Source organism: Hypanus sabinus, chromosome 3 (genome assembly GCF_030144855.1).
Source record: "Hypanus sabinus isolate sHypSab1 chromosome 3, sHypSab1.hap1, whole genome shotgun sequence".
In the NCBI taxonomy this organism is placed as follows: Eukaryota; Metazoa; Chordata; class Chondrichthyes; order Myliobatiformes; family Dasyatidae; genus Hypanus; species Hypanus sabinus.
Genome location: NC_082708.1, coordinates 70,961,972 through 71,063,389, shown reverse-complemented (window position 1 = coordinate 71,063,389; position 101,418 = coordinate 70,961,972). Strand labels below are relative to the sequence as shown.

Below are 101,418 nucleotides of genomic sequence, written 5' to 3'. Positions count from 1 at the left end.
CTCCAGGGCTGGAAGGATGAAAGGTGGAGGAGGAGAAGACAGACTAGCTAGAGGGTGATAGGTGGGTGAGTACGTGGTCGAAGAGTCGGAGGGCAGCAGAGATTAGAACAGATTTTTCTGTTGCTTTCTGTTCCGTCACGGAGATCAACAGTCATTAACAAGTTTTCACCACCCCCACTCAGATGGCACTACAATCTTCATATCCATACCAAGCTGGTATTCTGCCTATATCCACCTCCCTACACCTAGACCATAGCCCACTTGCCCATATACCTATCCAAACTTCTCTTGAAAATTACAGATGAACCTGCATTTACCATTCTGCTGGCAGCTGTTTCCACACTTCTTCCCAGTGAGGAATTTCACTCAGATTCCCCTTAAATATTTCAATTTACACCATAAACTAAAGACCTCTAGTTCTAATCTCACGTAATTTTGAGGGGAAAGCCTGTTTATATTCACCCTATCTATACCCCTCAATTTTGTATACATGCGCAAGATCTCTGCTCACTTTCCTGTCCTCCAGGGGATAAAGTCCTTACTTATTCCTATAACTCAGATCATCAAGTCCCAGGAACATCCTTGTAAATTTTCTCTGTACTCTTTAATGTTTATTAGTACAATTCCTGTAGGTAGATAATCAGAACTACACATGTTGCTCCAAATCTGCCTCACCAATGTCTTATGCAGCTTCAGCATAACATTCCAACCCTTGTACAAAGCTTTGATCTATGAAGACCAATGTGCTGAAAGCTTTCTTTATGGCCCTGTCTACCTGTGACACCGCTTTCAAGGGATGATGGGTCTGTATTCTCATATGCCCCTGTTCTATCACACTCCTCATTACCATAACGATCACTGTGTAAGACCCACCCTGGTTGTCCACCCAAAGTGTAACACCTCACACTTGTCTGCATTAAATTCCATCTGCCATTTTTCAGCCCATTTCTCCAGCTAGTCTAAATCCCACTGCAAGCTTCAATAGCCTTCCTCACTGTCCATTATGCCCCTCGGTCTTGGTGTCATCTGCAAATTTTCAGATCCAGACCTAAACAGTGGCAGCAAACATGGTACATGATTGGTTGTGTCTAATGAATTTTATGGGTTTTTTTTGCAGAGGTTACCAGAAAGGTTGATGAAGGAAGGCGATTGATATTGTCCACATGGTGTCTGACAAAGTCACACATGGGCGGCTGGTCCAGAAGGTTAAGTTGTTTGGCATTCAGGATGAAGTTGTCAATTGGATTCAACATTGGCTTCATGGGAAAAGACAAATGTGCAGTAGATGGTGGTGTCTCCGACTGGAGACCTGTGACTAGTGGTGTGCCACAGGGATCGGTGCCAGATCTATTGTTGTTTTTCATTTATATCAATGGTTGAGATGATGAAGTGGTAAATTGGTACTTGTACTGTAAAAATACTAAAGAAATACTTATACTGTGTATAGAAGATGCCTTAAAATACCTTCCAATAATTTACCCACAGTTGAAAGGTCAAGGTATGTTTATTATTTAGAAAATGTATGGATTACATTCATTAACACAGTTAATTACAGGGTATTTCACAATTATATTAACATAGATATCAAATTAGCAAAATTGTTAAATTATATTAATATTATATGTTAATGGAGCTACATTACAGACCATCCAACAATCTGATTGATTTAGAGGATCAATTTTATAGAGAGATTGCAGCAAGAAACACAGGGTTATTATAGCTGGAGATTTTAACGTTCTACATATTGACTGGGATTTCCATTCTGTAAAAGGACTAGATGGGATAGAGTTTGAGTTCAGGAAAGTTTTCTTAATACATGGAAGTCCCAATGAGAGAGTGTGTGATACTTGATCTACTGTTAGGGACTGAGACAGGGCAGGTGACAGAAGTTTGTGTAGGGGGAACACTTTGCATCCGGTGACCACAATGCCATTAGTTTCAAAGTAAGGTAGCAAAAAGATAGGTCTGATCCACGGGTTGAGATTCTAAACTGGAGAAAGGCCAATTTGATGGAATCAGAAAGGATCTTGATAAGTGGGGATTGGGATGGGCTATTATCTGGCAAAAGTGTACTTGGTAAGTGGGAGGCCTTCAAAAGTGAAATTTTGAGAGTACAAAGCTCGTATGTGCCTATCAGAATAAAGGTTAAAGATAGCAAGTGTAGGAATCTTGATTTTCAAGAGATATTGAGGTCCTGGTTAGGAAAATAGTTGCATAGCAGATATAGGCAGATAGGAACAAATAAGGTGATTTTGGATTATAAGAAACGTAAGAGAACACAAGAAAGAAATCAGGAGGGCTGATGGACTGTATTTTCTATGACCCTATTAAAGACAATTCCTGCAGAGTGACAACAGAGGTTCTTTGCATGGGAGCATTTCAACTACTGCACAGCTCAAAGTGAACAGTGTTCCTTTCTTTTCTTTTTCCAATATTTTTATTAAATTTCATTTACACAAATACAGAGTTCATAAGGATACTTATTATAAATCAAAATAAGATAGCACAAAATGCATACAATCACGGTATCCCATATTTATAACCAATCAAATAAAATAAATTGAGTGATGAAATACACTAGTATGGTTAATTATATTATTTTAAAAATCTACACCCACTACCAAGACAAAGTTGATTGGAAAAAAACAAGAGAAAAAGAAAAGAATACTTTACCATGTAGTGTCTTATAATAATAGCCCAGATCTATATTTTAATAGTAATTCAAAGATTTTTAAGGTAATTCAGAAAGGTTCCCCATAACGTTTGAAAATCTTGGTTAGAATCAGAAATCGAGCAATGAATCTGCTGTAGATTCAAACATGACATAACATCACATAACCATTGAGAATGTGTGGGGGGGGGGCAACCTCCTTTCATTTAAGCAAGATCACCCTCCTAGCCATAAGAGAAATAAAAGCCAGTACCCGTGAATGAGAAATTATAATTGGATAGATTAGGCATTAAACGATTTCAGGATCTGTTTGTTGGAGGGAATCTCTTTTCTTTTGAGCAGCTCTCAGTGAAATATAACCTATCAAATACCCACTTTTCTCGATATCTACAGATTAGAGATTTAAATCTTTAAAAATTATAACTCCTTCCTCAACAATATCAAATAGGGCAGTTAAAGGATTGGGCTTAAAACAAACTTTAAGTAGTACAGAAGAAGTTTGGAATACATCTTTCCAATATTTTTCAAGACTTGAACATGACCAAAACATATGAATTAATGAAGCCTCTCCCATTATTACGTTTATCACAGTAAGGAGATATATCTGCAATACAGCGAGAGAGCTTGTCTTTAGACATATGAGCCCTATGTACTACCTTAAATTGTAGGAGGGAATGACAAGCACATAATGATGAAGAATTAACCATTTTGAAAATAACTACCCAGCTCTCATCAGATAATGAAGTCTTTAAATCCTTTTCCCAATCTTTTGTAATTTTATCTGAAGGAGCCATTCCCAATTCTGACAACAGACCATAAATGTAAGATATTGAGCCATTTTCAAAAGGTTTCAAATTAAAAATTACATCTGTTATGTTCTTATCCAGGCTGGTAGAAAATATATGTAGTTTAGATCTTTAAAAATCTCTAATCTGTAGATATCGAGAAAAGTGGGTATTTGATAGGTTATATTTCACTGAGAGCTGCTCAAAAGAAGAGAGATTCCCTCCAACAAACAGATCCTGAAATCATTTAATGCCTAATCTATCCCATTCTCTAAAAATCAGATCGGTCGTAGATGGTTTTAAAAAAAATTAGAAAAAATAGGACTGGAAAGAGAAAATCTCAATAAACTGAAATGTTTTCTAAACTGTAACCAAATCTTCAAAGTATGTTTGACCACCACATTGTCAGCTAGTTTATTTACAGATAAAGGAAGAGAGGATCCAAGAAGCGAAATAATAGAAAATTTCGGAACAGAATTGGCTTCCAAAGAGACTCATATTGCACAATCCTCACGATTAATATAACTAGAACGTAATATTTTGAATGTTAATTCCCCAATAATATAACCTAAAGTTGGGGTCAAGCAAGGCCACCAATCTTTTGCTTTTTTGAATGTGGGCTTTATTTAATTGGGGTTTTCTGTTCTTCCATATGTAGGAAGAAAGAATCAAATCTAGAGAATCAAAAAAAGACAGGAATAAAAACAGGTACAGCTTGAAAGAGGTATATAAATTTTGGTAAAATATTAATTTTAATAGAATCAATTTGACCAATCAATGATAAAGAGAGAGGCAACCAATTAGAAAGTGTCTTTTTCACCAATTCATTGAGGTTAAAAAGTTTTCTTTGAATAGATCTTTATAATTCTTAGTGACTGTTATGCCCAAATATGTAAATTGTTTTCTTACAATTTTAAAAGGAAGGTTAATATTGGTTAATATCAAATTATTTAAAGGAAACAATTCACTCTTAGGTAAATTCAATTTATATCCTGAAAACTAACTAAAATTAGTCAGTAAACAAAACATAGAGGATAAAGAAGTTGTAACATTAGATATAAAAAGCAATAGGTCATCAGCATAAAGCGAGACTTTATGAATGGCACCTTTCCTTAAGATACCGGTGATATCTTTAGACTCTTGAAAGGCAATTGCTAAAGGTTCTAGTGCCAAATCAAAGAGCAAAGGACTCAACAGACATTCTTGTTTGGTTCCACGTTGAGAGTTTAATTGATTTAGATATCTGAAAATTAGTAAGGACCCTGAACAGTGTTCCTGACGTGGTCTTCTTACCCAGCCTGTCTCTTGCTCTGTTGCAGCACTTATCTTTTCAACTAGAGGAAGTGCGTCGCCTGTCCGTCAGCCTCCTCTCTTCCCACCATGCAGAGATCCAGTTGCAATTCACTTGCATTTCCTTCTGTCTGGTGTACAGGCTGAATGTTCACTTTACAATGCTCCTGCAGTGACTCCATCTGATCACCAGCCAGTTTAATCCTCTATCCCACTCTCCCTCTGTCCCTCATATCTGTGGTCTCCTGCCTATTGCAAGCTTGAGGAGCAATATCTAATGTTCACTACAACATTCAAGACTCAATATCAACTTTTTCTTTTTGTCTGGATTGGAGCTGGCCACTTCTGTGAGACATCATTTTGGCTCAGTTTTACTATAGATATACACTATGTGTTCCGGCCTGCTGGACACACCAGCAGTCTTATCATTAGCAACTCCAATATCACCATCGAGTGCACATCACCATAAGGCAGTAAACCAGACACCAATGAACACATAAACACTTGGAAATTTCATACCGTTATTTTGATGTTCAACACACTGCACCATTACGCTTTCTTGCTATTACACCCAGCATCACAATGACTTTGATTCCAATCTTGAGCAGTGTTATGCACCTTAAAATACAGCAAAAATTGGTAATTTTTAAAAAGTCAATCTGCTGCTTAATATGTCTACTGGGAAGGCAGACATTTATTATTGTGTAGCATTTCCAATATAAATTGATGAAAACGTTTTCAATTTTTTTTTCAGGAGGATGTCCTCTACTTATGGTTAAGGTTCAGTTACCCATTTAAGATCAGTTGTTGCTTTTTTTATAAATACATTTGCAGGAGAACAGCAGTGGGATAACAACACGCACAAAATGCTGGTAGAACACAGCAGGCTAGGCAGCATCTATAGGGAGAAGCGCTGTCGACGTTTCGGGCCGAGACCCTTCGTCAGGACTAACCGAAAGGAAAGATAGTAAGAGATTTGAAAGTAGTGGGGGGAGGGGGAAATGCAAAATGATAAGAGAAGACTGGAGGGGGTGGGATGAAGCTAAGAGCTGGAAAGGTGATTGGCGAAAGTGATACAGAGCTGGAGAAGGGAAAGGATCATGGGACGGGAGGCCTCAGGAGAAAGAAGAGGGGGGGAGCACCAGAGGGAGATGGAGAACAGGCAAACAACTAAATATGTCAGGGATGGAGTAAGAAGGGGAGGAGGGGCATTAACGGAAGTTAGAGAAGTCAATGTTCATGCCATCAGGTTGGAGGCTACCCAGACGGTATATGAGGTGTTGTTCCTCCAACCTGAGTTTGGATTCATTTTGACAATAGAGGAGGCCATGGATAGACATATCAGAATGGGAATGGGACGTGGAATTAAAATGTGTGGCCACTGGGAGATCCTGCTTTTTCTGGCGAACCGAACATAGGTGTTCAGCGAAACAGTCTCCCAGTCTGCGTCGGGTCTCACCAATATATAAAAGTTGTCTTTGATTTTGGTTGTGACTGGTTATTTAAAAGCATTCAGAGAGTATTAGCAGATTGTGTTTATATACTCAAAATTTGCTGTAAATTAATCAGGTTCTGACACGACTTTTAAGTTTATAAATTCACCTAGTTTTAAAAATCCTCAGATTTCTGCGGTTCAGTTGTATTTTTCTGTTAATTTTTGGGTAATTTCATTCAGGCTTCTTGTCAGTTTTTCTTCTCTTTACCTCACTTCCATTGTAAACTTTTTTACCCGCCAATCCATTTAATTTAGATGTCTTTGCTCTCCTTTTTTAACAAGTCTTCTGTTGAAACCCTTCACTTACATTCACAAGATCACACAAGATAAAATTTTCTGTTCTTTTGAACAGTGTTTCTCAGAAGTTTAAGATTCTGTTTTCACTCCAGAGGGACTCTCATTTTCATTCAGTCCTGATCCACCTATCAGCAGACCTTCCTTTGCCTTTCTATAAATAATATTAGTATTTCCTGGTAGCTGTGGTTCAAAACGATGGGTATCAGCTTTGCCAATCCACATCTAACCACAATGTCCTCTCATGCAATATTCTTCTCCTTTTGTTTCCGCACTTGATGTTTGATAGGGAAGTAATATTTCACCCAGGTAGCTTGTTGCAAAACTTCCTCTTCCTCCTATTTTCACTCATGCTTTTTTGAGGTTTCTTTCCTTTACTTCTCTTTCAACAGATGTCAACCATTGCAAGCTGGTATGTCCTAGGAGTCTCGCCAGACTGGAAGCACAACAACAGGGTTTTGATTGCACATTGAAGGATGGCAAGAGCTAGTGCAAATTCTCTTGGTTTATTGCATATCTGGATTGCTTTTATCCAATTAGATCTTCGTGAGGCCCAGTTCGTATGCAGAAACGAAGATGGGATATTATTCTCCAGTTAGATAATGGTCAACCTTAAAGTAGATATTGTGAGTGATTTTGATGCATGCCCGGCACCACTCCATTTGAACTCGCCTGCAGGGGTCATGCAGAATTGTGAAAAAGATGGCTGCGCTTTTCATGGTCATCTTGATGCTGACGCTTGTTGAGTGCCAAGGTACTAGTGCTAAATTGATTTTGGTAGACACAATATTTCCCTTCTTGACCTACCTTTAAAAAGTTATTCACAATTTCCTTCATCACCAAATCTTTTCTAATGTTCAAGTGAGAGACTTCCCCTTGAGTAATTACCACCAGGAGCTCTTTGCCTTCTTTGAATGATTTATTTGCCTCAAGCGTTGCAGCAGCAGCCTATGCACACACTCTTCAGCTGATTCAGCTTGCTGTCGGCATTCCGTAACCTACTGACCATCCCGGTCAGGATAGATGAGCCTTTACATTTCAGAGGAATCACCATTTCAAAGGTTCAAAGGTCCAAATTAATGTAAGAGAAATGTATACTATATACATCCAGAAATGCTTTTTTCTTCACAAACATCCACAAAAATAGAGAAATGCCCCAATGAATGAACAACAGGTAAACATAAGAAGCCCAAAGTCCCCCCCCCCAGCTCCCCCCTCCCATGTGGAAGTAGCAGTGAGCAACAATCCCCGCTCCCCTCACCAGCAATGAAAAGCAAGCATCAACACCGCCACGGAGTACTCCAGCATAAGCAAAGCGATAGCAAAGACACAGACTTGCAGTTACCCCAAAAACTTCACATTTCACCCGGCATTTGACATCCCACAGGTTTTCTCTCTCTCCCTAATAAGGAAGAAGGAGGTGTCTCCACTTTACCAGCGAGCGGGGGGACATAACAAACAACTCGCTGGTTTACGATGTTAAGAAGTCCATTATGTCACTTTTTTCGAGCTCTGTGCCTGAAGATTGCAAAGATCCGGGGTCTTCAGGCCCACAGCAGATATCCTGACCAACCCCTCCCCCCCCCCCCCCCCCCCGGTGACACACAGGTCTCCTGTCGTGACACGGACCCTCGATCCGCCCATCTCCAGAGCCACCAGATCTTAGGCTTCTGAATTTGAGCCAGACTCTCAGGCCGAACCCTTGGTGTGCCGAACAACGGCCAATCCTGAAACCCCGAGAGCGGGTCCCATTCCCACAAAGAACCGTAGTTAGCATGCAACTCCAGGTCAGGGTATTCAAAGGAACCCTGAAAGGGAAAAATCAAGATGTCAAAGATGGAAATAGAACTGTTTCCAAAGATGCAGGCAAAGGAGTTGTCGTTTAATGCCATCTTAACTTTGCTCCGCCTCCATTTTCGCTTTTAGTTTTATCACTTCCTAGCTCCATTAATTCAGGGTCTTCTTGACCATTGCCTGAAGACTGGGAGGACACCTCCATATTCTCCAAATCCTCAGATATCTTGTAATTGGCCCCTTGAGTGGAATTCTCAATGGACATATCCACCTTGCTGTTACTGTCATCAGAAGACAGCAAAGGCGGAAGAGTTTTTATTGGCTGTGACAGCAGAGTCAGCAGAATTTTCACCACTGTCTTCTGTTCTTTCCATGGTGAGCCATACTGGTCCCAATTTCTTCTCCTCTGTTAGTTACTTAGTTTCGGGGTTTGCCAGCTCATTCTCTGCCTTCTCCTTTGACAGGGAAGCCTGATTTTCCTTTGCAGTTGGAACTTGGCTTTTGCCATCATTCTTCCAAGTCTCAGAACTTCCCAAGCTATGGTTATCTTCACCTAGATGTGGGGTCGTCCATGCCTTTTTCCTGAACATTTTCTTCAGTCTCTTTCCCAGCTTTGTCCTTCTCTTCAGCTTGCTCTTTTGATGTTTCTTTGCTTTTCTCAATATCCATCCAGGTGTTATCCTTACTGTCTTGCCTGTCTTACTCTGCTTGATTTGCTGCTTTTCGCCTAACTTCCTCCAATTCTGCTTCTTTTGCTTTCAGCCGCTCCAAAATGTCTTCATTAGCTGTGGTAAGACAACATTTATTATTGCCACAAACTTTTTTGGTCAGGTCTTCTCTAATTTCCCTATGCCAATGAATTTCATCACACATTTCTGCCAGTATTTTGCAGAGGTCATACTTCCAGTACTCTTTGCGCAGAGACTCAATAAGTTCAGCCAGCTCTACCTTTGAGCTTTAATACCACAATTTTATAGCCTTTCCATCTTCTTTATCTTCCTCAATAATAATCCTTCTTGTCAGGAACCAGTAATTCCTTCTGTGCCCCTCATGTCCAATAGGCTCATGGCAAACATATGGTTTATTTTTCTGGATTTCAGGCATGCTATCAAAATCAACAACCATTTTATGTGCCGCACTTATCTCACATGGCCATTTGTCCTCCGGCACCTCTTCAATTGGTGATTTCACACATTCCAAATGGTGTACTTCTGAGCATGTTTCACAGCAAAGTACATCGCCCAGCTTGTGACAAACACTTCAGTGGCCATCGTTCTGGATTACACCTTCAGATATTAACTCCTCATGGGCAATGTTCGTTGTCAGCAACTGATGAACTAAAAACTGATTTTATTTTCTATTGGTCCATATGGGTAGTCATCTTTTTGCAGATAAGGCAGTACATGATGGTATTCTGGGCCACTCTCACAATAAGCCCGTACCAGTTTTGGCCATGTCATTCCAACTACAAGATACAATGTAGAAATTATACTATCTCTTAAGTCAGCAGGACCAAAGGTGGTACTAGAGGAATCCTCTTCTCGTAAAACAGCTTTTAATAAAGCAATGTGCATTTCTGCAGTTAACGTGTACTGCTCCTGACCAACCACAGCAGCACAAAAGTCTTCAAATTGGAAAAGTGAAAGTCACAGGACTGTTACTCAACACCACATATATAGCAATAATGTTTATCAGCTGTTCAGTGGCCATCTATAAATCCTCAGGACATTCTGGAATATCAAGAGGAGTAATATCATCCCCTTCAAATAGTGGCGATCATGGCTGATGGACCCTTGTCTGCCGCCTTCTTCCTGGAGTACTGCTGTAAGTGCTGAAGCTGCTCTCTGTTCAATAACTCTCATCTTTGTTGTCTTCCTCCACTTCTTCATCATCACTGACCTGGTGATAATCTGAATCCTGCTTGTCTTCATCCTCCTTCCCTCACTCGTCCTTGTCCTCATCCGTTGCCAAGCTCTCGTTATCCTCCTCCTCACTCTCATGGTCACTTTGTTGACGGTCAATGTGTGGGACCTGCCCTCCTGCTATAGCTTTCTTTCTTTCCTTCAAACCTGTAATTCGGTGATAATCCAACCTAAAACTATCTGAAGGGCAAAACTTGTTAAGAAATATCCCCTTAGGATAACATTATTCTTTGTACTTAGTCATTCTTTCCCTTGTGTGTTAATAAATAAAATGGTATCTTTGCCAGAACCATAAACTCAATGGAGCAAGTAATTACTGTCTGAGGCAACAGGAGAAGATGATTTCTAAGATAAATGTCTCACAGTTTATTAGCTAAGTCACGTTTATTCATTACTCATACATTTGACCAGTTGCAGTTCTTTGTTTATTGAGCGGCTAAACCTAAGAGTGTTGTTTTGAAGGATTTTAGATTTGTACGGCATAATCAAACAGAAAGAAGTTTTGGAACTACTGGTTAGGAAGTGGGAGGAGGATGCAGGAAAGACCTGAAACTCCAGAAGAACCCGATACGCCAAGTGGAGCGGGACTGTCACAGAATCAGATTCAGAACCAGGTTTACTATCACCAGCATATCTTGTGAAATTTGTTAACTTAGTGGCAGCAGTTCAATGAAATACAAAATAATATAGAAAATAAAAATAAATCAATTGCAGTAAGTATATATGTATCAGACAGACATACTTTATTGATCCCAAGGGAAATTAGGTATATTAAATAATTAAATTTAAAATAGTGTAAAAACAGAAATAATAATTTTAAAAAGTGAGATAGTGTTCATGGGTTCAATGTCAATGCAGAAATGGGATGGCAGAGTGGAAGAAGCTGTTCCTGAATTGTTGAGTGTGTGCTTTCAGGCTTCTGTATCCCCAACCTGACGGTAGCAATGAGAAGAGGGTATGTCCTGGGTGCTGGCAGTACATAATGATGGACACTGCCTTTTGAGGCGCAGCTCCTTGAAGATGTATTGGATCCTACAGAGGCTAGTATCCAAGGTGGTGCTGACTTATTTTACAAATTTCTGCAGCTTCTTTTGTTCCTGTGCAGTAGCCCCCCCCCCTCCCCCCCCACTACATTTCAGACAGGAACATAGCCTGTCAAAATGCTCTCCTGCAGTCCATCTGTAGAAGTGTGAGTGTTTTGGGTAGTAAACCAAATCTCCTCCAACTCCTAATGAATATAGACCCTGTCTTGCTTTTCTTTATAGCTGCGTTGATATGTTGGCACCAGGTTAGATCCTCAGAGATATTGAGACCCAGGAACTTAAAACTGTCTACTCTCTCCACTCTGATCCCTCTATGAGGATTGGTTCATATTCTCTCATCTTGCCCTTCCTGAAGTCCAGAATCGGCTCTTTGGTCTTACTGACGTTGAGGCAAAGGTTGTTGCTGTGACACCACTCAACTAGATGGTATATCCCACCGCTGTAAACCCTCTTAGTTAACAGTTTTCATAAAATATGTTACCATCAGACAGCCAGACAAATTTACAGTCTCTTCCAAGTGTAGCTTGCTATTACGGGTCTTCTTCCTTTCTTCCCTAATCTCAATTCTTATTCTTCTTGGCAGGGTAAAATTTTGCAGAGACACCGTCCTGGAACAACCATAGTTAAAGCTCTTGTAGTTTTTAAACTTGTTTCTAACATTCAGAAACATTTAAGTATTATTAAACTGGAAGTAAATAACTTTATTTAGAATAATTTTATTTTGAAATAAAAGAACAGAAATAATTAAAGCCATTAACTAAACAAAATAATTTTATAAATTCAAATATGCTTTCCCCTTTGCCTCTCAGTTCATATTAATATTTTAATGTTACCCAGGACCAGAACCTGTAATCATATTTTCTCCACTTTCCCCTGGCTGCCCGCAACAAGTCCCTCTTCTCCATGAGAAAGAATGACTTCAAGGAATTGCACTGCTGCCCAGGACATTTCAGGGACACTGAAGTACATTGTGTCGTCACTGATGTAATGCATGACATGCAGCAGACAACTCGGGCATACGAGCTTCAGAAAAAGAATGCAATAATGACCCAATAATCGACTTTATTTAGATAAGTTGAGATAAAAAACGTGACTAGGGCACTATTTGCTAACTTTCCAACTCTTCCCGAAAATAGTGGCATGGTTTTCAGCAATCTCACCTGTGAGAAGATGGACTTTTTAATTTTCCAGCACCTCCAACATAGAGCTGTTTTCTTAGTTGTGCAACAGGAAGTCAGATCAGAGAGTTGTGTTTAGTTCTCTGGAGTGGATCCTAAATCCCTAAACTTAGTGACAAGAGAATGCTAGTTCTGCAATTGCTGATCTTAGGCACACCGCCTGCTTCTTAACCTTATTCCACTAAACCCCCTGCATCAAACTTTTCTAGCTCTGACGTTTGCTGCTACTGGATGGGGTTTACAATGTGCATGGCCTTACCATGGGATCACACTGAGTGTTTCTCAAAAAGTTCCTCCTGGAAAGGTTGTATTTCTGACTGGTGTTTGCAGCAACCTGCTGCATAAAGTTGTCTCTCCTGATATGATATCCTCTTCCTCAATTTTCTATCATCACACTTTCTCTATTAACAGGGCTTGACCCTGTCATTCGTGCAAACTACCAGCTGAACACCAACCTATATTCCCCTCAAAGTTGCTTCCAAATTGTGCTCACGTTTTCCCTATAGGCACCTCTGAAACAGCCCACAGCTCCATTCCGTGGTCACTTCTTTTTAGGTACACCTACGTACCTGCTCGTCAATGCAAATATCTACTCAGCCAATCCTTTGACAGCATGGCTTTGTCAAAGGCAGGTTGTGCCTTACGAGCCTGATTGAATTTTTTGAGGATGTGACTAAACACATTGATGAAGGTAGAGCCATAGATGTAGTGTATAGGATTTTAGCAAGGCATTTGATAAGGTACGCCCTCAAGGCTTATTGAGAAAGTAAGGAGGCATGGGATCCAAGGGGACTTTGCTTTGTGGATCCAGAACTGGCTTGCCCACAGAAGGCAAAGAATGGTTGTAGACAGGTCATATTCTGCACGTCAGCTGGTGACCAGTGGTGTGCCTTGTCGTAGTTTTTCGTGCCCCACAAACGACCAGGAGACGCAGAAGATTCTTCAAGAAGTATTAAACTTTAATTTGCAAATCAAAGCTGAGACAGTCAGTGAGCTAGTCGCTGATTGCCCACCGATCCTTGTACATAGCATTTTTTATAGCAATCTCCTGGTTTAGTTGCATTAGCATATCCAATCGGTCCATAGTTGCGTATCACAAGTACATCCGCCACTATTGTTTCTACCCATTGACTTAATCATGTGCTAATCTACATCTCTTAGTCACCTCTCATTAACACACCATTGTCTTCTATATTCTTAAGATTTCATTTTGGATACATGCATAGCAAATAGCAAGTTTCAAAGCTGACTACATAGTTTTGGTTACACAGCAAATAATGCAACTTTTATACTCCAATAGCCTCAGGGATCTGTACTGGGACCACTTCTCTTTGTGATTTTTATAAATGACCTGGATGAGGAAGTGGAGGGATGGGTTAGTAAATTTGCTGATGACACACAGGTTGGGGGTGTTGTGGATAGTGTGGAGGGTTGTCAGATGTTACAGTGGGACATTGATAGGATGCAAAGCTGGGCTGAGAAGCGGCAGATGGAGTTCAACCCAGATAAGTGAGAGGTGGTTCATTTTGGTAGGTCAAGTATGAAGGCAGAATATAGCATTAATGGTAAGAATCTTAGCAGTATGGAGGATCAGAGGGATCTTGGGGTCCGTGTCCGACAATCAAAACTGCTATGCAGGTTGACTCTGTGCTTAAGACGGCATATGGTGGATTGGCCTTCATCAATTGTGGGATTGAGTTTAAGAGCCGAGAGGTAATGTTGTAGCTATATAGGAACTTGGAGTACTGTGCTCAGTTCTGGTTGCCTCACTACAGAAAGGATGTGGAAACCATAGATAGTGTACAGAGGAGATTTACAAGGATGTTGCCTGGTTTGGGGAGCATGCCTTATGAGAAAAGGTTGAGTGAACTCAGCCTTTTCTCCTTGGAGCGATGGAGGATAAATGATGACCTGATAGAGGTGTACAAGATGATGATAGGCATTGATCATGTGGATAGTCAGAGGCTTTTTCCCAGGACTGAAATGGCTAACATGAAAGGGCACAATTTTAAGGTGCTTGTAAGCAGGTACAAAGGAGATGTCAGGGGTGAGTTTTTTATGCAGAGAGTGGTGACTGAGTGGAATGGGCTGTCAACGATGGTGGTGGAGGTGGAAACAATAGGGTCTTTTAAGAGACTCCTGGATAGGTACATGGAACTTAGAAAAATAGAGGGCTAGGTAGTTCTAAGGTAAGGACATGTTATGCACAGCTTTGTGAGCCGAAGGGCCCATATTGTGCTGTAGTGAACACCAGTAGTCACTGGCAGCCAACCAAAAAAGGCCGCTTTTATTTGCACTCGCTGCCCCCTGCCTGTCAGCCATTCCATTATCCATGCTAGTATCTTTCATATAACTGCATAGGATTTGACCTTGTTAAGCAGCCTCGTGTGTGGCACCATATCAAACACCTTCTGAAAATCCAAGTAAATGACATCTACTGTGTCTCCTTTGTCCAACCTGATATCCAGCATCAATAGGAACAGGGAGCAGTGCAGGCTTAGTCTTCCTCAAGTCCATCACCGTCTCCTTTGTCTTACTGATGTTCAGCTACAGCTGATTCATCTTGCACCATTTGACAAAGTCCTCCACCAGGACCCTGTATTCATCCTCCCGTCCTTCCTTTATAAACCTAATTATTACTGAGTCATCAGAGAATTTCTGCAGATGACATGACCTAGTGTTATATCTGAAGACTGAGGTACACAGGGTAAACAAGAAGGGAGACAATACAGTCCCCTGTACGGCCACTATGTCTGACAGACAGCTCTGAAGCTGCACAAACTGTGGTCTGCCAGTCAGGTAATCTATTAGCCAGGAGACAATGGAAGTGCCAATCTACATTGAATGCAGCTTTCCCCCCCAGCAATGAGGGCTGTACGGTATTGAAGGCACTTGAGAAATCAAAAAAACATGATGCTCACAGTGCTGCCCTGCTTATCAATGGGAGTAGGCTCTGTTCAGCAGATAGATGACAGAATCATCGACTCCATTGTGCTCCTGTTAGGCAAACTGCAGGGGATCGAGGGCTGACTTGACCAGCCTCTCTAGGGTCTTCATAATGTACGGTCAGGGCCACCAGACTATACTCATTCAAGACTTATGTTGGTCCTTCTCGGGTACAGGGACCACACATGATATTTTCCACACAGTCGGGACCCTTTCCAGGCTGAGGCTCAAATTGAAAATGCGCTGGAGAACTCCACACAGCTGCTCAGCACACTCCTTCAGGACCCTGGGGTTCACACCATCCGGTCCCAGTGCTTTGCAGTGTCTGAGTTTCCTCAGTAGTGAAGGTGAGACGTGGTCAAAATGAGAGTGTTGGCTCGAAGCTTTGACTGGAGGTCAGTGATAGACCAGCAGATCGAGCAGCTTGCCACACACCATTCAGGATGCCACCACAGCCAGAAAAAAAGGTAGTCAGAACTGTCAGAATCACTTGCTGCAGTCCATCTCTGTACCAGTCCAGATGCTGAGGTCCCCCCCCTCTAGTTCAACATGTGGATGAACAACACAGGCTACCTCAGTCTACATCCCCTCCTTACCCTGCACCTACCATCCACACCTCCACATACCAACTGCTATCATCCCGATCTTCACCTCCTCCAAAACTTTAGTTCTCAGCTTGGATGCTACAACTCTCAACCCTCACATACAGCAACCACCACAAAGGCAGGTTCGTCCCACTGCTGGTAAAACTGGGGGGGGTGGGGGGGAGACAGGAATCAAAGTCATCTCCTACAACCACCCCAGAGGAGGCCTCAGAACCAGAGGTTGTTTCACAGCCACAAGTCTCGCCAGCCAAGCAGAGTGACCTCCCCGGTCAGGACGGACAATACCCATGAGAGTAAGGAATCCTGCATTTAAATTAAATCTTTAGGCCTGAATGGGACAGTTTAGAATTTACTGTGCTGTGGGTGTCTATACTGTAGTCATATTCTATAGTATACTGTGTATATAAGATGACTAGGGAGCAACATGTTAAATATTTGAGTTGAGATGCATTCTATATTGAGTTGGAGTTTACAGCTAAGCAGGGATGAGTATTGTGTATCTAATGGTTCTGTGTATCTAATGGTTCTGTGTATTGTGTATCTAAAGTAATACTGTTACTTCAATTTGCAAATTGTGCAGCCTCTAGCTCTGGCTCCAGCCTGGACATTGACCGCCGTCAACTCCCAGCCAGGACTGCTGCTGGGCTTCTGGTCTCCCTTTCCCTTAATGCCGTTCTCCAACCCCGTATCTCTCAAGCCCCACCATCTCCTTTTGGGTCATCAGAGCCTCCGTTTTCTTCCCTGAACACCCCAACCCTCCTCTCTCCTCTGGCACCACCAACACCCTTCCCCCCTCTGATCCTAGCTCTAGTCCTTGCTGTGTCTTCACTATTCCCTCTGACCTTCCCCTCTCTGAGGCAGAATGTTCTGTGCTCAGCAAGGTCTTCACCTTTGCCCATAACTCAATGAGCTCCCCATCCGCCAAAACATCAAACTCTTCTTCCATCGCCTCCGTCTCTGAGCCCACTTCTTTGGCAAGGATTCCACATCCTGCACTGATGACTCTCTTCTCCCATTGTCAACCCTTCTCCTCTTCTTGGACACCCCGCTCTGGTTCTCTACCTGTTCTGAATCTTCTCATCTCGAATTGCCAACGAGACATCAATCATATTGACTTCGGCATTTCTCTTTCCTCAGACCTTACCCCCTCTAACCACACTGCCCTCCGCGCTCTCTGCACCAATCCCAACCTTACCATCAAACCCACAGACAAAGGGGGTGCTGTTGTAGTGTGGCACACTGACTCCTACCTTACTGAGACCAGGTGGCAACTCTCAGACACCTCCTCTTACCTACCCCTTAAAGAGGACCCCACTCCAGTCTATCATCTCTGACACCATTACTAACCTCATCAACTCTGGAGAACTCCCATCTGCTGCCACCAAACTCATAGTTCCCTTACCCCACACTGCTTGCTTCTACCTCCTGCCCAAGATCCATAAACCGGGCTGTCCGGGTAGACCTATTGTCTCCGCTTTCTCCTTCCCCACTGAGCTCGTGTTCTCATACTTCGATTCCATTCTATCCCTCTGGTTTCGTCTTTTCCACCTACATCCATGACACTTCTTATGTCATTGATCTCCTCAGTAACTTTCAGCTCCTTAGCCCTGAGCAGCTGATTTTCACCGCAGATGTTCAGTCCCTATACATTTCTATCCCCCATCAAAAAGGCGTCAAAGCTCTCTGCTTCTTTCTTGTCAAGAGAACCAATTTCCCTCCACCATACCCTCCTCCGTCTGTCAGAACTGTTGCACACCCTCAACAATTTTTTCTTTGACTCTTCCCACTTTCTCCAGGCCCAAATGGGTCCCAGCTGTGCCTGCCTTTTCGTTGGCTATGTAGAACAGTCCATGTTCCGAGCCTTTCCCGGCAATACTCCCCAACTCCTCCTCCGCTACATTAACAACTGCATTGTTTCTGCTTCATGAACCCGTGCTGAGTTTGTCAATTTCATCAACTTTGCCTCCAACGTCTACCCTGCCCTTAAATTCACTTGGTGCATTTCTGACCCCTCCCTCCTCCTCCTTAATCTCTCTGTCTTCATTTCCAGAAACAAGCTGTCAACTGACATCTTTTATAAACCTACTAATTCCCATGGTTATCTCAGCCATACCTCTCCCCACACCATCTCCTGTAAAAATGCTTTTCCCTTTTCTCAATTTCGTTGCCTCTGTTGCATCTGTTCCCAGGATGCTGCTTTCTGTTCCAGGACATCTGAGATGTCCTCCTCCTTGACAGAATGGGATTTCCCTCCCTCCACTGTTGATGCTGCCCTCAACCGTATCTCCTTCATTTCCTGAACATCTGTGCTCACCCCATCTTCCTGCCGCCCGAACAGTGATAGAATTCCTCTTGTTCTTACCTACCACCACATCAGCCTCTGCATCCGACACATCATCCTCCGCAACTTCTGCCATCTCCCACCACCAAACATACCTTTACCTCCCTGCCCCTCTCCGCTTCCCACAGGGATCACTCCTTCCACAATTCCCTCATCCGATCATCCCTCTTCACTCATCTCCCTCTCAGCACTAATTCCTGCAAGCAGCCAAAGTGTTGCACCTGCCCATTCACCTCCTCCCTCACCTCCATTCAGAGCCCCAAATAGTCCTTCCAGGTGAGGCAACACTTCACCTGCAAATCTCTTGGGGTTGTCTATTGGGTCCAGTACTTACAATATGGCCTCCCCCATCATAAATTGGGCAACTGCTTCATCGAACATCTCCGCTCCATCTGCCATACTTCCCAGAAGCCAAACGTTTTAATTGTAATTTCTGACATGTCAGTCCATGATCTCCTCTTGTACTAAGATGAAGCCAGCCCAAGGGTGGAGAGCAACACCTATTCCATCTAGGTAGCCTCCAACCTAATGGCATGAATATAGATTTTTCCTTCCAATAAAAACATTCCTTTAACATTAACTTTGGTTTTTTTCAGCCATTTCATTTAGCTTTGGCTTTATGCTTGGGGTCATTGTCTTGCTGGAAGACAAATCTTCTCCCAAGTCACAGTTCTCTTGCAGACGGCATCAGATTTTCCTCCAGGATTTCCCTGTACTTTGCTGCATTCATTTTACCCTCTACCTTCACAAGCCTCCCAGGGCCTGCTGCAGTGAAGCATCCCCACAGCATGATGTATCCACCACCATGCTTCACAGTGTGTTTTTGATGATGTGCGGTGTTTGGCTTAAGCCACACGGAGCGTTTAATCTGATGGCCAAAAAGCTCAATTTTGGGTTCATCAGACCATAGAACGTTCTTCCAGCTGAGTTCAGAGTCTCCCACATGCCTTCTTGCAAACTCTAACCAAGATTTCATGTAAGTTTTTTTTAACAGTGGCTTTCTCTTTGCCACTCCCCCATAAAGTTGTGACTGGTGAAGCAGCTGGGCAATAGTTGTTGCATGCCTCGTCTCAGCCACTGAAGCTTGTAACTCTTCCAGACTTGTCATAGATTTCTTGGTTGCCTCCCTCACTAGTCCCCTTTTTGCATGATCTCTCTGAGGGCGGCCTGCTCTGGGGAGATTTACAACTGTTTCATATTCTTTCCATTACTTGATGATTGATCCAAGGGATATTCAGTGACTTGGAAATGTTCTTATATTCTTCTCCTGACTTGTACTTTTCAATAACCTTTCAACGGAATTGCTTGGTGTGTTCTTTTGTTTTCATGGTGTAGTGTTCACCTCTGATCTTAGCTAAGGTTTGCATTTGTCTTGGGTAGGTAAGTAAGTAGAAACTCAGCCCCAGCTATCTCATCTTTGCCTATATTGTGTTGGCCATCTATTTACCTTGATACAGTTTCAAGAGTTTACTGATATACAATTAAGTGGCATTTCAGCTGAATATTTACATCAGATGTCTCCTGATATGCAGCTGGATTCACTATTCACCCCACTCACCAGCCTTCTCATCCCATCTTCGTGCTTTGCACCATCTTTATTCTGTTTATTTATGGTATTGCCAGTCAGGACTGAGCTTACCAAGGTATACCATTCTGTTTATCATAAAAAGGTGAGCGTTTTGATTAAAGTGTTTCTGCTAAGATTGTTACTTTCTATGAGCTTCGGAGTCTTGTGGATAGGTGAAGGTGAGGTTCAGAAAAGATGGCTAAACTCCAGCAAATCTACAACAACCCATCCTGTATTTCCTTTCTTTCCCAGTTCATTTTTCACAACAGGATGCTCATTTGTTATTTAAGATATTTTGTGACTTAACATTTGATCATTTTTTGTGTGTGCATGGGCCAAAGAAAACTCCTTACTCTGTAGCCATCTTCCATCCTTCCTCCAATATGGGTACAGTTACACACGCATCTACTGCAAATACCACGTCAGTACATCCATCAGGTTTTATCTCTTTAAAACCATTCGCCCTGCCTCTGCTCACCTTCCACAGAAAATGTCATTTATGCTTTCGTTACATGTGGAATTGGCTATTTCAATGCACGTCATTTCTTATTCATCCCTGTGCTTTGTGAATTACATCAGGTCTCCGAGAAGGAATGGCTTTGTTTTAAAGTTTGAATTTCCTCTGTGAGCTTTCTGGAATTCTGTGTCATTTCCTGTCGTCCTCATTGGACTTCACCTCTCCTTGAATAACTATCTTCTGTGCCACTTCAAAGGCTTTACAAACTTCTTAAAGTGTGATGCTTAGAATTGGACACAATTCTCCCTCTAGCGTAGACTACTCACTACTTTATGGCACACTGTAGCGGTGTGCTACACGCAGCGCTAAAATTACGACACGGAGTCGGTAACTGCAGTCGAAGGAAAAAACTTTATTCGAAATCCTCAGCCTCACTTTTAAGCCTCCCTCGTGGCGCAGAGACTCCAAAGCTCTGTGCTCGCAAACCCCCGTAGGCTATCTAATTGTGAGTCGGTTCGGATGTGCCAGGAAATGTGTCGCCACATAACCCCCCACCACAGAACCGGCGATACACCCCCCAATGTCCACAGTCTGGGCCAGAACCCGCTTGGGAGGTCGGCCTCTGCGCCGAGGTGCCGGAAACTCGGCCAGTTGCGCCAGGTCCACATGGGCCGGTTTGAGGCGGTCCACCGTGAAAACCTCCTCTTTCCCCCCAACGTCCAGCACGAACGTGGACCCGTTGTTCCGGAGCACCATAAATGGCCCCTCGTATGGCCGCTGCAGCGGTGGCCGATGCCCGCCCCTTCGTACAAACACAAACTTACAGTTCTGTAGGTCTTTGGGTACGCAGGTCGGGTGCCGCCCGTGCTGTGAAGTGGGTATGGGGGCCAGGTTACCGAGCTTCTCGCGTAGTCTGCCCAGGACTGCTGCGGGATCTTCCTCTTGCCCCCTTGGGGCTGGTAGGAACTCCCCGGGGACGACCAGGGGCGCGCCGTATACCAACTCGGCCGACGAGGCGTGCAGGTCGTCCTTGGGTGCTGTGCGGATGCCGAGTAGGACCCAGGGAAGCTCAACCACCCAGTTGGCTCCTCGCAGGCGGGCCATGAGGGCCGACTTCAGGTGACGGTGGAAACGCTCCACTAGCCCGTTCGACTGTGGGTGGTAGGCAGTGGTGTGGTTCGTCGGCGAGAGACAACATCTCATTCATTAAAGCCGATGGAGGTCTGTCGCCCAAGCCATCCAGGTGCAGTAAACGGGCAGCCCGCTCGCGCCGTGAGAGTCCGAAAGTCTTGAGGAGCAGGGCTTTGAATTCCGTGTACTTGCCGTCTGCCGGGGGCGACTGTACGAACTCTGCGACCTGGGCCGCTGTGTCCTGGTCGAGGGAGCTCACCACGTAATAGTAGCGGGTGTCTTCTGAGGTGATCTGGCGAACGTGGAATTGGGCTTCGGCTTGCTGGAACCATAGGTTCGGGCGCTGTGTCCAGAAACCCGGCAGTTTCAACGAAACCGCATGAACAGAGGCGGCGTCAGTCATTTCTGGTCCAAAAATCGTTTGGACCGTCGGGGTCACCAATTGTAGCGGTGTGCTACACGCAGCGCTAAAATTACGACACGGAGTCGGTAACTGCAGTCGAAGGAAAAAACTTTATTCGAAATCCTCAGCCTCACTTTTAAGCCTCCCTCGTGGCGCAGAGGCTCCAAAGCTCTGTGCTCGCAAACCCCCGTAGGCTATCTAATTGTGAGTCGGTTCGGATGTGCCAGCAAATGTGTCGCCACAACACCATCAAACCTGTCTCTTTGGGTGTGATCTTATAGGATTAAATATAAAATTGTGTTTCATAATCCTCCCACGCTTAGGCCATTTTACAATGTTCAAGTCAGAATACTAGTACGTTACAGTCATGGGAAGCTGGTGACCATGACCAGCTTTATCCATTTACAAACATAGTTTCTCATCAGCCGCACTGCAGTTCCAAGTGATTGATAGAAACCGAACGCAGTGGTTCCCAGCTTCCATCAGACTGAGCAGAAACCACAAACTGAAAGCCTCGCTGATTTGTATGTACGTATGCTTAAGAGGAAAATGCATAAACCCAAGCAGACGGTCATAATTACTGTCCATTATTGGAGAGCTGCTCAACGCATACATTTTTTTCCATAGAGTGGCTCTCAAGAAACAAGCTGCCAAAATGCAAAGAATGAAATGAAATCAATATTGTGGCACAGAAATTTATTTAAGAAGTGTTGAATATGTTCTATTTTTAAAGTACCATAGCCAAGTACATGGAAAATATAATCATGTAGATAGTTATAGTGAGAATTATCTGTCCAAAAAAGATACATCAATATTACATGCAATTTTTTTTTAAACGCAAAAGGCATCAATAAAATTGAACTAGTTGGCTTGTTAATCCATTTGAAATCCATGGGTTTAAATATGCATTAGTAATACACACAGAAAATGAACTACATGATAGAAACGGTGCACAGCTGCTTGTTAGACTGGGACAATGAGTACATTGGTATTCCCCAAGACTCAGTTACAGAACAAACAATGTCTTTTGATATCCATTGATCACTTGGCATTGAGGGAAGTTGGGGGAGGGGTGGTTCAGGGCACAAATGTAAAATCTGCTGATTCCATGGAACTTGGGGGTGTAACAGACAATGAGGAAAATACAGACAGACTACAAGTGGACATGAACAAGCTGATGGAATAGTTGAACTAATACAAGTGCGAAGTGCTATACATCAGGAGGAACAATCAGGAGAAACAATGAATGCCAAAAGGCTCAGTTTTCAGGAGGGTACAAAGACAAAAGATACCAGGACTCACTTGCACAAAGATGATTAAAGTTGGCAGGACAGGTTAGCAAAGGAGTCGATGAAGTTCCTAGCTTTGTTAACATGGTGCATGCCCAGAAACCTGGTCCTGGTCATTAAGATTAAATGCACAACTTGATGTCCGAGTTTTGAAAGCAGGGTGCAACTTCTGAATTTAGTGTTACTGACTTAGGGCAAATTTCTTCCCTGTGAGTAAAAAGTGTCCATAAAGTAGTGAGTAGTCTACTGTAGAAGGAGAATTGTGTCCAGTTCCAAGCACCACACCTTAAGAAGTTTGTAAAGTCTTTGAAATGGCACAGAAGACAGTTATTCAAACAGTTTGAAGGATGGGATTACATGGCTATACTGAAGAAGCTTTGATAAGAAGAATGTATTGATTTGGTAATCCATGATAACACCACAGGAAAATATATTTTTGGCATAAAGGGGTTTGCATTGCTAATAGTAAACATGGATAAATAAATACTACAGAAAAATGGAGAAAGAATGAGTGCAACTATCAACTTGCTTGTGAAAGAAAGATGAGATGGAGCCAAAAGTTCAAATAGTTCCTTACCTTGTTCAGCATTACTAAACTAAAAGGTTATATGGACCACTTTTAGATTAAAAAAAACAAAATGTTTATTTTATCTTTGCAAAGGAATCAAGCAATTTCATTAAATTCGAGAAGATATTAATCTTTTCTACAATTACCAATGTGATTCATTCAAGACTACTGTTTGATACATTTAATGCATTTCATGCTCCAATCTGAGGGCAAATTGACAATATATTCTGATTATTGACAAGATGAATTCTCAGTTGTTTGTGTAATTGAATACTATGGAAAGTTGCTCTGCACATAAAAGCAAAAGCTCACTTGCTGTAATCCATAACCGATCAGTTGGGAATCAGTTGCCAGTCTGGCATGTTGCAGGCTTTTACCTCTAACGTTACTGATTGCAAACAGGAGGAAATTTGGGACAGACGCCAGAGTTGCACCGTTTCCCTCTGAGCAGCACCTTCAGTTTGTCGCAATCACTAGAGGGCAACATGAGAGAGAAATAAAATAGATACTAGTGGTTAGGACAGGTGACATTACAATTCCCAAATGCCAATGCAATGTTCTTATTCTAATTGCTAGTAGCTTTAGTTTGGTGCACAGCCGCAACATCTAGGGTGAAACGGTGTCCTTCCCGTATCCAATTAGATGAACACCTCCTTTCTATTGTTGTTATTGCCACATCACCTTCTCACTAGCCATCAGTCTTCACCTGCTACACTTTGTCTTCCTTGTCCTCTCACAGGGTCACTTCCTTTCCTTACACACCGTATAAACAGTCACAAATAGTACTTCCTAATTCCCAATCTACTAACCTTCTGAATTCATAGCACCTTTCATCACTCAACCACCTCATAGGGGAATTCTCTCTAGGTCCCTGGTCATCACCTTTTTCACTGTACAAGGGATTTCAGTGTAAACAATATGGAGAGCTATACAGTAGGAGATGGGTAGTAGCTAACCTGAGCAATAGGGAAGTGTTGCTTTCTGGGATGTAGCTTTCTCTGTAGCTGTTACAGTTTATTCTGCATTGATACTGGTTTACCTTGTTTCACTTCAATGCACTGCGTAATCATCTATTCTGTATGAACTGTGTGCAAAACAAGCTTCTCACTGCACCTTGGTACATTTGATAAAGATGAACCAATTCCAGATGTAAGGGAAATCCAAAAAAAAAGTTGATTGGTGGGTCTGAAAACAGCACTGATGTGGAGAGGGATCTTGGGGTCCAAGTCCATAACGCCCTGGAAGTGACAGGGTGTTAAAGGCGGCTATATGCATGCTTGTCCTCATCAGTTGGAACATTAAGTACAAGATCAAAGGAGCCATATTGCAGCTGTATAAAATTTTGGTGAGGTTGCACTTAGAGCGTTGAGTACAATATTGATCAACACAATATAGGAAGGACATGGAGGCTTTGAAAGGAACGCAGAAGAGGTTCAACAGCACACACACCTGAATTTGAGGGAAACAGTCTTAAAACCATAAGATATAGGAGCAGAATTAGGCCATTCAGCCCATCAAGACTACTCCACCATTCCATCATGTCTGATCCCAGATCCTACTCAACCCCTTCTCAATCCCACCTGCCTTCTCGCCATATCTTTTGATGCTCTGACCAATCAGGAAACTATCAACTTCTGCCTTAAACAGACCCACGGACTTGGCCTCCACCACAGTCTGTGGCAGAGCATTCTACAGATTCACTACTCTCTGGCTAAAAAAATTCCTCCTTACTTCTGTTCTAAAAAGCCACCCCTCAATTTTGAGGCTGCACCCTCATTTTCTGGATACCCTCACCATACGAAACATCCTCTCCACATCCACCCTACCCAGTCCTTTCAACATTTGGTAGGTTTCAGTGAGTACAGGTCCAAAGCTGCCAAATGCTCCTCATATGTTAACCCCTTCATTCCTGGAATCATCCACGTGAACCTCCTATGGACTCTTTCCAACAACACATCCTTTCTGAGATATGGGGCTCAAAACTGTTGACAATACCCCAAGTGCAGCCTGACTCATCTCTTATGAAGCCTCAACATTATCTCCTTGCTTTTATATTCTGTTCCCCTTGAAATAAATGCCAACATTGCATTTGCCTTCTTTACCACAGACTTGACATGTAAATTAACCTTCTGGGAGGCTTGCATGAGGAGTCCCAAGTCCCTCTGCACCTCTGATGTTTGAACCTTCTCCCCATTTAGATAATAGTCTGTACTATTGTTCCATTTACCAAAACATATTATCATACATTTCCCAACACTGTATTCCATCTGCCACTTTCTTGCCCATTCTTCCAATTTGTCTAAGTCCAGCTGCAATCGCATTGCTTCCTCAGCACTACCTACCCCTCCACCTATCATCGTATCATCTGCAAACTGTCGCAAAGCCAACAATTCATTTATCCAAATCATCAACAAACAATGTGAAAAGTAGCATTCCTAATACTGACCCCTGAGCCATCCAGAAAAGCCCCCCTTTATTCCCACCCGCTGCCACCTGCCTGTCAGCCACTCCACTATCCATGCCAGTATCTTTCCTGTAACAGATTTGCCAGGCAAGGTTTCCTTTCACAGAAACCATGCTGACTTCCACTTCCTTTATCATTAGTCTCCAAGTTCCCTGAAACCTCCCCAATTGCTGAGGTACAGCTAAATGGCCCCACTATTTCCTTCCTTTATCTTCCTCCCTTCTTAAAGAGTGGGGCAACATTTGTAATCTTCCAGTTCTCTGATACCATGCCAGGATCAAGTGATTCTTGAAAGACTGTGACCAATGCATCCATCATCTCTTCAGCAACCTCTCACAGGACTCTGGGATAGAGTCCATCTGGCCCAGGTGACTTACCCACCTTAAGACTTTTCAGTTTTCCTAGCACTTTTTCCTTTGTAATAGCAATGGCACTCACACCTGCTCCCAGACACTCACGGACCTCTGACACACTACTAGTGTTCTTCACAAGTGAAAACTAATGCAAAGTACCCATTAAGTTCATCTGCTATTCTTTGTCCCCCAGTACTACCTCACCAGCATCATTTTCCAGTGGTCCAAAATCAACTCTCACCTCCCTTTTACTCTTCATTTAACTGAAAAAACTTCTGGTATCCTGCTTTATATTATTAACCAGTCTGCCCTCATAGTTCATCTTTTCCCTTCTTATAGCTTTTATAGTTGCCTTTTGTCAGGTTTTCAAAGCTTCTCAATTATCCATCTTCCCACTCACTTTTGCTACCTTATATGCCCTTTCCTCGACTTTTATGCAGTTCTTAACTTCCCTTGTCAGCAATGGTTGCCTATCCCTGCCATACGAGAACAACTTCTTGCAGGACATAGCCATCCTGCCCCTTGTGAACTATTCAGAGACTTTAGCCATCTATGTTCTGCCATCATCCCCGCCAGTATCCTCCTCTAATCCACCGGGCAAGCTGCTCTCTCATGCCTCTGTAATTCCCTTTATTCCATCGCAATACTGACACGTGACTTATGCTTCTCCCTCTCAAACTGTAGTACGAATTCAATCATATTATGATCACTGTCCCCCAAGGATTCCCTTACATTAAGCTCCCTATTAAGATCTGGGTTATTACACAACATCCAATCTAGGATGGCCTTTGTCCAAGTTGGCTCAACCACAAGCTGCTCTAAAAAGCCATCTCGTAGGCATTCAACAAATTCCCTCTTGTGATCCAACAGCAACCTGATTTTCCCAATCCCATTGCTTGTTGAAGTCCCCCATTACAATTGTGTCATTACCCTTATTTTATCCATTTAGAGGCTGCACAAACATGAAGCATTGGAGGCTGAGTGGAAACCTGATAGAAGTTTTTAAACTGTAGTATAGATAGGAGAGACAGTCAGAATTTCAAAAGTTTTAAAGTGCATTTATTATTAAAGAATGCATAAATTATACAACCTTGAGATTTGTTTGCTTACAGGCAGTCGCAAAGCAAGAAACCCAAAAGAGCCCAATTAAGAATAAGACCAACACCCCAGTGTCCAGAGAGAAAAAGAAAAAAAAACAAAACATGCAAACAATGGAAACAAACAATAACAGCAGCATTCTGAACCAGGTGGAGTCCTTGGTATTCCGTTCATCTTATTAACTGGGCAAATCACCACAAAGTTCACAGACACAAAGCACTGCAGCCAGGGCCCTAGCGTCGTGTAGAGAGAAGCCTCCTAGACTATCTGGGCTGGTGTTTAAATTGTCTGGACCTTGCACTAGGACCCACACCACCGTCAGCGAATCACTCTAGGCCTCGAACACACCACCCAGCGACTTGCTTCAGACCTGGATTCGCTGCCAAAGGAACCATTCTCAACCTTTCCAAATTGGCTCCACACTTAGAAAGATCCACCCTCATACCCGGGTTAGCTGAACGGGCATTGGAACTCCTCTGTCCGATCTTGTCCTCTGTGAATCGTCTACTGCAACCAGCACAGCTCCAACTCCAGGCACATCTATTTAGCAGCACACCAGCAGGGTGGATCTTGTGAATTCACTTTGCCTTCACACACTTCTTCATTGCTTTGCAGTGAAAGCTTCCTGCAATTTACTTCAGATAAAAGTGTTTTCTCCCCCCAAAGTAGAAATGTTAAATACAAGAGGGCATGCACTTAAGGTGAGAGTGGGGAGGTTTAAAATAGATGTGGGCAGCAATTTTTTTTTCTTAAAGAATAGTAGATGTCTGGGTGAGGCAGTCAGTGGTGGTGGTGTAAGCAGAGATGAAAGAGGCATTTTAGACAGGACAAGTGAGACCTCCATCAGACCATAGCTATTGCCTACAAACACAAGCATGGGCAGTACAATATGGAGAAAGCAGTTACCCATGTAGTAAGCACTCCCTTTCCATGCATTTGATGAACCCAAAGAACAGCAGAGATTGGTAACAGTTTGGTACCAGCAGTGTCGCAGGAGTTGTCCTTTGGGGCTCCAGCTCCGGAAATTTTCCTGAAGGTTTAGTCTCGAGGCCTTCCCCATGAGTGGTTAAAACCGCACGGCAATGGATCAGTTTCCCTTCTCCTAGGTAAGCTGCTGACCCCGGCTGACGTCTGCCCAAAGCGACGGGTTTTCAGGCGCCAGTAACCCTCCTTTGCCCCTTCTCCTGTCAGTAGAAATGGTTCTGCCGGGCTCAATAGCTAAGCCACATGAAGGCCAGGAGCTGAACTTGGTTGTCAGAGGCTATTTGAGGCACTCGCCATTGGGAGCATTTAGTAAGTAGTGGGAGCTTGTCCACACTACCACCCCTGGTTATGACAACCTTAAGGAGGGGAAGGGAAGGATATAGACAGAATTTCAGCATTAAGCCTAAACATAGAACATAGAAATCTACAGCACAGTTCAGGCCCTTCGGCCCACAATATTGTGCTGACCATATAATCTACTCCAGAAACTGCCTTGAATTTCCATAGCACATTGCCCTCCGTTTTTCTAAGCTCCATGTCCCTATCTAAGAGTCTCTTAAAAGATCCTATTGTATCCAATTCCACCACCACTGCCGGCAGTGCAATCCACACACCCACCACTTTCTGTGTGAAAAACTTACCCCTGACATCCCCTCGGTACCTATTTCCAAGCACCTTAACTGTGCCCCAAACTATGCCCCCTTATGTTAGCCATTTCAGCCCTGAGAAAAAGCCTCTGGCTATCCACATGATCAATGCCCCTCATCATCTTATACACCTCTGTCAGGTCACCTTTCATGCTCCGTCACTCCAAGGCCGAGTACACTCAACCTATTCTTGTAAGGTACACTCTCCAGGCAACATCCTTGCAAATCTCCTCTGCACGCTTTCTATGCTTTCCACATCCTTCCTGTAGTGAGACAACCAGAACAGAGCACAGTACTGCAAGTGTGGTCTAGCTAAGGTCTTATATAGCTGTATCAGTACTTCACGGCTCTTGAACTCAATCCATTGGTTGATGAATCCCAACACACCATGTGCCTTCTGAACACTGTGAATCTGTGCAGCAGCTTTGAGTGTCCTATGGACACGGACCCCAGGAACTCTTTGGTCATCCACACTGCCAAGAGTCTTACCATTAATACTGTTTTCTGTCTTCAAATTGACCTACCAAAATGAACTTACCTGGGTTGAACTCCATCTGCCACTTCTCAGCACAGTTCTGCATCCTATCGATATTCTGCTGTAACCTTTAACAACCCTCCACAATGACCTCAACCTTTGTGTCATCAGCAGACTTATTAATCCACCCTTCTAATTGCTCATCCAGGTTATTTATAAAGATCACAAAGAGGAGGGACCCCAGAACAGATCCCTGTGGAACACCACTGGTCACCGACCTCCATGCAGAGTACAAACCATCTACAACCACCCTTTGTCTTCTGTGGGCAAACCAATTCTGGATCCACAAAGCAAAGTCCCCTTGGATCCCATGCCTCCTTACTCTGAATGAGGCTTGCAAGTGGAACCTTATCAAATGCCTTGCTGAAATCCATATGCACTTCATCCACTGCTCTAACTTCAATGTGTTATCCTCAAAGAATTCAATCAGGCTCTTAAGGTATGACCTGCCATTGACAAAGCTATGCTGATTATTCCTAATCAGAATATGTCTCTCCAAATGTTCATAAATCCTGCCTCTCAGTATCTCCTCCAACAATTTTTTTTGGGGGGGGGTCTATAATTTCCTGGGTTATCTCTACTCCCTTTCTTGAACAAGGGAACAACGTTTGCAAATTGCCAATCCTCCGATACTTCTCCTGTCCCTATTGATGATGCCAAGTCATCACCAGAGGCTCAGCAATCTCCTCCCTCACTTCCCACAGTAGGCTGGGGTACATCACATCCGGTCCTGGTGACTTATCTAATGTAATACTTTTCAACAGCTACAGGACATCCTCTTCCTTAATGTCTATACACTCAAGCATTTCAGTTCACTGTTAGTCATTCCCACAATTGCCAAGGCCATCTTCACTGGTGAATACTGAAGTATTCATTAAGTACCTCCACTACCTCCTCCGATTCCATGCACATATTTCCACTATCACATCTGATTAGTCCAATTCCCACACAGCTCATCCTCTTGCTCTTCACATAGTTGAAGAATGCCTTGCGGTTTTCCTTAATCCTGCTCGCCAAAGCCTTCTCAAGGCCCCTTCTAGCTCTCCTAATTTCATTCTTAAACTCCTTCCTGTCAACCTTGTAATTTCCTAGAACTCTATCACTACCTAGTTTCTTGAACCTTTTGTAAGCATTGCTTTTCTTCTTAACTAGATTTTCTACATGCTTTATGCACATAGTTCTTTTACCCTACCATTCTTTCCCTGCCTCAATGGAACATACCTATGCAGAATGCTACTGAGCATTTGCCACCTTTCTGCCGCGCATTCCCCTGAGAACATCTGCTCCCAAGTTCCTGCCTAAAAGCATCATACTTCCCCCACCTCAGTTAAATGTTTTCGGAAATCGTCTACTCCTATCCTTCTCCAGCGCTAGTGTAAAGGAGATAGAGTTGTGATTACTACCTTCAAAATGCTCTCCCACTAAGAGATCTGACACCTGATCAGTTTCATTTCCCAATACCAGATCAAGTACAGCCTCTCCTCTAGTTGGCTTATCTACATATTGTATCAGGAAACCATCCTGAGCACTCCTAACAAAGTCCACCACATCCAAACCCATTTGTCTAAGGAGATGCCAGTCAATATTAGGAAAGTTAAAATCACCCATCACAACAACCCTATTATTACTGCACCGTTCCAGAATCTGCCTCCCTATCTGCTCCTTGATCACCCTGTTACTATTGGGGCATTGGTCTATGAAAACACCCAGTAGAGTTTTGCCCCTTTCCCTTTTCTGACTTCCATCTACACTAATCCAGTAGACAATCCCTCCAAGACTTCCTCCTTTTCTGCAGTCACGATACTATCCCTGATTAGCAATGTTGCTCCCCTACCTCTTTTGCCTCCCTGTCCTTTTTGAAACATCTAAAGCCCAACACACTCAGCAGCCATTTCTGCTCCTGAGACATCCAAGTCTCTGTTATGGCCACAACATCATAGTTCCATGTATTGATCTACGTTCTGAGTTCCTCTGCCTTGTTTATGATATTCCTTGCATTAAAATAGACACATCTCAAACCATCTGAGTGCACCTTTGCTCTAAAATCTGCCTCTCCTTCCTCACAAACTCCCTACAAGCTGTCTCTACTTGTGTGCCAACCACCCCATCCTCTGCCTCTTCACTTCTGTTCCCATCCCCCTGCAAATCTAATTTAAACTCTCCCCAATAGCCTTAGCAAACCTCCCTCCCTCCTAGGATATTGGTTCCCCTCCAGTTCAGGTGCAACCCGTCCTTTTTGTACATGTCACACTTGCTCCAGAAGAAGTCCCAATAATCCAGAACTCTGAATCCCTGCTCCCTGCTCCAATCCCTCAGCCACGCATTTATCCTCCACCTCATTCTACTCCTATACACACTGCTGGGTGGCACAGGCAGCAATCCCGAGATTACTACCTTTGAGGTCCTGCTTCTCAGCTTTCTTCCCAACTCCCTGCATTCTGCTTTCAGGACCTCCTCCCTTTTTCTACCAATGTCGTTGGTACCAATAGGTACCACGACCTCTGGCTGCTCACCCTCCTATTTCAGGATATCGTGGATGCGACCAGAAACATCATTGACCCTGGCACCTGGGAGGCAAATTGCCATCTGTGTTTCTTTATCATGCCCGCAGAATCATCTGTCTGTCCCCTGACTATAGAGTCCCCTATTACTGCTGCCATCCTCTTCAGTACCCTACCCCTCTAAGCCACAGGGCTAGACTCAGTGCCAGAGGCACTGTTGCTTCCCCCAGGTAGGCTCTGCCCCCCCAACAGCACTCAGACAGGAGTACTTATTGTTAAGAGCCTGCCTCTGTGAGGTACTGGTGTCTTCTAGCCAGATGTGTCATCATTCCTGCCAGCGAGCAGGCATGTGAACAAGGCTCAGGCCCAGGCCTCACTTACCAAGGAATTGGATAGATTACTGTCTGCTTCAGATTATGAATCCCTCAGACTATTCTCTGAATACAGACTGTAGACAATTTGCAGATGCTAAAAATTCGAGCAACACACACAAAATGCTGGAGGAACTCAGCAGGCCAGGCAGCACCTATGGGAAAAAGTACAGTCCACGGTTTGGGCTGAGACCCTTCATCAGTACTGGAGAAAAAAAGACGAGGAGTTCGAGTAAGAAGGTGGCAGGAGGGGAGGAAGAAACACAGTGGTAGGTGAAACGGGCAGGGGGGAGGGGCGAAGTAAAGAGCTGGGAAGTTGATTGGGGAAAGAGATGTAGGGCTGGAGAAGGAAGAATTTGATAGGAGAGGACAGAAGAACATGGAAGAAAGAAAAGGGGGAGGAGCACCAGAGGGAGGTGATGGACAGGTAAGGAGATAAGGTGAGAGAGGGAAATGGAACATGGTGAAAGAGGTGGGTAGGGAGCATTACCAGAAGTTTGAGAAATCAATGTTCATGCCATCAGGTTGGAGGTTACCCAGATGGAATACAAGGTGTTGCTCCTCCAACCGGAGTGTGGCCTCATCGCGACACTGGAGGAGACCACGGACTGCAATATCGAAATGGGAACAGGAAATGGAATTATAAATGGGTGGCCAACAGGACGTTCTGCTTTTTCTGGCAGAGCACAGGTGCTCAGCGAAGTGGTCTCCCAATAGACGTGGAGATATACAATCTCACCGATATACAGGAGTCCACACCAGGAGCACTGGCACTGACTCAACCTGCTCACAGTTTAAGTGTTGCCTCACCTGCAAGGACTGTTTGGTGTCATGTATGGTAGTGAGGGAGAAGGTGTAGGGGCGGGTATAGTACTAGTTCCGCTTCCAGGAGGGAGATCAGTGGGGAAGGATGTATGGACAAAGGAATGATCCCTTCAGAAAGCAGAATGTGGAGGGGAGAGAAGGATGTGCTTGGTGGTGGGCTCCCATTGGAGGTGGCAGAAGTTATGGAGGATTATGTGCCAGACGCAGAGACTGGTGGGGTGGTAGGTGAGGTCAAGAGAAACCCTATCCCTGATGGGGTGGCGGGAGGATGGTGAGGGCAGACATGCACGAAACGGAAGAGATGCAGTTGAGAGCAGCATTGATCGTGGAGGAAGTAAAGCTTTCTTTCAAGGAGGACATCTCCTTTGTTCTAGAATGAAGAGTCGAAGGAGATGAAGGAATTGAGAGAAGTGAATGATGTTTTTACGAGTACCAGGGTGGGACAAGGTATAGTCCAGGTAGCTATGAGAGTCTGTGGGAGTATAATAGATATCAGAGTTACAGACAGAGGGATCCAAAAAGGGAAGGTGGGTGTCTGAAATGGACCAGGTAAATTTGAGGGCAGGGTAGAAGTTGGAGGCAAAGTTGATGAATTTGACAAATTCAGCATGGGAGCAGGAGCAGCACCAATGCCGTCGCGATGTAGCGTAGGAAAAGTTGGGGAGAGACACTAGTCTAGGCTTAGTCAGTTCCACATAGCTGACCAAAAGACAGGCATAGCTGGGACCCATGCGAGTGCCCGTGGCTACACCTTTTGTTTGAAGGAAGTGGGAGGAGCCAAAGGAGAAATTATTAAGAGTGAGGACAAATTTCGCTAGATGGAGGAGAGTGGTGCTGGAGGGGAACTAGTTGGGTCTGGTGTCCAGAGAGAAACGGTATGCTTTGAGGCCTTCCTGGTGGGGGGTGGAGGTGTATAGGGTCTGGACATCCATTGTGGCTCGGGGCCAGGGAACTTGAAATCATTGAAAAAAATCAAGAGTATGTGAAGTGTCACGGATATAGGTAGGAAGGGACAGACAAGATAAGACAGAGTCGAGGTATGACAATATGTTCAGTGGGGCAGGAACAAGCAGAAACAATGGGTCTACCTGGAAAGGTAGATTTGCGGATCTTGGGTAGGAGGTAGGTTTGGGAGGTGCAGGGTGAAGGAATTATGAGGTTGGTGGCAGTGGATGGGAGATCCCCAGAGCTAATAAGGTCAGTGATGGTGTGGGAGACAATGGCCTGGAGAAGGAGGGATCTGATAAGACAGGACTCTTTAATGGGATCCTGTTCAAGAAGTAAGTAAGAGGAGGTGTCACTGGGCCTCAGCAAGGTAGAGTTCAGTCCACTAGCCTTCTACAACATCACCCTTAACTGCAGGTTTGATGGTGAGGTAAGGATTAGTGGAGGGAGTGGAGAGCAGAGCGTTTGGTAGGAGTGAGGTTGGAATTGGAGAGGTGCGGTGATGTTGAGAAGGTTGATTTTCCCTCGTCAGTTAGCAAAGTAAAGATCCAGAGCAGGGTGTCAGGAAGAGGAGAAGGAGAAGGGTTGAAGATGGGAGAAGTGGTCGTCGGTGCGGGGTGGAGAAGTAGGCATGGAACATAGACAAGGTTCAGGGAAATACACTCTTTCAGGAGCAGAACAATGTGTTGACTGCAGTGATAAAGAAAGGTAGCAAATAACAGCTTAGAAGACAATGATATTATCATTGTTCTCTGGCATAGTACAAAGGAAGACAAAGGAGATGGTGATGGACTTTAGGAAGACTAAGCCTGCACTGCTCCCTGTTACTATTGATGGTGAGGACATGGATGGGGTGAGGATCTACATATACCTGGGGCAGCACCTGGATGACAGACTTGAGTGGAGTACCAATACAGGGCTGTGTACAAGGAAGGCCAGAGTCACTTCTACTTCCTGAGGAGACTGAGGTGTTTTGGAATTTGCAGGCCTCTCTTTCACATGTTCTACCAATCTGTTGTCGACAGTAGAATCTTCTATGCAGTGGTATGCTGGGGCAATGACATCAATACAGGTGATGCCAACAGGTTCAATAAACTGTTTAGAAAGGCTGGCTCTGTTTAGGAGTCAAACTGGATACACTGGAGGCTGTGGTGGTACAAAGGACCCTTCGGAAAATCCTGGACAATGCATGCCCTTCTCACCCTCTGCTGCCACCTTGGCTGCACAGAGGAACACATAGTAACAGACTAAGGCAACTGCACTGCTCCAAAGAGCGCTGTATGAGGTCATTCTAACCCTCGGCCATTAGGCTCTATAATGAGCCAACCTTTCACCGGGGAAGTGATGACCCCCTCTTCCTGTTAGACTGTTTGAGGTAACTTACGTTTTTTTATTCTTTATTTCTCTTCTAATATTTGCTTATCTGTGCACTTGTAATACTACTTTGACACTGTAATTTCCATTGGGACCAATAAAGTATCTATCTATCTAGTAAGGATCGGAATGGAATGGAGGGTTACACCGTCTGTACACTGAATTCATCTCTTTTATATGAAGAAGTAAAGTTAAGAGGAACTTTTCTCCATCTCCCTCTGGTGCTTCCCCCCCCCTCCACTTTCTTTCTCCTGAGGCCTCCCGTCCCATGATCCTTTCCCTTCTCCAGCTCTGTATCGCTTTCACCAATCACCTTTCCAGCTCTTAGCTTCATCCCACCCCCTCCGGTCTTCTCCTATCATTTCGCATTTCCCCCTCCCCCCCACTTTCAAATCTCTTAGTATCTTTCCTTTCGGTTAGTCTTGACGAAGGGTCTGGGCCCGAAACGTCGACAGTGCTTCTCCTTATAGATGCTGCCTGGCCTGCAGTGTTCCACCAGCATTTTGTGTGTGTTGTTTGAATTTCCAGCATCTGCAGATCTCGCGTGTTTGCTCTTTAAGAGGAACATGGACACTTTGATGCTATTCTTAATCTAATCAAGTTAAAATTACCAGCCTGATTACTCTGGAATGGTCTCATTTGTTTAAAAAGTCCCTCCTGATTTTTAGATTTATGTATGTTTTTGACTTCATAAAATAGAGCCAGTATTTATTGCTATCTTAATGGGCAGCCATGCCAATCTAAGAAAAGCTGACTGCTCTCCATTGCCATCTCCTGTTGCTCCCTTCTCAGTCCTGCAAATGTAAGGCTGCGAACAGCCCAATGTAGGTGTGTTTCTTGAGTCAACTGCATACACAAGTGGGGTGGTTTGACTGCTCTTTCACTGTGCAAATGTAATCAGAGGTAATTGTCAGGTAAATTTAAAAGCGCAGATTTCCGGTCAAGTGATCAGCAGCCGCCCCTGTAAAAGAGTAGCAGGGACTATTAAGTACAAAGCACATTGGTCTGGTTGGTTAATTTGATATAAAAGAAACCACAAATTGCCCAAAAGATTTGTGGTCTGTGGATTTGTGGATAAAGAAGCAGGACTGTGATTGTTCATCGACAGTAGGAACATTTAGAAATCAAGTACCTGATAAGCTCAGAGAAGAAGGATGGTGAGAAGGAAGGGGACACCAGTGACAAGGTAGAGATCAAGAGGTTGAATGGCACAAGTGGAGGTCCGACCTGAGAGCAAGTGGAAGGGGTTGGCTAATCACAACTGATCTGTCTGGAGGAGATGCAAGTAGAGTGAGGACAGAGGACAGAACAAATAAATAACATTGTTTTCCGCCCGCTGCTCTGGCGGTGAAATCTGAAATCAAAAAGAATACATCCAGGTGTCCACCAGGTTGTGCAGCATCTGCAGATATAGTTAAGCAGAATTAACTTTGAATTTGATGACCTTTTATTGGATTGGCCCACCTCAGATACAAACTGAGAAGGCAGCTTATCTGACATTGCTGAATTCAATATCAGGACCGGAAGGCATTGTTGGAAAATGGAACGCTGTTCCTCAAGCTTACTTTAAGCTTTATTGGAATGGGGCAAGAAGTCAACCAGAGAGAGGGCAGGCCAGGAGTTGGAGGGATAGAGAATTAAAATGACAGGCAGTGTGAAGATCAGCATCACTCTTGCAAATTAAATGGAGCTGTTGTGCAAAGGGACCACTTAACACAGAGACCACAACAGACACACCGAGTGGAAGACACCAAATTGCTGATTGCTCAGGAAGGAGTGCAAGGCTGTTGTTGCTTCTCCAAGGAAAGACACAGTGAAAAGGGGAGGAGGTGTTGATGGAAATGAAACAGCAAACCAGGGAGTTGTGGAGGAGATGGTTCCGTTGAAGTGCAGAAGGTGGACAGAGAAATGTGTTAGCTAATGGAGTCACATTCCGATCCATTCTGGTGACGACCCCCATCTCTGCCAACGGCCAGCAACTCAGCCTCGTCCGTACCTGCTTGTCTCGGTGCTGCTTTTCCTCCACTCTCCCAGTGCCCCACTTACCAGTGGCAGGAAAAATCTAATTTTGTCAACTCCAGCTGGAGAAAGGAAAGCAAAAGATGTCCAGCAGTGTATCACTGTTTCTGTAGAGGATTGACTGTTGTCAACCCTGAGTGGTAACAAAGACACAGTCAGAAGCACAGCGAGTGAAGCACAAGTCATTGCTGTGATCTCATGCCAGTGCCTCTGCAGGGCTCTGCCAAACCACATGGATATAACAGTAGTTCCTCACGGGGGGAGGGGGGCTGCAATCTGTGTCAATCTTTCCCCACACCTATTATCTTAAAACCTATTGAAAAGGCTACTAGCAAAGATGTGTTTTGTTGGGTGCAAATTAAGCCTAAGAAGGGGCTTCCTCCACACCACCACTCTACTGCTTCCCACATACCACTCTCCTAGCTGTAGTCATCAGATAGCTATATCTAGCCAGCCTGATTTCCTTGGCAGAGGCCATTTCCTTGTTTCCTACCACAATTCCTGCTCCTCCATTGATTCTTTAGGACACCTTCCCCTGATGTTCTGAGGTAGGAAGCAAATCTGAACTACTTTGATCAATCCTCAGATTTAAAATACTCCAGTCCTCAAAAGAGTTTCGGATTAACGGGGAATTGCACTGGACATGGAGTAACGGTGAACCTGTAGTAAAGGTCCTTCAGTTGATTCAATAGTATCAATTTTGAAGTGTTTAGCAAACACTAAAGAGCTGGGGTCTTGCAATTTCAACCATTGGGCATGACCGTAATATATCACATCTGCCTCACATCAAGGATGGCATCAAGGTTAGTGGATGAGAATGGCCAAAGGAAGTGCCAGGCCCTGTGATGGGCAAGTTCCATTCATTGTGCTTGAAGGCAGACAGTGTGCAAAAAGAGCAGAATTATAATAATTTAACATTTACTTGAGCAGCTTACTCTGTGACCTCATGGTTAGATTATTGGGTGGTTGGATGATTAAAATTGACCCTCATGAGTTTACTTTGAGAAGAAGCTTCTCACACAATACTCTTTAACAGAATTTTACCCTGGGTTTTCACTTACATTGAATATGACTATATTTTAGAATTTTCTCCCAAATTCAGAAGTCTGATTTTAATTATTGTATTGAGTCAAATAAACCTTCTATCAGAGAGATCTTTATCAGATAACATACAGGTACACTCATTCATATCAATACAATTACAAAATGTTGTATTTTTGAATACACTGAATAAACAGTGACAACTATAACAATAAATCAAATTCTATTCATGGGAAATGAAGCATGGGTCACTGGTTTATAGGACTTCGTTCTGCACAAGTAAATAATAACACTGAGAAATGCCAAAACCATTACCAATAGAAGGCCCCCGGTAATGAGAAGCAATGCCAGCATTAATTTGATTTCTTTTTTATCAAGCTTGTTTCCAAAGAGGTCTAATGTTAATGCAGTACCACCTGTAAAAATAAACAAGAGTATTTTATTGTACATGTCTGTCTTTTATCCAAATTAACCACAAAAAAGGGACTATAGATAATTCAAAATGGTAAGTTGCTTCCCAAATTACAAAATAAAAATTTTCGGCCAAGTTTTTCATCCATTTTTTAAAAGCCAGTGTGAATTTTAGCTAAATTATTCTCAGAACCCAATCTATAATATTTATGCAACACTCCACCTTGATTTTACTAAACATTTGACGTATTGTATTACACAGATGTATATATTACAAATAGACTTGGTTCATATTTTTAGTATGAATACTTAAACTTGTTTTACTTAATTCCAAAGCCATAGGATCATACAGAGATACATGTAAAAAGACCGATCAGCTCATAAATTTCATGTAAACCATCATCCACTCGTTTCCACTAATCCTATGCTATCCTCTTCTTTTTGTTCTGCTCCCATCCTCAGCAACTTCCCCAGAGATGTGAAAGAAAACTACAGCATCCCCAGGAAATCCCTGGATTCATGCGGAGAATGTGCAAACTCCGAACAGACAGGACCCAAGGTCAGAACTGAGCCCTGATATCTAGTGCCATCTCCACTAGATAAGCCATTGTGCTGCCCTTGTTTAAGATCTAGGAAAGTGACTTAGGTTTCACAGGAACAATGTGGTTTAAGATATGCAAATACAGATTTAGAATGCATTTCAATGTCATTCTTATTTTTCAACTTGAAGGCATGTCTTCAAATACCTTCTTCCAGTTAAGGATCTTTCAAAGTCTACAGCATTTTTAAAGGATATCAGGCAATTCCTGATATCCGCAGTGATGGACATCAGAGGAAAAAGTTGACCTCATCCCCAAATGATGTTCTCGCAGAAACAGTTTCACCGAAGTCCGAAGGGTGAAAATGAGTAACCAGAGCTCTGGGAAATGCAGTGCCCTTCCTCCTACTCTCACAGTCAGAGGCTCTGCTATCCGATCACTACCCTGTCAGATTAAAGGTAGATTTAAACATTCTCTAAACCTTATTCACAGCAAGTCAATTACAAAAGGGTTACATAAATGGTCAAAATAACACCTAACAGTACTACCTGCTGTTTTACAGGTCACTGATAGATGGATGCACATAATCTTTTTGTCCAGTGTGTTTGCGGACAAGTTCCAACTCAAATTTCACAGATAATTCTACTGTACAACTATTCCCCAGACAACGATATTTTGTGTTTCCTGCTTCATTGTTTACAATCAGGCCTTGCCTTAAGTAAGGCACCCCACTCACCCCCACTATCATCCTATGTAATTCTGCCCATATTCAAGGTTGTTATTGCAATCTCATCAATCCATTTACAGCCAAGCCTGAGGCAAACTGCTAATACAGATGGAGTTTACTAGCATGAACTGTCCTATTACAACTATCCTAGTTCTCAAGAAACCTATTGGGAGACTATGGGTGCCAAACCTGCATAATTAGCTCAAAGGCAGGAATGCTACCAGAAGAACATGCACTTCTTAAAATCTGTAAAAATGTAACCATAATTTGTCTCCATTCAATTTCAAGAACACACCATTTCCTGCAGAATCTGTAGACAGCTGTTTCACAGTAGTCCTTACATCATCTATTAAAAACATGAAAGTATCAATGAGTGAATACTTTGTTACATTACTCTCAAAGATCCAAAAGTATATTAGAAAAGGATTAACTTTAAACATTGTGTAAAAACATTATTGTCATAAGCAAGCAAAGAACAGTCAACCTGACAACATAGAAAATTCAATTTACTGTCCATGAGCAATGAAAACTACAATGTGACAAATGAAGACTGCAAACTGACAATTAAGACTTTAAACTTGACTCTTGGAACTACTTAAATAATTCCACTATAGGGTACCCTGACTACGTGAATCATTTCAAAATATTATTACTGAAAGTTAATATGCTGATACAGCAACAATTAATACAATTAACTGGTATTCTTTTTCTTCATTGGAGTAATTGCTGTGGGTTTGTCAAACTCCAGATAATTTCAGAATGACATTTTTGCTCCTATGCCAAAAGTTGCATGCCATAAAGAGAACTGAGACTATTGAATCTTGGGGATGTTTTGGGAGAGTTTGGGAATTGAGACTTGGGGGATTGGTTGTGGGGGGTGGGTGGAGGAATTGAGACTTACTGGAACTTGGGGATGGTTTGGAAATTGAGACTTGGGCGATTGGTTGGGGGTGTTGGGAATTGAGTCTTATTGAGACTTGGGGGATTGGTTGGGGGTATTGGGAATTGAGTCTTATTGAGACTTGGGGGATTGGTTGGGGGTGTTGGGAATTGAGTCTTATTGAGACTTGGGGATTGGTTGGGGGGTGTTGGGAATTGAGTCTTATTGAGACTTGGGGATTGGTTGGGGGGTGTTGGGAATTGAGTTTTTGAGACTTGGGGATTGGTTGGAGGTGTTGGGAATTGAGTCTTATTGAGACTTGGGGATTGGTTGGGAAGGGTGTTGGGAATTGAGTTATTGAGACTTGGGGATTGGTTGGGGGTGTTGGGAATTGAGTCTTATTGAGACTTGGGGATTGGTTGGGGGTGTTGGGAATTGAGTCTTATTGAGACTTGGGGATTGGTTGGGGGGTGTTGGGAATCCCCAATTGAGACTTGGGGATTGGCATGTTTCTGCTTATTTTTCTTATCTCTAATCACTAAAGATCACATGATTTTACTTAATGGAGAGTGGCTCGGTAACTTGCTCATGCGTGACAACCTTTGCTTTTCATGCATGAGCAATTCATCTGTTTCTGATTTAGCCCATTAGAAGTATATAAAACTTCCAAGAAGGAAAACGTTGTAGCAAATACTTGTAAAGTTTGATTTAGATAATAATCAATACTAGAATACACCCTCTTTAAAACAGCTCTTCGTGAGAAATAGCTTTGAAGAATGCATAACTTTACAAGATTAAAACATTATATTTCTAACCCAATCATAGGTAGTAGTTTTGGTCTCCTCTAAAGTTTAAACTGGGAGCCCTGGCCTATTCTCATATTGGCTAATCATGCTTTAAACCAGCGGTTCACAAGCTGGGGTCTACAGACACCTTGGTTAACAGTGGGGGTAGGGGACTGTGGCATAGAAAAGGTTGGGAACCCCTGCTTTAAACTAATGCCAAACAACCATCAACATCTGTAACACAGTTCAAAGTAAAACAGTAATCGATGGTGATCCACATAAATTAACAAAATAAAGAAGGAAATTCTTAAACTCATTTTATCATCTTCTTCAGAAGTATTTAAACTGATAATACATTTCAGAAAATGCAGAACCACTGATAAATGGTTAATGCTATTTCTATCTATGTCAAAACAAGATTCTCCAAAATCAACACACTAAAGAAGATGCTTTATTGTCATAATGTTGGTACCTCCTCATGAAAAGTGAGACTGCTAAAATGCTAATCAGTAGAAATGGAATCAAGACACTAGAAAGATTATTCCTTCCAAGTGAAGGTTCAATACACATTTGTCCCAGAAATACAAATGATTGTTTGATTTATTGTGATCTGGACCAAACTGATCAGCTGCACACATAATAGTGTCGAGTTCAAATGAGTACAAGATATTTTATTTAAAATTGAAAGGAACATTTTTTTCTAATATGTCTTGAGTTTACCTATCTGGTTCAGGATGGTATAAACAGTTTCCATGCCAGCATGGATGTGATCAGTGACATGGCAATGTAACAGCCAGGTCCCAGGGTTTGACGCAACCATTTCAATTGTCTGGAATGTTCCAGGGAAGAGGTCATACACGTCTGCTCTGTGGTTATTTTTCACCTATAAGAACAAAACATCCAATATTCTATAAAAATATATCCAATGAATTATCTGAATATGCTTTTAATGGATAAAGTTTTACAGCACAAAATTATTGTTAACCAGGTGCATAATTTGAACAATTAGCTCTCAGAAACTACTCTCTGATCATTATTTTAAAAGCTATTGCCTTTCACTCTGCTTCACATAACACAGCATCTTTGCCATCTGTAGTTCAGTTTTTCACAAAATCTTCCATTCCTTTAGTGGTCTAGAAACATTCTTTATTGATCCTGAATTTTTCTGTTGTCTGCAATTCCAGCATCTCTGCAGATGTGTCTTCTTTGACGTCATCATTCAGATGAAGTTTCCCTTCTAGCATTTCCTGTTTATGTTCTTTTTCCCCACACTACATTTTAAATCTCTGCAGTAATCCAAATTATTGAGCACAAAAATTTCAATACTTTATGCTATATTAAACTTCTAACTTTTCTATTCCGCTGTCCAATGACTGTGTTGGCGCGTAGCCTAGTGGATAAGGCATTGATCTAGTAATCTGAAGGTCACTGGTTCGAGCCTCAGATGAGGCAGCTTGTTGTGTCCTTGAGCAAGGCACTTAACCACACATTGCTCTGCGACAACACCGGTGCCAAGCTGCATGAGTCCTAGTGCCCTTCCCTTGGACAACATCGGTGGCGTGGAGAGGGGAAGGCCTGAAGCTTGGGCAACTGCCTGTCTCCCATACAACCCTGCCCAGGCCTGCACCCTGGAAACCTTCCAAATCCATAGTCTCACAAGACTAACAGATGCCTATTTATTTATTTAATTAATTTGTCCAATCATTCTGATCTCCCTTTCATTAAATGCAACTTTTCCCATAGCTCTCATCTCCCTGGCACATCAGCTGAATTCTATCACTATTTCCTCATTATTTTAATAGCCTACTAGATACAATTAATTTAACTGTTTATTATAAGTGCTCATTCACTCCCCAAAACCATTACAACTTTGGCTGCTCACTTCATCTTTAATTCACAATCCACTTTGTCTTTAGTCCATCCCGAATCCATGGATTTGCCATGGACTTGGGAAATATCTAGCTGACCTTCCACTGCCACTCCTTCCAGCACCTGATTCAACATTTAAACAGCTACATGACACATAATCTATGTGGTATTGCTGCTTCAACTTTCCTAGATAGAGATTAGTGTGTATTAATATTTAAAACAGACACAAAATAATTTAGTAATAGGGTCAGATAGTTTGCACCAAATATGTACAAGATTTGGTCCGATGTCTAAATCTGTGAAGCTGTGAGTCAAGTAGCTGGTTTCAGTGTTAAAATGCTAAGCAGGAACCCATCATAACTGTGGGTACCTCCGCAATGTTGTATTTCCATGCTGAATGCCTTGCAGCTTTTCATATCAGAGCACATTCTTGAAAATTATTTGGAACAGTTGACATTTTTTCAAATTCCAGCCAAACATCTCTGCATGGATGTTTGACTGCTGTCTTTTGTAACCAAATTATATCCTCAGGAAAATAATTGTGAATTTAAAGTTAATATTCTGAAATTCATGTAAGGTAAAACTAGAGCTGTTGGCGTAGAGACAACTGCCATGAAAAAAATATATAAAATTCCATCTCTCTGAAGTTGCTTACCTTATAGAGAAAGCTCTGGGCGTGGAAATGAACGGTGTGCATGTCTACTTCATTCCCTATTGCCAACAAATACCAGTCAACCTTTTCTCCGTTATACATAGTCAGTCCATGAAGGTTTCCATAGATCTTCCCATTAATTGCTGAAATAAATTTTTTTTGTGAAATACAACATGCTAGCTTCAATGCACAGCTCCAAAAACATCAGAGTTATTACGCTGACATACCATGGATTTTATTGCTTCTTATAAAGTCATAGGTTTTCTTGAACTTTGTTGGATCCACATGGAGGTACGCCTGAATGTTGTAATTCAGGTACCAGGATTCATTCTCATCATAAATCAGGAACAACAAGGCAAACTCCCGATCAACATCCTTCCTCCTACCATTATGATCAAGTGTTCCCTTACGACAGGTAATCAGAGGGCCAACCAACCCACTGTACAGATCCTGAAATAAAACATTCAAGTACTTGGCACATTTTATTTCTTTGCTCAATTCTTTGCAATAAATTATACAAGTTAGTAATTACAAGATTGAGGAAGGACTAAACTTTGGAAGGTGAACTGATTGGCAATGTGGTGAGCTGCGCTCACATTTCCTATCAATACCATACACGTGACAGTGCAGCTATTCTGGATTTGGCACACATTAGATTTAAAGTTTACTTTAATTAATAAAGTTCCAAGTAGATAGCCTCTTTCTGCTTCAGCTCGATACTGCTGGACACCAATGAGTTCTCACAATATTTTCTTTTAAATTTATATTTGAGTAAAGTGCTGAGTATCTTGGCAGCTGTTCATTTAAATTTTAAGCAGTAACTAAATGCAGTCAGCATAGCTCTGGGAATTTACGTAAGCAAAGCTTTGCTTTGTTTAAGCAGAAAGCACTGGGATGATAACTCAGCACTCAAAACCAGTTATAATAGCTTAACGCCATTGCAGTTTGATAAAGAGAGAGACAGAGCTCCTACACAGTGTCAGCTGCACTGCTAGCTGTGGAAATGCACTGATATAAAGCAGTAAGTAAAAATATGATTAAAAATAAGATACTGGCATCTTTCCTAGCCCTTTTATTAAATGGATGGTTTACTGAATCACACAATGGTATAGTGTGATTTTCTCTTTTCTCCACCCTCTTCGTATTAGTTGAACTGATCAGAATAAATTACATTATCACCTCTACACTAAATTACAAATAATTGTGTACTCCAAAACTACGTAAAGCATTAACATTCCAAAATCTCATAGCACATTGCCTTTGTATTAATTATTATGTTAAGACAAGAAAATAAACACAATTATCCAACAAGAAACAAACACCTTTTGAGAATGTTCCAATGACTGGTAATATAAACTGTGTGTCCTTGAGCAAGGCACGTAACCACACATTGCTCTGTGGCGACACCGGTGCCAAGCTGTATGGGTCCTAATGCCCTTCCCCTGGACAACGTCGTTAGCATGGAGAGGGGAGACTTGCAGCTTGGGCAACTGCCAGTCTTCCATAAAAAACCCTGCCCAGGCTTGCGCCCTGGAAATTTTCCAAGACGCAAATCCATGGTCTATCGAGGCTAACGGAGGCCTACGCATACATACATACAATATAAACTGTAAATACTATTACGATCAAATATCTTTACTGCCCAGACATACTATCCCCAGGTTACCGATCCTTCAGAGAACCTAGTTCCATAATGTATTACCATTTTTAATTGAATGCTACCTTTACAAAGTTTACTGCAGAATAATAGATCCAGGTATTACAACTTGAGTCGCCTTTACCAGGGCCTGATCTTTCTGGTACATTCCATCTGTAGGTCTTGATTTCACCTAAAATAATATCAGATATATTTCAGTAAAGCATGAAGTACAAGCTGATAGTGATAAAAAGGAAAATATAATAGAAACTACATGGCCATTGCTGGACAGAATGTATTAATTCCATTTTATGGCCATAACTGTGGCAATAGAGGACAATCCCATCATGTTTACGATGTAAATACTAGTAAAATCCCTTGGGCAAACATGGGAGAAAGAAAGCTGAGAATTTTAATATAAATACTGGTAGTCTTTTCGCATAGTGTAGCAGGGGAAGTCTTTTTTTGAAGAGTAAAAGACATTTGTGGTGCAGTTTAACATAAAAAGCTTCCTTTGGCTGAATGATCCTTATCTATTTCTGAAAAATCATATATTTTTAATGGATAAAATATATTCAAAATTACATTTTGAAATCGTCGCTTTCCAGGTCATCTCACTAATCTCTAATAAATGAAGTAATTTTACTATTCAATTTATAAAACTTTATTGTCTTAAACGACATCACTCAGCAGCAAATAGATGAAAATGATCAAATATGTTTCTTCATTGTGGCTTTATAAACAAATACCCTCTCTAATAACGATGGATGATACTAGAAGAAATAACTTCATCTATCTTTGTCTTGGTTGTGTGTTGAGAGCTTTCTGAGTGCTCCCATTTCAGCAAAGTAATTTGTACATTGATCTGTCGGAAACATCAGTGCAGTGGAACATCAAACCCCTGGGGAGAACACTGATAATAAAATGAGAACGTTGGTGTTATTTTATGTTTCAGGAGCTTTCTGCAAATTCTGTCACAGGTTGACAGATCCTTTCATCACAAAAGTAACAAATGGAAGTTTGGTAATCATTGTGTGTGTGTGTGTGTGTGTGTGTGTGTGTGTGTGTGTGTGTGTGTGTGTGTGTGTGTGTGTGTGTGTGTGTGTGTGTGTGTGTGTGTGTGTGTGTGTGTGTGTGAGAGAGAGAGAGAGAGAGAGAGAGAGTGTAAATTTGAAAAGAAAACATTTAAAATGAATCAATATAGGGAATACGCGAGCACTCACCTGGCATAGTAACAGGTACTTTGAGATGTTTACCACTGTCTACCTCTTCAACACCATGTGGGTGTATACAGTAAGGCCTCGATGCCAAGTTCTTAAATATTATCAGGATACTATCGCCAACTTCTGCACGGATGATTGGACCTAAGTGCATTAGATTATACAAAAAAACTGTTTCACACTCTCAGGCCACTGCAAGATTTATTTCCATGAGAGATGTTCAATAATCTCTTTTATATTCCTGCCTTGGCATTTCACTTGAGAGGTTTCTTTCCCTAAAACAATCATGGATCCTTTTGGACTTTAATAGTTTACCTTACTCCGAAGTACCACAAACACATTCGGTTATTGGAAAGTACACTTCTCTGAAGGTGAACCTAGCAACTGTGCCAATATTGGTTAGTATCCGAGCCACCGTTTTGTTACTTTAGTGCAGCTTTATGCTTAATTCAGCCTGGCTGATCAATAAACACAAAGAACAGAGAGCAAGGTCGAACCAGAAGCCCAGTGGTTAGTACGACACTATTACAGCTCGGGGTACCGGAGCTCCGAGTTCAGTTCCAATGCCATCTATAAGGAGACTGTACGTCCTCCCCGTGGAATGCACGAGGGCGCCCCGCTGTCCTCCCACAGTATGAAGAGGTACTGGTCAGTAGGTTAATCGGTCATTATAAATTGACCTGTGATTAGGCTAGGGTTGAATCTCAGGTTGCTGGGCAGTGCACCTCAAAGGTTCAGAAGGGCCTATTCCATGCTGTATTTCTTAATAAAGTAAACTAAATAATTGAGAATGCAAAACCAGTCGATGCAGAGTACGAGTGAGAGTAGTGCCAATATCTCAGTGAGAATAATGAGGACTGGAGAGAAAGGTGGTGTTAAATTAGGAATACTGCAGAAGAGGATAAAATGCTCTATTAAGAAGAAGAAACCTAAATCAGTGATGCAGCAAGGTACGACTTGGTTTTGAGACCAGAACTGCTACCATGATAGCCTCACCTCACCTCAATGACAAGGCCCACCTTCTGACCGACTGGGACAGGGTGAAGAAGAGTTGGTTCATCTCCTGCAGGAAGGTTTGTGCCCTTTCTGATGATTGTCTGGTCAAACTGGAAGTATGTCTCCACTTTAGCAGTGAGGGGCCAAAGGAAGCAAATGCAAGCCAAAGGGAGAGTTGGATTTATGCCCATCGCTCCCACTCTGTGGAAATAGGGTAGTCACAGGACAATTCATTGTTCAATTTTGTTACAATAGCTGATTAGGTTACTGAAGCCACAAAGCAAGGTGCGCTTAGCCTGTAAACAAAAATTAATTTAAAATCTAAGATGTGAAGAATGTTAGTGTAGCATTCAGATTAATGATTATCAGAAACAACCTTTGGATTGTTCCTAAACACTACCCATCAATTTTAATTGAAGATAGTCCAGCTATAAAGTAGAAAGTAATAAGGATCTAAAACGATATTCATTTTAAGCTTGAGTTTTGCAGAATGTGTGTGCAACATCCAGATTACAGATTATTAGAAAACACTTTCTAATTGACATTGAAAAGAAAACATAACATCACATTGGGAGAAGTTAAATGTGTAATATTCAATACCTAATATTTCCAAATGTTGTTCTTCTGGTGATCTTCTTTTCTGTCTGGTAAATGTTCCATCTGTAAACTCCCTATAAACAACCTTTCTGTACTTTGACCCAATTTTATCTTCCCCTACACTAACATACACGTGGCCAGGACTGAAAGAAACAGAAATAAATAATTAGTAAATCTCTTTTTGGTTACTTTCAAAATTTCATCTGCAGTTTTATTTCAAGAAAGCTATAAATGGACTTTTTAATTAACTTCATAAAACTTTATTGAGAACTGCACTTAAACTTTTTCCATAAACATTCAAACTTCCGATAGGCAGTCTGAATACATTATAGTAAAAAAAACTGCAAGCTAATTGATTTAATAATGATGATCCCTCAGCACAGAAGAAAGCAAACATACTCTGGGCAATTCCTTTGCAGACACAATCAGTCTACAAAACTAAGCATCCAATCACCTGTCACTTGTATTTTTTGTCTTTAATATCTGTTTATTAACGTAATTGTTACCTCGATAACTTTAATCTGCATCTGATCAGAAACGTTTCTTTGGTCTCCCTTCACCCACCCCCCCAGTTTGCTTACTGTTCATAATGAACACATAATATTGTCTCCCTTTCTCTCAGAAGTAATTCCACTTGACCTCTCTGTACCTGGTGGTGAATTGGGCGGCAAACAGGGTTTACCAGCTCAACACTCAACCCAGCACGGATGGAGAGCATGAAAGGAGCTAGCTGGATTCGAAACCGGGACCACTTGCCTCAAAGTATGGTGCAAAATGCCGCTACACCAATGGCCAAGTGTCTCCAGCATAATCTCAGTGATGGTAATGATTCTGTCGCACTATTTCCCAGCACAACATTCAGTATTTACATGGTTGAGAACTGCAAGGCCTTCCAGCGCAAGCCAAGTAACTCAACAATATTGATGGTCTTCACCGTGATTTTCCTGGTGGTAATGTGGCCCTCATTGCAAACCACAATCTCTATTGTATGTGTGTTCTAGACTTAGGTGATAGGCCAAGCTTTGTGAGTGTAGCCCTAGTCCATCCAGGCTTTGACCATGTTCAACAGAATATAATTTGCTCAAATGACTGCAATATTATAAAGGCAACAAGCCAAATGCCACAACAACTGTTATTCACAAGAATATCATGCAAGGGAAATCCGTTTCTATTGACACGAGCTGCAAAGTTTAGCTGAGGGCCACACAAGGTAACAAGTCGGGAAATAATAAGGAACCTGAAAACCACAAAACCTCGCACTCACTCCTCACGTTGTTCCAGTAAATGTGAATGAAGTACATGTTTCTCACGTATTACGCACAGTGTAATACAGAAGTATATCTCATCACAAACACATAAAAAGCCTCGCCCTGGAATATTCCTCTCCAGAGGTGCTGCCCATCCTTCCGAGTTCCTCTTGCATTTTGCATGTGTTACTCGGGAGATTTCAACCCCATCAGAGAAATCAACTGAACTGACAAGCTGAGAACCAAGTTGCTCACTTAGAGATAAACCTAGGAGGCCACAAGAGTGTAGCAGTCTTTGTGTTAACGTATTGGGAAGTAATGAAGCCACCTCCATCAGTGTGAGCAACCTTGTGGCATCCAGAAGCCCACGTCCTCCGTAAAGACAACAAAACTTTTGTACGCAGTAAAGACACTGGGAAGTCATGATTGCATCATTTGTCTCAAATGAATGAAGTCAGTGCAGATTACGCCTGACAGAGGAAGACAGACCTGAAAGCAGAGAGCTTCTGGAAAAATAATGGTAATTGGAGATTACAGACTGACTACCATTCACTGAAGAAGGGGATTTTTCAGGTCCGTGAGTGTCAGGAAATAGGAATGAGTGCCACAGCTATTACAAGTGAAAAAGTGCCAGGCAAACTCAAAGGTCTTAAGGTGGGCAAGTCACCTGGACCAGTTGGACTCCATCCCAGAGTCCTGTGAGAGGATGCTGAAGAGATAAGAGATGCATTGGTCATGATATTTCAAAAATCACTTGATTCTGGCATGCTCCCAGAGGACTGGAAGATTACAAATGTCACTGCACTCTCTAAGAAGGGAAGAAGGGAAAAGAAAGGAAATTATAGGCCACTTAGCTTGACCTGAGTGCTTGGGAAAGTGTTGGAGTCTATTATTCAGGATATTATTCTGGGTATTTGGAGACTAATGAGAAAATAAGTCAAAGTCGGTCAAACCTGCTCGGATTTCCCTGTGAAGGGAAAACTTGCTTGACAAATCTGTTAGAGTTCTTCGAGAAGTAACAAGCAGGGTGGACAAAGGAGGGGCAGTGGATGTCGTTTACTTGGATTTTCAGAAGGCATTTGATGAGGTGCCACACAGGAGGCTGCTTAACAAGATAAAATCCTATGGCATTACATGAAAGATACTGGCAAGGATAGGGGAGTGGCTGACAGGCAGGAGGCAGTAAGTGAAAATAAAGGGAGTCTTTTCTTGTTGGCTGTCAGGGATTATTGGTGTTCTTCAGGAGTCAGTATTGGGACTGCTACTTTTCACATTGTCAATGATTTGGATAACAGAATTGATGGCTTTGTGACAAAGTTTGCAGATATTACGAAGGTAGGTGGAGGGGTAGGTAGTGCTGAGGAAATAATGCAATTGTAGCAGACTTAAACAAATTGAAAGAATGGGCAAAAAAAGTGCCAGATGGAATACAGTGTTGGAAAATGTGTAATAATGCATTTTGGTAAAAGGAACAATAGTACAGACCATTACATAAATGGAGGGAAAGTTCAAACATCAGGGGTGCAGAGGGACTTGGGAGTCCTCGTGCAAGACTCCCAGAAGGTTAATTTACAGGTTGAGACTGTGGCAAAGAACGCAAATGAAATGTTGGCATTATTTCAAGGGGAATAGAATATAAAAGCAAGGAGATGATGCTGAGCCTTTATAAGACACTAGTCAGGCTGCACTTGGAATATTATCAACAGTTTTGGGCACCTTATGTTTTGGGCCCGCACTGGGAAGGCCGATCCCGGGGAGTGGACTGCACTGCGAAGGTCAGTGTGTGAATCTTTTCCTCCAGCAGGTAAGCAATCAATTGAAAAATAATGGAGCTAGCTCCAGGATTGTGTCAATGATTGTGAGGATAATGCCAGTGCTATGTCTAGGCCATCTCCGCGTTAACTGATTTAGAACAGAACCCGCTGTCTGGATGCATACAGTGTGCTGTCTTTACGACAGTTATTTAGTTTATAATATTTTCACCTAGTAATTCATTCGATAGTATTTTCTAGTTAGAATTAGAAGTGTTTAAAGTATATTCATTGCATGTAAAATATATCGGCATGCGATGACGTCACATCTGGTTTCGCCGCGTCTTGTGGGAAAGTACCGGTTTGAAATTAACGCGAGGGTGGGGGCTCACCACGAGGCACACCTGAGCAGAAGTTGTTTTGCAGGCATGAGAAATCACAGTGAGAGCAACGCTGTAAGTTAATAGATAATCGATATATTGAACTAAGATGTTAATGCCAATCCTGTTAGAAGTAACGACGGTCGATAATGTTTATGCTTTCGTTAGTTAAAGAGTTGCGGATAGTTTGCATGGAAGTGTATTTAAAGTAGTCAATGGAGCAGGTAAACTCTGCCTGTATACTGCACCTTAGTGTAATGTAGTTATAGTCACCTTTGCAAGTATTTACAATTGAAATGTGATATTAAGGAACAAATACTGTATCAATCTTGTATTGTTTTATCAACAGTTTTCACCATATGTTAATGTGAAGAGTGAACAGTAAATGGTTAATCTTACTGCGATCTGGTTCTTATTGACTGTGGTTTATCTCGACGTTTAATTCGGCGTTTCGTTACACGCGAAGGAGAACGTTACATACAGTATTGACCTATTGTTAAGGTAATAACAGATCTCTCACGTGCAGGCATTGCATATAGCATGAGATACGAGATATCACAAGTCCCTTGGAGCAGTAGGTGGAGATGTCTACTCTGGTGTTGTCACTACAATAACTGAGAGAAATGATACTTAAGGAGTCCATTTCGAATGTGCTGACACAGAAAGAGCGTGCAAAGCAACTTGCAGGGCAACGTACAAACCAATTTGCAAAATGAGGATGAAACAATAGCTTGCTGATTAAAGAAGCGATACGGGTAACGGGAAGACATGCTTAATGGTTGAACAATAACGGTGTTAATGTGCTGAGGCTGATAAGTGGGCCAAAGGGTAATCACATTTGTAATTTTGTAATGAGATTAAGGAAGAATGTCTGCACCTCACATGGGTGCAACTCACAAAGTCGTAAACAAGTAGGGTATAAAAAACTGTGCAAAGTGTAATTCGGCACTCAATCTAGCAGGAGCTGGTTGGGTCCGACTCTGCAGACTCGAAAAATAAAGTTTACCGTTCTGCAAATTGCTGAGACTCAGTGTGTTTCTGACAATAACCACAGTTTTTAACTGAGCAAATAGAAGGGACTGCTACACACTGGCAACAGGCACATATTTTTGAGACATGATCAAGCTCGAGGGTTTTGTTGGGAGAAACTAATCACATGCCTTCTCATTTTGGGTTGGTCATGAAGTGATAACTGTCAGTTCACTGGTGAAGATGCCATACATTGTTTCTAAATGTACTTTGAAAATGTCATGCTTTCTACATTCAATGTTCAGCTGGTCTGTCTCCCTTCTCCAAACTGACAGAATAAGTACATTTCTTCTCTGACCTGAGAACGGATTGTGAAAGTGATTCTTTTGCTGTACAATTTGAAATGGTGACATACTGCTTCTATCTCCAAAGTTCAAAATAAATTTATTATCAAAATACATGCAAGTCACTATATACAGCCCTGGGATTCATTTTCTTGCAAAAATACTCAATAAATTCCAATAACTCTAATAGAATCAATAGAAGACCACACAGACTTGGACAAAGACAACAAGCTGTGCAAATCCAAAAAGAAATAAACAATAAGTAATAAATATCGAGAGCACAAGATGAAGAGTCCTTGACAATGAGGTCATAGGTTATGGGAACATTTCAGTGATGGGGCAAGCGAAGTTGAGTGAAGCTCTGCAGGGAAAGGAAAAACACGTGAAAGAATGTCAGGTATTTAAGCAACAGGTTAATCAGCTTGACTTGTCACGTCCTGAGGTCATTGTGGTGGACACACTCCAGTGACTTTGTGAACAGAATACACATCACGTGTGAGTCCTTACTGAACTTGCAGTATAGAATTGCTCACTGGAAAACCTCAGAAGACACGGTTTCACACTGAGAATCCTTCTGCCTTGCTTTCCTTGCCCACATGGTCTCGCCCCCCCCCCCCCCACCGCCACTGTCTCAGCACCTCTTCCCTGAGGAAGTCCCACCAGGATATTTACCTCTAGGTAAACATTCAATGACCAGAGTATTTTGACCAAGATCAATGCTGTAGAGCAATAGTATGGGAAAGATTTTAAAATGTCTGAAACTTTACCAATACTCAGAAACGTTGATCTAGTGATGAACTTACAAACACAGCGGGAACCACTGGTAGGTGGTTGCTCTTGCTATCTAACATTATGTTTGGCTGATCAACATGAGGTGCTACAGTGTGAAGTTTCAAAATAATACCAGAACTTTAAATCTGCATTATATTCCAATCCACTTTTCTCTGCATGTCTCCTGCTGTTACTGGGCAAATTCTAGTGTAAGTGAACACAATAAACCAGCTCAGCATTACCAGTGATATATTTCTAAGTTAACTTCCCTTCACTTTTCTTAATAATTCACGATTTTAAACACTTTCCTCAAAGCTTCTCTTAGCCTTCCCTGCTTGAAGGATAGCAATTCTGGTTTCTTCAGCCTGTCCATTAAACAGTAAAACCATTCCAGAAAATCTCACCCAGCCCTCTCCAGTCAGTAATCTTCTGCGAAGTGTGGGGCCCAGAGCTGAACATGAATCTTCAGCTCGGACCAAGTATTATTTATAGGGGTGTAAAATGGCTTTTGTTCTCTAAGCTTCAGTTTATGAAGATTCAATTGGCCATGTGAGCTGTTTTGCTGGTGTGTCCCATCCCCTTCAATGGATTGTGCACAAATAACACTTTTTTTTAAAAAAGAATAAGAGAAACATACAGATGCAGGAAATCTGAAACAGAAGTAGAAAGTGCTGGGATAGTGAGCAGGCTGGAGAACATTTCCTGACATCTTTAGGCGCTGTCAGAATATTCATGTTTTAAAGTGCCATTTCCTCAGACAGTATTGGAGTATAAAAATATTATGGAGTATAAAACTTGTATTACTTGCTGTGTAACCAAAACTATGTAGTCAGTTTGCTATGCATGCACCCAAGATGAAATGCTAGGAATGCAGAAGACAATAGTGTGTTAATATATGTTAATGAGAGGTAGCTAAGAGATGTAGTCAGCTTTGAAACTTGCTATTTGCTATGCATGTATCCAATTGACTGTAGAAGACAATGGTGTGGTAATGAGAGGTAGCTAAGAGATGTTTTGCTTTGAACTTGTTTGCTGTGTAACCAAAACTATGTAGTCAGCCTTGATGTAGCTTATGTAGTTTGAACTTGCTATTTGCTATGCATGTACCCAATTTAGTAGGAGAATGAAATCTAAAGAATGTAGAAGACTTTCTGATACTTATTTAGTTTGAGTTTCGGTTTTATCCCTTCAATATCACCTAGTAAAAGTAATATTGGATTATGAGGAAATTGTGTTCCTGTAATTTGTTCCAGTAAAAGTCTTAAATTTGTCCAAAAAGGTTGAATTTTAGAGCAAGACCATGTCGAATGTAAAAAAGTACCAGTTTCCTGGTTACATCGGAAACACTGATCCGATAAATTTGGATTTATTTTTTTTATTTTTTGTGGTGTAATATATAATTGATGTAGAAAATTATACTGCACTAATCTTAACCGAACATTTATTGTATTTGGCATACTATCAAGACATAGTCTTGACCAATTTGTTTCTTCAATTTTAATATTCAAATCACTTTCCCATTTTTGTCTTGACTTATGGACTCCTTGTTTAATTGCCTGTTTTTGAATCAAATTATACATACAAGATATAATTTTTTTAATATATCCTTTTTGAATTAAAATTTCTATTTCATTAGATTTCGGCAATAACATTGTTTGACCTAATTTTTCTCTTAAATAAGGCCTTAATTGAAAGTAACAAAATAAAGTGTTATTTGATATTTTATATTTATTCTTTAATTGATCAAATGACATTAATATACCTCCTTCAAAACAATTCCCTATATATCTAATCCCATTTTGAATCCAATTATATAAAAGTTGATTGTCCATTGTGAAAGGAATAAGTCTATTTTGAATTAAAGATCTGTTTGCTAATAAAGATTTTTTAATCTCATCATCAACATTTATCTTATTCCATAAATCAATCAAATGTTTTAATATAGGAGATTCTTTCTTTTCCCATATCCATTTAGATTCCCATTTGTATATAAAGTCTTCTGGTACGTTTTCTCCTATTTTATCTAATTCTATTCTAATCCATGCCGGTTTATCTTTCTCGAAAAAAGGTGCAACAAATCTAAGTTGATTTGCTTTATAATAATTCTTAAAATTTGGAAGTTGTAATCCTCCTAAATCAAATTTCCATGTCAATTTTTCCAACGATATTCTTGACATCTTACCTTTCCAGAGGAATTTCCTCACATATTTAACTCTTGAAAAAACTTCTGGGGTAATTGTATTGGTAATGATTGAAATAAATATTGTAATCTGGGAATATATTCCCTAACCCTAACCCGAAACTCAAACTAAATAAGTATCAGAAAGAATTTATAAAAATTGCATTGGCAGTAGCCAAAAAAGCTATTGCAGTTACTTGGAAATCGGATACATATTTAAGTATAGACTCTTGGAAGAAAGAAATCTTTCCATTAGAAAAAATTACTTATAACTTAAGAGATAAATATGAAACATTTCTGAAAATTTGGAGCCCTTATGTACAAAAGACAGGATTAAATATATAGATGTTCTGAAGATGAAACAATTGGTTATTTGGGGAAAGAAATAAATATACATATTAAAGTTATTACGAATTCCATGGAGCATGTGGAGATCTTCCAACAACCAGGCATTCTTTCTTTTTTTCTCTTTTTTCTCTATAGGGCAGTCAGGGGGGAGGGGTTAAGGGGAGGGGGTAAGGGTCATATACATTGTTTTTTCATACTTCACTTTGTAACTACTTAAAAATGCAATAAAAAAGTTTAAAAAAAGAATGTAGAAGACAATGGTGTGTTAATGAGAGGTAGCTAAGAGATGTAGACTAGAACATGATTAAGTCAATAGGTAGAAACAATAGTGGCAGATGTACTTGTGATATGCACCTATAGACCGATTGGATATGCTAATACAACTAAACCAGGAGATTGCTATAAATAATGCTATGTACAAGGATCGGTGGGCAATCAGCGACTAGCTCACTGACTGTCTCAGCTTTGATTTGCAAATTAAAGTTTAACCCTTCTTGAAGAATATTCTGCGTCTCCTGGTCATTTGTGAGGCACAAAAAACCACAACAACAGCCAGGATAGTCTCAGCTCAACTACCCTTCTTCTAATTTCCGTAGACCGTTTGCCAGTCCCCGGTGATAAGAAACACGCAGATTGCTAAAGATTGCATCAAGTTGACAATATTTGTATCGAATTGTATAATGAAGGGTGAGTGTTGTAGAACGGCCTGGTTTATATGTCAAGGTTTGCAGAGGGCTTGAAGGAGCTTAATGTCACACAATCACAGAAGAAGCAATTTATGATTATAATTAGGGTAATTTTGGAGGCGCAACAGAAATGAAATTGATTGTATAGATTCATAATGTTAAACTGAAGGTGAAAACAGCAACAAACTCACAAATCAACAAAACTTTCAAGCACTACAGAATGAAAAGGGAGAGTAGAGAGAGGTAGTCAGATGAGTTTAAAAACAGCATTTGGAGAGGAAAAAAATCAAGAAGAACTTTGAGTCGAGCAACATCCATGGGCAAAAAGGGGTTGCTGATGTTTTGTGTCAAACTGCCTTGCCTCCAAATCATTGGGTTTGGCGTGCAGGAAGAAAGAGGCTGGCTTTATAAATAAGATCTACCAGGGAAGGAACGAGAAAAGGAAACAAAGAACCCAGAGAATAACAAGCTGGGCTCATGATCAACCTGGGGCACGATGGCCCAGATATTTGCCAGTAAGATTGAGAGGGGTTAAGAGGTCAAACCGGCTGGGGTGGGCTCCCCTTTTTTGTTGTGGAAAAGGATGGAGTAGGAAGACTAACTCAAGAGCAAGGTGGCTTTGGGTATTTCTCCAGGGTTCAGAAGGACAGCCAAATTACACATGAGATCTGAAATAATAGACAAAATGATAACAATTTAAGAACAACAGGAAGAACAAGCTTTACAGATTTTACTAGTGTAGAGCTTCACTAATTGGAGCATACACTGAGAAGTGATGCTAAGTACATTTCTATAAAGCCTACTTTTATATTGGGGGAAAAAAGGGAACATTCTGCCTTCAATGTAAATACTTGAGTTCCCTGACTTTTGTGAAAGAACTAAATGAAAGGGTTCACCTTTCTTCTTCAGTTGTATTGAACCTTTCCAGCTCCCAGCTCCTGTCAGGCGAGTAGTCCCATTCTGTCTCCACTGCTGCAATGTAATACGTCCGGATTATCCCAAACGTCTCGGCTGGGATACTTTTATTGCAGTTATTAACCTGATAAAACTGTTTCATTCCAGCCACGTAGTGATCAGCTGTGCGGCAGATGACCTTAAAGGTGCCTAAATTAAAATATGTAGGTTAATGATAATTATAAGTGAAAAGAAACAGTAAATTATTTGAAAAGTGAGATTTTGTAATGGCTTCAAAGCTAGAACTTGGGTACAGGAGGTGTCATTTTGATCAATTTTCCCATTTCCCTATATTCACACTCACTAGCTAAATTCCCAAAATGTCTATCCTGCTGATCGCATTTTGATTCAGAAGCTGCCAGTTTTATCCCCCAAATAGAAACCGTGCTGTGTATCCACTCTAAAGGACTCACTGATATTCAGCTGCTCTCGGCTGAGTAAGTCCCCAGCTTACAGAGAACTATTAGGTAACTGATAACAGCAAATCCGTCACTTCTCCTGGTCACTGGATTCCATGAGGAATCTGACAGTGCAGCCAATATTTTCTGGGATTCCTTGGCACTGCCACAATGAATCTGTGTCTCTGTCACCTGAGCCAGCCAGAGCCAATGTAGAATCACAGCCCCAGTAAGAAGATAAATGTGTCTTTATTCTTCCTATTTTTAACTTTTTAAACAATCGTATTTATTTGAAGATTTTTAAAATGGTTTTTTAAACATCTTTCAATATCAGTGAAATTTTAAAAACTCATAAATGTCTCTGAGATGAAGCTCCAACGCCAGCCTTGCCTCTGTCAGAGTGTTATAGAGCCACTGAGAAGTACAGCACAGAAACAGGCCCTTGCCCATCTAGACCATGCCAAAACCAAACTAGCTAGCTACAATAGGGTCTTTTGTGGATACAATAGGGTCTTTTAAGAGACTCTTGGATAGGTACATGGAGCTTAGAAAAATAGGTAATTTCTAAACTAAGTGCATGTTCGGCAGAGCATTGTGGGCCAAAGGACCTGTATTGTGCTGTGGGTCTTCTATTATTCTATGTTTCTAAAATATTTAATCTGCCTCCTCCCATTGACCTGCACCACAGCCCTCCATATCCCTACCATCTCATGTACCTATCCAAACTTGCCTTAAACCTTGAAATCGAGCTGGCATGCCCCACTTGTGCTGGCAGTTCATTCCACACTCTCACCACCCTGAGTGAAGTAGTTTCCTTTCGTGTTCCCCTTAAACTTCTCACCTTTCATCCTTAACCCATGCCTCAGGGTAAATGCAAGCAGGCTTTTTCCATTATCTAAACTCCTCCTGATTTTGTATACCCCTATCAAAACTCCTCTCAATCTTCTCCATTCTGAAGAATATAGTCCTAACCTGTTCAATCTTTCCTTACAACTCTGGTGGAACTGACCTGGCAGAATCCTTGTATGTTCTTGTGCTGAGCTTCACAATATGTTCCGCTACAGCTTCCCGGACAAGTTTCAGGGGTGCAGAGTTGACTTGTGTGACTCCCAGTTGAGATCAGTTATCCAGCTCAATGTATGGATGGTGAACCTATGGCACTCGTGCCCAAGATGGCCTGTGCAAAATTTTGTTGGCACACAGCATGCAGGGCCGCTCCCTTAATTTTTTTAAACCCTACCCAGTATAAAAATATACCTAATGGTTATCATTACTGCCAATTGAAGCAGCAAATGTGTTTTTTTCACAGCCCAAGAGTAGTGAGATTTTTTATTATCTGATCGACAAATTAGCCTTTCAAAAATAGTTTCCATTACAAATGATGGTGCACCCAGCATTACTGGTAAAGAACAAACGAGAGAAAATTTGCAGATGCTGGAAATCCAAGCAAAACACACAAAATGCTGGAGGAGCTCAGCAGGTCAGGCAGCATCTCTGGAGAAAAGCAGAGTGGTTTTTCCATAGATGCTGCCTGGCCTGCTGCGCTCCTCCAGCAGTTTGTGTGTGATGATTGGTACAGAGACAGGCTTCGTCATTCTGGTTGCAAACATGTTGACATCCACTGACAGACTTTCCCTGTGTAGTACGAGATCATTTTTTTACATTATTTTTCAGTTTTCTTTTTAAAAGATTATTATTAATTTTTGAACAGATTTTCTAAAATACTTCATTTATTTCAAACTATCTCTGTTATGCTTTTATTAATAGTAAAACAATGAATACACATGAATAATAAACAGGACTCATCTTTTTTTTAAAAAAGGTCTGTAATTACTAATTCATTAATCAATGATAATCTCTGTTCAAAATTACCATAGCATGTGAGAAAGCATTTTTTTTATAAAGATTATCACTAATTTGAGCAGATGCTCTCAAAAAGGTTTGCATCCCATTTTATATTTATTGCACAGAAGTATCTCCTAGATTTTTGCTGGGGAAATGCAGAGCTAATCTATGTCCTCTTCACTTTACCATCAAATTGGCAAATCATCAGCTTGAAAAATTTATTCATTAGAAATGTAGATAGTATGTTAAAACTTTTGGCTTAGTGGAGTGTGGAGGATGGAGAGCTGCAAACTCTTACCAACATCATCAGGTTGCATGAAGACTGTTGCAGAAGTGTGAGGAAACAGATTGTACACATCACGGTTGGTCCCTCTCACTTGGATGGTGTTGCCTTGAAAGTAAACGCCATGCATGTCGATTTCACTGCCCAGTCCAATCAAATGCCATGAAACTTTGTCACCCTTGCACATCACCAGTCCAGGCAGATTACCGAACATGTAGCCATTAATAGCTAGAGAAATGTCATAATTGTACATTAGGGATATTAAACAATACAACACAGTGAAAAAGTCCATCATGTTTGCTACTTTATGATGGGTGCCCATTTGTTGCCCAAAGCTAATACAACTGATTTGGAAATCCATGTCATAACCCACTAACTTCACTCCCAAAAATGTATCTGGTGACTGTGGTTCAGTTTTTTTTTTGCAGTGTTATTGAACAAGTATTAAAATAAGTTCTATTAAATTTCAGAATCAGATTTATTATCAGTGGCATGTGATGTGAGATTTCATACGAGTTTCTGCAGTTTGTTCAATTCTTCGGTTCAATTACAGTATCTTGTATTTGATCAGTCAGCCTCAGAGAAACAGCTAAATTAAGGGTGCATTGTAAACAAACGTGACAGGATTGAAACAAAACACTTGATTACAAAGGACTGTTTCTTACTAGAACTAAAATGATAAATTAACGTCACAATCAATGTAAATTAATGTTTATCTGGTTTGATGTTTCTTGAACTAACAATTTTGAAAAGTTGACCCAATTGTTTAAACACAAGTGACAGATCACACACATCAATCTGTGATAGTGAGATAACATGGCAATATTTACCAGCCTCCCCTCTGCCTCTCCAGTCTCCTCAATTCTACATTCAGGCAGACTAATGCCAGCCCTCCAGTACTGTGTCCTTCACTCGTATGGAAGCTAGCAAGGTGCACAGTTGTACACCTGTAACTATAACTCTACTGTAGGGTTCAAGAAGCATGACAACCAAGTAGTTATGCCTGCAGTATCCACCAGAGGGCACCGGTTAGCCATCTCTGATTTACCCCTCTCATATGAAGACAGGACTCTGGAAATTCTCAAGTATTTCATCAGGGACTCTCTCAAAACAATAAAGGAAACAACCAAGCACTTGGAATCTACAACAGGTGATAGCACACCACTGGAACATTAGGCTACTGAGGTATCAAGATGAAACCATACCAAAATATGTTACATTTTTTCCAGATGCAAGAGGCTAATGAGATCCACACATTTAAGAAATAATAATCATTGTCAGTGAAAATATCCTTAAAACAGGAGTTACTCAATGCCAAAGCCCAATATGTATGCAAATATGACAATAATAAGCTTATGATAACCACACACCATGCATTTGGTTTGATTCTTGAAATTCTTCATCCTCCAAGTCAACATTAGAAGTATTCTGAATAAATGTATCCAAATTCTTTGAGAGATACCAACTAAGATTCTCATCAAATATTGTATACAGCAGGTAAAACTCCTTGTCAATATTTTTCTACAAAAGAGAAAAAATTTCAATTTTTGAAAGAATACTTTCAAGCTGAAATTTATAGAAAATTGTAAACAACCAAAAATTTTAATTATCTAAGTGAGGAACAAAAGTTACAGTTTCACATATTAACCTAAAAATGATTGAAGATGTGCGCTGACTTTCAGGCAAAGGCACCTCAAGTATTATTGCATTCAATTATGGAAGCTGAAAATTTCTGCCCAAAAATCTAATTCATCACGGTAATAAGCAGGATTCTAACTAGCCTCTACTATGTGGGATTAAGAAAATGTGAAATCTGAAATAAAAGGACTCACTCCAGCTGATTTATTCAATTATTGTTTGAAACAATAACTTCATAGCGGCCAGACCAGAGTGAGTAATCAAAACTCTGGAAAATCAAGAACAGCATTTTTACAAAATTCCCTCCTGCTAAGAGGATTTAGAAACTGATCTATATTTAAGAGTCAATTAAACATAATTGATTAATTAACAGACTGATTAATTCACGCTGATACAATTGTATTTCTGGTGTATTGACTGTCCTGTTGTACATACTTTTTATTATAAACTGCTATAAGGCACATTTAGACAGAGACATAAGGTAAAGATTTTTACTCCTCATGTATATGAAGGATGTAAGAAATAAAGTCAATTCAATTAAAAATACAATGAAAAATTTACAGTGCAACATGCTCTACCCAAAACGTCCTATTGTAAAAAGGACAAAAATATGACTTGGCCCTATCCAAGATAATACAAACTATGAATCTTCTATGTCAAACGATCAAACTCCCTGACCTTTGCAATATTTTTAACAAGACAGTATTCTTTTCAGATTGCAACAACTTTTGTAGCTTCTCCAATAAACTGCAACACTCAACACTAAATAAAGTTTATTGTTCATATCTACCAACTTAAACAAGATTGCTATCTCCATCCAAAATAATTAATGTCTGTGTTTCGCATCTCCCTTACACAATAATGGATAGAACCTGGTCCCAATTCGCTGATGTGACAATAATTCACAATCCATTCCCGTGAAAAACAGGGATCTTGCCAAAGCTAACTGACAAAGTTTAATAATTGCCTAAATGCACAGATTTGAAGAACTGCTTGTTCCAAGTTGAATCATTTTATTGATTGACAAATTACATGAAGTTTAGGTGCAGAAGGGAGATGAAGCAGAAAACCTAAGCAAATTTCTATTGTTTTTTTTTTGATTTTGTGCCCATCCAGCAAACAGCCAGAGGAGAAGAATTGTAGAAGCCTCCAGCAGAGGGCACTGGCAACAGGGAATTGGGAGGTGGTCACCGATCATGAAGAAAACAGCATTTAGAGGGGAGGCCAAAGACATTCCCAAGGAGCCAAAAAAAGAGCATTCCCGTTACTTGTAGCTGTTCTTCTACCGTTTTAACCATGCCTCGGGAAACTATACAAAAGTGAATTTCAAGGTTACCTCTCTGTGAGCCAGTTTTAAAGTTGCTAGTGGAACAGGTAGAGAGTGACCAGAAAACGCATCGGTTCACAAAAAGGAATTCTAACCTGAGCTGTACAGTGTCTGATTTAAAGGTAAAAGGTTACAGAAGTTTGTAAAACATAAAAACTGATTGCAAACTGCCCAGGGCAATAAAAAATAGTGGCCGCTGTCACTGAACGTCATTTAAGGAATGATAAGGAGCTGGGCTTGAAGCCGCTTTGCTCAGAAACTTTCAGATCATGTCAAACTAGACAAGGGAAGCACACAGAAAAACTACATGCTGAAGTACTTTGGGCAGGTTAGTGGCAAATTGTCAGCATCGGATAAGGCATTAAATCCCTTTTGAGAAATGCAGTAACCAAACCCCCTACACCTATAACAACCGGCTGAATTTGCCAATTGCACCATGGTCAGTTTAAGTAACAATATTAAATATTCTGCAATATTCTCCACATGTACGCGGGGAACTGAAACAGCAAGTTCTGCACGAGAGTCAACTCCAGGTCATCTTTGGAGTAATCGATCATCAATTTCCTCTTCGCTCATTCCAATCCCAACTTTCCTCCCTTTTCTAACTAAATTATCAGTCTACCTGATGTCAAACATTTTGCATCACAACTTTATCTAATCTAATGGTAATTTATAACATTGGCTCAGAGTAATTCAACATGGCATTGAAGCTTAAATCCTCCAGCAGTTCCAGCTTTTGCACGTTTCTGTTCCTCCAGTGTCCAGAAAGCTGGTGCTCCAGGGAAGCCCAGGTACCTTTGTGCAGGGAACCCACAGTACAGGCTTATCAAGCACAGGGCCCAAGGACTCATGAGAGGAGATTTGATGGAGGAATATAAAATTATGAGGGGTATAGGTAGGGTAAATGCAAGCAGACTTTTACCACTGACATTGGGTGGGACTACAACCCGAGGTTATGGGGTAAGGGTGAAAGGTGAACATGGGAAACTTCTTCACTCAGAGGGCTGTGAGAGTGTGGAGCGAGCCAACAGCACAAGTGGTGCACGCAAGCTTGATTTCAATGTTTAAGAGAAGTTTAGATAGGTACATGGGTGGTAGGGATATGGAGGGCAATGATCCCAGAGCAGGTCGATGGGAGTAGGCAGTTTAAATTGTTTCAGCATGGACTAGATGGGCCAAAGGGCCTGTTTCTGTGCTGCACATCCCAATGACTCTACGTCATCAGAACAGGCCACACACACTCAGTGCAAACAAAGGTCTTCCCAGTAGCTCCGCCAATGCCAAACCTGTTGAGTAAATCGGCAGCATGTGGTTCTTACAGTCAAAACCTGAAGGCACGAAGTCACTACGTCACAGGGCAATCATTAGGCCCAAGTGTGCTCACAGGGCTGGGTACTAAAGTAAATCAATCTTCATAAATGCTGACTCTGCCTTCATTCCAAGCTGAATGACTAATTCTTGGCAATGTTTCCTGATGAAACGGCTATTGAACATGCTGAGAACATTTAAAAGGCGTCCTGCAGTTAACTTTTCCAGGCTATTTGGGAAATCTCTGCAGCATCCCCTGGAAAACAACTCTTTTCTCTCTACTGAATTACCAATGGCCACGTGTCTGTGGAAAATGCAGAAAGAGTCTCGTGCAGTGTGCTCGTCACTGTGCTGAGGTAAACGATCCGATGGACTCTTGTGTCTTCACTCTCACTCCACTCAGACGTGTGTGGTCAGGTTTATGATATCAGTATACAGAAAATGCTTAGACAGAGAGGAGTTGACACAGTTTAAAGTCAAGTCAGATGTTTGAAAGAATAGTCGAGTGATGGCTTTGCTTTTGAGGTGGAGCCACAAATTCTTTCTCACAATTCCAAAAAGAGTACAGCTGTGCAGTTGAAAGTCGGGTTATCCTGGATTAGAGCAGTTCTGCAAACATTGCTGGTTGTTTCATGAGATTTTAATTTTCATTAGCACCATTCTTCGGGATTTACACTTGCCCAAGCACAAATACAACGTGCAAAATTCATCTGCAGTGGTATTTTCAGCTTGACTTGTCTGAAAACTGGTGGTTCTTATTTGAACAATGAGGCTTAACTGACCCCACTTAAAAGGGATGGCACTCATATGTAACCCTTGTCCTCATTGAGACCGCTGACATCTGAAGGCCTCAAATTCACCCGTGTGGATCCTGGGTATTCTCTCCACATGGAAATCCGGATCACACTCCTACCCAGGATAATTCCACCTTGCTGCTGCTGCCTAGCTCAGAGTCACAGAGCTATAAGCACAGAAAAACAGGCCCCTCGGCCCAACTCATCCATACTGGAGACGTGCCTGCTTGTCCCGTATTCCTCTGAATCTTTTCAGCCCGAGTATCTGTCCAAATGTCTTTTGGATGTTGAAGTTACATCCGCCTCTACTGCTTCCCAACAGCTGGTACTTCACCAACCTCCCAGTGAAAATGTTTCCCTTCAGGTCCCCTCTGACCTTAAATCTAAACCCTCCAGCTTTACTCCGAAGAAGAGACTAGGCATTCATGTTATCTACGGCTCTAATGATTTTATACATCCATAAGAGGTCCACTCTCAACATCCCGAGCTTCAGGGGAGACGAGCCCCTGATCTCCAGCCTCTCTTTATAACTCAACCCACCAGTCTCCGCAGAATCCTTGTGATTCCTGTTCTGCACTCCCTCGACCTAGATCGCATCTTCCCAATAGCAAGCAATCCCGAACTGCACGCAATACTCCAAGTGCGGTTTTGCCAACATCTTGTACAGTTGGAACGTGATGACACAATTTTTACACTCAGTGCCATCCACCTTCTTTTACTGCCCTGTCTAGCAGTGTGGCCACCTACAAGGAACTGTGTAATGGTACCCCATTCTACAACACTCGCCAGGCCCCATCAATCATTGTGCATTGCTGCCCCATTTTAATTTACCAAAATGAAACACTTCAATCTTGTCTAGCTTAAATTCCAACTATCATTCATGGTCCAATTCCCCAGTTGATCTACATCCTGTTATAACCTTACATATCCTTCTTCACTGTCCGCTACACCACAAATTTTGATATAATCTATCCAGACCAACTGCATTCTCTTAAAACAATATAGAAGACAAAAAACAGTGGACATAGTGTTGAAACCTCTGGCTCAACTCTATGCTGAAAAAAAATCCTCTGACTCCTACCAGCAAAGAAATCTTGTAGCCAATCGGCTAGCTCACACTGGATCCCTATGATCTACTTTTCTGGGCCAGCCTATCATGCGAGACCTTGCTGAAGTCAACGGAGACACCATCTACTGCTGGCCAATCATCCTCTTGGTCACCTAGTCAAAAAACTCAATCTAATTTGTGAGATATGATTTTCTGTTGACCTTGCACTTGGTGTCTCTGCTCCTTGTGGCGACTTGCACAGTTAACAGCAAGGTTACTGTTTAAAGTTTTTAAAAAAAGTGTAAGGCTGTATACCAAGCACAGTATAATTACATTTTCAGATTTCTCCATGCTCATTTAGTGCATAAATGAGATGCTGTTTGTGCTAATAGATCTATTGAAAGCCATTTAAAACAATTTGTATTACATTTGTCAAAAATGACAAAGACAAATATACAACTGCATTTTACAGGTGAAAGAAAAGGCTATATCAATAAACCTGATGAAAAGTAAATAAACCCTCTTAAAAGAGAGTCACAGAATACACCTACATAAAAGAGAGTTACAAAAACAAGGTCTAATACATACCTGTGAACCGTCTGGATTTAACGTGTTCTGCTTGCAGACAAGCAATGGGCCGATGAGGCCAGAACTGGTATCCTCCACTGTGTTGCTGGCTGAGTAGTACATCCATGTCAGGCAGGGTGGGTCGTCGACCGTCGGTCCAGCGTCCTGTGGCACAGTCCACTTATAGGTGAAGGATGTTCCCGGCTCAACGGATGAACCATTTCTTGCAAAATCTTAACATTTCAATTTAAACAGAAAAAGGAATAGTCTTTAACCACAATTATTTTTAAATTATTATTAGCAGTTTGAATCAGCAAGCTTTTAATTAGTCTTCTGTTAAGTTCTATATAGCTGGTGCACTATACTCCAAGAAATACTTTCACTTGAGATAATCCCTTACAAAAAGACGAGCAGCAGGAAAATCAAGTCGGTGTTGCTTGTCTTTTAGATGTTGTGGGAGTGGCTGAGGAGGAGGAAGAAAGTACCGTACCTCCCTTTGTCAGGTGAATCGCTTTACCAATGCCTGTTCCATTGCCACCACAATCAATAAGCAATGCTGATCCATCACTATTTGAAACTCAATGCCCCAACTAACGATCTTGTTGAAATATTTATGAATTAAATATACGTGTTAAGAGGTAGAATGGAGCGCTGGCCCTTCTTACCACTTAAACACACATTTAATTCATATGCAAATCAACCAGAAGGGCAACCGCACCATTCTATGCCCGTCAGTTCACGAGCACCGACTAACTTTACCCATTTGCCTTCTTATATAATACGCCACCCTGGATCTCGAGACTATATTCGTTACATCGATGTCCAGACCCATTGCTCTCAGTAACGATACTCTGCACAGGCAAAGACCCTCCCATGTTCTATCTCCTTCTGTAAGGTCTCGAGCATAGCAACGGGAAACCCTGGGCCCCATCCTCTCCTGCTTTACAGTTTCCTTGCGGGACAATGCCTCCAGCAGCTCGAGCACAGGCTAACTCTGACTTACCTTCTGAAAGCAAACTGCTGGGTAGACCATTATAGCTGGTATGCAGCAATTAGCAGAAACTTCACTGCACAATACACATCCCGTCCTGGCTCTCAGGGGCTATGATGCTATAACAGACTACAAGCAGGCTCTCTCTGCTTTACCCAGTCAAATGAGATTTGGCCTACAAGTGACATGAGATGTGTTTTATAGGGCTAGGGAAGAAGTAAGGCTTGGAGAAGCCTAAACTACGAACATAACTACTCTTAAAGTGAGTTAACTTCATAAAGAATTCTAATTTGTAGACTAGTCTGAGGGCCTCATTCTCCAATCTTTGGCCAACCATTCCTTGGGCCTTGGTGTATGGCTCCTTTCCTCCCACCCTTCACCTGGGTAGTTCCAAGCATCAGCTTCCAAAACCTATACCAGGCTTGACTATATTACAACAGGTTGACTGCATACCCCCTTTAGTCAGAGACAACACCCCGATGAGTTACTGTAAATAATAAACTCCACAGCGGTCCCCCTATTTATGAAACTCCGTGAGGAGAGCTCAGTACAGTAATGTCCTCCAAGAACTGTGTAGCTGAATCAATGCTGGCTCGAGAAAGGTATCCAGTTCCAACTTAAAATTGCCAAGGGAACCTGCACATCATCCTTTGCACTCCAATTTTCCTGCAGTACCCCACTGAGTGACGCATGTACCCGGTACAGCAATCGCATATGCTCCGGGGTAAAACCAATGTGAAAGAGTACACCACAGACTGAGGTGAGAGAGACAGTGGGCTCCCGACATGCCAGTCTGATCAGTAATATTGTTTAATGAGAAAACACCGCCTGAATGCACGTCAGCAGTATACTGTCACGTCCATCTTCACTACAGACACACATTTTGCATTTAAAACATTTGAGCAATAGTTAAGCTTGGCTGCTCAAACCTTTCCCTCATTTTGTGTATTTGACATTTTCTGCCTATACATGACCAAATTTAGTCTGGAAAATAACCAATGGCCAACCATAGAGTGATGCATAAAAGTAACAGAGATCAGTTGGAATAAATTTGTGTATGGTTTCCCAATTCCATCATGAGGGAAACCTCCAGCCCACCCCTAACCTGCGTGGTAGCACAGCGGTCTGCACCACGCCTCACCGTAGCAGCCCCCTGAAATGAGTTTCGATGTTCTTCTCGTGACTGCGTGGGTTTCCTTCAACAGTCCCAAGACGTACCGGTTAGAAGGTGGATTGGTCACTGTAAATTGTCCGGTGATTAAGCTCTTAAATAGGTGGGTTACTGGGTGGCACAGCTCAAAGGGGGGGACGGGGTGGGGGTATTGGGAAGTGGTGTGGGGGGGGTGCGGTGAGAGGGAGATAGGGTAGAGGGGATGTTGGGTGAGAGGGGGTGAGCGATATTGGGGAGAGGATGGGGGCGTGAGGGGGAGGGGATGGTGGAAATGGAGGGGATGGGAGAGAGGAGGATTGTGGGGGAGAGAGGGGATTGTGGGGGAGAGTGGTGGTGGGGGAGAGGGAGGTGTATAGTGAGGGGGGAAGGCGAGGGCAGATGACAGGGGAGAGAGAAGAGTAAAACAATGAAGATCTATTTTGAACTTATGATTGAAAGGATAGAAAAGGAATTGATATCAAATATTATTTTTCTAAACTGTTCAAATATGTAGTATTTGAAAATCAAACTGGAACATTTCAAGTTGGAAACCCTGCAACAGAAAGTGACGCATTGCCTTACCATCAGCATAGTTTGCTGCATCAAACTCCTTTGTAAAATACACCCCGTGAGGCTGAATGCTGTAGGCCCGATCTGCATTATTCTTAAAAGTAACAATAATGGTGTCTCCAACTTCAGCTTTAATCACTGGGCCTAAAAATGAATAAAAATATTGTAACCTTGATTGTTTTCAACTAGTAAAAACAAGATTCCAAATGTAAATCATGTGTTGTACCAAGTATTCCAAGATGGTTCTCATCTGGTAATCGATTTTTTCTGGTGTTAAATGTTCCATCAATATATTCAACATATCGTACTTTCCAGTATTCTCCCCCTATTCGACTGGCACTCTTCTTGAAGAAGATCTCAGAATGACTAGAAGAAAATATTTACAGTATTAAATACGTACCAAAAATCTGAAGACAGGTTTGATAAGCACAATTTACTCACAGAGCCCCAAAATAATGACAATGTTATCGGTCCTGGCTCAGCTATATAAAATCTAAGGTTGGACAAATACATATATTCGTCCAACCGAGTGTATATTAATATTTACAAATGTCCTTCAATCAAAAAATAAGAAAAAAATCTATGGCATACAGATATAAAATTACAAGACGGAAAATCGCTCTTTGCCCTTGAAACTGACCTCTCCCCAGTGTAAAGGTTAGACATTCAGCAAATCTGTTGGATCATCAGAGGAACACAGGAAGACAAAGGGGAGGGGGAGTACAAGCCAGACCCTTCAAGCCTGCTCTGCTATTCGTGATCTTCTAGCTCAACGCCATTTTCCTGTTCAGTGCCCACATCCCTCAAACCTGTTGATCTCTGCATTGAATTAATCACTAACTATATCTCTACAGCCCCTTGGGATTGTCACCACCCTCTAGGTCAAACAATTTATCGCCATTTTATTCCAACCTCCTACAGAGATTATTGCAAGACTGAAACCTCTGGATCAAATCTCCTGAGTTTCGTTGTGATATGTGCGTATTTTAATACTAAATTATTTTTGTTGGCTTGCCTTTGAAACTTCAAACACCTCCCTTATATCCAGCCCTGAACATATGTTGTAAATTTGAAAGAAATCACTTGTTTCTTCCCTAAACTCTGGAGACCAGAGTTCAGTTAAATGTGCTGTATTTGAATTTTCAGAAGGTTTTGGCCACAATGAAGGTTTAGTCTAATCAATCCCCCATAATGTGACAAATCCACTATCAGTGGAACCAAGCTTTGGAAACCATTGTTGCATTCCCAATGTAGCAAGTTAACAATTATGAGGAAAGGAGACACAAATTATTCTCAGTATTACAACTGCAGTCTCTCTAAGACCTGGTATCATATCAGTGAATCTTCCTTATTCCTGTGTTCAGCCCTCTTGTAATAAAGTCCAACGGGTGGCCTTCTCTCTTACTCACCCACAGGGCCTGCACATTGGCTTCAGCGACTGTGCACAAATCCTTTGACCATTAACCCAATCACTCACTGTTTTCAAATTTCTTTGCTCACTTGGTTTATGAGCCAAAGGGGTTGACCTGTTCCTTTCATTCACTGAGCTTGTTCACATCCTGTTGAAGTTTATTACATTCCTCTTTGTATGCACGATCAACTCTGCATGCTTACTCTGAGTAACAGAGTTGGAAACACGATATTTGGTCCCACTCAGACAAATCGGTGGTTGGGCTCCAGGCACGGACCCATGCAGAAGCTCACTATCTGCCAGCCTGGAAAGTATTTGTTCACTCCCATTTATTTCTTTCTGTCCTATAATTAAATGCCAGGAGCTGGTAGAGAAGTGCCAGAGACAGGGATGGGGGGCATGATGCCAGTCTTTAGAGGTGGGGTGTAGAGGTTTTGCTGGCTGCTCGCTCTGCAGAACTTAATGGCACAATGGGGGTTGTAAGGAGGAATCAGGACCATCAAAGAGGGCTGCTGAGCAAGGCCCCCAGTTGACTATGGACAAAGAGGCCTGACCCGTGCATCAGTGATGCTGGGACACAAGCTGGGGCCTGGTCAACCCCGGCTGGGTCACCTGGGTGAGGGTGTCTGATGTTGAAAGGCCCGAAACACCCGATGACCCTAGCTTACATCACCGATGATTTATCCCAGCACATCCTGGATGTACCTCAGCACCAGTTTTCAGTCCTTGTCAGTGTAGCACTTCCGTCCTATTCCAAACCTTCTGAAAATTCAAATACAAGACATCTAGTGCTTCACACTTACCAATTCTATTAGTCACATCTTCAAAGAACTCCTTTAGATTAATCCAACATCATTTTCTCTAATCCTATGCTGACCCTGTTCAACCCTATTAATCTGTCAACACTGATGGGATAACTGAAAACAAAATCATGCTCAAAAAGAGAAAGAAACAAGGATAAATAATTTAGTATACAAAGCAGAATTTAAGGAAATAACAAAAGATTTACTTAACTTCTGTAGAGACATTATAAAAAGAATGGGCTGTATATGTCATCAGCCAATAACAGATAGATTTACTGTAATTATTTAATGCAAAAATTTCAGTAAAATAAGATCCTGGGTCTTTTTTCATAGTATTAAAGGAGTTGGTAGCTGGACAACACTAGAAAGCCATAAGAGAAACATTTTTTCGTTAAGAGTACTTAAGCACCAAAAAAAAGGCAGACCTATTCTGATCATAAAGATGAGATACATAAGCCCTCAAATGAAGATAAATAAATTCATACTCATCATCAAAGGTCTGTAAAAGGCAAAGCTAATCTGTTTCTTTACAAGGGGGTGAATTATGAAGTCAAAATTGAAGATAGATTTTTAGCTGGGATTATTAATCATAAGTTGGTTGCTTTTAAAATTACCTTCCTTCTGCATCTAGTGGCTGACCATTAAATGAGTTCTTGTTTGTGGGGGCATACTTCCACCTCTCCAGCTCAGCCGCAATGAAGTACCTTCTCTCTTTGCCAGTTAGTATAGTCTCTGAATCATTGTGGTTACAACCCTGAACCACAAACAATGCGTGCATACCAGCTGGAAGATTAAAAAAACAGAATGAGGCTAGGAAGTGAAAGGTAAATTTATGAGGGCACAGCAATTCAAGAAAAAAAATATTGAACAGTTTAACGTTCTTGCTTCCCCTCCTAAAGAACTTCTTTTCTTGCTGGTATAATGGCTCTGCAACCAAATTATTGTTTTTTATCAAGTGTCAGAAATGATTCAATGAAATAATGTACCATAGCAACGCCTTGAAACCTGAAGCCAACCTACCAACCCATCTTTTCAAACTGTTCAGAGCATTCAATCCGAGGTGGTCTGTGCCAAGAACCATCCGTACCCACTCAACCTAAAGCAATGCCAAGTCTCCACAGAACTAACAGGAAAAAAGTTTTTTTTAAACTCTCTGGCTCTTACTGAGGTTTTTTCTACAGGGAAAAAAGTCAACCAGGATTATCCATCTTACACCAGTAAAAGTTTACGGTGTAAGATGAAAAAAGTCAAAAAGAAGTCCCAGAAATGTCTTAGAGCAGCCTAAAGATTCATCTTGCAATCTATTCACAATGGAGTGGAGTTTGGGTCATATTCACTGTCCTTCCCTGTATAAAATAGTTTTATACCCTCTCCGGCTCCAAATCTTTATTCCCTTCTTGCAGCAGAACATCCATAAAAGTAATGTTTGCAGAACCACTTAGGGTTAGGGTTAGCATTTTCTTCAATTCCAATATAGACATAAATACTTGAAATCCAACAGAAAATCTGAGATTAAAACTAGTTGTAAATTACTTTAAATATTCTTTTAACAGTCCAGGAACCAAAATCAGTTTCAGTAGCATGTATCGTTGGAAGTGTTCAAAAGAAGTCATCGGTGTAGATTTTGATTTGTGAGAATGGGTCAAATGAACGACTGCATGTTAGCAGCTTGTTTTATATTGCTCCTCCATTGTATTTTTGTTGACTTCTTTAGAAATAAAGTCGAGAAAATCCTCTGTCAACTACCATTCAATTTGCGTTATATTCCACCAAGACTGTGAGTGGACATCTAAAGCCAATTTTATACCTATTTAGTTCAAATTAAAAGGGACACAATTCTAGTGAAAGATTTTGTATTAAACACACAAGATGTCACTAGGTCTCAGTGCAAAGAAAATAAATTATAATATAACCTGAAAGTAATTTTAAATTCAACCATTAAATTCTGCCCAGCATCCCTGGTGAATAATAGTTAAAGTAATTCCGAAAGTCATTTTCTCACCTTTAATATGGTCATTGACTTGGCACCTTAGTAACCACGTTCCAACATTTCTAGGAGACATTTGCACTGTGACAAAGGTAGCTGGGAAGAGACTAACAACATCCACTTTATGCCCTTTGTTAATGAGAGTCTGTCCGTGGAAATACACCGAGTGAACGTCAACTTCAGTTCCAATTGAATACAAGTGCCAGGAAACGGACTGACCACTGCACATGTTCAGGCCAGGCAACTTTCCAAACACATAGCCATTGATCGCTGAGGAGTCAACGCAGAAATGTAAAGTAATTACTAGTGAAAATATTAATGACAACGCTTGTTCATTGATTCAAACACCATCTTTGTGCTATGATTTTAGGGTATACGAAGTTGGATAAGAGCACATAATAGCAGAGGTGAAGATTAGAACATAAAGCCCAGATCAGAAAATGCGGCAGGAATTTATCTGCAGGCACATGTTACTGCAATGACAATCTGTTCTGCAGAAGGATCTTGAGACCGTATGAGAGCAGACATTTTTTACATGGCATCCTGCGCTATAGACAGCCTGCATTTGAAATTCAACAGAGTAAAAATGCATAAGCAGACTGCTACTGGATTTTGTGTCTAACACAACATTCAAGGGCAATTTCAAACCCAAACATTTTGCTTACCCTTAATAATCACATTAAAGTTGTATATGATTTAATTCAGATACCAGGTCTAAAAAGTATTCATAAGAACTCTGCAGAAAGATTTGTGAATGAGGAGACTGGAAGAGTTAAGGTGTTGACTGAAAAAAGGGCAATAATGGGTAACTCGATAGACCTCTGGTGAGTGCTGACAGAGGAATTTAAGGCAGCGGGAAGCCCATTTGAATGAGGCTTCAAAACTGGGAGAGTGGCAGCAGAGTCGTACCGTGGACATAAATCTCATGTTATAACAATCGACATAGTAAAGATTCACTTAAGAATGCAATTCAGACAAAAATTAACTGAAAAGGTTAACTCTGTGGAGGTAAGGGGAGAGCAGTAGCAGCTTGGTAAAATAATTGCAGAGTTAATGGCCTGCAACGGTTAAGGTACAGCCTCTGATGGTGAAAGAAGTAGATCAGAGGCCAGACCTGGAGGGATCCAGAGTTGGTGAAAATGGGACAATTTGGAACCAGAGAGCCAAATCTCGGGTTAAAGGGTTAAACCACTCCCCTCTGAAATAAGACAGAATATCGTCTCCTGTGAATCTTTGAGCTACAGATATTATGCCGTTAAATATATTCAAAGGTACATGGAGTCAAAGGGGCAAACGCTAGGGGTTCAGGCCAAAGATTAGATCAGCAATGCCCACACTGAAAGGCAGAGCTCAAGAGGCATCTGATTTTCAATAAATATTTGTTATGTTCTTAAATAGAATTTTAAAACTGAGCTGCAAAATCAGGCAGGAACACAGAACACTGATAATAGAAAGGTGACCATTTTGGGGTGGGAGTTGAGAAGGTTCATATTGATGAGGAGAGAGAGCATTAACAAGGGAGTGGAAGGGGCATGGACAAGAAGTGGTCCAAAATCATTCGTAGTATAGGTACAACTCCACTCTAAAGTGGATATGGCTAATTGGGAGGGATTCAATGGCTGGACACAGAAAAAGAACAACAGCCAATAAGAAAACTCATAGTCTATGGATTCCATGATACAATGAAATTATTTCCACAGAGGGTACATTCACGTTGCAAGAGACACTAATTGGTTGTGTATTGCACTCTGCGCTTACATTATTGCATTTTTAATGAAATAAATTAAGATCATATTAATGAAAAACCACTCGTCACTAGATATTCATCATTGAATTAAGTGAATCAAACATCTGCATACAAGTGTGTAAACAAGAAGCAGAAATTCTGATAAAAATACACACAGTGCATCATGTTGCTTTCTTGAAAGTCTCCATCATCTTTGTCAACTGCGGATGGCATGCTGCAATACTTATTAATGTTTTCATCTAGATACCAACTTATATTTTCATCCACAACAGTGAACATTAAAACAAAATCCTGGTCAACATCTTTCCGTTTCAGTGTCACCCCATCAAAGGTCCCTGGAAAAGTGTAAGCAGAACAGCGCAGTTAGTGTTATCTGTCACAGACCCAATCCATTTACAGACCGTTTGTAATGCAGATTATACACATCAAAGACGTTCACCCATGTATTAGATCATTTTTCAGCTTGTATGATTAACATTAATCAGCACTCCACTGTCCTGAAGGGAACATACTTTAACCTGTCAGTCAGAATTATCACTGACATACATCATTAAATGTGTTATTTTACAGCAATACAGTGCAAATGCTTTAAAAATTTTCTATAAGCTACAAAAGAAATATAAAAACGTAGTGTGAAATAGTGAGGTAGTGTTTATGGGTTCATTGACCATTCTTAAAACGAATGGTGGAAGGAAGAAGCGTTCCTAAAATGTTGAATGTGTGACTTCAGGCTCCTGTACTTCCTTTATGATGGCAGTAATAAGAGAGCATGTCCTGGGTGGTGAAGATCCTTCATAATGGATGCCGCCATCTTGATGTGTTGCTTTTTGAAGATGTCCTCGATAGTGGGATGGCGAGCACCCGTGATGGAACTAGGTGAGTCGACAATCCTCAGCAGTTTTTTCCTGATCCTGTGCTTCGGTGTTTCCTTAAAACGCAGTGATGTAACCAGCCAGGGGGCTCTCCAAAGTACATCTGTAGAAGTTTGCTAGATCTCCTAAATACTAAATATCCTCAAATTCCTCATGAAACATAGCTGCTAGTGTGCCTTGCTAATTGCATTAATATGTTAGGCTCAGATTCAGAAATGTCAACACCCAGGAACTTGAAACTGCTTACCCTTTCCACTGCTGATCCCCTCGAGGAGTACTGGTGACTTCCCCTTTCTGAAGTCCACAATCAATTCCCTCATCTTACTGACACGGAGTAAAAGGTAGTTGTTGTGACACCACTCAACCAGCTGATCTATCTCACTCTGGTATGCCTCCCCATCACCATCTGAGGTTCTGCCAACAACAGTGCCATTATCAGTGACAACTGATGGCGTCTGGGCTGTGCCAAGCTACAAAGTCATGAGCTTAGGTACAGAGGCTGGAGCAGCAGGGTAAGCAGGCACTCCTGAGGTATGCCTGTATTGATTGGCAATGAGGAGATGTCAAAATTCAGGAAAAATCAGTTCAGTCTAATTAACCTAAAATGTGGACTAATCTATTAAAACATTCCAGCTACCTCCAGCATATGTCAGAGATAAGACACACACCATTTAGCCTTCTGTGCTCACACTCCTGTTCAATAAGATCATTGCAAATCTTATATTTAATTAAGATTTTCTCCTCTCGTTCTTCATCCCTTCATATCCGTGATATTTGAAAAATACCATTCTCTGCCTTGAACACAGTGACTGATCCTCCACAGTCCCACAATCCCAAATATTCACTACTCTTTAACTGAAGAAGTTACTTCTCACCTCCTGAATTGTTAACTCATCATTCCTAGTTCCAGATACCTTAGCTTGAGAGTTGTCACCTCAAAAAAAACTCTTAACAGGTTTATCAGATATAATTTCCCTAAATATTAATTCTGACAATCCCATTATTATTTTCTAATAATAGTCGAGTATTTTGTCTCCTATTGATAACAAACTCTCTGACCTGTAGTTTCTCTTTCACACCTTTCTTAAAGAATTGGCATTCATTTGCACCTTCCAATCTATAGGAACCATTGTAAAATGATTGTAATTTTAGAAAATGATAACAGTGTCTCCATTATCTCAATAACACGTCTTACAGCATTTTGAGATGCTTTCATCAGTCCTGAGGGATTTTTAAAAAAAATGTTCTACAAACTACAACTGAAAACAGCTTGTTTCCATGTCTTTGTGAAAAATCCTTTCACCTTGAATCATGTCATGGAGCACAGCTTTCACAATTCTGCTTATTGTGGAGAAAATTCCACAATTCCTTGTGAGTTTCATAGAGTCAGGATTCCTCTTTTGAGTTCTAAAACATTCTTATGTTCTAATTCATAAGCCATCACTACATGCTTGTTGATTGCTTTGGACACATCATTGCAACAAGATCCAAAGATTCAAAGTACACGTATTATCAAAGAATGTATAAATTATACAACCTGGAGATTTATTTGCTTACAGGCAGCCACAAAGCAAGAAACCCAAAAGAGCCCAATTAAGGGGAAAAAAAAATAGATAAAATAAAAGACCAACACCTGATGCACAAAGAAAAGAAACAAGACAAGCAAACAATGGAAGCAAACAACAATATTCCGAACCAAATTCAGTCCTCAGATCTGAACCCTGAAGTAGGCCCAAAGCCTCACTTATCAATTCACCATATTAGCTGGCACAGAGCACAGCAGTCAGGGCAGTCTTCATAGCCTCAGCGCCATGGAGAGATGAGTGAACATCACGGAGAGTGAGTGAAATGGACTCTCACCTCAGATCCCGACACCCTGCCTTTTTAGTCTATATGCGCCAGCATTTAAGTTGACCTAACAACAGGACAGCAAAAGGCTCCAGCGCCCTGGAGAGAGGAGCAAACAGCACAGAGAGGGAGAGAAATTCGCTCTCACCTCCGATCTGGGCTGGCGTTTAAACTGTCTAAACAACAGCTCATACCTTGCACCAGGACCCGGTTACTGTGAAGTAGCAGTAGGTGCAATAGCTGATTAATTTAAAAAAAAAATGATTTCATGTTGATCTGCATCTCGGGCCAAAGTTTCACCTCCATTGGAGTCAAATGAAGTATGTGGAGTATATTGTAACATAGCTAATTTGCTAACAGCAGCTTCCTAGTAGAGAAGTGGTGTGGCCTAATTTCATCTTCATTTGACTAATTAATCTTCTCTGAAGGAAGAAATCCACAGGAGGTGAAAGTCTGCAACTCTGAAATGTACATCAAATGTAAATCACTGACATTCATCCCAACTGCCCCACCCTGCCACCTACACTCCATTTGAGCCTCTTCTGCCCTTTTCTGATGTTGGCGGTAATGAAAGAAATGTCACAAATAATTGGAGTCAGCAACATTTAAAATCCACTGATCAAGCCACCTAACTGGTATCAGAGTCAAACAATAGATTAATTTATCATTGGACAGTGAAGTTTTTTTTCTGGAATAGTTCAGTACCAGGTTAAAAATAAATTGAGGCTATTGATGGATTTGGTCACATTTATAGTGCAGGGGGACCTTCACAGAATGAATCTACAATTCTGAAGGATCTGTCGAACTGTCCGGGAGAAACTCTACAACTTAGAGTTGATTTAGCATATTCAATTTCACCAAACCAGCAAACTCTCTGGTGGTACTGTGTTACAATACGAAGATGCCAGCTTAGAAATTCTATTATATAGCAGAACATTTTTGGATTTTATACAATCAAATTTAAGCTAAAATTCTGTTGCATTTATCTTAGCATAGAAATTGAGTTAGTTACCATTTTTTGGACCATACTGAAAGCGCAGATAACATGTAAGTACAGGGAAGCCATCAACAACACTTACAGCTAATTAATCTGGACAAGCCTGTCCTGCAAATGACACAGCCCATGCATGCTGAAGCAGATTTTCACAGCACATACTTCTGTGCCTGTTATCTGTAACTTGCTTTACCCAGCCCCAACACTGTTCATCTTGAGAATCCCAAACAGGCCTCCCTGAAGATTTAGCCTAATAACTCATACTAACTCCATCCGCCTTGTTGTAAATCTTCATACAGCTCCACTCTTAAACCCAACATTGATCTCTAGCACACCCACCCCAATCCTGAAGGCTCATCTGATGCCCAGTATCCTATAGCATTCCTGCATCACAACCCACCCCCTCAGATGCCTCAGCCAGATCCAAAAGACCCTATCCTTTTCACTCCCAATTCTCAGTTGGCAGTCTCTGGGATCATATCTGATCTGCCCACTGCTGAGCTGTCAGGGTAGAGGACTTTGTTTATATTGGTGTGTAAAAGAACCTCTGGAACAGTGGTATTGTATGGCTAGCTATGTAAAATTAGACATTTTCCACCTTGACAATCTTCTCCAATTCATATTAGTCAAATGAAAACCATTGTAACCTCCCACACCCAGGAACTTAGTTTTTAAGAAGGTTGAACAACCACTGAGTGACTGTACCTTTTTTACATGTTAACAGTGCTCCAATCAAACCTGCTGAAATGTCCTTGGGAGCATCCACGTGGGAGTGGTAAATCCATGTTAAGCAGTTTGGATCAGCATCTGTCGGTGCATACTGTGCCTTCACTATCCATCTGTAAGTGTGGTTTCCCCCTGGTGGGACAGCGTTGTCCATCTTGTGCTTACCAGATGTACCATCAGGATAAAAGGCACCTGCAAGAAAGAATCTCTCAAACTACACAAACTGGAATGGTCTTAGTTAACAACCAAGTTTAATCTCTGAACACAGTAAATCTTCATCAAATAAGGTGATTCTTATCTTCTGTAACTTCAAAACATTAAACTAATCCAAAGGAAGATAAGGGAGTCCAAAATGCAGGTCAGTCTTCGAGTTTACATGAAGCAAGGTGCGAATGTATCACACGCAGCATGATGATATATGAAATCCACATATTTATAAATATAAATCGTGATAAATTATTTAAAAACAAGAATGCTTAACCAGGTGAGATTTGTGGCAGTGAAACAATCTCAGGTTCTAGGGCGCCCTCTGTGCTGGTTTTAGGAGTTGACTCTGGGACTGCCACAAAGTGGTTCTGACAGCTGTGGCATCATCCAGTACCTTTCTTAATTCATTTTTGTTTGGACACATTGCAGGCGATGTGGCATGCAAATAGTGGATAGATGTCCAATCAACTTGTAGCTTTTTCAGCCAATCACATCTCTACAATGCAGGGACTCCTGTTTTTACCACATGCAAGCTCAATGTGACTTTTTAGTAACGTATTTCACCGTTACGAATATCATTCCCACAGGAGTTATCTTTTCCCCAGTACAAGTTTTTAGTTGGATCTCTGCAGGCTTTAGTTCAGTCGCTTTGAAATGCCATTCAAACTAATTTTGAGGAATGTCTGAAACAGTGTCCAATAACATTTTAATTAATTTGCCATTCACTTTGAAATGCGAGTCCAAAATGTGAGCTCTAGTTTGTGTTTAGTTTAAACGAGGCGTGCATGTATCACGTGGTAGCGTGATAATGTATGCAATTCACGTATTCATACATCTAACTCGTAGTGAACTATTTAAATGATCAAGAATGCTTAAACAACCAATATACATGTACACGAGAACATTCAAACATTGCTTCAATATTAAATACACAACAACGATGAACAAAGATTGAAATGAAAGATGTCCCAATGGCAAAGACAGCAGCAATTTCACCTGCGGAGAAGTTATTAACAGTTCACTTCACATTTTTCCAACAATATTCTTTTACATTAATGTCCAGAGGTATTAAGAATTAGTTCTTCAACAGAAAGAGATAACATTTAGAATTTTAAACTGTCCATTTCCATGTTATTTCACACACATTTTGACCTCTGACATGTATGCTCTTAGGGCAGATTTAAATTTACCAAGATATAATAAATACAAATCAGGTGATGTTGGAAAAAAATTAGTGCACATCAAATTGTAAATTACCTCTTTGCAAACTCGAGCATCCTACCAGAGTTACAGAAATCGTTAAAAGAGTATCTTTCTGTTACAGATATTAGTTGCCAATTTCACTTAAAACCATAAGACAGTCAAAAAGGTTAAAGAAGTTTTACATTTTCATAAGCATCTGAATTAAATGCTTAGAGATTGATTTCATGTATTCCTGGTGTGTCAGATACAATAAGAGCTATGCATGTACAGAACTGTACTGTATTGCCATAGGTCTGCTTTGCTACAGCACTTCATTATTTCATTGAAGTTTATCAGAATGTTAACTGGGTTTCAGCACCTAAGTTACAGGGAAAGGCTGGACAAGTTAGGTCTTTATTCTTTGGAGCGTAGAAGATTGAGGGGGGACTTGATAGAGGTATTTAAACTAATGAGGGGGATAGATCCAGTTGACGTGGATAGGCTTTTTCCATTGAGAGTAGGGGAGATTCAAACAAGAGGACATGAGTTGAGAGTTAGGAGGCAAAAGTTTAAGGGTAGCACGAGGGGGAATTTCTTTACTCAGAGAGTGGTGGCTGTGTGGAACGAGCTTCCAGTAGAAGTGGTACGGGCAAGTTCGGTATTGTCATTCAAAGTAAAATTGGATAGGTATATGGACAGGAAAGGAATAGAGGGTTATGGACTGAGTGCGGGTCAGTGGGGCTAGGTGAGAGTAAGCGTTTGGCACGGACTAGAAGGGCCGAGATGGCCTGTTTCCGTGCTGTAATTATTATATGGTTATATGGAAGTATGGCAGTGCACTTTAAATTTCCATGTAGCCTCCAAAACATAAAAGTAATTGAAAGAAAAACCATGGAGCTGGGGATAACTCATGTATGTTCAGTTTTACTTTAGTAAGGCAAGCACATATGACATAGTGGCGTGATGACGTATGCCATTCACACACTTTTACATATAACCGGTAATGAATTTTGGAAACAACACAGTATGATTAATCAAACAATATATTTACAATGTTACTCAAATATTAAATGCTGAACACTCCTCCCTGCTTAGCTACAAGCCAAATCGATATAGTATTAATCTTAAACACACACACACACACACACACAAACAAAAAAATATTTATTTGTAAATACTTCTTGCAGGCACATCAAACATCTTTCCTGATGGGGGATTTCACTCTGCTTGGCAGGTGAGGCTTGTGGCTGTGAAACAATCTGAGGCTCTGGGGCCTCCTCTATGGTGGTTGTAGGAGTTGACTCTGGGACTGTAGGAAGTGGTTCTGACAGCACTGGACAACTTTCTTCTCCAACAATTGACTCTGTTCTCCTCAACTGATTGATGAGTCGTCTCCAGATGCAGTCTCCACTGTGCAGGAGAGTGGTCCAGTTCTGACCTTAATCTTTCTAAGTACTGCTTTTGATCACCTCTGTAGTCCCTCACTAGGACTGCTTATCCAGAGGTGAAACATCAAACATCTTTGTTTGAGGAGCCCTCAATGTGGCTCAGCTGTCTGTCCTGTGTACTCCTTCTGAGACTGAGTTTGAGAAGAGCCAATAATGAGTACAAGGGAAGAACAATGAACAGGATAGCTGGTGAAGTGTAGGTTGTGGAGTGGGCTGCAATGTGATCTGCAAGGAGGAAATTGGCAATCTTTTGATTTAGTGTCAGTGGTGTGTGTTCTGCTGACAGTGCTCACAGTGTCTTCGCTAGACTCTGGACAAAACCTTCTGCCAAGCCATGTGAAGCAGGATGGTGTGATGCAGATGTAACATGTCTCATTCCATTCATTTTCTTTTTATGTCAGGGTGGCGTAATGACATATGCCATTCATGTACTTTTACATATAACCCGCAATGAGTTTGAAGTTAATAACTCACCTCTGAATACCTTACGCCACAAACTTATCAATCACCCCTGCTGTGGACACTTTCTGGATGTCCATAATCCGTATGCTCCATGACCGCTGGACTAAGTGTGTAAATGTAGGAGGGGACTATGTTGAAAGATAAATGTGCTAGGTTTTCTAAAGTTGACTCCTTCTACCTTAGGCCACGAACTTATCAATCACCCCTCGTAGCAATGATTATTGCTAGGGTCAAGAGTACGATGTTGGCTGTCGTGTACTGGGATCTCCTCGCTTGGAAAAGATGCTACATAAATGAACATTATTTTAATTTTATGAAGCAAAATTACCTTCAGAATCTTTTTCATAGAAGACTCCATGTGGATGCACAGAGTAGGGGCGAGATGCGAAGTTTTTGAAGTGAATAATAATCACATCTTCCACTTCGGCCCTGAGCACTGGGCCTAGAAATCCCAGCCAACTAGGTTTAGGAATCTCAGTCAAGTATGTTCCATCAGTAAATTGCTTATACACAGCCTTCTTGTACAATTGCCCAATCCTGTCTTTTCCACTCTTTAGATACACTGATGCATGTCTATATAGAAACAAAAGGAAGAGTAAGTTTAAAAGAAAAATCGTTAATTATGTGCATACAATCAAAACATTCATTCTTATACTGGCTGTTGAAATACTTCTCTTATAATACTTCTCTTATAATTTCTCATCACATGTCAAAGAAATGAAGAGGCTGTGAAGAATTTCAAGTTAGAAACCTTGAAAATGTCTTTTTGTGTTATCGCCTTAGCTTTACCTGGAACTTTACTGAAGTTGAAATGCCAGCCCTGATGCTCCACTGACTATAAAATAAAATGAGATACTCTGGTTAAAGGATCGAAAGGAATCCCGAGTTTGACAATCAGGCAGAAGCTTCAGTCCTGACACTCCACTTGGTCAGTTCAAACCCTCCAATACTTAGCTCCTTAAATTGATAAACATTTGAAAAACAGTCTGGGAGCTCGCCTCAATTTTAGCACATTTCCAGATTCTGCAGAGATGTATGATAAGGTTGGCTACCTTCCTATGATGTCCTGGGAAGTTCTGATAGAGGGAAGAATTAGCTTCATCTCAATACCCACAAGGGTACCATCAATTCAAAGGAAAACTCAGGCTCGAGTTCCAATAAAAAAATTATGACCACAAATGTATCACATGCTTTCTCTAGAGTGCCTGATAACATGCCACAGCAACTCCACTCTTATGATTCTTGCCATCACTTCCTTCACTATTCAATTATACAAGCTTAAATTACATTCCTGGAGCTCATTCCAAACATGCACCTCTTCCCTTCCTCTTTCACACCATGCTATAGTGTCATTCTTTTCTTAAGCCTCAGATAAAGACAATTGTTAGGGTCAATGCAATTGGAGATTGATCTGAGAAGGCTTGCAAATGAATATCAGGAACACATCACATAAAGTTGCGGTCTGGAAGAGATACTGCTGGGGAAATTCTTACGCCCCAGTTCAACTGTCTCTCTGACACCATATACTTAGTTTATGCAACAGATTTATTAAGTCAAGAGTTTTAAATATTGAAAGGATTCTTTACAAAATATCTATAGGAAGTAATAAACATGAGAAAATCTACAGATGCAGGAAATGCAGAGCAACACACACAAAATGCTGGAGGAACTCAGCAGGCCAGGCTGCATCTATGGAAATGAATAAACAGTCAATTTGTTGGGCTGAAACCCTTCTTCAGGCCTTACAGTAAGTACTTGAGGTCAAACTCAAACAGAATACAGCATTTTCTCCATTTCATTTAAATAGCACATTTTAAAAGTATTTCCCAGACTCAAACAGGAATTGAAGTCTGACCCTGGGTAGCAGTGGAAATGTCAGTCTTGAAAAGTACTTTGAAAGTAAGGAGAGATCAAAGGATTCTAGGATGTGAGAAAGACTATTAGTCCTGATAAAGGGTCTCAGACCAAAATGTCAACTGTTTACTCCTTTCTATAGATGCTGAGTTCCTCCAGCATTTTGTGTGTGTTGCAAAGGATTCTAAAGGGGAGGTAACGTACAATGTTTTTAATTATCATGCTTCATTTTAATGCTTTCAATAACTTCCATGAGCTGCTATTGTTTTTAATTAACTCTGTTTTCATTGCAAGCTTTTAAAATTATTTTCTTTACTTTTAATACATTTTAATTATTTCTGGAAGTCAAAGATTTATAAAAGTTCTAAATTCATGATAGCCTCATAGTGGCATCTCACAACTCCCCTTCTTTTCCGGAAATGCAAGAGGGCACTTTCAGAGTTGGTTCTGGGCACTTCGCCATCCAAGGTCTGACTATTGACTTGAAGATGCCAAGGCTCAGCAAGATCAGTCCTCCAGATCCAGTACAGGTGGGAATACCAGGGCCAGCAGAATGCAAGCATAACTCACCCTCACGGCATCAACATATCGGGCACAGTAGTGTAGCAGCTGCAAGGGGCGTCGGACTTCGGAGTTTGATTCTGACGGCTTTGTACATCCTCCCCGTGAATGTGAGAATTTCCTCTGGGTGCTCTGGTTTCGCCCAGAGTCCGAAGAAGTACCGGTTAGTAGGTTAATTGCTTGCTATAATTTGTCCCATGATTAGGCTAGAGTTAAATTGGTGAGATGCTCACCAAAGGGCCTATTCTCTGCTGTATCTCTAATTAAATAATCCTTATTTAATTAACTGAGTGATACTTGTCTAATAACTTAGTAGAATTTTGTTAATACTTTGCCTCCTTGCCAAGGACAGATGTTTAATTAGCATTTTACCTAATTCAAGGCATGTAGAGAATGCCTGTAAGCTGCTGGAATACTATTCATGGTTTAAGTTTGTGCCACTGAATTTCCCCCTATTTAACAATAATGCTGTTTATAGCACTGTGTGCAAAAGGTGCAGTTCCCGTCTGGCCAGCAGAGGATCAGAACAAACTCAACAGTTAATGGGCACATTAGAACTGATTCAACAATTGATCCCATGGAAACTTCAGCTCCCAGTATATGGAGAAAAAACAATTTGAAGCTAAATGGACATCTTCCAAGGGATCCATGCAGAGAATTCACTTGACGCTGTTGAGTATAAAGGGCTGTTATACTTAACAGCATCAAGGCAATAGTCCTTTCATAGAATACAGAAGTTGTATTTGTAGTATTTTATTCCATTAAAAACTTCACACAGTACCTCAAGTAATTTGATTTGTAGTGACTGTATTTCAAAAACATAGAAAACCTACAGACAATACAGGCCCTTCAGCCCACAATGCAGTGCCAAACATGCCCTTACCTTAGAAATTACCTAGGGTTACCCACAGCTCTCTATTTTTCTAAGCTCCATGTACCTATCCAAAAGTCTCTTAAAAGACCCTGTTGTACCCACCTCCACCACTGTCACCAGCAGCCCATTCCACGTACTCACCACTCTCTGCGTAAAAAACTTACCCCTGACATCTCCTCTGTACCCCTACTTCCAATTACCTTACATCTGTACCCTCTTGTGCTAGCCATTTTAGCCCTGGGAAAAAGCCTCTGACTATCCACACGATCAATGCCTCTCATTATCTTGTACACCTCTATCAGGTCACCTCTCATCCTCTGTTGCTCCAAGGAGAAAAGGCTGAGTTCACTCAACCGGTTCTCATAAGGCATGCTCCCTAATCCAGGCAACATCCTTGTCAATCTCCTCTGCACCCTTTCTATAGTTTCTATATCCAGAATAGAGCACAGTACTCCTAGTACGGTCTGACTAGGTTCCAAATAGCTGCAACATTACCTCTCAGCTCTTAAACTCAATCCCAAGTTTGCTGAAAGCCAATACATCGTATGCCTGCTTAACTACACAGTTAACCTGCGCAGCAGCTTTGAGTGTCCTACGGACCCCAAGATCCCTCTGATCCTCCACACTGCCAAGAGACTGACTATTAATACTATATTCTGCCATCATATTTGACCTACCAAAATGAACCACCTCACATTTATCTGGGTTGAACTCCATCTACCACTTCTCAGCCTAGTTTTGCATCCTATCAATGTCCTGCTGTAACCTCTGACAGCCCTCCACACTATCCACAACACCCCCAAACTTTCTGTCATCAGCAAATTTACTAACCTATCCTTCCACTTCCTCATCCAAGTCATTTATAAAAATCACGAAGAGTAAGGGTCCCAGAACAAATCCCTGAGACATACCACTGGTCACCAACCTCCATGCAGAATATCACCCGTCTACAACCACTCTTTGCCTTCTGTGTGCAAGCCAATTCTGGATCCACAAGGCAATTTCCCCTTGGATCCCATGCCACCTTACTTTCTCAATAAGCCTTGCATGGGGTACTTTATCAAATGTCTTGCTGAAATCCATATACACTACATCTACTGCTCTTCCTTCATCAATGCGTTTAGCCACATCCGCAAAAAATTCAATCAGGTTCGTAAGGCATGACCTGCCTTTGACAAAGCCATGCTGGCTATTCCTAATCATATTATGCCTCTCCAAATGTTCATAAATCCTGCCTCTCAGGATCTTCTCCATCAACTTACCAAGCACTGAAGTAAGACTCACTGGTCTATAATTTCTTGGGCTATCTCTACTCCCTTTCTTGAATACGGGAACAACATCTGCAACCCTCCAATTCTCCAGAACCTCTCTCGTCCCCATTGATGATGGAAAGATCATCACCAGAGGCTCAGCAATCTCCTCCCTCACCTTCCACAGTAGCCTGGGGTATATCACATCCGGTCCCGGTGACTTATCCAACTTGAGGCTTTCCACAAAAGCTCCAGCACATTCTCTTTCTTAATGTCTCTATGCTCAAGCTTTTCAGTCCACTATATGTCATCCCTACAAACGCCAAGGTCCTTTTCCATAGTAAATACTGAAGCAAAGTATTCATAGGTACCTCCGACATCTCCTCCAGTTCCATGCACACTTTCTCACTGTCACACTCGATAGGTCCTATTCTTTCACATCTTATCCTTTTGCTCTTCACATTCTTATAGAACGCCTTGGGTTTTTTTTTGGTCCTACTCACCAAGGCCTTTTCATAAGACCGTAAGACAAAGGAGCAGAAGTCAGCCATTCGGCCCATCGAGTCTGCTCCACCATTTCATCATGAGCTGATCCAATCTCCCCTTTAGTCCCATTCCCCTGCTTTCTCACCATAACCTTTGATGCCCTGGCTACTCAGATACCCATCAATCTCTGCCTTAAATACACCCAATGACTTGGCCTCCACTGCTGCCTATGGCAACAAATTCCACAGATTCACCACTCTCTGGTTAAAAAAAATTTCTTCACATCTCTGTTCTGAATGGGCATCCTTCAATCCTTAAGTCATGCCCTCTCTTACTAGACTCCCCCACCGTGGGAAACAACTTTGCCGTATCCACTCTATCCATGTCTTTCAACATTCAAAATGTTTCTATGAGGTCCCCCCCCCCATTCTTCTAAACTCCAAGGAGTACAGTCCAAGACCAGTCAAACGTTCCTCATTTGTTAACCCTCTCATTTCCAGAATCATTCTAGTGAATCTTCTCTGAATCCTCTCCAATGTCAGCACATCCTTTCCTAAATATGGTGCCCAAAACTGAACACAGTACTCCAAGTGAGGTCTTACCAGTGCCTTATAGAGTCTCAACATCACATCCCTGCTCCTATAATCTATTCCTCTAGAAATGAATGCTGACATTGCATTTGCCTTCTTCACCACCAACTCAACCTGGAGATTAACCTTAAGGGTATCCTGCACAAAGACTCCCAAGTCCCGTTGCATCTCAGAACTTTGAATGAGAATTCAAATAATTTAAATAATAGTCTGCCTGTTTATTTCTTCTACCAAAGTGCATGACCATACACTTTCCAACATTGTATTTCATTTGCCACTTCTTTGCCCATTCTCCGAATCTACCCAAGTCCCTCTGCAGACTGTTTCCTCAGCACTACTGGCCCCTCTACCTATCTTTGTATCATCAGCAAACTTAGCCACAAAGTCATCTATTCCATAATCCAAACTGTTGATATACAACATAAAACGAAGTGGCCCTAACACGAACCCCTGTGGAACACCATTGGTAACCGGCAGCCAACCAGAATGGATCCCTTTATTCCCACTCTGTTTCCTGCCAATCAGCCAACTCTCTATCCACGTATGTAATTTTCCCATAATTCTGTTGGCTCTTACCTTGTTCAGCAGCCTCATGTGTGGCACCTTGTCAAAGGCCTTCTGAAAATCCAATTACACAACATCCACTACATCTCCCTTGTCTAGCCTACTTGTAATTTCCTCAAAAATTGCACTAGGTTCGTCAGGCAGGATTTTCCTTTAAGGAAAGCATGCTGAGTTCAGCCAATCGTGTCATATGCCTCCACGGACTCCATAAGCTCATCCTTGACAATTGACTCCAACAACTTCCCAACCAGCAATGTCAAGCTAACAGGTCTATAATTTCCCTTTTGCTTCCTTGCCCCCTTCTTAAATAGCACAGTGACATTTTCAATCTTTTAGTCCTCCAGAATCAAGCCAGAATCTATCGACTTTTGAAAGATCATTGCTAATGCCTCCACAATCTCCACTGCTACTTCCTTCAGAACACAAGGGTGCATTCCATCTGGTCCAGGAGATTTATCTACCCTGAGACTATTCAGTTTCCTGAATACTTTCTCTGTTGTAATTGTGATTGCGCATATTTCTCTTCCCTGACACCCTTGAGTGTCGGTATACTGCTGTCTTCCTCAGTGAAGACTTATGCAAAATACTCATTCAGTTCCTCCTTCATCTCCTTATCTCCGATTACAATTTCTCCAGCCTCATTTTCTATCAGTCCTATATCTACTCTCACCTGTCTTTTACTCTTTATATACTTGAAAAAGCTTTTAGTATCCTCTTTGATATTATTTGCTAGCTTCCTTTCATAGTTCATCTTTTCCCTCTTAATGACCTTCTTAGTCTCCTTTTGTAAGCTTTTAAAAACTTACCAATCCTCTGTCTTCCCACTAAGTTTTGCTTCCTTGTATGTCCTCTCCTTTGCTTTTACTTTGGCTTTGACTTCTCTTGTCAGCCACAGTTGCATCCTTTTTCCATTCAAAGACTTCTTCTTTTTTGGAATATATCTGTCTTGCACCTTCCTCACTTCTCGCATAAACCAGCCACTGCTGCTCTTCTGTCCTTCCTGCTAGTGTCCCTTTCCAGTCAACCTTGGCCAGTTCCTCTCTCATGCCACTGGAATTTCCTTTACTCCACTGAAATACCGACACATCGGATTTCGGCTTCTCTTTCTCAAATTTCACAGTGAACTCAATCATGTTATGATCACTGCCTCCTAAGGGTTCCTTCACCTTCATCTGTCTAATCACCTCTGGTTCATTACACAATACCCAATCCAGTACAGCTGATCCCCTAGTGGGTTCAACAACAAGCTGTCCTAAAAAGCCACCTCGTAGACATTCTACAAATTCTCTCTCTTGAGATCCAGTGCCAACCTGATTTTCCCAATCCACTCGCATGTTAAAATCCCCTACAGTTATCATAACACTGCCCTTCTGGCAAGCCTTTTCTATTTCCTGTTGTAATTTGTAGTCCACATCACTGCAGCTGTTTGGAGGCCATCAGGGTCCTTTTACCCCTGCGATTTCTTAGTTCAATCCATAAAGATTCTGTAGCTTCCGATCCTATGTCAACTCTTTCTAATGATTTAACATCATTTCTTACCAATAAAGCCACGCCACCCCCTCTACCTACCTGCCTATCCTTCCGATACACCGTGTATCCTTGGACATTCAGCTCCCAGAGATATGCAGCCTTTAGCCACGTCTCAGTGATGGCCACAATATCATACCTGCCAATCCGTAACTGTACAACAAGATCATCCACCTCATTCCTTATGCTGCGTGCATTTAAGTATAACAGCTTAAGTCCAGTATTTGGTACTTTTTGCATTGATTGCACTGCAGCTTTATTGCACTGCAACTCATCCCAATCGTTGCAAAATTGCCCCATCACCTGCCTGTCCTTCCTGACATCCTTACTGCTCACTACCTTAGATCTATTTCTGTTTTCCTCCTCCGCTCTATCATTCTGGTTCCGATACCCCCTGCCAAATTAGTCTAAACCCTCCCTAACAGCTCTATTGAACCTTCCCGCCAAGATATTGGTCCCCTTCGGGTTCAAGTGTAACCCTTCCTTTTGAGCAGGTCATATTTCCCCCAGAACAGATCCCAATGATCCAAGAATCTGAAGCCCTGCCCCCTGCACCAGTCTCTCAGCCACACATTCATCTGCCTGATCCTACTATTCTTGCCCTCGCTAACACGTGGTATGGGTAGCAATCCTGAGATTACTGCCCTGGAGGTCCTGCTTCTCAGCATCCTTGCTAACTCCCGGAAATCTCTCTTCAGGATCTCCTTCCTTTTCCTATCTACATCATTGGTACCAACATGTACCAAGACAGCTGGCTGCTCACCCTCTCCCTTCATAATATTCTGGACCCGATCCGAGACATCCCATACCCTGGCACCTGGGAGGCAACACACCATGCGGCTATTTCTGTCAGGCTCACAAAATCTCCAGTCTGTTCCCCGACTATGGAATCCCCTATGACTACCGCATTCCTCTTCTCCCTCCTTCCCTCCTGCACAACAGAGCCAGGCTCAGTGCCAGAGACCCAGTCACCATTGCCATCCCCTGTCAGGTCATCCCCCTCAACAGCATCCAAAATGATATATTTGTTGCTGAGGGGGGGGGGGCAGCCACAGGGGCCCCTTCTGGCTCTCCTAATTTCATTCTTAAGCTCCATCCTGCTAGCCTTATAATTTTCTAGATCTCTATCATAACCCAGTTTTTTTGAACCTTTCGAAAGCTTTTCTTTCCTTCTTGACTAGATTTTCAACAGACTTTCTACACCACGGTTCCCGTACCCTACGTCCTTTCCGTCTCATTGGAACGTACCTATGCAGAACTCAACGTAAATATCCCCTGAACATTTGCTACTTTCTACCACACATTTCCTTGGGAACATCTATTGGGAACCAATTTATGCATCCAAGTTCCTGCCTGATAGCTTCATATTTCCCCTTACTCCAATTAAACACTTCCCTAACTTGTCTGGTCCTATCCCTCTCCAATGCTATGGTAAAGGAGATAGAATTGTGATCACTATCTCCAAAATACTCTCCCAATGAGAGACTCGACACCTGACCAGGTTCATTTCCCAATACTAGATCAAATACAGCCTCTCCACTTGTAGGATTATCTACACACTGTGTCAAGAAACCTTCCTGCACCCACCTAACAAACTCCACCCCATCTAAACCCTTTGCTCTAGGGAGATGCCAATCAATATTTGGGAAATTAAAATCTCCCACCACAACAACCCTGTTATTATTACCCTGCAGAATCTGTCTCCCTATCTGCTCCTCGATGTCCCTGTTACTATTGGGTGGTCTATAAAAAACACCCAGTAGGGTTAATGACCCCCTTCCAGTTTCTAATTTACATCCACAGAGACTACGTAGACAATCCCTCCATGAGTTCCTCCTTTTCTGCAGTCTTGACTCTATCTCTGATCAACAGTGCCATGCCCCCACCTCTTTTGCCTCCCTCCCTGTCCTTTCTGAAACATCTAAAGCCTGGCACTCTAAGAAGCCATTCCTGCCCCTGAACCATCCAAGTCTCTGTAATAGCCACAACATCATAGCTCCAAGTACTGATCCACGCTCTAAGCTCATCTGCTTTGTTCATGGTGTTTCCTGCATTAAAATACACACATCTCAAACCATCAGTCTGAATGTATTCCTTCTCTATCACCTGCCTATCCTCCCTCTCACACTGTCTACAAGCTTTCTCTATTTGTGAGCCAACCACCCCTTCCTCAATCTCTTCAATTCAGTTTCCACCCCCCAGCAATTCTAATTTAAACTCTCCCCAATAGCCTTAGCAAACCTCCCTGCCAGGATATTGGTCCCCCTGGGATTCAAGTGCAACCCGTCCTTTTTGTACAGGTCACGCCTGCCCCAAAAGAGGTTCCAATGATCCAGAAATCTGAATCCCTGCCCCCTGCTCCAATCCCCGGTCATGCATTTATCCTCCACCTCACTCTATTCCTATACTCACTGTCACCTGGCACAGGCAGTAATCCTGAGATGACTACCTTTGAGGTCCTGCTCCTCAACTTCCTTCCCAATTCCCTGTAGTCTGTTTTCAGGACCTCCACCCTTTTCCTACCTATGTCATAGGTACCAATATGTACCACGACCTCTGGCTGTTCACCTTCCTACTTCAAGATATCATGGACACGATCAGAAACAACCCGGACCCTGGCACCTGGGAGGCAAACTACCATCCGCATTTCTTTCCTGCATCCACAGTGTCGCCTGTCTGACCCCCTAACTACAAAGTCCCCTATCACTGCTGCCATCCTCTTCCTTTCCCTACCCTTCTGAGCCACAGGGCCAGACTCTGTGCCAGAGGCATGGCCACTGTTGCTTCCCCCAGGTAGCTCGTTCCCCTGACAGTACTCAAACAGGAGCACTTATTGTTCAGGGGAACAGCCACTGGGATACTCTCTAGTATCTGACTCCTGCCCTTCCCTCTCCTGACTGTTGCCCACTTATCTGTCCCCAGCCCCCAGTGTGACTACTTGCCTATAGCTCCTCTCTATCACCTCCTCACTCTCCCTGACCAGACGAAGGTCATCAAGCTGCTTCACCAGTTCCCTAACACGGTCCCTAAGGTGCTGCAACACGACACACCTGGCGCAGATGTGACTGCCCGGGAGGCTGGGAGTCTCCTGGACATCCCACATCTGACACCCAGTACAGCTGCAGCTCCTTAGGGACCGTGTTAGGGAACTGGAGATGCAGCTCGATGACCTTCGTCTGGTCAGGGAGAGTGAGGAGGTGATAGAGAGGAGCTATAGGCAAGTAGTCACACCGGGGGCTGGGGACCGATAAGTGGGCAACAGTCAGGAGAGGGAAGGGCAAGAGTCAGATACTAGAGAGTACCCCAGTGGCTGTCCCCCTGAACAATAAGTGCTCCTGTTTGAGTACTGTCAGGGGAACGAGCTACCTGGGGGAAGCAACAGTGGCCATGCCTCTGGCACAGAGTCTGGCCCTGTGGCTCAGAAGGGTAGGGAAAGGAAGAGGATGGCAGCAGTGATAGGGGACTTTGTAGTTAGGGGGTCAGACAGGCGACACTGTGGATGCAGGAAAGAAATGCGGATGGTAGTTTGCCTCCCAGGTGCCAGGGTCCGGGTTGTTTCTGATCGTGTCCATGATATCTTGAAGTAGGAAGGTGAACAGCCAGAGGTCGTGGTACATATTGGTACCTATGACATAGGTAGGAAAAGGGTGGAGGTCCTGAAAACAGACTACAGGGAATTGGGAAGGAAGTTGAGGAGCAGGACCTCAAAGGTAGTCATCTCGGGATTACTGTCTGTGCCAGGTGACAGTGAGTATAGGAATAGTGTGAGGTGGAGGATAAATGCTTCCTATTCCTATTCTTCACAAGTAACTTACCTCACCTTGACCCGTTATCGCCAAAGCCCTCCTACTCCGTTGCCCACTCCTCTGGTGTCCGCTTTACAAAGCGGTCTTCTGTTTTAAATTCTTCCCACCAGTCCAACTTGCTGACGTCCACATGCCTGCGCAGTTGTGGCTCGATTTATGGCAGTTATTTGATTTTAATAAACTTTGTAAAAGTGTTACCCTGTGAGTGTTCACTTATTTTGCCCACCGGAACACTGGCGATGGCTGTAGAAAAACAATCTAATGAAGATTACTGGTGCCTGAGGAGGCCGTGACTTGGGATTGCACTTTTTTATCTGCAGCTTTATAATTGTGACTATGAGATGCATGTTCATTGCTCAATCAACTCAGCATGAAGCAGCACATTTGTATCAAGGGCTGAACAGTTATTTACTATCTACATTATTCATGAACATTATCCATCTACATGAACAGTTATTCATCCTATCAGCAGATGTGCATAACTGGAATATCTTGTTTCGTGTAGTTTTAAAATTGCTGTTACAGTGCATGGCAACAGATCAGCTGTAGAAGTAGAAACAGGCCAGGGCAGCATCACCCTCCTAGAATTCTGCACATTCTTTACAAGATTTGTACAGAGTTCACCCACTTATGGCAAACCTTGTATGTTGTGATAATCATTTTATCATCTCACAGTCACCAACAGATACTTTTATAGAAAATAGACACGCAGCCCATCAAGGGATTGTGAAAATTATACCACTGTTAAAGGGAAAGGTGTGGTTCTCAGAAACACTTTCTGTGACTGAACGCAATCAACAAAGTTTAGCAATGGCAATCAAATACAATGACAAACTTGCAAGAACCAGCTCAACAATGATGATTTCAGGAAATTTGAGACATACGTAGGTCTCACACGTCGCAAAACCACACTTTGCTGGCCGTGCACCATGATGAAGTGCAGAGGTTAATACTAAAGAAAGTTATCTGTGTTCATGCCAAAGCCAAATGACAAATAATAACTTCGTTTGCTTCTTACGTTACTACAGGACAGCTTCATTTTCAACAACAGAAAAGCTGCTATCTATCTAGGAGACAGATAATCCACATCTGTGCAAGTGTGATAAAGCCAAGAAAAGGGTCGCCAACTCAGCCAGCTCCCTCCCACTGTCGAGAATATCTTCAAATGGCAGCGTCTCAAGAAGGTGATATCCATTATTAAGGGTGGTGACGATATCTTGATCACGTCCACATGCCTTTATGCATTGAGTTGCTGCCACGATTGACTGATTGGACATTTGCATTAACAGCAAGTGCACAGGTGTACCTAATATAAAGGCCACTGAATATATTTAGTGACTTGGCTCCCATTGTCTTCCCCCACGGGTCCAATGCTCTCTGGATGAAGACATTTCTGTTAGTATATCCAGAAACTGTTACCTGTAGCTCTAGACCCCCAGCCAGGGGAAATGTCCTCCCTGTATCCAGTTCTCAGTCTCCAAAAATTTGTTACATTTCAATTAGATCTCATTTTTATTAATGCAAGTCTAGTCAACCCAATTTCTCTTCAGATGTGAATCCCACCATTGCATTCCCTCGATGGCAAGTATATTATTTCTTAGGGAAGGTGACCAAAGTGAGACAAAATACTCCAAGTATGGTCTCATCAAAACTCTGTATAATTGTGGAAAAGAACCATGTAAAATTGAATTTATGTTATGAACTGCAGAAAACAGTGGTTCAACGAGAACAACTGTAAACTTGCCTTGCGGCACACATTGTCCTTTGAACATGTCCCTCATTGTCTCAGAGGGATATGTTTTACGGATAATTCCCCGCAGTGCACCTGATTGATATCTGAAGGCTTGCAAGAAGAAAACAAACTATTTCTCTAAAATAATTTTTCAGGCAATAGCTAACTTTAACTTTTGATAAATACCAGCCATTTTGGAATATTTTAAATTTCCAAAAGGCATTTCAGTCAGCACCATGATGGCTACTGAGTTACTGATCCTATACAACCTTTCTATTGCAAAAATCTAAATCTCCAAAATTAAACTAAATCTCCATTTCTATAGTCTTTTTTCCCCCTATATTTGCATATCAGATTTTCAAAATACAAAAAAAATGTGATTTACTAGCAAACAGAACTGGAGTGAATACAACAAAATGTATCTGTAAATGCAAAGCTATCCGTTTTCAAAATGAGTTAGACTCAACAGATTGTGCAAATATGGTGAAGTGTGTTGCAAGAACATACTAGAACAAACCGATTGAGTAATCTCAGAAATCCTAAACTGCAGATCAGTTTCAGAAACAGAATTGAATGTCAAATGTTTTTGTACAACTCCCATTCATGATTACTTTGTTTAAAAATACAAAACATTTAGGAAGCTGACCAAGAAATTCTGATGCACTGAAGCTGGGTTAAGTAATTATAGTGCAGCAGAGCACCATTGAGTTTCTATTGTCAGCTGTGACTGCAAACTTCAACTGATCTTGCACCTACACAGCAAGTGTACTGTTACTCAGTTGGAAATATACCACATGGAATAGTAACCCATTCTGAGCCAGTTTCAGGGATGAAGTGACTGACACCTATAGATCCAGTTGGGATCTGCGTCATGACCAAGGGATAGTGAGGCAGCATTGAAGACCTGTGCCTTGAAAGTTTGGGGGAAGTGGTTGGTAGCCTCTGAAAACTATGCTGGTACTAATGATCTGCATTGTGATGGTGGCTGAATACCAGGGGCCACGGATGCTTTGTTGTGAGGGTGGCTGGCTTAAGTCAAGAGTGGGCTAGTGAAGCACTATGCCAGCAATGCGGTATATGACGGGTTATATTAAGGAGATCATGGGCAGTGGGTGCGGCACGGAGGAGACTGGGCCTCGGGAAATTGTTGAATCGTGAGCAAATTGGACACCAGGTCAGGGCCAATTTGAGATGTGAATTGGTGGTAGATCTGAAAGTATAATGGACTTGTCTGGTAGGGGTTCCCGCTCTGCACTGCACTGACAAATCCAGGTTGTTCCAGCAGCAACCATTGAATGGTCCAACTTCCCTTCAGAGCTCCAAAGGGAATTTCCCATAGGATTAACCCATCTCAGAAAGTAGGAATACAAGCATGACTCATGGCTGGTGCAACTCAACACCAGCTGAAATCATGTTTCACTCCAGAAACTAAAGTTCTGTTTTCCCCAGCATTGTGAAGTTGGAGAGAGTGTCATATGATTAAATTTCTGGACAGTATTGTCCTTTGTTAGGACGTTCTTCAAAACAACAGCTTTATAGGCATCCTAACAGTAACAGATTTTTCACTGCTGGACCATTAAACAATTCTCATAGAATTGGACTGTATTTTAATTAACTTTTTTAAAAAAAATTATAATGCTGTCATTTACAAAAGTTCCTAAATGATGGTACATATAATCCTGGACATGCTTTGAATTTCTCTGGCAGAGCTTGGGGGAGGTACATGGTAGAATGCATGGACGGGATGAATTCGTAAGGCATTAGGTATTAACATGTGCATGGCAGCTTAAACGATAGGTGATAAAATGATTGGCATGTAGGGGGTTAACATTTAAAGCAAATTTGCAAGGGGAACTTCAAACATACACATTACAGCATTTATAACGGTACACCTTTTCAAGGAACGTACTTTCACGTACACCCAATAGGCGCTTTAACTTCTCAAAGATTAGCCGTGGTTTTGTAAACAAAACGAGCAGCAAACTATTATAGTGGGGAGGGGGCGACGACCATCCCGCAAACACGCTCACCCGAAAAAAAAGTTTCCTGATTTGAACAGACAATAATGCAAAAGGCTACGGGTTTACAAGGGCTGCTGCCTTTCCGCGGCATCTATTTATTCCATCTTCTACATACTCATCCTGTTCCAGGTCCTGGTTTGGAAGATTGGTTTTTCCCGCGGGCGCGTAGTCCCAGATCTCTTCTTTGACTGCGAGGTAATAAACTCGGGTGAGAGAATCTGCCAGTTCGTAAAGACTGACGAACAGAAGAACACGGACAGGACCCATGCTGTCACTTGCACTTAAACATTGTACACCTTTCTTTAGCCAGAGCGACAGTCAACCAACTCTCAGTAAAAGCTCGTCCCCTTTCCTCGCGTCAGTGAGTCATGTGGCTGTCTGAAATAGTGAGGCATTGACTGCCACTTGGAAGGGTCAGCCAATCCTCCTGTCTGTGGAGTACGGAATGTGCTCAACTGGGTTATTTCAATGTGTTGTCGATTTCCTGTTTGACCCATCATGCAATGGCTTTAATTTGTTCAAAATAGCGCCATGATTCATCTTCTTGTATGTAATGTCGCAAACTAAACATGTTTATACAGGATTAGATGTGGTTTTAGTCATTATAAATTATTAACATTTTCTTTTTCAAAGTATATTAATTGTGAAAAGTTATCCAATTGTAAAATGGATATGTCTGCCATTCCATTAGTGCCCCTGCCTGTGTACCAAAGCAGCTGTAGGGCAACTTCTAGAGGCAACAGACCCTCAGGAATGATGGCAGAGCAGCACTGGCTGGAATTTCTGGATTAAATTCGGAAGGCACAGGATATATACAGTACCTTTCAAAGAGCATGAAGTATTCTAAAGGCAAGATGTCACATCTGTGGCTAAAAAGGGAAGTCAACTCCAACATAAAGCCAAAGAGAGGGCAAATAAGAGAGCAAAAATTTGTGGGAAGTTACCAAATTGGGAAGCTTTTAAATACCAACAAAATGTAAGTAAAAGAGTCCTTAAGAAGGTAAGGATGGGATACAAAAGTAAGCTAGCTAATACTATTAAAGAGTATAGCAGAAGTTTCTTCAGATACATAAAGTGTAAAAGAAAGGTGAGAGTGGGTATCGGACCACTGGAAAGTGATGCTGGAGAGGTAGTAATGGGGGACAAGGAAATGGTGGACAAACTGAATAATATTTTGAGTCAGTCTTCACTGGAAGACACTAGCAGTGTGGTGGAAATTCCAGGTGTCAGGGGTTATGAAGTGTGTGAAGTTACCATTACTAGGAAGAAGGTTCTTGGGAAACTGAAAGATCTGAAGGTAGTTAAGTCACCTGGACCACATGGAGTAGACCCCAGGGTTTTGAAAGAGGTGGCTGGAGAGACTGTGGAGGAATTAGTGATGATCTTTCAAGAATCACTAGATTTTGGAATGGTCCTGAAAGGCTGGAAAATTGCAAATATCATTCCACTCTTCGAGAAAGGAGAGAGGCAGAAGAAAGGAAAACTATAGGCCAGTTAGTCGTTTGAGGATGTTGGAGTTGATTGTTAAGGATGTGTTTGGGGTACTTAGAGACACATGATAAAATAGGCCGTAGTCGGCATAGTTTCCCCAGGGAAAGTCTTGCTGACAAATCTGTTGGAATTCTTTGAAGAAATAACAAGCAAGATAGACAAAAGAGATAGACTTGGAT

At 41.7% G+C, this 101,418-nt stretch overlaps 1 protein-coding gene across 2 annotated transcripts; it reads right to left on the bottom strand.

The window, feature by feature from the left end:
- Window positions 1-22,603: 22,603 nt before the first annotated feature.
- On the bottom strand, window positions 22,604-100,177 carry LOC132391432 (ferroxidase HEPHL1-like). 2 transcript variants are annotated; one of them, XM_059964617.1, is made up of 21 exons: window positions 99,864-100,176; window positions 84,812-85,056; window positions 81,164-81,376; window positions 76,900-77,079; window positions 75,013-75,267; window positions 73,625-73,793; window positions 71,023-71,162; window positions 70,809-70,940; window positions 68,107-68,318; window positions 62,774-62,924; window positions 61,419-61,631; window positions 58,820-59,027; window positions 49,252-49,391; window positions 47,659-47,799; window positions 46,522-46,628; window positions 45,027-45,249; window positions 44,803-44,942; window positions 42,999-43,161; window positions 40,909-40,959; window positions 39,252-39,352; window positions 22,604-24,252 (listed from the first exon to the last, which is right to left on the bottom strand). In XM_059964617.1, the coding sequence occupies exons 1-21, from the start codon at window positions 100,013-100,015 to the stop codon at window positions 24,250-24,252; spliced, it is 3,339 nt and encodes a 1,112-aa protein (XP_059820600.1). In that variant the 5' UTR covers window positions 100,016-100,176; the 3' UTR covers window positions 22,604-24,249. The 2 variants fall into 2 exon arrangements, with proteins under 2 accessions (XP_059820600.1, XP_059820598.1); XM_059964615.1 differs by lacking the exon at window positions 22,604-24,252 and having other exon boundaries at window positions 39,032-39,352; window positions 99,864-100,177.
- Between the last annotated feature and the right edge of the window lie 1,241 nt (window positions 100,178-101,418).

What these genes read in the sequence shown, in the direction of transcription:
- LOC132391432 (XM_059964615.1), bottom strand. Translation starts at nt 100,015, where the DNA reads ATGGGTCCTGTCCGTGTTCTTCTGTTCGTCAGTCTTTACGAACTGGCA. An exon ending in TAAATCCAGACGGTTCACAG is followed by an intron (nt 62,925 to 68,106) that starts GTATGTATTAGA and finishes TCTCTTTTGTAG; the next exon opens with AAAAATATTGACAAGGAGTT. An exon ending in AGAATCAAACCAAATGCATG is followed by an intron (nt 61,632 to 62,773) that starts GTGTGTGGTTAT and finishes ACATTTCTCTAG; the next exon opens with CTATTAATGGCTACATGTTC.